Source organism: Lepidochelys olivacea, assembly GCF_965140295.1.
Source record: "Lepidochelys olivacea isolate rLepOli2 genome assembly, chromosome: 15".
NCBI lineage: Eukaryota > Metazoa > Chordata > Testudines > Cheloniidae > Lepidochelys > Lepidochelys olivacea.
The window spans coordinates 21,862,000-21,991,311 of record NC_140425.1 but is presented as its reverse complement, the minus strand read 5'-3'; the positions used below and the strand labels follow the sequence as shown (position 1 = coordinate 21,991,311).

The 129,312-nt window shown below is 46.6% G+C and overlaps 1 protein-coding gene across 1 annotated transcript; it reads left to right on the top strand.

Moving 5' to 3' along the window:
• Nucleotides 1-9,853: 9,853 nt before the first annotated feature.
• MMP17 (matrix metallopeptidase 17) lies at nucleotides 9,854-118,147 on the top strand. Its single transcript, XM_084649326.1, has 10 exons — nucleotides 9,854-10,310; nucleotides 79,846-79,978; nucleotides 83,434-83,560; nucleotides 95,465-95,748; nucleotides 98,336-98,512; nucleotides 98,642-98,741; nucleotides 102,110-102,192; nucleotides 107,130-107,282; nucleotides 109,401-109,658; nucleotides 112,946-118,147. Exons 1-10 carry the CDS (start codon nucleotides 10,176-10,178, stop codon nucleotides 113,272-113,274), a joined length of 1,779 nt encoding a protein of 592 aa, XP_084505452.1. The 5' UTR covers nucleotides 9,854-10,175; the 3' UTR covers nucleotides 113,275-118,147.
• The last annotated feature ends 11,165 nt before the right edge of the window (nucleotides 118,148-129,312 follow it).

Below are 129,312 nucleotides of genomic sequence, written 5' to 3'. Positions count from 1 at the left end.
CCAGAGCCATCTTTGTGTATTGTGTTTGTACAGCGCCTAGCGCAATGAGATCCTGGTCCAAGACTGGGACTCCTACATGTTATTATTCGCAAAGCACATAATAAATTAATAATAATAATAATTAATAATATCTGGGGGTAATGGCGAAGTGTAACAATCATCCAAGAATGCAAAAGTCATAGGTTGGGATTTTCCGTGGCGTTTGGCCACCTCACTCCCTTAGGGATTCCCAGGCAGAGCTCTTATGATGATTGTGAATGGATTTAGCTTGGCTTCAGCTCCCTCCTCAATGGAGCTTACAGATCCTGATATGGGGCTTGATCCTGAAACAATGACACTGGGGGGATTTCAGTGGCACTGCATGTGTGTTTGAAGTGCAGCAGGTGTTTAAGTGCTTCACTGAATCAGGTCCTGGGGTTTGGCTTTGCTGGTGACTCAAAAATAGAGCTGGTCAAAAACAGGGTGGAAATGTTTGCAAAAAAAATTGTTCCCTTTTTTTGTCTCTCCTCAAGCAACTTCACTCAACGCCAACCTCGGCCTGAGCTTCTTCCCAAGCATGGTGGTTCATAGGATTTCCCCCAGGACTTCAAATGTCCAAATTCTCTCTGGACCCACCTGCCAAGTTGCCTCAGCTGTAATCACCCCGAAAAATGGATATACAATTTTAGCACCTGAAGCGAGAGTGCTGCAGCAGATGAATCCAATAGGGTTCTTCGCATCTGAATACTTGTGACAATGAGGTTTAAAGAGAAAAATACTCTTGAGAAGCAGACAGTCTGTTATTACTACTAATAAAAGACCTACAATTTCGGGTGAAGAAGGTGCAGTGTATAGATGCATAGCCCCCGGTGCAGGGCAGGGAGCAGATTATGACCCTAGGGGTATGTCTGCTCATGAGCAGGAAAGTAAAATTTTCAGCTGTTAGACATACTCGCGCTAGCTCTGATCAACTAGCATGTGGTGCAAGTACGTCTTCTCAGGCTGGAATTTACACCTTCTTCCAGCTCTAGTATAGACCTACCCTGAAAATCACAGTCTGGTTCCTGCTTCCCATTCTGTGCCGGCTTTGTCTGCCAAGGCCTCCACCTATTTCCAATTCCTGCCTGCCAAGTCCTATCCCAGAGGCGGAGTAGAAGCCCAGTAACAGCTGCCTCCTTCTATGCAGACTTCAGTGCTGCAGGTTGTCTAGTGCTGGGGCATAAGGGATGTACTGCCCTGTACATGTGTAACCCACACACCTCCTTGGGTGTGGTGTTCTGTCCCATCTAGTGGCAACAAGACCACTTAAAGAGAGAGAGTTAAATGAGTCTGCTTTACAGCCTTAGCTAAGAGCCCGTTACAGAGCGTGAAGATGAGTTTGGAGAATCATTTGAAATCTGCAAGGTCATTTATCAGCCTTCTTCTGCCTCCCACCCTGTTCATTAGCTATGCCCACCCAGAAACCACTGGCTTGTATGCTCTCAGATGTCAAGGGCGCCCCTCAGCATGGAGTGTGGATGAAACCAAACTCCAGTGTTGTCTTTTAAGGGACAGATTGGGGGACATTTGCTCATGGTGTTGAGCAAGCACTCGCCCAGCTGACTTCAGTGGGCCTACTCAGTAACTAGGGCTTCACATTCTGTCTCTATTTAAACAAACTAATTTGAAATGAGTCTCATCTAGTCCAAGCCTCTTGTCCCCAGCTGTGATCAATAACTGATGCTTCAGAAGAAGAAGGGACAGGAGATTCCTCTGTGAAGGTAATCAGCTTGGGCCTGGAATCGTGAGGTCTAAGTCTCCTTATAACACTGCATCAAAAATCATCCCTGGAGTAACTCTCTTGACTTCAGGGGTGCTATCACACGAAAGAAACTTGAACCATCATAGCTTCTGAGGGCCATCAAATGAGTCATTCCTTTTTAAAAATCATCCATTCTATGGGCCAAATGAATCTCTGGTGCAGCCTACTGCAGCTGCATAAGCAATGTAAAGAAAGAGGGGTTTGGAAGTCATTGGCTTAGAATCCAGCAGCCGGCATCCACTTGAAAGGAGGCTGGCTGCTTTTACTGATATACAGCTGTGATTTCATCTTTGCTATATTGAAACTTTCCATATAAATATGAAAGTATGTGATTACAGTATTTGTATAACACAAGCATACAAAAAATGGCTGTGGGGATAGTATTGTAGTGCCATAGGCAGGTTTAATATATTTTAGATTTGTTACAAATTGGTACGTTACATATAATATCAGAAGGAAGAGCCTAAGGCAATTAGAATACATCTGAGGCAGGGACCCCGCTGCCAACCCATATAAAGCACCATCGGCTCTGACAGACGTTATCAAGGTTTAATCCTGAGGGTGCTGCTGGAAGGGCTGGTGGAGGAGGACATGCTTGCAGTTAAAGCACAGAGCTAGGAGACAGGAGAAACCCTAGCCCCATTGAAGTCCATTGCAAAACTCCCATAGTCTTCAATGGAGTCACTATTTCCCTCCTTGGGAAAAATACCACATTCTGTGCTGTTGGACCCATTGCGTCCCCCTCCCTCTTTGTGCCTCAGTTTCCTCAGGGACAAAATGAGGGAAACGACACCTATCCCATTAACGTTCATGAGCTCCTCACATGGGGGAAAGTGGTGTAGAAATGCAGCGTATCTAGCTGCTCAATTGCACAGAGGAAGTGCTTATACTGCCCCCATCACCACAGGGATGTATTATTACCCGCACTTTACAGGGGAACTGAGATACAGAGAGACCTCAGCTCTGTTTTTCCAGGGTGGGTGCTGAGCACCTGCAGCTCCCCTGGACTTCAGCTGGAGCTCTGGGTACTCAGCACCTCTGAAAATCAGGCCTTTCAGGTATGTCCACACTGTGATAAAAGACCAGCACATCCGTTCACTGGGACTTGAGCTGTAGGACTATAAAAACGCAGTGCAGAGCTCAGGGTCAGGTTGGTACCCGGGCTCTGAGACCCCCGCAAAGGGGGAGGGTCCCTGAGCCCAAATGTCTGCACTTCAGTGTTACCGTCTGAGCCGAGTCAGCTGACGTGGGTCAGCCACAGGTATGTTATTGCAGTGTAGCCATTCCCTGCGTGACTTGTCCAGGGTTACACAGGAAACCTGGGGCAGAGCCCAGGATCATCCTCCTTCTACAGCATCCAAGTGCTACAGGCTGGATTTTGCAAGCCTGATGTATGTTAGCAAGCACTTATGCTGCGAGTAGGCTTCCTGATGTCTATGGGACTGCTCATATCCTCAAGGTAAGGAGGACAGAATCTGACGGTGTGTTACCATCGCTGGAAGCGCTAGCGTGGTGTGTCATTACTGTACACTTCTCCAGTGTTGTCTTTTTGCATTTTGTCCCTTCAAAGGATCATTTGGATCTGCCCAGAGTCATGTCAACTGCCAAGTGAAGTGACTCCTAATAAGAAGAGATTCTGAAGCTACTTAGCAGGAAATTACTGTACATGAGGTTGCTAAGCAATGTCAATGTCCGTGAACACTCGAGATAATGCTTCTGCAATTTGGAAACAGGGGAGGGGCTGAAAGGGGGTTCTTTGGTGGCTTTTTAATTTTGCATGGAGTTGTGACTTCTGGATCCAAGCAAACAATATGCTTTCTATAATCATGTCTATTGCTAAAATTATTGGCTTTGAGAAGCATAGCTATCCCCAGAGATCAACAGAAAGGAAGAGCTGAGACAGGAGAAGGGCAGCAGGAGGCAAGAAGGAAGGAAAGGATATGGAGTAAAAGGAAGGAGGAGGAGGAAAGAATGATTCAAAGAGAATAACACAAGGAAGAGACATATGGTACCAGATAAAAATGAAAAGGCGCCGAAAGAGAGACAGTGGGGAAAGGAGAACCATAATGTAGTAAAAAAGATTTAGGCAAGTTTCCAAAATAATAATTAGAGGAATGTGAAATGGAGACATTAGAATACAGAACAGGCTAGAACCTAATGCACCATAGATTTGTCTTTATTTAGAAATCTATTGAAGCTAATGGCATAAAGACTGAGGGTTGGGACTTTGTTTTAGCAAGAAAAGCCCTTGAAACTCCTAGACTCCTGGCAACCATGGGTCTGAATCCTAACAGGGTCAACTGAGCCCTGCACCCTTCTGAGGTAGATATAGTGGGCTAGATCCTCAGCTGGTGTAAATCAGCATAGCTCCATTGACTTCGATGAGCAGGCCCAGTGAGTTCGGTGTAGTTCACTAGTGGGGAGGGATGCTAGCACTCCAGAGATTCAGTATATTGACATGGAAATTAAATACCCCATGGCATTTTTTTTTACCCTCTTGATCAAGATTCCCTCTCTCCATCTCCACAGCACTGCACTGGTCCCAGCTGCTAGCTGCTGCCCTTCTCCCCCAGAAGTGGCTGCATTTCAGTGATCCCTCTATGCATCAAAGGTATCATATTGATATACACCATTGTTTTGTCCCTGCAGCATTCCATCCTGAACCGGCAGAATCTGGAGATCTCAGGGTGAACAGTACCATCTATCCCTTTAAGAGTAAGGCAGGCTCCCAGGGAAAATGCATTGCAGAAGCTGTAAAATCCTGCCACTGTTTACTGGGACAATCCATTTGTCACAATGAAACCAAAGCCAATCTGAGATGGACTGCACACACAGACTCTGCTACTCTCTGGGGGTGATGCAGAGTTGAGAGGTTGGACCGAGGTGCGGTGCATGTTGAAACAACAGCAAAGTGCAGCGCTCCAGTTCAGACCTAGTAAACTGTAAACTCTCTGTGTTCAGACCTAGTAACTTGTCTCTGGGTCAGAAATTAAAAACTGACTTCATTGGTTTAGAGGCTTTGAAAGACTGGGAGCTTTGCTAGCATGATCCAGTCGGTGTATGTGATAAAGCATCTTTCATGGTATTTGATTATTATTATTATTGATGTATTCTAAATATTCCCATGGGAATCTGCTTTCTGCTAAGTTAGAGAGCTGGAGTTTGTGGGCCTGACGTCCATGAAAAAGCTTCCAGTGACTTCAATAGGAAGAGGAGCAGACACTTTGTTGGCCTATTATTTAGTGCCCTTTTTTCGTCATGTCAGGTGAAATTTCACCCCCCTGGGCAGACAGTCTGCCGGACGCTTATGCAGACTTTAAGTAGGAGAGCAGGGGTATAGACCTTGGCCCACAGTTGGGTTGAACAAACTGCAGTAAAGAGAACCACATGGGCCTAGAAGGTAGAGAATATGGGGGCTGTGACACCCGCAAGCTCATCCACTAACCAAGAACTGAAATCTCACCAGTGTCCCCTTCAGCCAGAAATGGGGCCTGCAGCCCTGTAGAAATGCTGAGCTATTTAACAGGGAGAGGAACCAAAGCATAAGGAGATGCTACCTACTTAACAGTGCTTGGGCCATAACCCTGGTGCTGCCTCCATGGTCTATGTCCTTGGATGAGAAATGAAAATGGATGGAAAAGTACAGGGAGGCCGCTCCAGCGAGCAGGAAACTTTCCATTTACATCGGCGGGCTTTGGCTCAGGCTGTATATTTTGGATACCTGATGGTTTTGTAACTGTTCCTCTCGCTAAAGAAGGGAAGTCCTGAACAGGGAGGGATGTGTGCAGCCGTTCGCAGCACTGCAGCAGTTCAGAGCATTGTCTGTGGGTTGTCAGCGCTCAGGGCCCTGATACTGAAGAGTGGAAAAGAAAGCAGATCCAAGGCCGAGAGTGATGCTGAAAAGACTCTTTAAGAGTTTAGCCTGGAGCAAGTATCTCCTGCCCTGCAAGAATTTAAATTATTAAAATTAATTTGTACATGTGCATCAGAAATATGGATGGTTCATTTTGTCTAGAGAGAGAAAACAGAAGCTGTTAAATCTAAGTGAGAGGCCATCCCATGTTCTGATTTAAGTTACTCTCCCTCTGGGAGAGTCAAATCCTGTTCTTCTTTCCTCACCTCTGCACCCCAGACAGGCATACCCGCTGTAAACAGCTGGCTTTGGAAATGAACCACTGGGATGTTTGAAAGGTACTGAACGGATCTTCCTTTTCTAGCAGGCTCTTTCCTTTGTATATTAATCTTTTCAGCTGTAGATCCCAAAGGAAGGTCAGTACCATTCTCCTCCTTTTTACAGATGGGAAACTGAGGCACAGCAGGAAAGTGACTTGCCCAAGGTAACCCACCAGGCCAGTAGCAGAGCCAGGGCTGGAATGTGGGTGGCCTGACTGTCAGCATGATACCCTCACTGCTGGACTATGCCATCTCCCAAGAAATTATATGATCGCTTTTATCTGATAGGTAACAAGGCAACTCATTATTTACTAATAAGTACAAACTCCATGATCAGGGCTGTAGATGACATAAAAATGAGACCTTGCATATCCAGCATTGAACATTTTTCTATCTTGGTCTCTCACTGTCTCTCTCTGGGCAGAAACAGGGATAAATACAGGTTTTATATGGTGCTTCTCTAATCCACCCCCTTTCCTCCATGGAATCTTTTCTCTGCACAATACCCAGTGGGACAAATGCCCCAAACAGATTTAATAATTTTATTAAGATGATGTTGAAGTAAAAAGAAAATGGTACAGAGTTTAAGCATAGAAGTTTCTGGTTATCAGGGAATAAGGTACAGATTATCAAGGGGTGCGAACTTCGGTTTAGGAATGGGTGGCGCAAGGAATACATCATCTGCAATCTCCCCGTTTGGGGGTAAAAGTTTAACGGGTCAAAGTACAGACATTGAGATATGGGGATATGTTGTCCATATAATGGCTATGTTCAGGTGTGGAGTATAATGAGTGGGTACGATGATGAGGATGGATTTACCCTCATTTCGTGGGATTTAATGTTCGGTGAGTTTATGGTTCCAGTTCATATGGTCCAATGGAAAAAGTCTCTCAGTCCCTTTCCCATAGTGGATGCACGAGGTCGTACCGGCTCACACCTCCTGGTACTGTCAGTGGCCGGTGATGTGTTCGATGTAGATGTCCCTGGACCATCGGATGGCGTCCGAGACCATGAGGCGCCTCATGAGCCATGCGTAGCGTTGACCCATCCCACAGGTCCGCAGCACATGCTCGTTGCAGGGGTCCCAAGTGCCCAGGGCTCTGACGATCAGGGCATCCATCTGCACCTCGTAGGCCTTCGCTCTCAGGATGTCGGTCAGAGGGGTGTATTTTCCCAGCTTACGAGCTCAGGCTTTGCGGAAGGCCGGGGTCCTGTTCTCAAAGGAGACCGTGATGTCGACAAGGATGATCTTTTTCTGGGCCTCGTCGGTGACTACCACGTCAGGTTGCAACTGGCTGTCAGTACCAGGAATGGCGCAGTTCACAGTGACCTCCCCAGGCGCAATGCGATGGCTTTCACCAGGCGGTTCTGGACGGCGTTGTGGCGCAGCTGCCAGGCTCTGGAGTGGGGCTTGCAGCTGCACAGGACGTGGGACAGGGTCTCGTTGGAGTAGCCGCACTTCTTGCAACGCTTGTCTCGGTTCCCGCGGCAGACGGCTCCGTTGAGCGGCACACAGTTGAGCTGGGCACGGTGGATGACCCGCCAGTTGGCAAAACGGGTGAAGCCGCCCCCGGCGAGGAAGTGGTTGCTGGTGTCCCACTTGCTGGTCAGTTCGAAGGCTTTACCCTGGTCCGGTTTACGCTTCAGGGTTTCCATGTACAGTGAGTGGATGGCTGCCTTCAGGGTCCTCTCCAGCAGGCCCCTGGCACTCGGGGTGACGATGGTGTTGTCGTTGGTCCTGATCTGCGGCACTAGGACTCCCAGCTCCTGGCACTCCTCGCTCCGCTCCCAGCGGCAGCCAATGCGCTTCCCCAGGCTTATCATTATTACTACTGTAAGCAGAGTCAGAATGAGCTCTACCCTGACATCTAGTGGTCAGCTGTGGGAAAGGACTTCAGGGGCTGATCTCGTTTACATGGGCACACCCACCCTGCCTAGCATGATGGACGGCTTACCCAGATGGTCACTTTGGCTGCTGTGGGATCTCCAGTTTCTTTGTTATTGGGGCAAGAGTAATAAAGGCTTGTTATCCTTGTTATGTGAATCAAGGACAGTAGAACTGTACTTGGCATTTTATGATGGAGGGACTCGCCCTCAACTAAGTAGCCTTTGCTAGGCAAGGGACATGGGTTCCAAAACCCAGTAAATTGAGAGAAGTTAGCAATGGGTATGTGTACTTTGCAGTGTTGGTCCCTTCTGAAGGCCTGAAATGTTACCTTGATCTCTTCACTCTGTAATAACGGAGCTAATTTTGGTTCTATTAGGAGTCTTGTTGCATGCGGCAGAGCTGAAATCACTGATACCTGGGTTTAAGCAGCAGGTCTGCTTTGGGCTAATGGTGCACCAGCACCGAGGCTCCCCTACTAGCAGCTTGCGATCACTGAATAGCTGAGATCACTGAGAGCTGTGTTAAGTTGGGGGGGGGCTGAAGACAAGTTGGTGAGTAGACAGCAGGGTGGCTAGCACAGAGAGTGACTCCGAGTGGATAGGCAGGTGGCTGGTGGAGGGGACAGCTAGCGGAGAGGCGCAGAGCGGATAGCAGGGCAGCTGGGGGGGAAGACTGCAGCAGAAGCCCCTTGAGAGCTGTGGCACTCAGCCGTCGACCCGAGCAGCAGAGCATGTAAGATGCCCCCCCCCCACCTCCCTCCATTTCCACCCAGGCTGGGAGGTAAACTCTGCAGATGAACTTCTGAACTCTGGGCTGCTGCACTGACCAAGGACAGAGGGGGAGGGTGACTATTGGGTTGCTGAACTTAAGACCCTGAGGGGAAAAGGACACTGCCAAACTTACTTGGGGGGGTGGGTCTTTTGCTCATGGTTGGTGCTATGAATCCTGTTTGTGGTGTTTCCCCAGCATAATGCTGCATTGTTTCCCTCCTTTATTAAAAGGCTTTTGCTACTCTCAGACTCTGTGCTTGCGAGAGGGGAAGTATTGCCTCCTAGAGGCGGCCGGGGGGGGGGGTATGTAATTGTCACTGGGTGGGGGCTTGAGCCAGTTTTGCATTGTGTTATTGAAAGGGAACCCCTAGATCCTGAACCTGGCCCTTGTTGCCGCCACCTCTGAGGGGCAGAAGGGTTACACTACACCAGAACATCGTGGGGCCCCACGTGCGCTAGGTGCTGCCCAAACCCCCAGGAAGACTCAGCTCCTGCCCCAAAGATCTCTCCCTCTGTAGAGACAAGACAGGCCAAGGAAGGGGTGTTAGTCTCGGTCCACAAAGGGTGCATGGAGGCATGCGGAGATGAAAACCCCGGGGGCCCAGTCCCCTGAAGCCAAGGGCAAGACCACTGCAGCGGGCCCTGGATCCCACGACGGGCCCAAGGTCACGCAGGAAGCGGGTGGGCACCAGGACCTGAGCTGGGATCTCCTCAGCCCCTAACCCCCAGCCAAGCGCAGCTTGATCCCCCCCCCCCCCCGGAGTGCAGGGAAGTTGCTGGGGGAGTTTCTCTTCGGAGCCCGGCTGACGGCTCAAGGGCCTGCGGGTAGCACCTTCGGGGGCAGGCGGGTTGCCTTGGTCGCCGGCAGAATCCGCCGCCTCCTTGCTCAGGTGCGCTGCAGTTATCTGGTGGGCGCAGCGTGTGCCAGTCGGCGAGACTTGGGGGTACGGAGGACAGACGTGACCCCGCCAAGGGGCTACTTCCAAGGGTAGCAGAGTGGGTCCCCCGCCCCTCCGTCGGACTTTGCTCCCCGGGCCGGGGTTGCCCTCCGCGGTTTGTGTCCTCACCCCGGCCCGGCCCGGCCCGGGGGGCCCTCGAGTGCCGCTGCGGGCCTGTCCCGCGCCGCCCCGCGGGCGGAGCCCCCCGCCCCTCCCGCAATGCCCCGGCGCCCCGCCCCTTCCCCGGGAGCGGCTCCGCCCCCCGCTCCCTGCGAGGCTGGCGGGCTGGGGCCGCGGCCAGAGGCGGCCGGGCTGCGGAGCGGAGCGGCGGCGGGCGTGTGGCCGCGGCGCTGCCCCGGGGAGGGAGGCGCGGAGCCGAGCCGAGCCGAGCCGGCGTTGAACCGCGGGTCCGGCTGCAGCGCGGGGAAAGCGCCCGCCTGCCCGCCCGGGCTGGAGGGCGGCGGCGGGAGCCCGGAAAGTTGGAGCCCGGGGAGGAGGAGGAGGCGGCGGCGGCGGCGGCTGCTGCGCGCTCGGATGCCGCCCGCCGCCTCGCTGCCCCCGCCGATCGCCGGAGCCCGGCGTCGCCTCCTGCCTGGGGAGCGGCGGGCGGCGCGGGACCAGGAGGGATGCGGCTGTGGCCCGCGGCCGCCAGGCAGAGCGCGGCTCCCCGGGAAATGCTGCTGACCATCGCCGTCTGGCTGGCTTGGCAGGAAGCCTCCGCGGCGCCCACCCCGACGGCCGATGACCTGAACCTGGGCGTTGTGAGTGGCGTCCACACGGGGTCCCCCTTCCCGTTGCCCCCGTCGCGCAGCGTGGGCATCCCTCCCTCCTCTCCCAAAGCCCGGCTCCTTCTCAAAGGCTGCAAGGGGGAAGAGGAGGGATTGTCCTGCCGGGGGGCTGGGGTGGTCCAGTGCGGGGTTAAAAAGCCTCTTGGGGAATAGGCTGCTTGTTTCTTGGAGCACCCATTGTACCGTGGAGCGTAGACTCGCCTCTGTTTCCCGGGAGGAAGGAGCCTGGTGCTGGGGAGGGACCCTGGTTAGCTTAGGGCCGGAGGAGCAGCGTTTCTTTGTGTCCCCCCCCCCCCCCCCGAAGGGCTCACCATGGCTGTTGGAGGTTGGGGATCATGGTGCAGCTTGCCAACCGAGCTCCTTTGCTGCCTCTCCCCTCAGAAGCTGCAAAGGAAGCTGGATTCCTTCCCCCACCCCCTGCAAGTTTTAGGTCTGGAAGCTGAAATCAATCACTTGTTTCCAGTTTCTGCGCCCCACCGATATATTGGTCCATTAATATTAGTAGCCTGCACGGAATTTTGAAAGCAAGGTATGACTAAGATTGACATTGGACTCTCCGGCTCTGCAAGGAGAGACTGTTCTGGTTTGGGATTAAAATACGTAAATAAACTCCAGCCACCAAATAATAATCCTGAAAATATGTATTCCGACTAGGAAAATCCCCGAGTAAGCTGAATCTCTGTAGAGACTGGTCATGCTTCTCAGTGGGTCCTACTACACGTCAGATCCAAATAGTTGAAATGCTCTATCAAAATACATGCTGGTTTTTGCAGCCATGCTTCCTGTGCTATGATCTATCCCAGGGACTTGCTCTGTTCCAGCGATAAAGCTATGAACCGAAAGGTCTTTCGTGGCAGGCTGGGAACTGTCCCTGCTAGATCACTGTGCTGGCACTTCTGTGGCAACTTAACATGTTACCCTCTAAGAGAGAGCGAAATTTTTCTCTTGCAGAAATAAAAGTTTATTGTGCAAGATGCTAGCTTTGGCTCTGTAAAAGAAAGCACATCTCAAAGAACGAAAAAAGCCACGTGGCTGGATTCGTTCCAGGTTGGTGTTAGCAAAGTTAGGACTTAGGTCAGGATTCAGTGATAGATCCTGGAATTGGATCGTACCCTCCAGCTTTAGGAAATTCAGTGACTGTCTTGTCGAGATGCTGCCTCACCCTTGCGGCCAGGAGGGAGCCAGGGGAACCTTTCAGCAAAACATCATTTCACAAGGGTGGTTTAAACAAAATTGTATACCAGGAACTTCATGATCATTATTATTTGCTGTAAAGCCAGGTGTTGTGATGGAATCACAATCCAGGCATTACTGGTGACTGCTTCTGAGCACCTGAGCTCGGACAAGAGCCACCCGGAAAGCATGTGTGAATGCAAAGTGCTCCTGCACAATCATTGTGTATTAACTCTCACCTCTACCCAAGTGCTAAAGCTGAACTGAATATTTCATGTAAATGGCAGATGGGTGGGCGCACTGCGTCCAAAGAAAGCGTCCCATGTTCTGTAGACTAGTCAACCTGATTTCCCCCCCCCTGCTACCGTATGTGCCACATGGAGCTCTTATGAGTTAAACATTGTGAGAGAGAGCTGCTACACTTAATATGGCTTAATATTTATTATGGCTGCATTTAAACCTCTGAGATGTACTTGTTTGCAGCTGATCTTGGATTGAAAGCCAGCTGCAAAGTGCGTTGTGTGTAACTAGAAATTCACTCTCCTTGAATCAGAGCATCTCTGACCCATTAGGATTCATGTAGTGATGCTGCAGTCCAGTGCCTGTGACATTCAGACTGCTTCGTGGCAGTGAATTGTGGGATCCCCACAGACTCAGGGTGTATAGATGTGATGGATGACAGCCCCCTCATAGGGGACAAATTATTGGGGGAAAACAATCCTCCGTTAAGCAGGGGAACATCCACTAGATGATCTAAAATGGGTCTCTTTTTGACTTCTCCCCTCCAATGTGTGTGCAGCTCCCATGGCCAGTTGTGCATGTGTGGCGGATCAGTCTCCTTGGTTTTGCATCACTGGTGGAATTAAGCACAAGTCTGAGTATAAAGACTGCTTTTGTTTATTCCCAGTAATCAGCAACGAGGCGAAGGCAGTTCTGCAGGGGGTTGTCAGGAAAATCCCCCTGTTTGAAGTGGACACTTTAAGAAGATTTATTTGACATCTACTCTATGCAGCAAATTAAGGGTCTGTGAGGCATTTCGACCAAATATTTGAAAATGAGGAAGCATGAAATAATGGCAATAGAAAGCACCACTAACCTTTGACAAATCCTATCCCCCCCAGCAACTCTCTGCAGTAAATACAGCACTGTGTCAACAGAGGTGTTCTGTTTGAATTGATTTCTCCCTCCTCTGCAAATTGTAGCTAAAAAGGCTTTTCCAGGCAGAGAAAGACACAGAGCCAAATTGTGAAGCTGAGTGGGATGCTCCAATTTAGCACTGCTATACAAAACAGGGGCCAGATTAAACTTCGGCAAAACCAGAGAGGGCTATAATTCAAAGGCAGAGCTTGCTAGAGTACTGCCCACAGCAGTATGATATCGAATGATGTTTACCACTGGAATATCCTGCCCTACGCATGAATCTAGCTTGGTTGCTACGTATTTTTATTATTATTATTCTCTGTTAGCTAACCTCACAAAGAGAGGGAGGAATGAATGAGGAATTGAAATTGTACTTCAATATGAAGAGATTGTTTCTGAAGTTTGACACTGATCATTTTGACCTGCCCCACCTTTTTAAATATATAAAAAAGAAGACCATATCGGATGCAGTGTCTAAAGCACAGTTTATATATATATATATATATATATATATATATATATATATATATATTACTCGCAGCTCTGTGGTCATTTGACTTGAGATCCTCTGGCATCACACATGCAAAAACATTACATATGTCAGATGTAAAGCGGGGTACCAAGATTTTCTTTTACTTCAGGGGGCTTTGAATCAGGCACTAAGAGAGATCTCTGCAGCCTTGATTCCCATAAAGGCCAGTTTGGTAAACCTGTATGCTAAGGGGGTAGACCTGGAGACATATTGGAGATCCTGTTGTTTTAACAATTTGGCGCTTGCTGTTAAAAGCCAACTCCTGGCAGCTGGGCCATGTTATCTTGTGCTGTGGATGCTGGAAAATCCTCACAGAAGCTGTCTGCTGGGACAATCTGTGTATCAAGTTAGGGCAAAAGATGAGTGCCTTTGAATTGGATTTATGTCCAAACAGAGCACGGTTTTCAATATCCAAACTGGCAGTGAGGGCTGCTGCAGCGACCGTGATGTCCCTAGGGCGTGTATCAGGGACCAGCTACAGGGCGACACGTTAAATGGGAGTTCCGGCAATGCTGTTAAGTTTGCACATGTTCCCTTCTCCCAGAATCTACAGTCGTGTCCCAAGGGGGCCATCTGTTACGTCAGATGCTCCACTTTGCAACTGTCTCATGTGCTGGCTGCTCTACCTTGACAATGGAAAGAGTTTTCTCTCTTTGCTGTACATTCAATGCCATCCTCTGTTGTTTCCAGAGGAAAAGTAGGCATTTGCATTCATTAACTGAGGCCATGGACTAACAGTCGTCCTCCTCCTCTCCTCTCCCCACCCCAAGTGTTCCTTTGTTCCCATGGAGTCAGGACTCCTGTTGCCTTTGTTCCTGCTTTCCAGCTGAATGACGCTTATGGGCATAGAGCTCTTCCAGCCAGCAGGGCTCTTATGGAAACACAGGTTTCTGTGTGGAGGAGCTGAAGAATGGGTAGGGGGAAGGAGAGGGAGTTCCTATGGGGACGGGGTGAACTAGCATTCTGTGCAGTGCATTCCTCCGGCACTGCTTTCAAAGCAAAATCTGCATCAGCGTGCCTGGGAAGAAAGGGGCTAGCTCCTTGTCTCGGAAAGGACCCGTCTGACTTCAGGGCTGCTCAGGCAGATCGCACAGCAGCAGCAAGTCAGTGGCTGTCGCCGTCAGACATCAGTCCTTCCCACCTTTTGCCAAGCGTCTCTCTCCCTGCGGCCTCCCACGGTAGATGCAGGCTTTGCCAGGCTACCGCAGGGTTAGCCGTGGCAGTGTCTCCACGGCAGGTTTATTTTATGGCCCAAACCTCGAGGTGGTTAGTTATTAACCAAAAAATAAAACCCACCCCCCGGACCGAAAGAAGCTATAGTTCATATTAGAAGACAGCAACATCCTCCTGATCTGCTGACGCTGCTAATGGGAAAGTACGTGCCAGTTAGGGCTCCATCCTGAACTGGCAAATCTTCCGGGACAAAACCTCTGGGAGAGCCAAAACAATAATGCGATCAGTCTAACAGCGTGTTGGGAAGGAGCTTTGCTTGGCCTCCCCTACCATTGTAATCCCCGCTTCTCTTTGACCAGTCTTCAGGTGAGACTCTGACAGTTTGACTAGCTGTGATGATTTAGTATAATAGCAGAGGAATTCCTGAGATCAGGATAAACCCTGTATGCAGCGAAGCATTCTTTTGGGAAATCTGGAGACGATCTGCTGATCAGGACAAGACCTGTCCAAATAACATTGAGGGGGTGGCAATGTCATAGAATCAGAGACTATCAGGGTGGGAAGGGACCTCAGGAGGCCATCTAGTCCAACCCCCTGCTCAAAGCAGGACCAGTCTCCAATTAAATCATCCCAGCCAGGGCTTTGTCAAGCCTGACCTTAAAAACTTCTAAGGAAGGAGATTCCACCACCTCCCTAGGTGTATTTATTTATTTTATATTATTATTTTGAGAGACTGCGTTGCTGCTTGTTGACTGCCAGTGACAGGGTTGAGTTCTTCGTATCAGCTGCCATGTTATTTCATTCCAGGTTCCAAGTATTTCTTCCAAGAATGTTAGGTTTCCATGTAAGAATACAGACACTGGCTACATTTTAAGGTTCCTCTTGAAGCCAAGGTACAATGCAGGCTACATTAGCTTGACAAAGGGTTGGCTGGGGAGCTTTCCAGCAGGCCGGCTCCTGTGAAAGGATTTAATCTGGTATTAACACTCTGGCTGGTTATAACGGCTACTTCCTTTTTAAATTTGAGACCATCCACCCTCAGATTCTGTAATGCAGTTTAGCCCCGTGCTCAGTCGCTGTTGTGGGCCCGGCAGTTTGAATTACTGGCGGTAGTTAAGCTACATTACTCAATATAATTAGATTCTGCTTTTAGTGATGGTTCCAAGCCAGTGCGTGGAGCCTTGGCGATGGCAGCTTTCCAGCAGCTCTGGTGAAGGGATCTTGATGGGTGTTAATTAGACTCATCCCCCCACTCGCCCCGACTGTGTCTCTCTCTCTCTCTCCTTTATTTTTGGTCTCGAGCATTGAATGTGAAACACCAAGGGCCAAATCTGGAGGCCGTGTGTGAAGTGGTGTAACTTCTGCCAGGGCCAGCCGCACCTAAGGGAGTCTGGGTAGTGTAACTGGCGCATGGAAGGGTCCAGACAGTTTTTCCCCAGTGGAGATAAATGGAATTGCATTCTGGGGGGGGGGGGTGCGCGAGCAGTGTGTGCAGAGAAGGCTTTTGGATAAGCCCTGACCAGCCAATGTCCTGCTTGCGTTGTGTGGTGTGGATAATCCCCTGTCCCTTTTAATAAGAGGTGGGCTTTGCACTGGCTTCCCTGGCTAACATTTCCTTTTCTTTCACTGCCCTGCATTACCTGGTGGCTGCACGTTGGCAGGGTTGTCCATACAGGTGTGTTCACTTTTCCTAACGTCTTTGGGAAACGGCTAGATTCATGTCAGTTGTTATTTTAATTAGAAAGCTCTCTGACTCCTACAGCTCTTTGTCATTCTCCCTCATTAAATTGTAATTTAATGTGGAAAGTGAGTGTGTAAGATACAGCACCTTCTGACTCAGCGGATCTCCATCCCCTATAGTCAGAGGCAGAGCCAACGCAGCTCATAGAGAATGTGATAACACCTTGCACATCATCTACGGTACTGATAACTCAGCTCCAGTTAATTACACCTCTGCCAGCTCATTGAAGGCACAAGTGTGACTAAGGATGAAACTGTAAAAATGGGATTGCATGGCTGTAACTGAAGTCCTGGTTTGGCCTGCAGGTGCATTATTACATCAACAAGATGCCTTCTTTATTTCCAGTGTCATACATTTACAGCAGGGCCTGGGGTTGTACAGCTTTCGTGGAAAGCGTAATTTGGCCTGCAAAGCCTTTATTTCTGGTGATGCTGCAGGAAATGAAAAGTACCCAGATTGACTCTCAGATTGCTGATTGACTTCACAGGGCTGGCATTAGGGGGAAAAAAAATTTTGTAAAGTAAGCACATCTGGTGCTCAAATCACTGAGAGATGGGAAACATGGGGCACCACACTGCCCTCTGGTTTAAAAAGTCACCTTTTAGAGCAGAGCTGCACTTAAAAGTGAAGGATTTGGAAGATCAGAAAACAACCCGAGGTCTGGCAGTAACAGTTTTCCTGCAAATGCTTTCTTTAATCAAAATCACTTTAAATGGGTAGATTTGGGAGTTTCAGAAGCTCTTCCTGTGCATCTGTATGTGTGTTGTTTGTCCCAGTTTTTCATGAGGATTGTCTCTGATTTCTGGGTCAGAGAATTAAGAGATTTGATGTTTATATATATATATATATAAATGCGTATGTGTGTATGTAAAAGAAAAACACACAAAGTTAACCCCAGTGAGAAAGAAATGGTTTAGCACAGAAGTGTTGCAGGTCAGGAGAAGAAACCAATGAAGTCAAGCATGATTGGAGAGTTTTAAATGAACGTAGCGTGAAATTGAATTTGGTGACATTTCTGTTCAGGAAAGAGACCTGGGATGGAAAATAAGGAGTAAATACTGAAGTTCACCAAGGAACGCAGTCTTCAGGTGAGACTCTGACAGTTTGACTAGCTGTGATGATTTAGTATAATAGAAGAGGAATTTCTGAGACCAGGATAAACCCTGTATGCAGGGAATCATTCTTTTGGGGAAGTCTGGAGATGATCTACTGATCAGGACAAGACCCGTTCAAATAACATGATTGAGGGGTAGCAGTGTATTTATTTATTTTATATTTTGAGAGAGCGTTGCTGCTTGTTGACTGCCAGTGACAAGGTTGAGTTCTTCGTATCAGCTGACATGTTATTTCATCCTGACAACATTGATCTTTTGGGTACATGAAAGCAATCTTGTCAGTGTCATAAGCCTTTGCTCGAAGGTGATGGGCATGTCTGAGTTGTATCAGCTTGTCATGTAACGAGCCCAGAATGACATCTCCTTTCTGTGTAACTCACAGCCATGAAGAACATCTGACAACCCAGGCTTTCCATGACGCCACATGCTCAATTTATTCTGCGCTCAGGCATGTTTTACAAGACCACCTACAACTGGGACCTGAACAGAGCGGTTGCCACAGGAGATGAATTGTTAGTTTGATTAAATGCGGCTGGCTGGCGCTAGTAGATTTCCCCACATGAGGCAATTCTGCAGCTTCTGTTGAAGAAGCAAAGGGGTAGCTGCAGGAGCTTGGGCGTTATAGTCAGCAAATGCACTTGGTATCAAACGCCCCTGGTGCATAGGGCCCAATGCAGATCATTCTAACTTCTCTAACACGGAAGCATGACAGGCCATTTGGTGCAGAAAAGGATTCGGCCTGCTTGCGTGGGGTTTAAACACCCTTTCTTGGTCTTTATTGTAAAACAGAAAGGTAAATGTCCCGCTTCTTCAAGGCCCAAATACCAAGGGCTGCCCTCAGCCAAAGTGCAATGCAAAGACAGGAGGCCTGGCTTGCTTCAGCTGAAGGCATGAGAAAGCACTTGAACTCCACCTGGAGTTCGGGGAGCTGCAAGTCCTTGGGCCCTCTCAGGATTTTCCCTCCGGTGTGTTGGAGGGAGGATTTAATTTCCCTACAGCTGTCAAAGACAGCCCTACATGCAGATCAGACCAGACAACTGTGGCTTAATCTCTAGACAGAAGAAGAGGGGTGTCAAGGTTCCTTCCCCACTCTGAACTCTAAGGTACAGATGTGGGAACCTGCATGAAAGACCCCCTAAGATTATTCTTACCAGCTTAGGTTAAAAACTTCCCCAAGGTACAAACTTTGCCTTGTCCTTGAACTCTATGCTGCCACCACCAAGTGTGTTAAACAAAGAAGAGGGAAAGTGCCCACTTGGAGATGTCTGCCCCCCAAATATCCCCCCAAGCCATACACCCCCTTTCCTGGGGAAGGCTTGATAAAAATCCTCACCAGTTTGCACAGGTGAACACAGACCCAAACCCTTGGATCTTAAGAACAATGAAAAAGCTATCAGGTTCTTAAAAGAAGAATTTTAATTAAGGAAAAAGTAAAAGAATCACCTCTGTAAAATCAGGATGGTAAATACCTTACAGGGTAATCCGATTCAAAACGTACAGAATCCCTCTAGGCAAAACCTTAAGTTACAAAAAGACACAAAAACAGGAATATACATTCCATTCAGCACAGCTTATTTTATCAGCCATGAAACAAAAGGAAATCTAACGCATTTCTAGCTAGATAACTTACTAAGTAACAGAAGTTCTGAGACTGTGTTCCTGATCTGTTCCTGGCAAAAGCATCGCACAGACAGATGGACCCTTTGTTCCCCCACCCCCTCCAGCTTTGAAAGTATCTTGTCTCCTCATTGGTCATTTTGGGTCAGGTACCAGCGAGGTTATCTTAGCTTCTTAGCCCTTTACAGGTGAAAGGGTTTTGCCTCTGGCCAGGAGGGATTTTATAGCACTGTGGACAGAAAGGTGGTTACCTTTCCCTTTATTTTTATGACAAGGGGTTAACCCCCTTGTGTGGCCAGTTGCTTTCAGGGTTCTGTATATCCCCTCATTGGAGGATTCATTGTTTCTTACAGGGGATACTTCACCCGTTGGCAGTAGATCAGAAGTGAAGTTCAGAAGCTACTGCCACCTCTGGTTTGCTTAATGCACTACGCTTCCCAGACATTCCCAGTGGAGAGCTGAGATAACACTTGGTCCAGAGCGATCAAGTGAACTCACTACTTGCAATGCACTAGGCTGGGGTCTGAATGGGGTAAAGGAAGGGTGGAATAAGATGGGGAGGGGAGAGGAGAGACGCATGCAAATCTCTTTGAAAGGAAGGTGCTGGGCAGCCTGGTCTGAAAAGTTATGCTCCTTAACAGGCAGCTCCAACTCGCTCCAAAATACATGCACTATAATGAATCTAGCTCTCCAGCTTTCATTGTGTAGCTACCAGTGGATCCCTCTGAAACGTCTCGCGCTCAGTCAGCTGCAGTGATTCAAGTGAGATGTAAAATGGAGGGCCTAACTACATACATTCAGGAGTTCAGTCCCTACCATGGCAGTTGTTGAACAGCGCCCATCGGGACCACACAACCGTGTAGGACAAGGACAGCACGGCTACCTTGGACTGGAGGGGGAATGCAGAATGGAATTTAGCCAGGACACTGACGCTAATATTTCCACTCATGCATTAAAGTGATGTGATCGGTGAAGAGTGCTGTGGCAGGTACTACATTCCTGAATGCGTATGGTTACTAAAATACTTTGGGATCTCTCAGGGTGAAAGTTGCTATAGAAGTGTATGTTCTGATCAGGATTATGGATCCCAGTCAAGCCCCCAGACCCAAATACCTTTGAAACATGGGGGCTTGGGAGTGGGATTTGGAGTCTAACTTCCTGGCTTGGTTCCTTCTCTTGGCTATTTCTGAACATGAGTAAAACAAACTGTATCCCTGCCTGCGTAATACAATCAGGCTAGCCCCCTTCCCACCAAATTTTCTGTGTGGACCAAATCAGCTTGTTGAACATTTTCCAGAGCTCATGGCAGCTGAATACATTCTGCTCTTTAGCCCATGAGTGGCTCGGAACTGGCCATTGTTCTGGGAGAATTCCCATTATTCCTGAAGATAACTACGATATGCTCTCCAAAAGTTGTGCATTTTGCAGCGAGGCTGGGACAGGGAATGGCTAACCACTGCTGTAGAGTGCTAGAATGGTTACCACATTGTTACATTTGCTTTGGAGAGGGCGGGGGGCAGGATTTTAGTTTCCCTTCAGCGCATTTGGTTACAGAATGACAGTGGGTGAGGCAACTCGAGAAGCGTGTTTGCTTCTTTGATAAATTCTCTGCATTAAACTGGCTTTTATTTTTTGTTTGTTGTGTTTTGCTGCTGATTTGTAAATTCCCCCGCCATACGGTCTGTACCATTCCACCCTTCATGTCACCGATGGACTTTTTTGTTCCAAAGCCAAACAAAGTAAATTGGGTTTGCATCTGGGAGTCTACAGCATATTTTGTGTAAAAACACAGCTAGAGAGGCTGGTGGGGTTTGTATTTTAGATAGCGTTTTATTAACGCTGCAGCAATTTACACTTCAGACTTCCCCCAGGAGATTTCTGAGATAGACGACAGCCTGGTATTGCCATAATCGGCAATGAAATGCAAATCATTCGACTTCTTCCCCTTGGTGTGGATACATGTCACACTTCAACCGAAAACTGATTAACGTGGCTGGTAATTACTCTGTTTAGGCATTTCTGGTGCACCCATCGCTATAGTATCAAGGATCCATCAGTGTCCCACATAGTCTAGATAATTGAAAAGAGGGGGAAAAATGCTCTACCTGTTGAGAGTCCCCCACAACATCCAAGAGGGACGGGCTCTTGCATTAAAGGCCTCCAAACTTTAGGGGTAGCCGTGTCAGTCTGAATCCACAAAAAGAGCCGTGTTAGTCTGTTAGTCTTCGAGGTGCCACCGGACTCCTCGTTGTTTTGGTGCAGGAAGTTTCAGGATTGCGAGGGGTAGGAGCCTTTACACCTCTACCCACCCATAGTCTCTTCACCCCTGTGCCCAGGCCTCTGGGGTCAAAGGTCGATGGATCCATGTAGCAGCAGATCTGCTTTTCCTACCCTGCCCCAAACCCAGGTATATACATAGGGACCCCGATGCAACAGAGCTGGGCTTCCTGGCACACAGGTGATATGGGCTCCCTACCCCCACCCCACCGCTTGTGCAGTAGGGGCAGAGATGTGCGGGGAGGGGAATAGTCTTACAGTAAGTTTACAGACATGTTTGTTTAACCGTGTGGTAAAGTGATGTCCTTATTGGAGCACGGTTGTGGGAACCTATGTGCTGATGTCTGGATGGCATTAAGTATATAGCAAGATTAAACCAGCTGCGTTTACCTTTTGCACACGTAAGGGTCAGTGGATTAAACACACACAAGTCTTGTGTAAATCTATGCCAACCACTGCCGTCTAGATGCTGTGTAAACTCCATCTATTATGCTGAGCCATCCCTTTTATGCTGCACTCCTCTGGTTGTCTGTTATGTGTGGGTGTTGTCTGATCAGGCCCATAGCTCTTCCCAGTTTAAATGTCTCCATGAGTCAATGTTATGTTAGTCTTCTCTCTCTGTGCTCTCTCAGTGGCTGAGGATGCAGTAAATAAACAAAGGTTGCAGGACCACTTGACTTCCACAGCTCCATCTGTCTGCCTCATCATAATTCTCTGCCAGGGGGCACAGGGATTCTCCCTGGGGCCATCAATCCCCATGTCCGCAGATAATCGGCTCCCTCTGCCTCTCTTTACCTCACACTGATGCTTTCAAATGACAGCCTCAGGAACCTGAACAAGTTTGTGTTTCGTAGGTTGACCGTATGCTGGAACAGGCTGTATCTTGGTGGCAGCTATTTGAAGAGGCAATCCCGTTGTAGTCGTCTGCCTCTAACATAGTAGTACCCAGAGACCCAATAAAGCATTGGGGCTCCATTGTGCTAGGCACTCTAAAAACAGATCACAAAATGACAGTTCCTCCCCGAAGAGCTTACACCCCTTAGGTCTTGTCTACACAGTTGATCAGCATAACTGTTCTAATTAGCTATTCTGGAATAGTGTCCACACAGGGAGCTATTCTGGAATAGCTATGTTGGTCAGTTTCCCTGTGTAGACTAGGCCTTAGGTTTAGGTCCCTCTCCTAACCATTCTTATGCAGCCACCTCTCAAACATATCTACCTTCTAATCTGACTGTTATACTCCTGACTCCAGAGCATTCCCTTCACCCACAGGAGGACCCACCATACCAGCGTAACTCTGTTCCCTGACCATGCTGTGGTCTGTGTTTTACTTTCATATTCATGTTGTCTCAGTGCAGCTGTGGATGTCAGAATTTTCTTGGGAAATGTAATTGTGTTAAATAAGCAAAGGGTCCCTTTACCAGAGGATCAGCTGAAACGCTCGGGTGCATTTTTACTTCTGTGTTTAGTGCACCTTTAAATTCCTGTGCACTCTCCTGGCATGAAAAGTCTAGTGGTGGGGGACCAGTTCAATTCCTTGGTCTGCCACAGACTTCCTGTGTGACCTTAGTCAAGTCACATGTCCTCTCTGTGCCTCAGTTCCCCATCTGTATAATGGGGATAATAGCACTGTTCTACCTCACAGAGGTGTAGTGAGAATAACTACATTTAAAAGATTGTGAGGTGCTCAGATTTAATGGTCATGGGGCCATTATCTAGGGTAGGTAGAGTTCAGCAGTCCTGTTGTTCTGAGAGCTCAGTGCCAGGAGACTTATTCTGTGCTTTCTCTCGGAGATTTAGTTCTTGTTTTGTTCCTCTATGAATGTAAGTCAGACTGGGAGGTATCTCTTTGTGCCTGGTGAAACATAACACAATGTGCATGTTAGTGGGAGATAATCACATTGCAATACAATGATTTGCTTTAAAAATAAGCAATGCACTAACCCTTGAAATAGAAATATACATTTGAATATCAAGGTAACTTTGACTCATTTAGCAGCCAGTGTGGAGCAGAGAAGTGCAAAATGTACAACAGGCTGCAGAGCAGGACACCTTAAATTAACATGGCAACACGTGTGCCCTTTCTGACAGCTACAAATAGGATCACAGGCTGGTAGAGACCTGCCGGCTGAACTGGACTTGCCTAGCCATTTGTCCAGGCTTTACTGCCAATGAAGTCCATTGCCCTGGCTCTGTTTTGTGACATTCATCCCAGCTGTGCAGCCATAATGTGCATCAAGGGGTCGATCACGTGGATTGGACTGGGTTGCCCTGGAAATGCAACGCTGTCAGTAGCGCTCAGACAGTTATTCCCATTGTAGGCTCTTTATTCAGAATGAATGAAGGTGTGAATTGAAGCTTCCCACAGTAGGTAGGGCTTGGCGGAGGGAGAGAACAGCTACTACCGCAATGAAGGGTCTTCAAACCAATGCCCGATTGATCTTTGTCTCTTGCAACTTTTCTCCTCGCAAAATGTAGTGTAACTCCTGTGCCATCCCCCTCTGGTTATTTTCAATGGGCTGTGTTCTGTGGCTCCTCACCTTTGTCCCCCAACTGGTTAACTAAAGACTAAACATTTTCAGGACATAATCTGCTTTTTGCACACCTTTACTTGAATCCACATAGTTAAATCCTTGGTTTGCTCGCTGCCCTGTCCCAGCCATATTCTGAATTGGCACTTTGGGGTTCTGCCAGGCCAAAGGACTTTGAATCCATCTCAAGGAAATCTTTGCTGGCTTTGCATCTGTGTCAAAGGGGGCAAAGCAACTTTCTCCACATCTTTCAAGTGACCTATGGAACAAATCTCTATTGGTGTTATGACAGGTTTCAGAGTAGCAGCCGTGTTAGTCTGTATTCGCAAAAAGAAAAGGAGGACTTGTGGCACCTTAGAGACTAACCAATTTATTTGAGCATAAGCTTTCGTGAGCTACAGCTCACTTCATCGGAACAGATCCGATGAAGTGAGCTGTAGCTCACGAAAGCTTATGCTCAAATAAATGTGTTCATCTGTTGGTGTTATGTTGGTGCCCTCTTGTGGAAACTACAAGGACATCAGGCTAATTCCTCTTGTGCAGCTTCATTCATGGTCTAAAATCACTGCCTCCCTGCCAGGAAGTTTGGGATTGTGATGCATAAAAGAACCTGTCACTCAAACTCAGATCGGTAAGCGAGATCTGCTCTTGGTGGAATGAGAATGCAGTCTTTGTTTATCGAGTCTCAAACTGTTTCCCCCTCCTGTCATTGTGCAGCCGTGTGAGCCGGGGAAAGTGCATCCCTTCCACCCCGTCCTGGTATGAATCCAGATCGCCTATCATGCAACAGCTCCAAACCTAGCAGCACAATGTGGGAGGGCCTTTGGGAAGAACTGTCGGCGATGGTAATGAGGCCTCCGCGGAGTACAGGAATGTTGTACTGTCTCTGTCAAGGCTAATTTTATCTTCTGCCTTGGAGATTTTTTACCCCATTTGGTTTATGTAGGGTGAGAGAAATGGTCTGAGTGCAGATCTGCAGCCAGGGATCCTTGGGTTCAGATCCCACCTCTGACATAGGCTCCCTCTGTGATCCCGGACAAGTCGCTAAGTCTCTCTTAAGTGGGGGTAGTAATACTTGCCTCCTGGGAGTTGTGAGGGTTAATCCGTTCATGTTTGTAAAGTGCTGTATAGGGGCTCAGGATTGTTGTTTATCCTAATCACAGAGCCAGCCAAACTCCCTCACTCTACTCCTTAGCAAATTGCTTCAGTAGCAGGGCAGCCCCTTGGAGGTGTGTGCTGTGCCTGATGCACACAGGTGTTTTCCCATTGCTAGTACTACACAGTCAGGGCTATCTTTTCCACACATACCCACCCAGCCTTCTCTCCTCTGCAGTAAGGAATCTCTCTGCCTGACACAGTGTGAAGTGTCAAGCCAAACGTCTGGCCTGCTCTTGAAAATGCCAATTAATTCAACGCACTCCCCTCGGAGACACCGAGTTGGAGCCGACGGTAATGGGGCTCGAGTTCACTCATTCCTGCATCCTCGGACCATAATAAATAGCATGCGCTTCTGTCCTTCCAGTTAGTCAGCAGCTGGCCTTTTTGTCACGCTCTGTGCAAGCTGCCAGGGGAGTATTTCAAGTGTAAAGAACTATAATTAATAGCTGGCACAGTAATCAGCCTTCTGGTGACTGGATATCTTCTGACCCTGCAAACCAACTGGCTTTCAGCCTCAGTCATGTCTGGCTGGCAGACAAAGCTCTATACCTCAGGGGAAGTGATTCCCTGATTGCCAACTGCCATCACGAACCTCCTCTGTCAACCTCCTTATTCCTGTTTTCGTGCTCTCGGATGTCTGGGAGAAACTTTCAGCCCTCACCTTTTATCTGATCGCTTGTCTCCTGCCTCTCCCTCAGTAACAGCGGGCTCTCAGCTCCAGAAGTGTGTCTAGCTTTGCTCTCGGCATCAACTCCTGTCCCCACAACGCTCCAGAATTAAAGGGCTAATGTTTTCTTTCTAGTTTCCCCTTCACAGCTCCCATTTAATGCATTAATCTCCTCTTCCTGGGGGGGAAGGGGTAGGAGCTACACCTTTTGGTCTATTACAGAGTTTTCGTTTCTGACTGAGCCCCCAGCTCTTCCTACATAGCATAGGGGTTCTCCAGGTTGTCTTCATTCTGTCTGGTCTCTTCTGGAGAGATGGGTTCTCAAACCCATGTAAATAGAGGCCAGAGGACCCTGCACCACTGGTGCCAACCCAGGGCGCAGCAAGCACTGCCATCTCCCAGAGAGTAGAAGGGTAATTCACTGGGACTCAGGAGATCTGGTGTCAAATCCTGGCTTTGTGTGATGTTTGCTGAGACACTTAATCTCTCCGTGCCTCTGTAAAATTAGGGCTAATCCTACAGTATTTCCTTTGTCTATTTAGACAGCAAGCTCTTCAGGGCAAGGATTGCCTCTTATTATGGGTGTATGCAGTGCCTAGCCTGTCGGTTATATGGCCCTCGCTATAGTACTTGAGCACCTCATGCGAGATAGGGCAGTTCACAGATAGGGAACTGAAGCACAGAAATATTAAATGACTTGCCCAAAGTCACTCAAGAAGCCTATGCCAGAGTAGAGAAAGGAACCCTATTTTCTTCAGTCCTACACTATTTCCCTATTCACTGGGCCACCCATCCTCATGTGCAAAGGGGTCCTGACTTGGGCTGGGACCTGCCATAATGAAAATAACAGAGTGCAGGGAGTTACCAGGTGAACATGCATTCTGATCACCCTGACACCTGTTTGTTCCCTCAGAAAACACCCATTCGTTCCCCCAGAGAAAGCTAATTGGAGTAATTAAAGGTAATTAGCTAATCAGGCCAGTGGGCTGATGAGCCAGTTAGCCCATCAGGGCAAGAGTGATAGAGGCACAGGAATGAAGTGCTGGGAAGAGGAGAAGAGAGAGCAAAAGCAGGCAAGCAAATAAGACGTATTAGCTGAGCCCGGTCTCTCAGAGGCCTCAGGGAAGGAAAACCTCTGCTCCTCAGGTCCCGAGGAGAGGGCCAAAAGCCCAGGAGCTATTGTAAATAGTACTGTTGCATGGGACTGTGAAGGTATTGGTGGAAGGAACTCAAATAAATGGCCCAGTGGATACACAGCCAGTGGAGTTTAAGCTGGTTTCTGTGGGGCTAGAAGGCAGGATGGACTGTGCCCTGCTGCACTGTCATAAGACCTTGTACGAGGATTTGTGGTGAAATTGCTCTTTTAGCAGGGAGCATGTCTGGGTGCATGGCACTCCGCTGGGAGAGCGACAGGAAATGGCTCTCTACCCAGCCTGCTGCTAGGACGGAAGAAGGAAAGATACATCGTACTCTCTCCACTCTCTCTCCACTCTCTCTCAATGGAAACTTAAAACCTAATAGGAAGCTAATTTGCAGCCAGCTCCTAGCAAATCACCTGGGGAAGTTACAAGGCACTCGAAGCTATTCAGGCAGCAACGGGGGGAAGGAATCCTATACTGTGGCCTGCTGCAAGTGCGAAGCATAACCTCCAGGCCAGGGGAAAGAAGCCCTTCATCATCTGTGGGTGACAGAGCAGTCCCTGGGGAGGTACCTGAGCCAAAGTGCAGGGAGAGAGCAGCGCAGAGGGGATCTGCTACATTTGCAAAAATCAGACAGCGGCCATTTATTATAAAGCAGAGTGACTATCCGCCGGAGTGACCATAAGACTGAAATCATCATCATAATTCATAAACAGAAAGGAAGAGGGAGAAAAATAGTCTAGCAGCAGCATCTGGTCCTCCGCAGGGCAGACAGGCGAAATGAAAGGGGGAGGATGGTAGCCTTTTATTGGGCGAATGTCACAGTTACAGTACCTGAGCATTTCAGGTGCCCGCAGGTCACCTCCCTGTGTCATCATGAAGTAGGGACTTAGTTCTCTGTAGGGCAGATGTGCTTCAAGAGCAAAATTGCTTTCTCCGTGACGTGCTGGAAGGACGTGCTCAAGCCATCCAGGGATGATGATAAAAAATGACCCCTTTTTTGGAGTGGAGCAAAACCAAGATCCGAGATTTATTGCATGCTGCCATCACTAAAATGCCTCCTTAGTTTCCTATAGACCAAAATACTAGGGCAGGAATTTCCATCTCGCTATTGGCCCCATATTTCACCAGCTGTTTTTCTAAGTCCAGTCTTAACGGGACTGCCGTGGGGCTGCCTCTTGCTCCTTGGCTTCAGGGGTTGTTTCCCTTTTAAACTGGGTTCAGAGGAGGGATGTGGGGAACCACATTCCAATCTCAGCTTCCTGAACTGTTGGCCAAAGGAAGACCATAACAATCGCCAGGGAGAGTCTTTCAGCCTCCTCCAAATGGGGCCTCAACAAGACAGTTCTGGGGCCTGGTTCTGTGCTGCATCTCTCAGCCTCAAGGCATTTGCTGTAAAGGTGGCTATTATTTGTATAATAGGAACTACTAGAGCTCCCAGTGAGATGTCTCCTGTGCTAGCTGCTGTACAAACACATCATGAAAAACAGCCCCAGAGAGCTAACACTTCAAACAAACAAGGCAAGGAGAGGGTAAAAGGAGAAACAGAGCCAGGGACAGGAGACCTTTCAGCCTCCTGGATTCTGCCAGGTGTGGAGGTGAAGAGCAGCCCAGGTACCACTCTTCAGGCAACCTCTGCACTGCAGCCTCCTGCTCCGAAGAGTCAAGGCGGCTCAAAGAAAGTGAGCTGGATTCTGTGCAATATTGGGCATCATCAACAGGACTGTGTACTCAGTTGCAACAAGATCCACCTCGGCTAGCCCATTGGAGGAATGGATTTCACTGTAAGACAAAAGGGGTTGCAGAAGTCTAATTTAGTGAGGGCCTAACTTGGCCTGCAGAACCTTTACTAATGTTGCATGAGCTGCGGATACATGGTGCAGGAGATGTAGTGTGTCATCCACAGGTTTGTTCATTCTGTTCCTCCTGTGCAGGATTGTTCCACTTGTGCAGAGCCATTAAAATTGGACAGGCATAGGCGAGAGCAGAATCTGACCTGCAGAATCTTTATTCCAGGGGATAATGATGCACGAGAAGGAGAGAACCCAACTTGATTCTCAGAGGCCAGGACAAGTGTGCCCAGCTAACAGTCAGGAAAATAATATACAGTTTTTCTTGTAAACTGAGCACCATCAATTCAGAATCTCCCGGAGAGACAATAAATGTGGGATGCTAACAAGCAATGTCCGAGTTGGCCTGAATGATGGGCTTGCTCCAAAGCCCACTGGAATCAATAGGAAGAGTCTTGTTGACTTCAGTGGGCTTAGGTAGAAGTGTACTCATCAGTCCTCAAACAAAGCTGCAGTGGAATTGCAGGCTAGATGCAGCTTTGCTGAGCTCTGAGGTGCGAGAATAAGAATATCCTCAACAAGGATAAGGGAATTTCTACTCTCAGTGAGTCTACAATGTCCAAAAGGCAAAACCAAGCACCATCCGCTTGAATCTTCTTGGGCCTGAGAACTGCTAGAGTGACATGGGGGGACATGGCAGGAGCAAGAACTAATCTTTGAAAGAACAGAGACTGAAGCAGCTGCAGTCTAAAGCTCTAAGAGCTCTCCTGACATAAATAAATACAGCAACTAAACGACATGCTAGGTACTCTGCCCTCATCTGATGGGACACTAGATACACTGACATAATGGTTTAATACTCTAAAAGAGCTTCAAAGCCCCATAAAGCTAATGCATGCAGGGGGGAGAGGAAGCAGTTGGCTGTTACACTACAAAACAAGATTATAGAAGACTTACAGGGAAGTAAACAATGGAGTGGGAAAGTGCTCGAGAATCGAATTACAGTTCATAATATTTTCAATCTGGAAGCTCCAGAGGGAAGGGGAGGTCATTGTCTATTGTACAATGGAGGTTGGATGTACAGGAAGGCAGTGTTGTTTAGTGGCTACAGCAAGGGACTTGGAGTCAGGACCCCAGGCTCTGTTTCTGGCTCTGCCACTCACTCTCTCTGTGACCTTGGGCAAGTCACTTAACCTCTCCATTCGTTAGTTTACTCATACACTAGTAGTACAGAAAAAATAATACTTATCTCCACTAGGGTTCTTTGAGGGTTAGGGTTAGGACAGGCAAAGTACTAAATGACACACATTTCACACTCCAACAATTCCAGGTGCAAAAGTAAGAGGACAGCGTGGGGGGAAAGCTATTTTCTCATCTGTATTGTACTCAAGTTCTCCAGTAAGCCCTAGTGCCTGCTGGATGCAGGTGGGTGAAATGAAAATAAGATTTCATGATAAGCTGGTTACTTGTTCTAGGAAAATGGGTGAGAAATGCGTGTGGATGTGGCAGACCTCTGTCCAAATGTGTATCTTAGGAAGAAGCTCTGTTTGTACCAAAGAACTCTTTCCCCACGCAAGAAAGATGAATCAAGGCCAAATTATATTATCAGCTTGCGTTTTACCTGCACCAGTCGTGTTCTCCGCCACACGTGTGCAATGATCTTCACTCGTGTACAAATGTTGTGGCCTTTGCTGTGTTCGTGAAATTAGAAAGCTTTTATTTTTCAAAGCCATATTTTTTTTTGTCAAATCTTAGGAGCTAATTCATAAGTGCATGGAGCTTGTGTATATTTTAGAAACTTCCTTGAGAGGCTGTAGGTTATGCCTCCCATCCATCCTACCCTAGAGCCATTACAGCCCAGAAACCACTTTTCATGCTGGCAGAAATGGAATCTGGCATTTGCTGAGACGAAACAGCATTTCTGCCTGGAAAAAAAAGGTGGGGGGAGGGGGGGGTTAAAAAATCCCAATAGCCCACTGTGCTGGCGAGTACAAAGGGGAAAAGCTTCAGGTTAACATGCTGCATTCTCCACTTTCAGTGGGGCTCAGTGAATCCTGGCAGCCAGGAGACTTCCCTTCTGTTGTTGGTTTTGCCACTGACAGTCTGCGTGACCTTTGGCAAATCAGTCAGTGTCACTGCCTCCATTTTCCCGTCTGTACAAAGGGATAACATTACTTCCTTTCTGCTGTAAAGTCCTCGGAGATGTACTGACATGTTGTTTATATTACAAGCTTCTAAAAAGCCCCAGTCAGGACTGGGTGCTCATTATGCTAGCTGCTGTCTGGAACATGGGAAGACATGGTCCTTACCCAGCAGCCTGGTCAGCAGACATGTCAATCTGTCTTTCTGACTGGTGCCCGCTGAGAAGTCTTTTCACAGCTCACGCTCTACAGGAGCCTCTTTCATAGATCTCCTGATCTCCTTGCATATTAAAGGTATTCTTGGGTACTTTGTTCATGCCTCCTATGGAATCTTCTGGCTGCCTTAAGTTGGTTGGTTTGTTCTCCTCCCTCAATCCCTCACTGCAGACACACACTCAACCTTCTGGCTGAGGAGATCTGGAGGGGGGCTTATTTTGGAGGCATAGTTCCACAGTTGGAGAGAGAACTGGTTGGGTGACTCCCTTCTGCAGCAATCCCTGCCTGGGGCTTGGAGCTGGGTCCAGCAATCAGAATCAGCTCTGGCATGTAGTAGCAGAGAGTGCCGTGTCTTGCCAGCTCAGCCCACTCTTTGGCTATGTCTGTGCTACAGACTTCTGCTGTCATAGCTACGTTGGCCAGGGGAGAGGGAGATGGAGTGATGCCTGATCAACATAGCTGTGTCGGCAGAAGCCCTTAGTGTAGACTGCAAAACTGCACTTTTACCAGCATCGCTTGCTTTGCCCATGGAGGGTGGTTTTACTCATAGACTTTAAGGTCAGAAGGGACCATCATGATCCTCTAGTCTGACCTCTGGCACATTTCAGGCCACAGAACCTTGCCCCCACACTCCTGTATTAGGCCACTAATTTCAGTGACTGAGTCACTGCAGTCTTTAAATTATGATTTGAGGACGTCAAGTTACAGAGAATCCATCATTTACTCTTGTTTAAACCTTCAAGAGACCTGCAACCCGCGCTGCATCAGGACAAAGCGCAGTTTAGCCATTCTAGCTGTGTCCCGACTTGGAACACTTTGCTGATGATGTATTGGTATTCCTAGAGTGCAGTGGCTCTCAAACTTTTGTACTGGTGAACCCTTTCACATAGCAAGCCTCTGAGTGTGACCCCCCCCTTATAAATTAAAAACACTTTTTATATATTTAACACCATTATAAATGCTGGCGGCAAAGCAGGGCTTGGGGTGGAGGTTGACAGCTCGTGACCCCCCATGTAATAACCTTGTGACCTTCTGAGGGGTCCTGACACCCAGTTTGAGAACCCCTGCTATAGTGGTACTGCACCCCTAATGCAGACATAGCAGTAATCTTTCCTCCTCTCCCCCCACCCCTGCCCACCAGCGCACCTAAACAGGCTGTTTGTATTCCCTCATATAAAAGGTTTGTAACACACACACCATATGCATCACTGTACCAATTCAGTGTATCCTCTGTTCCCTGCCACAAATGGAACAAAGCCAAGGTCGGTGATAAGACGATGTTTCCAGGTCCCTGCGAGTACATTGTTTTTAACACACCGAAATAGCCGTGTTGAAAGAATCGAAGGCACAGAAAGAACAACTGATGAGATGAAGGGTTGGGGAATGCACGACATGTTCGTCTTTCATTAAGTTATACTGAGTCTGTTGTATAAAATAACTAAAAATATCCCTTCCCCACCGTGCTGTCTGTCCTCTGTATCGTGTGATCTGCTGCAGAGTATCTGAGGAGGGAATATCCCCAGCAGCATATCTCCCCATTTATTATGGTATGGTACCGCTATGTCTTCCTTGTACTTTCAACTTAGAGCTTGTTATGCATCTAGACTTTCATATCCGGGAGATGCAGGGAAATTGCTGTATGCTCATCAACATAATGCCCTGTGCTTTGTGGCAGCTACTATCCCAAAGGAGCCCAGTGCAATTTACAAGCATTAAGGAACGATTTTCACCCACCACTGAAATGCAACGCCCTCTAGGGTGGCGTTTGGCAGCTGTTACACGGTAGGCGTTTAGGACAGGGAGTGAACAAATGCTGGAGGAGTTTAAGGTGGACAGGTGGAATAGCATTTCCCATATGGGAATTTAGCCCTGCTTTCCTGGCCATTACCCACCCTCTTGCCAGGAGTGCCATGGGGCCTTTATAAATGAAGAATTAAGGACTCAACTCTAGGACTTGCCTGACAAACAGCCCCGCCAATAGCGCAGTGACCCCGCGGGGCACCAGGCTGAGATATGGATTTAACACTGCCTTAGAAACAAGAGTGTCACTTCTGAGTTTCCAGCACCACTACCAGAAATAGTTTCATGATCAATCAAACTAACTGTTGTTAAACAGCGACTTTTAACGTTCAGCTGCATTTGATGGAGAAAATGGCTTTGCTCTCTGGAAGAAGAGCTTTCCATTAAATCAACTCAATCAAGCTAGATGATGGAACTCGCTGTTTCAAGGATTGCAGTGGCCTTTGCTCAGTTATGCATCCCCATGGCCCTTTTCGTGTCTCCACCGAAGCTCCTCTTGTAGGAGATTCATGTGCAGAGGCAAAGATGCAGATGCTTCTACAGCGCCTCCATTGATCTGTACCTAGTTTCGATGTCTTGACTGGAGGTGGAGGCTCAGAATAGACCAAAAGAAATCTCATGTGAGTCATAGAACTAGAAGGGACCTCGAGAGGTCATCTAGTCCAGTCCCCTGCACTCAACGCAGGACTAAGTATTCTCTAGACCATCCCTGACAGGTGTCATCATGTAATGTAACATCCCTGACAGGAGTTAATGTAAGTGCACTTCTCTATTCTTCTGCTGTGGGTAACATTATGAAAGGAGAAGAGGCCTCTTTAATGAGGAGGCAGGTGTGTGTCTGTAGCATCAAAGATCTGCTCACCCTTCCTTACTGGAGGAAAGTGGTGCCATTGACAGAGTAGGGACTGTGGGGTTGTCTCCCAGTTCTTTGTGCTGTTGCCGTGGATTCTGAACAGAGAGATGCTCGGCGTTTGTTTCTAGGAGGGCACCCATGAGCCTATGTATGACAGCTCTGTGTCACCTGAACCCCTCCGGAGGATAGGTGGGCCAGTTGTTGAAGGGTCGGGGGGGGATGGTGCCTGGAATGGGTGAAAAATTCATGAGCTCCCCACCAACCATGTGTCCCTCTGCAGGTCCTTTCCCCACTGAGCAGCCCTGGGGGTTCTGAGTGGGAGGCACTGGGAGACTACAGTGATAAGGAGCCATTTAGGAGTCTGGCTCTAGGACCGGGATGGGTGTCTGGCTTAAGCCCAGCTCCAGCAGGAGACGGCTGTGCCAGTTATTTATTTCAGTTTGAAGAGCAGAATGGTATCTTCCTTCTCCTGTTGGAGCATCTGGATCCTCTGAGCTGCTACCTTTCCCTCCCACAATGCTTCGGGTCCCTTCTGGGGAGCTGCGGGTGAAATCACATTTTACTGCAGGATTATGGGTGTGCTTAATTTTAATTTCTTGCCCCTGCTGTTCTGAGCCTGCTGCGGGGCAAAGGTGTCTCTCTCATTATGGCTCCGGGCCACAGTGTGGCCTAGACTCTGGCATGCAGCTGTGCCGCTCTCCCTGCAGATCTGACTGCTTTTTCAGGAGCCTGCCAGAGCTCTGAGGACTGCCTCCCCATGGCAGTTCTCAGAAATAATTGTCAGGCTATTTACTGCTGAAACTACTAATGATCTGTCCTTCCTAATGCAAGCGTATTCAGTCGATGCTCTGTAATCTGCACTGGTTGCCTATGGGCCCCAGGGGAACTTTTAGGGGTTGTTTCTGGCTTATAAAGCCCTAAATGGCTCCAACCCATTTACCTGAGAGACCAGCACTCTCCTCAGGCTGTCTGAGAGCAGCTGAAATCAGCAGAGACGCTTGAGCTGGAGTCCCAGTGGTATAAATGAGAGGGGGACTTCTGGCAGGGCCTTTTCTATGCGGGATTTGGAATTCGTTCCCCATCTTGGTCTGAAGCAGCCTGAATCTGATGTCCCCCAGGGCATGCTGCAAAGCTAATTTGAAAAAAGTGGGAGGGGGGAACTGATATATATGGGGAGATTTGGATTTTTGACTTGCCTGGCTCACTGTGGGTGGGTTATATTGCATTGTCATTCTGCCCTTGAGCTGTGCTGTTTGCTATGTAGTCTGTGTTGAGAGCACCTAGAATGCATGGCTGGGTGCCCTTTTTGAAATGTTTGTATACATCTCTACTAGCACCTGAGCTGTTGTCTCTTAAGGATCTGTCATGCTGCTCCATTCCCGTGAGCACACTTCCTGCGTTTCCAGGTTTTGGGTGCATTACGCCAAAGACAACCCACGGATCAAACCAGCGCTGGGATAAACTGGCCTGTACATGTCTGAGATGTGAGGCAGCAAGGTCTGGTTTCCAGAGCGGGAGATTTTTCTGCTGTGGGATAAAAAAAACACAAATGACAATTTACCAGCCCACATACAAAATCTGTTTGTCATCCCTTCGCTGTGATGGTTGGTAATTGAGATTTTACTCACCCAGCACAAAATATGATTCATTGTGGGTGGGAGAGGTGAGGAGAATTTTCACAAGGCTATTTACATTCCATTCCTGACTTAGCCACTGACTCACTGCTGATCTAATGCTCCTTGAAATCATGTGGAGTGGTTCCCTGTGTGGCCTTCAGGACAGTCTCCTTATTGTTCTGCTTTTGTTTCCCCCTCATTACAGTGGGGATGAGTTGCTCCCAAATGTGTATTGAAGCACTTTCAGCTCCTCAGATGAAAGAGTCCATGTAAGAGGGAAGAATTCCTGGTTTTCCAGTGCCTTCGAGTGGATGCTGGGTCTGTCAGCGTGCAGTGATCTAGCACTTCAGTGAATGTGGGAGTAAATAGGATGTCAGAGCTGCTGACTCTGTACTGCTGACTCTGTACAGCACCTAACGGAGCATTCTCCTTTGGCTGAAGCAGGAGCAGTCTGTGTTTTTGGAGCAGAAGTCTGTGACTTCCCCTCCCCGTGTGGTTAGCTGGTGGCGGTGGTGGCTGACTTAGTGTTGTTTTGCACTGCATGAGAGCTTCTCCAGCGAAAAGCGATATTTCTCCTTTGCTAACACATAACCTTGGCACTGACATATTATGGATATGGGCATCCTAGATGTATTTAAGATAGGGTCAGATTCGCTGTAGATGTAAATGGGTGAAACTCCATTGAGTGCCACCAGCAAAGAGCATGGCTGTTAATTTTAGTCAGTCTTGCTTACTCTGAGTCTCCAGTGCTGTGCACTAGCATTTCTAGGTAGTATTTCATTCTTAAGGCACAACGATTGGCTATGTGAGCTGAGACGGCGAACAATGATCTGTGGCTTTGATGTGGAAAACTGGAGAGGATTCAGAATAGTGCAGGGAATGAACTGCAAGATGGGAGGACAATTGGAAAGGGGAAGCCAGAGCGTTTCCTAGGTGTTCACGTTTTTTGTTTTGTTCGAGCGGCTCTGTAAGTCATGACGGGGGATAAAGCAGCAACTACTGAGATTCCTCTTAGCTCCTTGGTGCTGGCAGGAATGGCACTTCCCTGGGCTGGCAATCTGGCATGTGCTGAGAAAAATCCAACTGCTGCCATCAAAGGTTCAGGGAGTGCTGCTATGAATAAGTATTTTCAAAGCTCTGTCACTTATCGGCAGCGCCTTCTAGTCAGGCACTAGAAGATTCTTTTTGAGCTGTGGATTCCTAGAGGGGAGCCTAGGCAGAGAGAGAAAAGCGAATTGATGTGAATTGTGTGTCTTGGGCGAAGCCCTAGGGAAGTGAGCACTGTCCAAGAGATGATGCACAGAAGGTATTCTCTCACTGGCACGCTATTCATTCCTCCTAAAGTGCAGTCTGGAATTCCTCTTTTTCTGTCTTCTCTTTTCTGTGCCCAGTTTGTGCCTCATATGGGGTACGTCTACATGAAAGCTGGAAGCTCCGCTTAACCTAGTGCACAAAAATAGCGGCACGGATAGTGTCACCTGAGTGTGTACCGGGGGGTTGAAAGGGCTTGTATTCAGGCAGCTAGCCCGTGCTGCCCCCGTATTGCAAAGTCCATGCTGCCGTTTGTAGGGTCCTAGCTCAAGCAGAGCTAACACGTCTGTCTGCCCAGGCTGGGAGGTACACTCCCAGCTGCAGTGTTTGCATGCTCTTGGAAACTACTTGCACTGCAGAGAACTCTCTCCTGGCACTTTACGTACCCAGTTGAATTTCAGCTCTGTAATGACAGGAGTTGCAGCAGTGACGTATTGTTCCTTTCAAGCTTCAAGACCTGATTTCATCCACAGAGACACCTTGCCTATGTTAGCAATGGCAGGATCAGATATAGGTTACGTCGGCATCACTTAGAATGGTATGTTCTTGATCAGGAGTTTTGCAGCTCACCTTTAATTATTGCCATTTGTTGCGGCTTGACACATAAAGCCGCCTCAGGGTCATGTTATTTTTCTCTCTCTCACGCTCACACACACACACCGCACAACTTCTTTTATCTTGCTTTTTGTGTTTACATTCAAAATAAATTGTCTTGGCCTCTCTGGTTTTGCTGGAAGACTTGAAAGATGGTGGGATTGTGACATTGCACTAGACTGAAGCTTCTCCCAGATTCCAGCTGTAAAGGGAATATTGAGTCAGACTCTCTGAAAGCTCTCGCTTCCTCTTGTTTAAAAACTTGTTTTAAGGGGCCACTGTGATCAGCTAGTCTGACCTCCTGTATAACCTAGTCCACAGAACTTTCCTGAATTAATTCCTCTCTGAAGTACAGTAGATCTTTCAGAAAAACATCCAATCTTGATTTATAAATTGCTCCAATACTTAATTACCCTCACTGCTAAAAATGTGCATGTTATTTCCAGTCTGAATTTGTCTAGCTTCAACTTCCATTGGATCATGTTAAACCTTTCTCTGCTAGTTTGAAGAGCCCATGATCAAATATTTGTTCCCCATGTAGGTATTTATAAACTGTGATCAAGTTGCCGCTTAATCTGCTCTTTATTAAACTATTCAGATTGAGCTCCTTGAGCCTGTCACTATAAGGTATATAGAGAAGGCACTATATGTAAGCACTGGGAATTATTCCACAATCCACACCTCTACAGCTGATGACTGGGAAAATACAACTCAAGTTTCAGCCTGTTGTGGGTCTTTACCCCTTATAGTCCTTGGGGGCCCTCAAAAAACAAACATGTACACACAGGGGCCTGAGATTCCTGTTATTTGTAGGATACAAAAACAGGCAAGGGAGGGAAAAAAAATTATGGGAATATCCTTGAGATTATCATCATAAAGGAGTAAATCCTTTCCCCCTTTGAAATTTACATTGATACGTGGGCACCAGAATAGCACTAAACCGACTGTGGGCTCTTACCAACAGGCCAGTCCTGATTCACTCTTCTCTCGGTGCATAGTTCATACCCACCCAGTCCGCCCTCTGCAAGCACGCCTCACTTCTGCTTAGACCTTTAGTGGCTTTGCACCAGCCGCAGGAAATGTTTTGTGCCAGCAAACGCGACATTTCCAGTTCTGTGGCTCAAACAGACTTCAGCTGTCAGTCTAGTACCTTCCCCAGGCACTTACATGATTATTGTTTAAACTCCTTGCTCTGCCTTGTTGTAATTTGTGTGTTCTGATTGCCACCTTCGCTTTCCTTGCTTGCATCAATCATTGCGGGGCTGAATAATCTACAAAATAGCCGCCTGTTGTCTTGTAGTTCCTGACATACACACAGCTGTGCGTACATGCTTGGACAGGAAGGAGGGTGCATGGGCTCAGATTAATTTACATGCTGGGCCTACAGGAAATTGAACAGCCAGGAAGATTGGTTACAGCACCCCATTGCACAGAGTTGGCAAGTTATTTGGCTCCTCCTGCTGCCTGGGGCAGGAGATATGTGGAGGATGGGGCTGGAAGGACAGAATGGCAGAAGTCACTGTTGGCGTGAAAGAAAGAGGAGATCCAGAATCTGCCGTGGAGCTCAAACGCAGCCTGTACCTCAGGCTCTGATGCCATATTGCTGGTGTTAGAGACGAGGGGCCAGATCTTCAGCTGGTTTAAGTTGGTGCTGCGCCATTAAAGTCAATGTTCATTTACGCCAGCCGAGGATCGGGTCCGAGATCAGTACCTGTCATGGCCATCCTTGATAGGGTAGCGAAACGTCAGTAATAACATCTGTGCTATCCTTGGTATTCTGGGAGTTGTTCAATGGCTTAGCCCACCCCACAGCACTCAGCTACACCCAGTTTAGTACAGCGGCCATCCAAAGGACTGGCCAAGATCAATTCCCCAAACATGGCTTGAACTGAAGGTGAAACAAAATTGACCTGGGTACGGTCACTGCAGGTGGGTGGGAGGAGTAGCCTAGAGGTGTAGTTCTCTGTACAGGTTTCGGTGCATTTCTTCATCTGTTTGATTCTTTTTTCCTGGACTGTGTTTGTTTGAGCTCCTTCTATAATTCAGCTGCATGTGCCCCTGCACCGTGGCCTGTCTGCTATAGAGCTGTCTGCCCAGAAGAGCAGGGAAGACTGAGAATGAACGGGGGAGTAGCCTGTGTTCCCAAAACAAAGAGATTTCATGCTGTTCTCTTTCACCTGCACTGTGTGTGTCTGTCCCAGACTGATGTGGAACGAAGTACGTTCCTGTGACTTGATTAAAGCAGCTTGCCCCGTTGCATGCTGACGTTTAAACAGAAAATTAGCTTTCCAAGCACTCCTGTTGAGAATAGTCTGTCACGACGTATTTGCTGATAGCTTGAACATGATTAACTGTGACAGAGGAGCAGTCTGCATAAACTGTAAATCCAGATCCAGAGAACATCCTTTTCCAAAGGCAACACAACCGAATTTTGTTTACGCAGCTGATCGCTCCCTCCCCAAGATGGTGTTCCCACCAGAGCCAGCGTTGGTGGAAGAGCACGACATACAGCAAACTCCCTGGAAAAGGCATTTGCTCTGCAGATGTGTGTGTAGGTCTCAGGAAATAGCACTGCACGTAGTATTGGAACGACATTTGGCAATAGATCGAAACCACTGCAAACTCCAGCCAGGTTTTCTGAGATTCAGGCTTGACACAATATAAACTTTAAGTAAAGCTAAATCTTCAACATTAAAAAAACAGCTAAAATGAAATAGCCCGGCATTTTAATGCAGAATGAAACACTTCAACCTTCTCTGACCTTATCCCTGAACACCTCTTTCTCAACTTGATTTCCCAGTAGAGAAGACCAACTATTTCCAGTGTCCGCTTGACTCGTTGGGCAAATGCTTGTGTTTTCCACCTCAAAGAGGATGTCCAGTTTTCATTTGGGAAGTTAGTGGGGAGAGAGGGAAGGGAGCCAACTGGAGGGACTCAAAGAAGCAGAGGAGGAATTCAGGAAGGCATGTGAGATGTTGGGGGAAGGTATCAGGGAAACAGCAGAGGGAAGTCGCTAGGGAAGGTAGGAAGTAGCTGCAGGGTCTGGAATGGAGTCAGGGAAATGGCAAAGGGGAGGTGGGATGGCATTTGGAAATGTAATAGGAGGCCACAGTGGTATCTGGAAGGGCCTGGGAAACAGCAGAGGGGTGTCTAACGTAGTAGTAATTTAAATCTAATGTCACTGCACTTAGCACAAGAGACAGCACGGATTGTAAGCCGTGGTCTTGACCTCCAGGGGTTTGTTAAATGTTCGGTGTGCAGATTCCTAAATATCTCAGAATTATTTTTCTGGGCCGCACTGCCTAGAAAACAGGGAATGATGGTGCCAGGAGCCCTACGGGAAAGGGAGGGTGAAAAATGAGTTTCTGTAAACATCCAGCCAAGCCAATGTTCAGGAGACGGCATAAGACTTTCAGAAAGCTGGCTTAGGTTTGGAAACTCTTCTTTTCCTGTGTTGTCCGGTTCTCTTCCAGACAGCTCCAAGTGGTGCTGGCAGTCTGCATTACACATTTTGTAAGCTGCATTACAGATGGATCAACAGTGCCCTTGATAATTCAGCTGAATTTTATAACCTCAAGAAACTGGCCAATCAGCCTGATAGTTACTCTGATAGTAATGGCTGTTACTCTGAAACCTATAGTTAAAGTTGATTGTAGCTGGCTCCTACCATGGATTTTGAAAATATCCACTTGGCAGCTTCTTTAAATGTTAAAGATCGGGGATACTGTATAGTGCCAAAAAGAAGGCACACGCAAGAGATGATTTGTCCTGTGTGTGAACTCGAATGCAGAAATAGGTGGTGTGGAGGGACAGGGACAAGAATGGTGAAACAAGCATATTTCTTTTTCATTCATGTGTGTGGCGAGAAGAGAGTTCCATTTTTTTCTCTTGCAAGTTTTCATGATGGAAGATCATAAGTGTTGATTAATTGCTGCAGAAGATACACGGGGTCACAGTTTAAATCTGAACAGTGGGCATCTTTCATACAGAGGGAAGCTTAAATGTCTTGGCTTTGACATCTCAGCAACCTCTCATTGGGATGATTAGAAATGTGGAGATTGGCGCACTGAGAAGCTGGCATTAAAGAAGCCTGGAACAGCTCTTTATTCATCCTTATAAAGGCTCGTCTGGGCACCCAAGTGTCTCATTCATCCATTCTCCTTTTGTTCAGGTGCAACTGATAATTGGCTTTTCCACATCAGAGTGGGGAGCGCTTTAGAACCAGATTTCTTTCTTTTGATTAATTTTTAATTGTTTTATGGGCTTTAAGAAAAGGCCCAGCAGAGAACAAGCTGAGGACGAGCGGGAGAGGGAAGGCAGAAGAAAGGAACCGGGAGAGAGAATGGTCCTGTAGCGATAGAGTAACATGTTGATAATACCGTCTCTGTGTAATATGCTGTATGTTTGTCACTGACCTGCAATAGTGTACAATCGGCGGCTGTTGCTACGTGGATTTCACAGGCTGGGATGTGGTGAAGGTACAGGGAACGGGGACAACTGTCACGGGCAGATAGACTTGCAGGCAGCATACCTTGTACCCTTTCAAATGACAGCAGAGCCCCTCTTCAGCACGCACAGCCCCAGTGGCATTCCCGTTCGTCTCCCATGGCTACGTGGCCCTGCCTCATCCTCCCACACAGTAGGCCATGTAAAAAGTAACCTCTGTATCCATTCTCCTGGACGATGCTCTTCCTAGAGTTCTCGTTTCACTGGTCTAATCGAGAACAGGGGGGAAATTCCCACTTAATTACAGCTGCTTTGGTGTCGCCAGCCTGCCTTTCCCTTGTTGCTCTCTGATCTTTTAAATTCCTGCAGCCAAAGAGAAGTTCCCTCCTATAACTGCTGTTCGTCCCAGGAGAACAAAACCACTCCCACTCCTCCCAGCCGAGGGTCTCCTCATTCATCCTGCAGGAGAGGAAGGCAGTCAAGGGGCTAATACCCATCACTTCAATAATACCTTTCATCTGAAGGTCACAAAGGGCTTTGCAAACATTAATTAATTTAGCCTGCCAACACCACTGAGAATAGTAATAATATTGCTTCTTAATGCTGGGTAAACTGCGTCACCAAAAATGAGTGACTGCCAAAGTCCCCACAGCGAGACTTTCTCAGAACCTGGAATGTACAGACTCTCTGATACCATGGTGTGGGCATGGTATAGAAACCTAGATGCATAGGCACCCAGGAGTCTTGGCTTCCTGTCCAGCCACTAGGCAATGCTTCCTCAAACTGCCCCCGATGCCTCTCAGAAAAACTTACTCCAAACACAATCCTCGCTGTTACTTCTCGATTCTGTCCTTTTAGGGCTGCTCTTACCTGTAGGCTCCCATGTCACTCACGTATCTTATACTTACTTTCCAAAGAGAGGGTGCCCTTGCTCCAAGACAATGCGTCTAAGACAATGACTGCACCCAGTGCATTATTGGGCACTTGTTTAAGAAATGACTTTGTGCCGATTTTTTTTTTATATCTACGTCCAAACGCTTTTAAAAATTCAAGCCCAACCAGAGCCTTTGATTCAGACGGCGCTGCTTTGTAAAATCTCTCCGAGCAGCGCCGCCTCAGTCATTACTCGCATCATCACAGCTATGCCACAGCAGGTCTGCTTTGCCTTTGTTTTCTGACCACCTCTTTCCCCCCGGTTAGACACAGGGCTGCTGTCATGAAGGAAAAACACTTTTGCTCTTTAAATCTTTTATAGAGTCGAGGTTTGTAAAAAATGGAACACAAGCCTTTAGGGAGCAATCAGTCTGCAAACTGTCCAGCAACCCAGAAGCTTGGGCGCATTTGGTTCAGGCAGAGACAGATGTCGTTGGACGGATGGCGCTGGCTTTTTCAGCCAGTCTCCTCCCACCGCTTGGACAGCTTTGCACCTCTCTGGTTCTAGAGAGACGTGGCTCCTTGCGGCTCACTTCTGGCTGGTGTTCATCCTGGAGTAGCCTTGGACAGGTGATCTGCAGGCCTAATTGTCCCTAGCAGATTTTTAATTCATTTCAGAGCCGTTTTTTAAGAGTAAAGTTTTTATTTTACAGAGTCTGTAAGTTGGGGTCTTGAAGTCAGTGGGAGCTGAGGGCTCTCAGTACCCTTCAGGAGCAAAAACTGGTACCCTCTGTCTTTTAAAAAGCCCCATCTGCTCTGTGTTCAGCCTCCAGGGGCTGACAATGGATCTACATTCAGATCCAGGGAATCATTGCACTGCTGGGCTCAATTCTTTATTTAGGAAATCTCATAACCCTGAAGATGGAAGCCCTCTATTTAAGAGGTTTGTCAGCAGCACAAGCTTTCTCATGCTGCCTCATTCGCACCTATCCTCCTTCCACTGGGAAAGGATGGAGGCCTCAGTCCTGCATCAGCTCCATGTGTATAGATCTCTGTGCCCAGACAGAGCTCCATTGATATCCAGGGCTCCTTGTAGGCACATTTGGGGGAGTGCGGCCCGAGAGGTTACGTCTCTATGCTTCTGTACGGAAGCTGCCAACCAAGATGAAAGCTGTCCTGGGGATTTCTGGGTCCCTGGATCCATCTCCAGGACCTTGCTCTACACTGGAATGTGCCTCTCCATGCTCTTAAACCCATGGTTTTGTGACTATTCTTTGGCTTGGGAAGGAAAAGTTGTTTTTTAAGACATGAGAAGTCAAACTGATGAGCCAGAAGACTTGCTAGCCACCCCCTCTTTGTCTAGCTGAGGTGTCAGAACAAGAGGCTTATTTCAGCGTGTAGGGAAAGCTGGCTTTTGCTGAGGTGGTGCAAGCTTGTCTTGCTTATTGCTTTGGCGCTCCTGTTAGAAGAGAGCAGGGACTCCGTTTAGAGAAGATTTCCTTCCCCCTGTTAGAAATTTCATTTTGGAGTGGTAGAAAAAAGGTCCCTTGAAGGGGAAACAGAGAGTGGTGTGGACATTTCTTCTTCCCAGAGCACCAACCTATTAGAAATATAAACTGCCTGGAAAAAAAAATAATTGGGATGACACACCGGATTTTAATTTATCACCGAGTAAGCCACCTCAGGCAGAGCTAGGCGATCCAGGGTCTGCTGTATTTGCAGCCAGCAAGCAAAATGCACTCATTTGGGGAGAGAGCTCGTCATTTGGCTGATTATATAAATTACTTGACCGGTATTAAGTCCCACCTGAACTTGGTCTTGAAGCGGTCAAATGCAAATAGATGCTTAGCCAGTGTGTCATTGATCACCTTCAGCGCTTGAAACTACTGCATGTTTAATGCCAGCTGTGGATTTTAATATATCGGTGTAACAGTTTTGCTGCTTACAAAAACAGAATTTGCCTCAGTGCCTGTCATTATTTCAGACCCTACACTAGGCACGATACAGATTGTACAGGAATTGCCATGGCCTGTAGTACAGTATTATCTGTTACACAGACGAGGATGGGGATTGACACCACTGTGACGCTGGCTGACCAGGTCATATCAGAGAGTATTCAGGTCAATTCACTTGTGTATTAGTATAGATCAAAGTGATTAGTGTTTCGGGTGTTTAAACTTCATAAAACTAATGGGATGTTGCATGCATTGTTTTCGCTTCTCTGTTTCTGTTGCAATGTAATAGCAAACATTTACATTGTGTGTACCCCTGTAACGAAAGAACTCTCCAGACATCAAAAAAGCCGTGGGGAATGCTAACAAAGGACTTTGGAATTACTGGTTTCAGAGTAACAGCCGCGTTAGTCTGTATTCGCAAAAAGAAAAGGAGTACTTGTGGCACCTTAGAGACTAACCAATTTATTTGAGCATAAGCTTTCGTGAGCTACAGCTCACTTCATCGGATGCATCCGATGAAGTGAGCTGTAGCTCACGAAAGCTTATGCTCAAATAAATTGGTTAGTCTCTAAGGTGCCACAAGTACTCCTTTTCTTTTTGGAATTACTGTAGCACCTTTTCTGATAAAGTAAATGGCTGTTGTGTTGATGACCTGAGGTGAGGTGCATTCCTCACGCAGTGTCATCAAAGGAAAAGCCCCCATGGGTAGAGACACTGTCAGCTTGTTTTCTGTGCAAAGATACTATAAACATGAATTCAAAGAAAGATCCTCTTTCTCTAGGCTGTTTGGATTCTAACAAGGCAGAATAACTGAACGAGAAGACAGAGATCCCCAGAATTACTTTGGGTAGCCCTGAGAGTCTTTTGTGAAACAGATTACTACATCTCTGCTACCATTTGGAATTACGGACTGACTCGCCTGTACATATATTTTACCTGCTTTATCCTCTCAGTAACTTTCATTCTTTTTTCTTGGCTGCTAGCATTGTCTGTGGCATAAGATCTGGAGTGCCAGTTGAGCTGGGGTAAGTGACCGGTCTCTTGGGACTGAGGGAAGCCTGATGTGGTGTGATTTTTGGTTTTAATAACCTTTTTATCACAAAGTTCAGTTTGTCTGGGAGGTCAGATAGAGTCAGGAGAGGCTAAGGGGACTGTCTGTGACTCTATGGTAAGACTGGTATAGTGATCCAGGAATTCACATTTGTTACTGACTTGGTGAAATCTAATTATAGACCACATCACCAGTTTGGGGGGTGTCTGCCCTCGTTTTCTGATGGTCTGTCCTGAGATAGGCACTCACAGTTATGAGCCACTCGAGACAGTATGACAGTCGCTAAAGCGTTGTTTCATAGGGTGAGGATGCTGTTTCCAACTCTGGATTACTGAACATATCCCTTACCCTAAGCCCCCTCTTCTCCGTGTGTATTTGTACATTTTGCATGTACAGTTCTCTTGACCTTCCAAAGGTTTCAATAACGGCCAGTGTCCTGTGGAGAAGCATACTGGTAACTGCATGTTGCTTTGCCTTCAGGGACCCTAGTACACTGGACTAAATTTGTATATAATAAAAAGTCTTCCAAGTTGGTATTTGTGTGTGTTCTGCTCTTGAATTGCCCGGGTCTTGCTGCTTTCAAGACCCCATGCAAGATTCATTTGTTTAAGCAGGGCTTTCGTGAATAACTCAGAAGCACAAGGGTGAGGATCCAAAGATATTTTTCTTAGAAGATAGCCACCATGTTTGATCGCATTCAACAGCTCGCCTTAGAGGCCCCAATTCAGCAAAGCACTGAAGTGTGTGCTTAACTTTAAGTCTGCAAACGGAGCCTTCCCTGTTCAGCAAGCACCTGTTCACAAGTTCACATTCCATTGACCTCAGTGGGTATGTCTATGATGCAAAAAAAAAACCACGGCACCAAGTCTCCGAGTCCAGGTCAATTGAGTCAAGCTTACAGGGCTAAAAATTGCAGTATAGCTGTTCAAGCTCGTGCTGGAGGCTAGGCTCTGAGGCCCAAACCCTTCCTGGGATTTCAGAGCCCAGGCTCCAGCCTGAATATCTACAGTGCATTTTTTAGCCCCACAGCATGAGTCCAGCGAGCCTGAGTCAGCTGAGCCAGGCCAGCCACAGTGCTGCCCTGAATCTTTTATTGCAGTGGGTCTCAAGCGCACATTTAAGTGCTTTGCTGTGTCAGGAACAAAATGAGATCTCTTCCACTGGGCATATATCATTCTGGTCTATAATTTTGTTAATATGGCCCCTAAATGCCATGGGAATAGACACAATAGAAAAACATATAGGGTAGACTCCTAGCTGCATTGAAATCAGTGGCAGAACTCCCATTAACTTCATTAGAGCCAGGATTTCATTCGCAGGTTTGTGTTTAAACTCTTACAATCAATACAATTTTCTTGGAGAGAAGAGGTGTGCGGGTGCATGACAATTGCAGACGCAGTGCTGCATGCATTCAGTGTAATTAGGAAAGCTGACAAACATAGTTAGAAACACTGCTAATTAATTAAGCCTAAACTGCTCACAGACTCGGAGAACTAACAAAATCCACTTCTCATATGGGAGTAATGGGGACCTCACTTCAGAATATTTCGCAATGGGTTCATCTACCTGCAGTGGGCAGTTGTGCTCAGCAGATGATGTCAGCAGTCAAGGCCCTCCCTAAATGCCTCTTTTCTCCTACTTGATCCAGATTGACACACTGAAATGACTGGGGGGCGTGGGAGGGGCTTTGGGGACTGAATTTAATGTCCCAAGTGGCAAGAGAAGTTGATCTGGGATGGTTCTTGGTCAGACCAAATCTGTATATGTGGCACAGAAATCCAGATGGTAGAGGGGAACCATAATGCTGAATGTATATTTCCTCTCACACTTCCACCCTTCGTGCACTGGCCAGACGATAGCCTTATTAAACAACCAGAAGGTACAGCAGTCTTTTGCAACAATGGTCTGAAATACGACACCCTACAAGGATACTCCTGTAGTGTTTGGGGCTGTTTCTGGAGAGCGCTGTAAAATAAGGGTAGAATGCTTATTCTGTCAGCCGCAAGTGGGGTGATAATGGCTGATGGATGTAGAAGGAGCAGGCAAGAGGGGGTGACTAAGGGCTAGTCCACTCTACGAATGCTTTGCTGGTATAACTATACTGGCAGAGTTCCTTAGTGCAAATGCAGCATATGCTGGCAGAAAATCCTTCCATTAGCATAATAATACACCTCCCCAAAGAACATTAGCTACACCAACAGAAGCACTCTTCTACTGGCCTATTTTTATCTACACTGGGAGGGGGGTTTGCCGACATCGGCTAGAGGGTGTGGTTTTTCACACCTCTGACCGACAGCATTTTTTAGTGTAAACCTAGCCTCAGTTGGTCAGCTGGTGCTCTTCCAGAGAAGTTGATCATCTGATGCTGTTCCCAGTGAGAGCAAACTGGCCATGTTAACTACTGCTGCCCACGTCATTGTTAATTAACAAGGAAAAAGCTGGAACTCTCATGCAAGCAAGCTTTCTTGGCCGTCTCCTGGACACTCCAGAACAGAAGAACTCAGCTTGGCTAATGCGATTCTTATTCCTAACTTAATTATTGACTGCCCAGAAGTGTTTCCCCTTTCTGCGTCTGGTCCCAGCTGGAATCCAGAAGCGTAGAGGTGAGTGGGGAAAATGAAAAGAAGTTTAATGTGCAAACTTTTGTTTTTCCTTTAATCCGAGAGCCCCTAGTGAAGCTGTAGTTTGCAAAAAGAGCCTCCAGTTTCATCTTCCATCACCTCTCAGGACTGGGAGAATAAATTAAGCTTCTTTAACCTTCTCTCCTAAGGACCAGTAACAAGAGGAATCTTGCTGGAAAGTCCATTTATCACATAACTTTAAAATATGCCTGTGCACGCAGCGGTCTAGGCGGTTGCTAATCAAAAGCCTCCAGGGACCCTTGCATCAGATTCCCTCTGCTGCTGCCCCGCTGCCTCCCTAGCCAGCCATCAATCACTTTTTATTATCCCATTGTGTAGCTCCCTCCTTTTGCCCTTCCATGCAGTGCTCCACAGTGACCTTGGGTCATTAGAGTAGGATGTGACCAATCACATGGCAGCTCGGGGAACAGTGGAAACAACATGGTAGGAGAACATGGTTTTTTCTGCTGTTCAACTCAATTGGGTCTCATCTCTAGCACATTGAAAAGGCTTTGCACGCTCTGTTTGCCTACAGCTCCACTAAAACTCCCCTCCCCAAGTCTCTTTTTTATTTTTATTTTTTCCTTACAAGAAGAGTGACCGGGTTCTGCAAGTGGGATACAGGGGTCAGTGGAAGAAGTCAGATTGTTGGAAGCACTTCGGTGTCAAATTGATCCAGGTGACAAAAACATTTCATCCACTCCTATTGGCTGCATCCAGGGAGAGCATGCCTGCCCCAAGGCATGTTTGGGGTCAGGGTGGAGCCATTGAGGGTGAAACACTCCAGGGCCAGATTAGATGTTACTCTAAGCATTTTACTCTCCAAGAAACAGTAGGTTTATTTTCTTGGGTGACATCAGTATCTTCCCATACGTCATGTTCCACAGCTGCTCAATTCTCATTCCCATCAGCAATGTAACCATCACAGCTGCCCCCCACCCCCTGTTTTGGGTGCCTACCTCATTTTCCAGTCCAGGTGAGTGCAGGAAATGGCCTTCAGAGGGAGCTTAGAACTTGTTCATCAAAAGCTTTGGGAGCTTTCTGAGCAAGCCAGGAGCGAGGACTTGAGTGATCCTCCTACTTTCCCACGAGATCTGGTGGAGGCGTTGGTCATTCTTCGGCCGAAGCTGCATCCAACTCTGCGCTTCTGTCTTTGCTTCTCCTACAGCCGTAATAATAATGCTTGGCATTTGCACAGTGTTCTTCATCCGGAGCTCACAGAAGGTGATAAGGCTGGATTCACCGTGGTCTTGCATCTTGTGTCACCAGCTGCCCTGGGACAAAGCGCTTGGGAAATGCTACCATTCTGACTTGTTACAGGTAACGTGGTGCAAAGGAATGGAGTATCTGGCCTATAGTGTCTGTGCTGCATCCAAGGGCCTATTGTCCCACATGGGGCCAAACTCTCAGCTGGTGTAATTCCTTTGGTGTCAGTGCAGCTTTGTCAACACTGAATTTGGTCTCATGTGGGTCAAGAGATTCTTTCCTTCTTGGCCTGCTAGCTTGGACCAGTTTTAGGCCGATTCTCATGGAATATGGGGCAGGTTCTGAAAAATTCAGCACCAACAATTGGCAATAGCCTTTCCAAAGAGCTCAGAACTGAACTTACCAAGCCATTCTGAGTACAGAGCCGGAGAGGTCACAGGGGGAGCTGCTGGGCACTGAATTCTTCTGAAAAAATGGCCCTTACCGTCTTTCCTTGAAGGTCAGTTCATTCATGGTTTCCCTTTTAACCTGCACTTGCTTTAGAGATCCCTGTAACCCAACTCTCCATTTTCAATTTCCTGTTTACATGCATCTTCCTTAGTCTCTCTTCCACCTACTGCTTCTGTTCTCTGCTGACACTTGGCCTTTCTTATCAAGCTGCCTGTGATGTTCCTTTTCAGTGTATGTGATGCTTTCTTTCCCCCCTCGCTCTTCCTGTTAATCATCTTTTTGGTGTGCAGCTTCTTGGCATAAATTGTCTCTTTAAAAGGTTACCTTATGGAACCTGCCCTCAGGAGTTCACCCAGTTGGACCAGTCCTGTGGGGAGCTTCGCTGTCACACCAAACTCTCAAAGCTTCAAAACAACTTAAACGCTTCTCTATACTCAACTGCAACTGCCTGCAATAAAGTAATTTATGACATGAAGTGCACAAAAGTCCATTAAAATAAACCCTGCTGAGCTAGGTGGGCTGGTGTTAGTGTGCTTTCAGCTGGTGTCTCTTTATAGTCATTGCTTTTAGTCAGATTGTTCCGGTGCAGTTTAATCTGAATACATTTTGTTCTGTTCCTCCCACTACGCCCATCCATCAGGAGAGGATGAGCTGTTCTGTGGCGTGCTCATGCTCCTGGCGAGTGCAGGAGGTGGCGGTGATTCACTCTTGGCTTTGCTGTGGGTGCTGATGTGGAATTGTAGAAACTGCTCACCAGCAGAAGCCAAACACATGCCTCCTTGGTCCCCTTTCGGTGGGTGCAAGTCCCCGATTGGAAATAGTAGCCCTGAACATTCAGTTTCGGGGGGAGATCCTGGCCCCACTGAGGTCCATGGGATGTTTGCTGTTGACTTCAGTGGGGACTTCACTCCTGGGGTCTGTTCTGTATGCAGCTATTTTCACTCCCATTTCCCGTGGATTCTGAAATACCAAGTATTGCAAACCACCTAGATTTCAGCATGACAGCATATAATTCCTGTGTTGCCTAGTGCCTATCAATTTAATTACCCTGCTACCATCAGTTCATTCAGTATCAGTTGCTGCATGGCTGATCCCAGTACATTTGCTGTTCATGCCACTGTCACATGTACTTCCTTCATGTTCCATTAGTGCAGCAGTAGCTAATGGACTCAGTGATACCTGTAAAATCACAAAAGTCCCTGAGAGTTCATAGTTCCATCTCAAAGCTTACCATCTGCTTGTTAACCTTGAGACAAGAATGCCAGCCTTTCAGACATCAGTCATGTGTTTCCAACAAAGCAGTTTGGCTTCCCCTCTCCCCCCCCCCTTGCTGGTCAATAAAAAGCACAAAGTAGTAAGGAAAAAGGCTCCCCAGCAAAGATAAAAGCTTTGAGTAGGCCCACAGCCTTGCCTCAGGCTGCAACCATATGTCACATCTCATAAGACTGGCACGGGAGAGCCAAGATAGATCCAGGTGCTATAGAAAGTGGTTTTGGTAGTTCACTAGTTGGCACTCTTCCCTTAAGGTCTGTACCAAATCAGTAGCCTGCCTGTCACTGTGCTGCTTGGGGATGCTGTCTTTCAACAGAGAGCGTGCCCTTTTCTGCCATTAAAAATCCCATGGCATACTGTACAAGTGTATGGGTGCTAAGTTTGATGCTCTAGCTAAATTTTACTTTAGGTAATTACCTGGGCTTGTTAGAAAATGGGAGAAGAAGGGGCTGATGGGAGGGGAATTGTGGGGGAAAAAATCATTTCTAGTTTTCACAGCCAGTTGGGCTTTGTCAACATTTTCTGACCAGTTCTAGTAATTACATTCTAAGGTCAAAATTCCCTTCTGGTTTCAACTGGATGATTCGTTCCCTTTCCAGTCCTGTCCTAGACAGTTTGTAAGCATTGTTGTGTGCCACTGAATGGATGTCATATGCCATCCATTAGTTCTCCCTAAAAACTGCTGTCATGATTATGAATGAGAGGCAATGGAAGGGAGTACGCAAATAAGAACTTGCTTTAGAATGCCTCATTGGAAGGGTCAGTATAGTGAGAAGATAAAGAAATAACAGGGATTCTAACAAGTGGTAATGGGGGATCTGGGTGTAAGCTGGATCCCACTACACAATAGGAAAAAAACAAGTCCTTGGTCTGTAGCTCTGGCTGCACTGCTTCTTTAACGCCAAGTTACAAGCGTCATTACATCAGTTTGAGCAGAGTGGGATTATTATCTAGCATGAGTGGAACATGATTGTCATGGAGAATTGCCCTCCATTACTTAAAGCACCCCAGTGAAATGGAAACTAGCAAGTTAAGAATTCCTGATTGAGTCTGGTGTAACTTGGTCTGTGCAAAGGTGGAGTGGGAAATGGAGAGATGGAGAACTGGGAGGAATCGAAGCAACGGTGGCCAGGATCTTGTTGTCTGGAAGAAGAGACGTAGGCTCCCTCACCATACACAGATTTGTCTATTGCAGAGTCCTCTGGTCCTTTTCAGAGGAGGAGGATACTAAAGAATTGCTGCTCACTCTCTCTTGCAAGATTGGAACTTTCCATTCCTCATCAGTTTGGTAAATCGGCTGTAGAGTTAAGAGGTTTATATGTGAAATTGTCATGTATCCAGAAAGCAGCCAAGCTCCTGACTCAGTGAATGACTTCACCAGAACTCACAGCTTACCCTCCAGCTACGCTCTCTGACTGTGTTATTGTTGGGAAAGACTTATTGACAATCCCTTTATCTCAACACACTCAATGCAGGCAAACAGGAGACCGTGTGAAGCTGGCCTCCATTCAACTCCATCACTTCCCATTTACCTAAGATTGATTATCTGGAGCTGAATTTGTGTACTCTCCTTTTTCAGTATCCCATTCATCAGAGCTGGCAGGCAGGCCTTGCTTCAGGTGCAGATTTCACTTGGCTCCAGCTATACCAATTCCCTACAAGGTATTCATACCCAGAAGGGCTTCACTATGCCACTTGGTTATCTTGGGTAGGGGGTGGGGAAAATCCTGGTTCCATTGACTTAAATAAAGGCAGGAGTTTACCCCTGGAGTTTCATATTAACAGAAGAATGAACCATTTACCAGAAGCTCCTGATTTGCTCTTCCCTACCCAGTGTTGTAAAATAGAGCAACACCACGAGATTATCTAGTAACAGGAAATATTTTATTGTCTAGCTCTCAGAGCCATGGTAAGCAAGTGCCATTATCCCCATTCTACAGATGGGAAAACAGAAGCATGGAGATGTCAGTTGACTTCCCCAGCATCACACAACAGGCCAATGAAAAGCAGGACTCTTACTCGCCAGTTTGGTGTATTTCCCAATACTTAAGAGGCAAAGGCACCTCCGAGGGGATACACCATAGAAATAAAATAATCTGGGTGTCTGAGCAAGAGCTGGGGAGAGACTGTAAAACTGTTTCACAGAAGGGTCTGAATTTGGAAAGCTGGGTTGGTTCTCATTTGGAATGAAAACCAATCACTTCAAAATTTTCTGCAAAACAAAAATAATTTAAAAAGTGGTTTCGGAAATGGTTTGACCTTTTGGAAACATTTCTGAGGTTCCCCGTGCAGCCTGGAGCCCTGCCTAGTGGGGGAACCCAGGTGCAAGGCAGCTCTGGGAGTTCAGTATAAGAGTTTATACTGTCCCCGAGGCAGCTGCTTGTCAAATAGGCTGGATGGCAGGGGGTGAAGATCGGGGGATGTCAAACATCCCTTTGTTCAGAGTCAGCTTTTTCCTGTGTATCACTCTCAGCTCCCCACTGGTGCTGTACCAAACACTGCTCTTTCAGATGGAAGCAGGGCTGCCAGCTTGCAGAGAAGTGGTGTGTAGATAGGTGGTTCTCCTGGGCCTATTTGCTTCTTCCTTCCTATCACTAATCTCTTTTCAGACTCCCCCTGTTTGCTTGGCATTTTCTCTGTGCCCTTTCCCCACAACTCTGCCTATGGACCAGAACCTTGGTGCTGAATGGCCTAAAACCCTTAAGCCCCTTTCAGGTGCACTGATGTTATTTTCCCTTGCTTTCCTAAGGCGTGGCTGTCCTGAGTCCAGCAGTGGGAGTTGTTTTGAGGGACAAACCATGAAGGGTTATTCTTCAGTTTGGCTCCTAATTAGTAGGGAAAAATTGGTTTGGACTAAATATTTGAAACATTTTGTTTTGAATATGTCAAAAGGAAACGTTTTGATTTTTTTAGAATTGGTTGGTTGGTTTTTTGGATGAAACTGATACAAATTTGCAAAATGTTTCATTGTTGCCAAATCTGCATTTTTGGCTGAAAAGAAAATTTTCATCTGAAAACTTTCTCCCAGCTCTAAGTACGAGTCTTGGATGAGGTGGAGTCAGGAGTTCCGTTAGTCCTTCCCAGTAACAATCTCAGTTATAATCTCACCTAATAAAACTGCTCATTCATATTCCTGGAGTATCAGGGTTTTTCTGAGTTAGCAGGAAGTATCCTGAAGTGAGAAACTCTGGTTACGAGAGCATTGGAAGTAGATTTGATGGCAAATCATTTGTTATTCCAGTCCAGCTGGCTGTGCCTTTAGTTGTCGTTTTAGAGTAACTCTGAATCCAATTCTCCAAATGATTCTCTTGGTATTTAGAGCAAGAGACAGCAGGATTGGACAGTTGGCTTCTGGATTGTTAACAAATGGAACACGATAGAGAGAGCCAAAGAGGACAGCAATCCGTTCAGGTTGTTTTGGTGCATGTCTGATCCTGATAAAGAACCTTCCTAATTCTTCAAAGAAAGTGACAGTGCATCTTGATGCAACACAGATAGTTATTTTGATATTTGCAGTCAAGTCTGTTGAATAGAGCCTGTGTCTTGAAGCTGGAGGAGTAAAAATACATGGACATTTCTTTCAAAAAACAAACATGGTATGAATTAAATGTATCCAATTTACCAGATGGATTTGCTGCTCCTTGGTGCTTTTCCATGCATTCCTCTGCATTTCAAATTCTTTTTATGTAGGAATGCAAAGTGCTGCTCTGTTTACTGCATTTGATTTGTATCATCTGATCAAAAGTTAGCCTGCATCTTTGCTGAGCATAATGAACAGCAGGAAAGGGACTGCGGGGTATATTCCTGTATACACCTGAAACAGCAAAACAGCCTTCTTTAGTGGGCACACAGCACCAGCTATCAGGAATGGGAGTATTGGCCTTATTCTCCCACTGCCATTAAAATCCTTAATTCCGGTGGAAAGGAAGGATATGGTTTTAGCAAACCATCAGCCCAAATGAAGATGTGCCTAGCTTTTATGCTCGCACCGTAAGGGTTGCAGATATAAAAAACCAGTGTGAAAGGAATTTGAGGCTGAGGATTAAAGGAATGTTTGCTAGCTTGAAAGTGTAGATTAGTTCTTTTGCAGTACACTGTACTTGTCTGGGAAACTGAAACCCCTTAATCCCGATATCTGCCAGTCTCTAGATATATATTTACATGTAATAGGTATAATAAAGTCTGTGTGGAAAGGTGAAGGATGTCCCTAGCTGTGTCTGACTGTGTCAGCACCATCTAGATATCAGGGAGGATTCAGAGCTCTTTTCTTCAGCAGAGCATTTCAAATATATAGGTTTTGTAGTCTCTTTATGTCATCATTTGGTACCCACTGGGAGAGTGGTGATTGTTTTGCATGGCTGCTCCTCTTCTCAGTCATATGTGTATAGAAACAGGAGGTGGATGTGAGGGTAGGGGAATGTGCTCATTTCTTCACCAGTGTTAGCTGGAGCATCCTTCACTGTGTAAAATCACACTCAAAGGACCTAATTCCAAGGGCATTTAACATCAGTGTCAATCTGGATTGCCTGGTGTAAAGAAGATCAGAGTTGGGTCCATGCGCTTCTGTGTACCTTGCAACTATATGGATTGCAGGCCTGTTGGGGCAGAGCCTTTCTTTCTGTTACAAATGTGTGCTGTGCCTACCGTAATAGGAGCCCGATTTCTGATTGGGGCATCCAGGTGCTACAGGAATACACATAACAATGAAGATTTAGGTGTCTTCTAAGCAGGAGGGTTCCTGTAGATGTGGAATTTGATGCCTGTTTCTATTCAGGCACTGAGGGCACAGTGGGGAGAGGAGGCCCCTTAAAGAACTCTTGACCCAAGAAGTGTGAATCTGATCCATGCCATTCATGGCTTGTGAAAGAGGGTCATGGACAGCTGGTGTCGCTTCTAACCAAAATAGCCAACGCTTCGTTCCGAGACGGAATCTTCCCTTCCTCCTTCAAACACGCAGTTGTCCGGCCAACACTGAAGAAACAGATATTTCAGTACTGGCCAATTGTCGCCAAGTGTCAAACCTCCCATTCCTGAGCAAGCTCAGAGAAAAGTAGCAAAAGGCCACCTGCAAGCTCATGTAACTCAAGCTCATGTTCTAGAACAATCTGGATTTAGGGCAGGGCACTGAAGCTGCTTTAGTGGCACAGATGGATGATCTCCTCCAGTCAATGGATAGAGGACAGACAACCATACTCATCCTGCTGGACTCTCAGCAGCATTTGATGCTGTTGGCCATGAGATACTGCTGTCTCACCTGAGAGAGGCAGCAGGAGTCCCGGGTAATGGGCTAAAATGGGTTGAGTCCTTCCCAGAAGGATGGTGCCATAATGAGTGATGATGAGAAACTGCAACTCCACTACTAGACCCCTCACTTCTGCTCCTTTTTAACATTTACTAGATGAACTGGTCAACATGGACTCAGGTGCCAGCAATATACAAATGACACACGGTTCTACCTATCCTTCACCACATGCGACCACACCACTATCACCCAGATGGCCAGTACTTGGATGAGAGCAGCTCATGGATAAAAAACAGCTGGCTGAAGCTAAGCAAAACAGAGGATGCTGATGAGCAGAGGAAAGTATTTTGAGATGTTTGCAGACAAGGTGCAGCCTCCTTTGGCAGGAGGATCACATCCACAGTTAGTCAATTCAGTCTGTAGTCGAGGAGTATTTTCGGTTTCCTCGCTGATGTTGAGCTATCACATAGCAACAGCCACAAATCATGTTTTCTCTCATCTAGGAGACTCCATCCCATCCCAGCAGTCTGCAGATGAAGATCTGGACTCAGTTTTTCATGGCTTCATTACCTCTCTGCTGGATTACAGCCATGTGATACATCTGGACATGAAACCTTCCACAATTAGGAAACTCCAGCTAGTACAAAATACTGCAGCACATCTCATCAGGAACACAGGCTACTGCGAGCACATCACACCTGGTCTCTACACTGGCTTCCCAAACAATTTTGAATCAAGTCCAAAGTCTCAGTCCATATCTTCAAAGCCCTCCATGGCCTGGGCTCAAATACCTAAAAGATCATCTAAAGCACTGGGATGAAGGCCATGGTTGACAACTTCTCTCCTCTGGTACAGTGGAACTCTCAACAATACGAGTAAAGCTTGTCTGTGCAAGACAAAACTTTCTCCAGAGGTTGTATGAGACTGTGGAATGAACTCCCCTACAAACTAAGGAAGCATCGCAAACCTCACCACTTTCTGCTCCAAGTGCAAGGTATATTTCTTTGACCTTGCCTTTTCTAATATAAACATATAGCAACAAAACCCTACTCCCACTGCACACTCATCTTCCTCTGGAGAGAGGATGAGAAAACAAACAATGTGTGATAGATGTGTAGTCACAGAGCTTATCGCACCACAAGAAGGCGCTCAGATACTGCAGGATGAGTGCTGCATAAAAACCAACATAAGAGTAGAATAGGTTTCAGAGTAGCAGCCGTGTTCGTTTGTATTCGCAAAAACAAAAGGAGTACGTTCTCTATGTATATAAATCTCCCCACTGTATTTTCCACTGAATGCATCCGATGAAGTGAGCTGTAGCTCACGAAAGCTTATGCTCAAATAAATTGGTTAGTCTCTAGGTGCCACAAGTCCTCCTTTTCTTTTTAAGGCTAGAATAGAGGCTCAGCAGGTTTGACACCACTATTTGCAGACGTACGTGACGCTGGATGATAGGGTACCTGGAAAGTATGTTATGGCACTGGTAACCATAACCAGTAATGGATTGTTAGTCATGAGCATGTGGATCAGCTGATCCATCCCTCACTAGGCACCAAACGTGCCTTCCCTTTCCTTTGAAGGGACCCCAAAAACTCAACACTGTGTGTGGGGCAATACAGAAAGGAAAGGGAATCCCACCAGGAAATACACATACTACCTCAGCTATGGGAATGCTGAACCAAATCCCACTCACCCCCCACCAGACTCCCTAGAAAACCATGACTGAGCTCACGACTTTATTTTTACAGCCCAATCAAGGCCTGTTTAGCCTGATCCTGGCCTTAACTGTAACTTCCTTGGTGCTCTAAAATCCACCACCTTCTGAGACAAAAGAAGCCCAGAGGTGCCTGGCAATACCGTTTGTGGGTATGTAAGGCTGGCTAGCAATTCAGCTGGAGACGGACTCTGTTTTTGACAATGAAAGTTTAGCTTCTGGAGAATAAGGCACCACAAGAGAGGTGCTGGCATGTCATACTAGTGCATACCAGCTGAATCTAATCCCTGAATGTGGGTAGCTTTAGAACTGAAATGGGAAAAGGCCCTTGAAATGAGGGTCAGTTCAAAAGTGTTGTGGGATTGGGGACTAAGCCTTTAAGGGCTGAGCTTCCCAGACAGAGTCTGGGCAGGGTGCTGGGAAGCAGCACCTTAAGCACTGAGTGATCACTGACCACCACAGGTAGGTTGTTTTGTTTTTTGTTTAAACTGTCTTCAGTCTAGGGGATTTGGGGACTGATTTTCCTCTTGCTTACCTGGTGTAAATCAGGAGTAACTCCTCTGAAGTCAATGGGATCACATTAGCGAAGTCTGGGGTGAGTTGTGGAGAAGGGAGGGAAACGGGTAGTGGAGAGTAAAATGAGAAGGGGCAATAGGCTCTTTGGGACAGGGACCATCTTTTTGTTGTGTGTTTGTACAGCACCTAGCACTGTGGGGCTCTGGACCCAGGACTGCGGCTGCTAGCCACTACCACAGCACAAATCATAATAATGAATAACAAGTGGGGGGGGGGGAAATCTGGGACAAGGAAGGAGTTGAAAGTGTTGTTAAAAAAAACAATTTCCAACTGTTTATCAGCCCATCTTGTCTCTCTCTCTCTCTCTCTCCCCACCTGCATTTTAAATGTGAATGTTTAATTTAGAACATCAGGGTAACAACACTAATGCTCTGAGGGTGCGCTTTGTTAACTGGGTAAGGAACACATCCCGGGCTGAATAAACTGAAGTCAGCGGTGGCGGTGCCTACAGGAAATGAAGGCTTCCTGGACCGGTGTTAAAGGAAACGAAGGCGTATCTCTTTCAAACATGAGTTATTCCTCTGCTGCGTCCCACTCACTGCAGCTGTCTGTGGCTAGAGAGCGAGGGGCAGGTCAGCCTTTGGGAGCTGACTGACAGCTTATTAAATTGATACTGAGCATTTCCCTGCTGGAGATGCACGCTTAGCAAAGAGGGAAATAAAGGTTATTCTCGCCTCTAGGAAAGAGAGAAGAAAGGGCTGAGTTACATGCAGCAGCCTGTTTCCCACCGATAGCAGGGAAAAAAACAGTCCTTCCAATATCCTTTCTGCTGCTTGGTGGCAGGCAAGGAGCGTGTTAATTGAACTGTACAGGGACTAATAAAGGCCGAAAGAGGGAGGCATCCCTTTGTTCAGCAGTGCAATAAAGTCAGACCTGCCTCTGCGAGCACTTGGGATTCCTGGGATGCTTTCTGCTAATAACACAAATAGAGCTGACTGGGCAGGCGTGAAATACCCACAAGCCTTGTCTGTAGTTGGGGTGGAGGTGACACCCACTGGTGCCCAGCCTAGCACCATTACCAACCCCTAGTGTAGACAGACAAAGCCACTAAAAGCCAGGGTTTGCACTGGAGCAAAAACCAAGTAAGTCGTACCGGTGCAAATCATAGCTGATAGACCCTGTTTGCACTGGCAGGACTAGTGGCTGAAATTGTGACAAACCCCCATAGCAGACAAGGCCCTGTGCATTCCAAATCCACAACTTTGAATCCTAATTCAGGGACCTTTCATTCTTCTGAGGCTGAGATACACATGGGTTGTTTGAATGAGACGTTAAAAGGCTGTGCACCTGGTTCTGTGTGGACAGTAAAGTTTCACGGACATGTCTGATAAAAGGAAAGGGTTTGTCTCACTGCCCTTGGCTAACACTCTCTCTTTTCTCCTCCCCTCTCCCCCTCCCCACCCCCCGCCGCCTTTGCCCTTGTACTGTTGCTTTGTGCTGGCTGGGTGCTGCGCTGCACTGTACCACAATGAACTTGTACATATTTCAGTGATGTTGTGTAACTTTATCTAGTTTGTAAAGCCCTTAGAAGTGACAGTGTCTATAAAAATGTACATTTATTATTATTTAAATTTGCAATTGGGGAAAAACAAATTAAGTGCTGGTAAAAGCAAATTTTGCATTGTACTGTTCTGATGGTTTGCAGAAATCAGATACTGTGTCATTTTAATCACTCGGGGAAAATGCAGTCTAGATTTTTTTTTTTTCTGTGTTCTGGCTGCTTTCTAAAACATTGTTTTGGGCCACAGGTCACTCTCAGTACCTGATCTCATCAAGTAGTAGAGTCTTCCTTAAAACATCAGAGAGATGTCATAGTACTAGGTGAAAAGAAAAGGAGTACTTGTGGCACCTTAGAGACTAACCAATTTATTTGAGCATGAGCTTTCGTGAGCTTCCGATGAAGTGCATCCGATGAAGTGAGCTGTAGCTCACGAAAGCTTATGCTCAAATAAATTTCTTAGTCTCTAAGGTGCCTTTTCTTTTTGCGAATACAGACTAACACGGCTGTTCCTCTGAAACCTGTCATAGTACTAGGTGCTGATTAGTCATTGCAAATCATTTATTTGGCTAATATCGCCTCCCTTTTTCCCCCTGTTGGCAAATTATCCACCAACAGGTCATGATTCAAATGAATGTATTTGCAGTTGTTCTATGGATAGTTTGTGTGAACTAACAGCCTATGGATTATTCACAAACTGATTTAAAAAGTGCTTGTTGCTTATTACTTGCACTGTATGATTGCTCAGCTGAGTCATTCGGTGGTGGTGGTTTCCCAGTTGAATGACCTAAGACTTACAAACAGAATTCTCCCTTTCCCTTCACCAGTTACCTACAGCATCAATAATCATTCCAAACTCCTGTGCCAAATATAGACAGAGCTTTTCCAAAGCACCACGCGAGTCCCATGTCCAGGGTGGCTATTTCTTTGCCCTAACATTTGTGATGCTGTGGCTTTCAGCAGATGGTCTTGTGAACAAAAACTCGCTCATTGTGATGTTTGTTGTTAAAAGAGGTTGTGAATGCCAGTGAGGCCAATGAGCGGGGTTTTATTAACAGGAGTGTTTGCAAATGTTTTTGCTATAGTCATGTAGGTCTGGGGCCAACAAACTGGGCCTGATCCTTCACCTAAGGGCCTGATCCTACATTTCATGCCCAGGAAAACTTCTGGTTCATTTACTTGTGTTTTGGATCCTCAGGGTTACCACTTCAATACTTAAAGTGAAATGGGATGGTGCAGCTCAGAAGCACTACGGCCTGATCCAAAAGCTGTTGAAGTTAATGGAAAGACTTCCATTGCCTTTGATGGGCTTTGGATCAGGTCCTAGTAGAGAACACAATACTAAGAGCTTTGAATTCATGGGTTGTACAGGATTGCCGTGTTCTGCTGTAGGCATAAAGGGACTCCTGAAAGAGAAACTCTGAGCCGTCTGTGCCATATCATGCATATGCTTAAATAGCTAGGCCACATACGGGATCGTCATCAAAGCCTCTTCTGCTTAGCTAGAATGCTACTGAGTGGGGAGGCTGCTGGCATGAGGAGAAGGAAAGAACCCTGGTTTAGTTGCTGAATAGGGTAGGAGAGTGGTTCCCAGCCTTTGAGAATTGAACCAGCCTACTACAGTGGCACTGTGAATGGGAGCACAGTGAACTCAGTGCCAGAGGTAAAAACATAAGCCGCATAGACCAGGGGTTGAGAACCACTGACAAAGGATACGGAGGGGCCTGAGAGAGCTTTCCCAGCCCAGATTCTGCATCAAAGAGGCACCTAGTATAAAAGCCTGACTTCCTCCTGGAGGAAGAGGCATCCACCCAGTAAAAGTTCAAGTAAATAAAAGTTAATGAGTGATTTGCTGTGGTACATCATAGACAGTTCAGCTAATTCCTAAAACTGGTTTAGTAACTGATGGACCTGGAACTTGGCTCAGTGAGGGTGGGATGGAATAAAGATCAATATGTTTGTTCTCCTTTTGCATCTCCTTCCTTCCCCATTTACTGCAGACAGATCAGCTTTTCAGGTCCAAATTACGGATGGGCAAACTTGTTCAGAGAAAACAAACTCCCCAAACCTCACCCAAAGCGTGAACTGTTGTTTATTCCCAACTTGGCAAGGGCTAATTAGCACTTATTTATTTTAAGATATTGATCATCTGCATGTACTGGAACTGTTCTTGTTCTCGTGCCCAATTTTGAATACTTCAGAGGTTTGGTATATTTCAGTTTGGCCTAGACGAACCAACCTATGTTTGCCTAGACAAACCATGCCTTGGGAGAGTCACTCCTGTTGGGCGTTGCTGAGTAGTCCAGTACTTGAATTCTTGAACTCTCCACATCTGGGGTCATGAGCTCTGCCTTCCTGGGCTCCTGGCTGCAATAAAGGCCTGGAAAGCATCTGTAATTCCCTAGCCAGAGATTTTCCTGATGGGGGAAATCCTCTGTGGGGGTAGAGTTAACACAACTGGCTTCTCTTTCTCTCTCAAACACCTCCCTCCCCATCCATCCATAGTGGAGATGGGGAGGCAAGGGGCGTGGCTGGAGTATGCTGTGTTCCCACTATGCTTATTTGGGAAAGGTTTCTTGGAGAGTTGTTTCCTTCTGGCACAGTTTACAGCAGCCCTTGGGCTGCTTTAAACTATACCAGGGCTGGTGCCAAATTGGCCAGAGGATCAGGAAGCCACAACCAGTCCCTCCCCCACCCCCTCCGGGCTGTGCCCAGCAGAACTTGGGCAGAGCAATGACCCTTGGCCTTGGTTTCCAATATGGCCAATGGAAAGTGGTGTTTGAAAACCTAGCCAGCACTCCTATGTGGATTCAGTGGGCAAAGCCCTGCCCCCGCTTACAGGCACACAGCTCCTGTTGGCATAGCTGAATTCAGTGGGTGCATGGTTTCTCTTCTGAAGCATGTAGTTCTGGCCACTGTCAACAACAGCATAGTGGCCTAGGTGGGCTGTGGGTCTGATTCTATGTTCTTACATGTAGCTGTTACAGGAGAGGGAGCTCTTGGTGCACCAGACAAGGGGTGCAGGGGACAAGTCCTCTCCTTTTTACAGAGGCTCTTTCTCCTTGACTGTAATGCTTGCACACACAGATCTAGAATTTACTGGTGAGTTCAGGGCCTGACCCAATAAATCTACCATTGTGCTCGAGGGGTGTGTGTGGGAAGGAAAGTTAAACTACAAGATAAGTACAAACTTGTTGACTGACTTTCAAAATGGCAGATAGGATGTTGGGCCAGCCCTGAACTCCCTATTCTCAGGAAAGGAGCCTAGGCAGCAGAGAAGGCATGTGAGCCAAGGACACATCAGCAGTTCTGAGATCACCCGAAAAAAGAGACAAGTGTTGATGATGTCTCGTCATTTTCAGTCATTTTATGGGTAGGAGAGGAGTCGCTCTCTCCCACTCTTTCATTGCTGCTGCTGGAGCACCCCCTTGTCCCTGACTGCCCTAGGCACCTCCTCCCACATGGAGCATGTGGAAGAAGATTGCGCAATGGCTTGTTGATATAAATGAGGTTTGAATGAGCCAGTCAATTAACCTGAAAATTACAATGTTCAGTTACACCCCAGCCTGGCTCAGCCCTGGTGCCAGGTACAGGTGCTGAGAGGTATTCCTGAGCCTGGAGCCAAACTCTTCTGCCAGCAGTTACGTACCATATGTTGCTATAGTAATTGCTTATTTTTTTATTGAATGTAACAATAAAGTGTTGTCTAAACCCCAGCCAATGGCATGAGTGCAATCTGGGCTGCCAGAAGGCTACACTGATGTATGTGCAGCTTCATTCTTGATGAGAGCATTAAACCCTCTATTTTGTAACAAACAGCTGCCTTTGCATGCATGAACCAGGAAAGACAAAACTCGCTCCATGTTTTTCACAGCGATAACTTCTAGGGTATACACGGTGACCTTTTAAAGTCATGGGCCCAGATTCTCTGTAGCATCCAGGGCAACTGTCGGGGAGCAGATCGCAACTCCCAAATTCCACCTTGGAACCTAGAGCAGCCCCTAGGCTGCTGTAACTCACAGCAGCTGTCAATGGTCCCCAAAAGACTGTTCACCATCCTAGGGACAGCTGGAGCACAGATTGCTGTGGCCACTTCTCCTTCCCATCCTTGACATTGCCCCTTCCCTGAAGGCTGCAGGAAAGGTGGCATAGGAACTGGCTCTGTGTCTGCTGGGGGCTCTTCCACACAGGGAACGGATATCTCCAACTGGAGAATTATGAGCAGTGTCTACTCCCTTTCCACGGACAAAGCTAGAGAAGCTGGCCCATAGAGCCTGTCACCCAGACAAGCCTGCGCGTGAGAAAGGCTGCTGGATGAATTGTTGCAAACACGGCTGCAGGTAAGTGCAGTGCAGTGGGAGCAGGGTTTTCTAAAACAGTTAGCTCTGTATGATTGCATGGTTTTATACACTTGTGATGGAAGATCAAGCATGTTTATCTGACTGTTTACATAACATCCCATGACCATTTCAGTAGAATGTGTGCTGGGACTTTTTTTTTTTTTTTTAATAAACTAAAATGCTGGTCTAAGAAATTACTACTATGACAGCCAGCATTAGGCGCACCGAGGGCTGATGAGACATTATCCATTGAAACTGCTTTTTGATGGGAAATTGGGTTTTTAACTCTTTCATCGGAAGTGTCTGCTTTCTGTGGAAAATATACTTTTCGGGGGGGAGGGTCAAAATACCCAATGGCCTGAAAATCAAAATACTTAGGTTTTTGGCTGAAATTTTTCAGTATTTTGAATTTCTGCCAAAATTTAGACATTTTCTGGCTTTTGCCAAAATTTTCCACAGGGAGGAAAGAAACATTCAATCAGTTCTAGGTAATCCCCTTCACCCCTCTAAGTAGTACCCCCCCCCTCGTAATAATAAAGCCACCACCCTGAGTTAGCACTTCTTATCAGTAGATCTCAAAGTGCTTTACATTATCCCCACTTTACAGATGGAGAAAGTAAGGCTCAGAGAAGCCCAGGGTCAGTAACTCAGTAGCAGAGCCAGGAATGGAAACCAGATCTTCCCAGTCCAGTGCACTGTCCCCTAGGCCACACTGCCTGCCCTTTTTGTGGCTGGACATTGCCTATAATTTTTAGTTCAAAGGCACTAAAACTCTTCCTTTCTTTGACTCATTCAGAGAAAAAACTTCCTTCCCCCTTGTAGACCAATCCTCAGCTGACTGGGTGTGTTATGCAGGGTTTTTACCATCTGCCTGAACATCAGGGACTGATTCTCTGTTCCCTGCCCCTTGTGTAATCATTGACTGCAGTGCAAAGTGGATATAGAATGTTCCCAATTTGCAACAGTCCTGCTCTGTGCCCATTTTGCACTGCTGTAAATCCCTCTTCAAGGTGCAGGGCAATGTAGAGTCAGGCTGCAGGTATTGGTCCTGCCCTCAGCAGGATGCAAGAGCTGATGGATGCAGCCCAATCCAATCCTGTATGGCAAATGTGTTCCAGTCCCGGCTGCCCACAGCTGCCAGCTAAGAAATGAGCAATGCTTCCGTCACTGTATTCTCCCTGCCAGTTCTTCACTGATGGGGATGTACCATGTGCAACAGCATCAAAGGATGCTATGTTATGCCACGAATGCTGGCACAGGAGCTGCTGTCTCTCAGAATTGTAGGTTGTGCCCTTCTGCATCACCGCTGTTGTTAACCTAATTGAATGTTTAAAAGGGAAAAAAGAAATCATTAGCAGTTGCATTAATGTCTACACAGAATTCTGTGTGCTGTGTTAGCTTGGATTAAACGGCTGTTTGGATTCAAGTGAACTCCTCCAGTATAAACTAATGGAATTGCTACTTCAGTTCAGCAGCAGATGCAACCAAATTCCTGGTCCTAACTCAAACTGCAGTTTTTCCTCCTAATGAATTAATAAACTGATTATGTGCATATGATATCACATTAGAGAGGTGTGTATCAACCTTTGGATGAAAATTATTGGTGCTTGTGTGGCCTGAAAAAACATTGGAGAACATGTCCCTTGGAGAAACATAGCATCATATCCATCGCTGTAATTAATCGGCATTGTTCCTAGGGTCATTTGGTCTCACAAAAACCATTGCAAAAACTTAAGAAAAATCCAAATAACTGAAAGCAATTTCCCTATAATTAAGGGCTTGAGGTTTGTTTGGTTTTTAGCTTCCACTGTCTTTAACTGTAGCATTGGGGATAAAGTAAATCCTGATTTGGGCATTTGTACTGGACGTTTAGGTGGTTGTAGGGTTTTTTTACTCCTGTTGGCCATTAATCTTTTGAAAGCAAGTATCGGCATTTTCTTCTTCTGTGTTTGAAATGATAAGGCACTGGAAGCTTTCAGTGCCTTTTAAGGCACTTGTTTTTCATTGTCTTGTTTGCAAGCAGTATCTTACTGAAATGTTGCTTGGGGGGAGAGAGAGCTGTATGAATAAATTATTTTTTAGTTCTCTGGCTGCTCTGAAAAGTAAATATATATATATATATTCATTTCAGCTCATCCCAAAACAGATTTTTTTTCAAAATTTTCAGTGAACCAAAAAGTGAAAATAGAATTAATTTAGGCTTGTTTTCTTCTCAAACTGTTTTTTTTTTAAGTAAAATTGAAGTAAAATTTGAAACAAAATGTCTTTTTGGATCAATAAATCAAAGCATTTGGTTTTGGAAATGTTGAAATGAAACTTGCATTTTTTCAGATTTTTTTTTCTAAGCTTTTTCCAGCTGGGACAATTTGAATTTGAGACAAATCAGTGTTTTGGCTGACTTGAATCTGCATTTTTGTCTGAAAAATTTCATCCAGCTCTAGAATGAGGGGGCAGAATTAAGGAGATTGGAGAGTCCTAACGGGCTACCTGTTGTTTGTTTCTTTTCCTATTGCCCTTCCCATCTGGAATCATTTGGAGGAAGGCAGAAAGGGAAGGTTATGTTTCAAAGCTTTGTTGAATGACACACATGTTATCTACACATACAAAGAGCACCATAACTGCAGTGCATCAAAGGAGAGTTTTATTAACTGCTTAACTGTTGCAGAGAAGAGCAAATACATAAGCAGACACAAACTGCTGTGCTGCCAGATGTTCTTCACATCCTGATGTTCTTTTGATTTTAGTAGTATCCATTTAATGCTTTGGTGTTTACAGATGCTCGAATAAGCTACCTGTTCAAGGTATCAGCACTGGCAGGTTTTAAGAAGCTTTGGATATCTGGCTTTCGGAAGCATTGTCAAGGCAAATAAATAAATGAATAAATAACTCTGCTAGTCAGGACTGAGTCTTGTTTGTGTTGCACTGGGGCAGGCTGCTGGGTTGTACTTTAAGGATACTGGTGTGGATTGTATGATTATTTCCTGTTTTGAAAGTGAATTCTGTTTCTCATTCTATCCCAGTAAGCACAAATTCCTTATATATAAAATGGAGGTATGGGAGCACCTGGGTGTTCCAGTCACGAAGTTATTTTTAACAAGTTCTGTACTCCTTGGTGACCTTACAAAAGCAAAGCCTCTTTGATCACGTGCATGTGGTATGAGTGAAAGGCAGTGGAATACTTATATATTTCATGTTCCTTCCTACATACGCATACAAGGAACTGAGTCAGCACGCCCAGCAGCAGTCTGTACACACCAGTGAGCCAAAGCTCAATTTGGGGATTTGTTCTAACAGCCTTGATGGTATCCCTTTTAAATGAGTCAAAACAACAGGTAGCTTGGTTAATGTTTCAGTGAGTCATGCAATAATTTATTAGAGGTGCTGTTTGGTAGAGCTTTTCATAAAATATTAACAAAATGAAGCATTGAGCCGTAAAACATGTCTCGTCTCAAAGCAGGATGAGTGAAAATGTATGTTTCCCCAAAGAGTAATTTATCACGCAAGATTGTAAAGGTAAGTATAAATACAGAGGCATATTATCTATGGGTACCTCTACAGACACTGCATGCCCAGCTAGCCTGGGTATAAATAGCAGTGTAGACATGGCTTAGGTGAATAGTGTCTCCGACAGGCCTGAACCCCCAGGGTGTAAACCTGACCCAGCTTTCTAGCTGCCCAAGAAAGGGTCTGCAAGGCTAGAACCTGGTATCATGGGTTGCTGGTGCTTTCACATCACCATTGGAAGACTCTGTAAAGCTAGGTTCAGCAGGAAGTACTGCCCGCCAGGGCCTGAGTGGCGACTCACAGCCCACTGATTGGCTGATACTAGTATTTGAACTGGGAGCCAGCATGGGGTGGTGTCTGAGTAGCAACATGGACTGCCTGCCCGCTCCTGCTCTAGACCCTGCTTGCTGCAGACCTTCGACGCTGGCTTCCGCCCCTGGTTTGTCTTTGACTTTGCTATTCAATTGCTGTCTATCACCTGGTGCCCATCCCTGACTTCCTGGCACTCTGACCTTTGACGCCCCCACCTCTACTTGGCTATTTCTAGCAGGGTAGAGTCCTGCCGCTTCCCCGCTGCTGTGAAAGGCTGGCTGTTTCAGAGCCTTTCTCCACTGCCTTCCCACCTGGCTGGGCTTTTCACTGCAGCGTGTAGCCACAGGGGTCGTGTCTGTACTCTGTACTGCTGCGAGTGTGTAATGAGTATTGTTCAGAGGGTTTCCCCGAGTGCTTTGCAGGCAGCATATGTACAAGCATCGTTTCACACGCGCCTTCTTCATCTTGAAAAGAACCCACGTCTGGGGCGGAAGTTGGCAACTGTTTAGCAACTGCACGGTAGTCACATGTGAAAGCTTAGGACAGGAAGTGAAAAAACAATCCCGTGTCCAACTCAAGCTGCAGATAATCTCTGCCAAGAGCTTTTAATCACAATGTGACCAGGGATAGGAGCATTATTTGGTCCTTAATGTGGAAGGGCTTAAGTTCAAAGGAGTGTCCTCTTCTTCCCTTCCCACCTCCAAGCTGTGCTCAGGGGAAGAGCTATACATGGTAGAGGGCAAGGATCTAGTGCTTAAGACACTGGAGTAGTACTCGGGCAATCTGGATTCAGTCCTTTCTTCTGTTGCAAATCTCCTGTCTGATGTCGGCTAATTTCTTAACTTACTTTCTCCCTGATTTAATTCCCTACCTATCAAATGAGGATAATAATACTTCTCTTGTCAGTTTACGTGAACTGTAAGCTCTTCAGGTCAGAGGTTGGCTTTTACTGTGTGTATCTAGAGCACCAAGCACAATGGGACCCTGACTTTGGTCGAGTCCTCTTGGTGTTATTGCAATCATAATACAAGAGGCTGCTTAGAGACAGAATGGAGAGAAGATCAGATTCATGATGCAGAGGAACCTTGGAGTGGGGGAAGGAGATTTTTCTGTTTACTTTTCTGGTTACGCTGGATTGGTTTATTCTCATGTAAGTGCCACCCTCTGACCCTCAAGGATCAATCACAAAACTGAGCAAAACTTTTTGGGGGGCTGTCAGATGATCCCATCAGGGAAACCACAGCGTTGAGAAATCATCCATAAAACAATAATCATTACATCTGTTTTAAAATGAACCATCTAATTGTGCTGCAGAGCAAAAGAGCGTAGGTAAAAATAAAACTAAAGTATATAAGAGATGGAAGTGCAGTTCTAATCTGAAAATTGACTCTACCAAGGGCATTGGGAAGTTTCATCTTTATTGGGATTGTCTTTTTTGTTCTCTGGTTGCACGTGCCCTGGCACAATGGGGCCTGCTCCAAGACTGGGGCTCCTATGCAATACATGAAATAATATTGTCTGTCACTTTCTTCCAGATCAAATCAGTTTACAATTAAAGGATCTGAGAGTCAAGCAGGGTCTTTTCCTGACTTGTAAATTGAAGAAACAAAAAATGTTGTGCAATTGGAGCTTTGTTGATCAGCATAAACCAGGCTCTGCTCCGTCTGACTCTCCCATGTCTGTGCTAACAGAAATAAAAAGTAATGAAAGCTTATTTTTAGTTAGTAAATGAGCGGTTCAGACTCTGGGAGCATCCTGGATGCACCCAGCAATCTGTGGAGTAACCAGATGCCACAGTCACGTGGTTAGTATAGTCAGTCACCTTTCAAAAAGAAACTGCCTTTTAAACTGCAGTTGCTTTAAAACATCTTTCGGTAATGTATTGGTCACCAACCACAGCAGGGTATGTAGGGGAAGAATACATTAAATCAAGCCACTTAAAAATTATAGCATTTTTCTCCACACTCCCACCGTCAAAAAACATACTGAACCTATTGCCGTAGAAGTGCTGTATTAAACTGTATCCCAGCAGGAACTGGTATAAAAGATGACACTTCTAAACCAAAAACGAAATCCTGATTTTAATGAAGTTCTGTGCTCTGTGGAGGATGGGAAAACATTCACCTATAAATAAGCAAAGGCTGAAAAACAAGGAGGAGGAATTAAAATAAGGGTTCTGCCTTAATCCCATCTTAACTAAAGGTCTGCTGTCAAATAAATTTTTAAATATAACGTAGCCTCTCTCACCCCTGCTCCTCATTGTTTATAATGCACCCTTTCAGCTCTTTCCCAGTTCATTCCAGATTACCCAATTTAATGTAAGCCTATTTTGTCCTTGCTCCTGGAGACAGTAATAACCGAGCAGAGGGAGGGTGATGGCATTGTGGCAGTGACAACTGCTTGGGGAGCTGGGATCAATCGCAAACCAGGTTGGGACTGTTTAGATTTTGCAACTCTCTCTGTGTCTGTACAGCACCTTGTACAACAGGCCTTCAGTCTTAGGGTATGCCTATGCTGCGATGATTGCAGCTCAGGGAAGCATCCCTGTGCTAGCTTTAATGAGTGGGCTTGGGTACTAGCAGCAGGGAAGGCGTGATGGTAGCACTTTCTTCAGCACAGACAGCAGCAAGGCCGCCTCGAGCAGTGGGTGGTCACTCAGGCAGCTAGCCAGGGCTGAAAGCTAGCTTGATGATGTCTGTACTAGCTACAAACACACACCCCTCCGAACACACAAGGCAGTACAGACATACCCTCAGTCGGGAGCCCTGAGCTCTACTCTAAAAAAACCAAATAATTCCCATTGATCTCCACCATTTCTTTTTCTATTGGTTAATATAAGAACCTTCCTCTCTCCTGCCAGGAATCTGAATCCCCTGTCTCAAGGACTTTAAATGTATCCTGCCTCCCTGCCTTAGACCCAGCCTCGCTCCAGCTGGGTGGAATGTGATTCCCAGCTCCGTCCTGGGGATGGCTAGGGAGCCAGTACAGTGTTTCATCAATAAACATGATGCCTCCATTTTGAAGGGAAGTCTCCATGCCAGTCGTCTGCTCAGCGCTGCACAACCAGGAGGATCCTGCCCACAGCTGTGTTTATCAACCACAATAGAAGGCAGGGTTCAGCTGAATGAAAATGTCTTTCGACATTACACAGGGCCACACAGGCACTTTTTACTTTTCTTTTCTTTTCTTTTCTTTTTCTTTTCCAAGCATGAAAACAATGGCAGGGTCTTTAAATCTTTTATCAGCAATGAAGCTGGATCATCTGGATTCTTCTCCATTTGTTCCCGCACATGTCTTTTTGTCTGTCTTTTTAAACTCGTGGAACCAGGGGAAAAGATTCTCCCTGGGTAGTGACAGCTTTGAAAGTTAATGGTGTGCACTGTTAATTATTGGCATTATAGTGCCTGGGGCTCTTATGCTACGTTCTGTACTGACACACAGTAAGAGACCGTCTCTTCTCAGAAGAGTTAGGGTATGTCTACACTACGAAATTAGGTCGAATTTATAGAAGTCGGTTTTTTTGAAATCGGTTTTATATATTCGAGTGTGTGTGTCCCCACAGAAAATGCTCTAAGTGCATTAAGTGCATTAACTCGGCGGAGCGCTTCCACAGTACCGAGGCAAGCGTCGACTTCTGGAGCGTTGCACTGTGGGTAGCTATCCCACAGTTCCCGCAGTCTCCGCTGCCCATTGGAATTCTGGGTTGATATCCCAATGCCTGATAGGGCTAAAACATTGTCGCGGGTGGTTCTGGGTACATATCGTCAGGACCCCGTTCCCACCCTCCCACCCCCCGTGAAAGCAAGGGCAGACAATCATTTCGCGCCTTTTTTGTCTGCTGCCAGCCAAAGATGTAAAGGATCGATGGAGTGGGTCAGAACAAGACATAGACCAGATTTGTTTTGGACTCATTTTCCTCCTCCCCTGTCTAGATCACACTGCAGTCAGTCACAGAGAAGGCGCAGCGAGGTTAATCTAGCCATGTATCAATCAGAGGCCAGGCTAACCTCCTTGTTCCAATAACAACGATAACTTTGGTGCACCATTTCTTATTGGAACCCTCCGTGCAGTCCTGCCTGAAATACTCCTTGATGTACAGGCACACCCTTTGTTGATTTTAGCTCCCTGAAGCCAACCCTGTAAGCCGTGTCGTCAGTCGCCCCTCCCTCCGTCAGAGCAACGGCAGACAATCGTTCCGCGCCTTCTTTCTGTGCGGACGCCATACCAAGGCAAGCATGGAGGCCGCTGAGCTCATTTTGGCAATTAGGAGCACATCAACCACCACACGCATTATCCAGCAGTATATGCAGCACCAGAACATGGCAACGCGATACTGGGCGAGGAGGCGATGTCAGCGCGGTCCCGTGAGTGATCAGGACATGGACACAGATTTCTCTGAAAGCATGGGCCCTGCCAATGCATGCATCATGGTGCTAATGGGGCAGGTTCATGCTGTGGAACGCCGATTCTGGGCTCGGGAAACAAGCACAGACTGGTGGGACCGCATAGTGTTGCAGGTCTGGGACGATTCCCAGTGGCTGCGAAACTTTCGCATGCGTAGGGGCACTTTCATGGAACTTTGTGACTTGCTTTCCCCTGCCCTGAAGCGCATGAATACCAGGATGAGAGCAGCCCTCACAGTTGAGAAGCGAGTGGCGATAGCCCTGTGGAAGCTTGCAACGCCAGACAGCTACCGGTCAGTTGGGAATCAATTTGGAGTGGGCAAATCTACTGTGGGGGCTGCTGTGATGCAAATAGCTCATGCAATCAAAGATCTGCTGATATCAAGGGTAGTGACCCTGGGAAATGTGCAGGTCATAGTGGATGGCTTTGCTGCAATGGGATTCCCTAACTGTGGTGGGGCTATAGACGGAACCCATATCCCTATCTTGGCACCAGAGCACCAAGCCGGCGAGTACATAAACCGCAAGGGGTACTTTTCGATAGTGCTGCAAGCTCTGGTGGATCACAAGGGACGTTTCACCAACATCAACGTGGGATGGCCAGGAAAGGTGCATGACGCTCGCATCTTCAGGAACTCTGGTCTGTTTCAAAAGCTGCAGGAAGGGACTTTCTTCCCAGACCAGAAAATAACTGTTGGGGATGTTGAAATGCCTATATGTATCCTTGGGGACCCAGCCTACCCCTTAATGCCATGGCTCATGAAGCCGTACACAGGCAGCCTGGACAGTAGTCAGGAGCTGTTCAACTACAGGCTGAGCAAGTGCAGAATGGTGGTAGAATGTGCATTTGGACGTTTAAAGGCGCGCTGGCGCAGTTTACTGACTCACTTAGACCTCAGCGAAACCAATATTCCCACTGTTATTACTGCTTGCTGTGTGCTCCACAATATCTGTGAGAGTAAGGGGGAGACGTTTATGGCGGGGTGGGAGATTGAGGCAAATCGCCTGGCTGCTGGTTACGCGCAGCCAGACACCAGGGCAGTTAGAAGAGCTCAGGAGGGCGCGGTACGCATCAGAGACGCTTTGAAAACCAGTTTCATGACTGGCCAGGCTACAGTGTGAAAGTTCTGTTTGTTTCTCCTTGATGAAACCCCCCGCCCCTTGGTTCACTCTACTTCCCTGTAAGCTAACCACCCTCCCCTCCTCCCTTTAATCACCGCTTGCAGAGGCAATAAAGTCATTGCTGCTTCACAGTCATGCATTCGTTATTCATTCATCACACAAATAGGGGGATGACTACCAAGGTATCCCAGGAGGGGTGGTGGAGGAGGGAAGGAAAATGCCACACAGCACTTTAAGCACAGCACTTTAAAAGTTTACAACTTTAAAATTTATTGAATGACAGCCTTCTTTTTTTTGGGCAATCCTCTGTTGTGGAGTCGCTGGTTGGCCGGAGGCCCCCCCACCGCGTTCTTGGGCGTCTGGGTGTGGAGGCTATGGAACTTGGGGAGGAGGGCGGTTGGTTACACAGGGGCAGCAGTGGCAGTCTGTGCTCCAGCTGCCTTTGCTGCAGCTCAACCATACACTGGAGCATTCTGGTTTGGTCCTGCAGCAGCCTCAGCATTGAATCCTGCCTCCTCTCATCACGCTGCCGCCACATTTGAGCTTCAGCCCTGTCTTCTGCCCGCCACTTACTCTCTTCAGCCCTCCACCTCTCCTCCCGGTCATTTTGTGCTTTCCTGCACTCTGACATTATTTGCCTCCACGCATTCGTCTGTGCTCTGTCAGTGTGGGAGGACAGCATTAGCTCGGAGAACATTTCATCTCGAGTGCGTTTTTTTTTTTCTTTCTAAGCTTCACTAGCCTCTGGGAAGGAGAAGATCCTGTGATCATTGAAACACATCCAGCTGGTGGAGAAAAAAAAAGGGACAGCGGTATTTAAAAAGACACATTTTATAAAACAGTCGCTACACTCTTTCAGGGTAAACCTTGCTGTTAACATTACATACATAGCACATGTGCTTTCGTTACAAGGTCGCATTTTGCCTCCTCCCACCGCGTGACTACCCCCTCAACCCTCCCCCCTCCCCGTGGCTAACAGCGGGGAACATTTCTGTTCAGCCACAGGCAAACAGCACAGCAGGAATGTGTTCCTGAAGAAAAGCACCCTGTTTCAACCAGGTGACCATGAATTATATCTCACTCTCCTGAGGATAACACAGAGAGAGAGAGAGAACGGATTTTGGTTGAATGCCAGCAAACATACACTGCAATGCTTTGTTCTACAGTGATTCCCGAGTATGTGTTACTGGCCTGGAGTGATAAAAGTGTCCTACCATGAAGGACAAAATAAGGCTGCCCTCCCCAGAAACCTTTTGCAAAGGCTTTAGGACTACATCTAGGAGAACCGCAAATGCCAGGGCAAAGTAATCCTTTCACATGCTTGCTTTTAAACCATGTATAGCATTTTAAAAGGTACACTCACCAGAGGTCCCTTCTCCGCCTGCTGGGTCCAGGAGGCAGCCTTGGGTGGGTTCGGGGGGTACTGGCTCCAGGTCTAGGGTGAGAAACAGTTCCTGGCTGTCGGGAAAACCGGTTTCTCCGCTTGCTTGCTGTGAGCTATCTACAACCTCCTCCTCATCATCATCTTCTTCGTCCCCAAAACCTGCTTCCGTATTGCCTCCATCTCCATTGAAGGAGTCAAACAACACAGCTGGGGTAGTGGTGGCTGAACCCCCTAAAATGGCATGCAGCTCATCATAGAAGCGGCATGTTTGGGGCTCTGACCCAGAGCGGCTGTTCGCCTCTCTGGTTTTCTGGTAGGCTTGCCTCAGCTCCTTCAGTTTCACGCGGCACTGCTTCGGGTCCCTGTTATGGCCTCTGTCCTTCATGCCCTGGGAGATTTTCACAAAGGTTTTGGCATTTCGAAAACTGGAACGGAGTTCTGATAGCACGGATTCCTCTCCCCAAACAGCAATCAGATCCCGTACCTCCCGTTCGGTCCATGCTGGAGCTCTTTTGCGATTCTGGGACTCCATCATGGTCACCTGTGCTGATGAGCTCTGCATGGTCACCTGCAGCTTGCCACGCTGGCCAAACAGGAAATGAGATTCAAAAGTTCGCGGTTCTTTTCCTGTCTACCTGGCCAGTGCATCTGAGTTGAGAGTGCTGTCCAGAGCGGTCAGAATGGAGCACTCTGGGATAGCTCCCGGAGGCCAATAACATCGAATTGTGTCCACAGTACCCCAAATTCGAGCTGGGAACGTCGATTTAAGCGCTAATCCACTTGTCAGGGGTGGAGTAAGGAAATCGATTTTAAGAGCCCTTTAAGTCGAAATAAAGGGCTTCACTGTGTGGACGGGTGCAGGTTTAAATCGATTTAACGCTGCTAAATTCGACCTAAAGTCCTAGTGTAGACCAGGGCTCAGAGTCTAACTAGACAGGACAGACAAAAGGCGGAAGAAAAGGAATTGCTATTATGCCCTTTTTACTTATAAGGAAATGAGACAGACGAACAGACAGTATAAAGGATTTGCTCACACTCGCACAGAAAAGTTTTGCTAGAGTTTGGAACTGAACCCAAATCTGAGTCCTAGTCTAAGATCTTTATATAACAAAGCCACTTCCTCTCTGAGCAGGTGAAGTGTTAGCTATGCTCTTCCAGGTCATCTTGGAGCAGATGGTGGGGTCAGTTGCAGAGCTGGTTGGGAATTTTTCAAGAAAATATCTTTTCATCAAAAAATGTCAATGAGTTGAAACTGAAACTTTTAGTGGGAAAGAGTTGGTTTCAGTGAAGTTCTCAACTTGAAAATGTTTTTGAATAAAAACTTCGGGTTTTCAGAACATGCTGTTTTGGCATTTTCAACATGAAAAATTCCAATTTTCCACTTTGAGACAACTTTTTGTTTTTAAATTAAAGCTAAGGAAATTAAAATAAAACATTGCAAAAATACTGAAATGAAGTGTTTTGACCCAATCTTATTCTTTTGGGGTTTTGTTTTCTTTTTTGGTTAGAAAACATTTTTGAGCTTTTGAATTTTTGTCCCACTTCAGGACAAATTTTCAATAAATTTTTCAGGAGGGGAAAACAGTTTCCAATCCACTACTATTCAATTGTCGTTTTCCCCAAATCCAGTTTCTCTTCCCCTAGTGTAGACAAATTAAGAACAGCGAGGGAGGGAGAAGTTGCATCTTCTGTTTGACACTGAAGAGATGGTTTCAGAGTAGCAGCCGTGTTAGTCTGTATTCGCAAAAAGAAAAGCTGAATTAGTTAGGCCTGCAGTGTACAAAAGGTTCTGCTACAACTAGAGGATAAATAACACTGTCTCCGTGGCTGTGGAGGAAACCAAATTGAACCCCACGGTCCCTGGCAGTCGATGAGCTGACGTAGGGCTCTATGTCACAGGCGATTTCTCAGGAGCAATTTGTGTAGCTAATGGCTGTCACCAATGTTTTTCCTATGCAAAGGGACAAATAAAGCAGCAGGAGCAAACATTGATGACAACATTCACCCCGGCTTTCAGACCACGCTTACAAGCAGATGGGATAGGAATTAAAAGTCTGTCTCACTGTGGTCTTTGGTAGCTAATGTGTTCCTAGCAGTGGGTTACTGAATCTTGGAGCTACATTTAAACAATGTGCAAAAGTGCACTTATCCCAGTGCATCAACAGGGGCTTGAGAACTCTCTGTCCTTGAAGGGTGTTGGGAAACTGGGCAGTCAAGCATCAGTGGTAAGCAGATATTGACTCACAGCATTAAACTTACCAAAATAAGCTAATGGTGTATTGACCAAGGAAAAGCCTAAATCAATATCAGTCCTTAGTGGCTTGGTAGATCAATATGTCTTTTGATACTGATAAAGAACACAGGAGTCACGTATTTGCAGTAATATAAAGTTTTTCTCTGCTGCTCCTTCTGCATTGACCAGAGACAAGAATGGGAGTAAATGGAAGGTTTCCTTGGAGATGATCAGGCACTGGGCAGAGAGGTGGTGGTTAGGTTTATTATGGGCCATACTGCTCTAGATTATAAAAAAAATATATATGTGCTTGACTCTAAATACACACACTGAGGTCACTGGCAGACAGAAGGCTAAACATGGGCGGCGGGAAGTGGGCATAAACCCATCCACCCTTCCTCTTAAATAAATGAAAATCATGGGCAACTCTGAATGGTTTCGTTCACCTCCACTGAACAAAGATTCACTTTTTCTTGTTCAGCAAGAGCCAGCGTAGCTGCCACTCATTTATACAATGCTCAGTCTGTGCCCAGTTATTACCAGCCATTTTCATAGCAAGAATGCAGCACAGCTTAGAGAATCGAGTTTTTACGTACAAGCTTGGGGTAGAGGGCTCATTCATTGCTTCTTGGCCTGTGGCACTAAACGGGTGGCTCTTGGTTTGGTTTTAGTTATTTCTTGGCAATGAGATGGAAGATATTTGTTTTTTTTTAAAAAGCATTTCGGAACAGTCCATGCAGCCACCCTGCCAATGCGCTAAAGGTAGTGGCTGAGAGGGGACAGGCAATTTTCATGGACCATTCAGTTCTTGGTCTCTCTACTGATCTTGCCAATAACAGGGGAATTATAGCTGTAATGGAAAGCTCTTCATTAAGAGCCTGATGCAAAGCCCATTGGAGTCAATGGGGGACTTTCCATTGACTTTGGCTCAGGCTCTTGGGAATGTACGAAGACTCCCAAATTCATTTTGCATAGGTGACCAAAGAACCAACCACTTCTGATCAGGGGAAGAGCTGAACAAGTAGCCTAGACTTGAAAGGCTTCCTGTGCCATTATCAATGAGATATTATATTTTTAAAAGTCTTTTTTTTAGGTTTGTGTGTGTGTGTATGGATACACACACACACACACACACACACACACACGCCATTAATCTCCTGGAAATGGCCATTTTTATGTCAAATTATTTTTGGCCTAAATCTGTTGAGCAGTTTCCCATTCTGTGGCTCTTGATGCCTCAGAAGAAAACTAAACCCTCCGTTTCTGTTTATAAACTGTGCTGCTCATATCTCACTTTGGGGGCATTCTTGTTCATGTTGCCTGTCAGCTGATTAGGAAAGTTAAACTGAAGTTCTTTCAGTGTATGTGACAGGATGGTTTCCCTGGAAGCTCGTTGTAATTTCGTATCTCCCTGAGTTTCCTCTATTTAAATTTAGGGCTCATCGTCTGGGGTGATTGCAGCTACTCTGAGAGCTGCCTGGAAATTTAGCTAATTGGTAATTATTTCATAAATTGCAGCCTGGTTCCTATTAAGGAACCTGATCCAACTCCTACTGAAGCCAGAAAGACTCCTATTGACTTTAATGAGAGTTGGGTTGGGCCCTAACTCAGATGATGAGAGAGAAAACCACGTGAGCCTCTAATCTCCTCTTTTCAGTGGAACCCACCAGCTTTGGTTTGCTTGAGTCTCAGTGAACCTCAGTGGCTGGTTTGCTTCTCATGGTTTTAATAATTTGAGGTTCCAAAACTCATCACGAAACTCGGAACAAAACAATACAAACCCAAGTGAAGTGCATCGAATCCAAAAACACTGGGCTGTCTCCACCTGACCTGTGGCTCCCTAGCACCTCCCCACCTCCAGACGCTTTGAGGGAGCCGATGAAGGCCCCTCTGCCCATCTTCAATCACTGGAGCCACGCCTTCTCCCCATCTGCAGTGTTTGGGGCACTAGCCTGCCACTCCCCAAACCCCAAAGATATCTTCCTTGGATGAACTGTCTGTTCCAGGTCCCAATGTTGCCTCTCCACTCTCCTAGGCTTGAGATGTTCCCGGAGTTTCCTGGCTATCAGGCTGTGTTTTCTGGGATGTCTCAGGCCCAAGAATAGAATAAGTCAGTAACAAGAAGGCAGTAGCAAGTCTCAGTGGAGTAACTGAGGCCCTGTTGCTGAAGGCAGGGTGGGTAGGCAGGCAGAAGTTTTACCCTGAGCATATGTAGAAGAATGGGTCTACCTTGCCAATTCCAACACCACCCAAACACTGTAGAGGGGAGGGTGGGACCCCAGGGAACCTAACTCCTGCCCCAAAGTCAAGACTATGTAGGGATGAAAAGCGGGTGAGTTCTATTCAGCTCCCTTAATTCTCAGCCAGTCTCCCCACAAACCGGTCTCTGCTAACAACCAACAGTCCAAAGGGAGACTAAAAGATAGCTACATAGGCCCATGTCTTTTAGCTGCTGTTGCCATGATAATCAAAGATCGCTTGCAGCCGGATGGGAAAATTAAATGTCAGCATTGGAATGCATGAAGGTCACTAGATTCCATTACTTAAGTAACGTATACAGATCCATTCTGACACATTCATTTGTTAACACGGACCACAAAGCTCAATGAGGAGCTCAGGTGTAGACATGTAAATGGGAAAGATGTCTCCATGCGGAACCGATGGGACCTTCAGACCCTGTCATTCTATCTTCTTTTATTTCCCCCTTCTCCTTGCTTTACAGGACTGGCTGACTAAATTTGGCTACCTGCCTCCTCCAGGCCCTGTCACAGGACAACTGCAGACCCAGGAAGAGCTTGCAAAAGCCATCACAGCCATGCAACAGTTCGGAGGCCTGGAAGCAACAGGGATACTAGGTCAGTGGGAAACGAGCACTTTCTTCTTCTCTTTCATTTTGATGATCAGCTGCAGAGATGTCTCTTAATAGGATTGGGGAGGGGGTGCGTTCTCCTATACCACTGAGCTGCAGAAGGATGACTGTGCTGGTCCCAGGAAGATCTAATGTGTGCGCAACAGCGTACGGCCCAGTTTGCAGTTATAAGGAGTAATTACATGGCTCAGGTGCTGTGTTGCCTTGCATTTTCAACAACCTGAGGCGGGCAGTTATTTCACTAGGCCAACATGCCCATGGGGTTCTTACTGTGCTCAGAATAGCTCTTGATGCGTTTAAGAAAGGAGAGAGAGCATCAGAACTGCTGGGTTGGTTGGGTTTTTTTAATCATCGATTACATCATCCAACTGAGGGAAAAATAGCTAATTAATTGCCGAGATCCGTATGTTGAACTATTCTATTGTTATCCTTCTTTTTGACAAAGAGGGGTGGTGGAGAGATTGTTTATAAAAGATCGACTCACGGCTGTTCTTTTTGTCTTTTTCTCCGGCTCATTATACTTGTTTGCATTGAATTATTTTTGAAGACAGCTAGGTTTTTTGGCTTTTTGTCTCTGCTAAGCAAGCCAGAGCTATTGTCAGGCTGTCAGCCACAGCAGTTTTCAGCTGCAGAAGGATGGGGTTATGGCTGAACCACAGGGTTTAAGGGTTTGGGATTCTATTCCTGGCAACTCTCTGCATGACTGGAGGCAAGTCCTTAACCTCTTTGCGCCTTGGTTTCCCTTTCTGTGACATTGGATTCATTAATGTTTGTGAGGTGAGAGCCTCAGAAGGAAGGAATTACAGAATTATGAAAGATTTACTGTTGCTTAGAAACTATGACACTGAGCACTCCTGTGTTATCCTAGCGTTCTTCCACCTCTTCAAAAAAGGTAGTTGCTCTAGTTAAAAACATAACAAGTCAATTATTTTCTTACCTAATTTATTCCCACCCAAAGCAGTTCAGAGTCTTACCGTAAGGTTCACCACACCTGAGCCCTCAGACAGACTTCTCCCTGAGCTCCAGGGATGGGATCTAAGAAGCTGATCCAGCTGCTGTTGAAGTCCATGAAATGAGTCCCTTTGAGTTCAGTGGGAGTTGGGTCAGACCCCCGAAGTGCAGGTCTCTTCTTGGCCGGTTGTCCTCATGCACTGCTGTGGAGTTGTCCAACCCTTTGCAAGTCCAAGTTGGCTGAACCCCACTCTTGCAATGCTGGGACTGGGTCAAGTGCATTCCCATCCAGATGATTCAATGAGCCCCACAAGGAATTAGCAGTAGGTGAGCATCAAATGATTCCATGGTGAAGTTTGGTTGACATAAGAACACAAGACCAGGGCTGGGATTTTTAAACTCGGTTCTGCTTTTCCGCTGAATCCATTTGCTTGGCCCTAACAAATTGTCTAAGTTGTTTTCATTTTAAAAAGGAGGGGGAGAAAGTATCATCGTAACCCTCCTAAAGTTTCTTTGTCTCTCCCGGCCTGCCCACAGTTCTTACGCCCAGAAGCTACCTACTGTGGTGAGGTCAGTTTGCTTTCACTGCCATTTATTTAGGAGAGAGTTAGTGAGAACCTGCTAATTAGCAGGCTCTCCTTTGCCAAGTCCAGGCTGTGCCTTGGCAGCTCTTGGCAAGTCCCTTCTCTGAGCAGCTGCTTCCCATGTCACTTAAACAGCTCTCTGTCCACTTTCTTATCAGCTCATCACTGAGATGCTTGCTTTCCATTTTTAATTAAATACATGTAATTATCTTTCTTTCACATCTTATCAGAAACACCAAGAGGCCCAGGAGCAAGGTGGGTTTCTTGGTTTGGGTTTTTTTTGTATGTGAAATTATAAGCATAGTTTAAAATGGACTTCACAGTCTTTTCCTTGTGAATTGGGGGTCTGTGTTTTGGGATTTTTGTTTTAAATAAAAATATATAATTTCCCCTTTTTTAGAATAAAAGTGTAAGGCCAGATCTGTAAATTGGTGCATCCAGAGTCCTGCTGGTTGTGGAGCCGGCCCTTTACAATTTTATTCCATTCCTAATAAAGAAACGTACTAGTGAAGAAAAGAATATTAGCATCTTGCAAATCAGTTTCCAGTCTAATGCAACTATGGTATATTTGCATGCAAAGACTACCCTGCTTTGCCAGGGGAATGGTGGGAAATCCAGATTAAAGAAGAGACCAAGGGCATGTCTACACAAAGCCGCAGCGTGCTCCACGGTGGTGTGATTTCTAAAATGCACTGAAGTGTCGCACACTAACTGGTCCACATAGACCGTGCAGGTGTCAACTAAAAGTTCTCTGGTGTACTTTAATGTAGAATACTGGGAAGAAATGTGCCGTCCTCATTCTACCCTGGTGCCATTTGCCAAAGGGCATGCATTGTGAACAGGGCACTAGGGACAACTAGGCTCTTGTCAGTTTCCTATTTCCCATCTTTTAAAATAGTACAAAGCCAGTGTTAGGGCCAGGCCTAACCCATGCATTCCAAGAGGCCTCCGATTCCCGATACTTCCTTGTACCTTGCTTGCTAACTGCCTTGCTAACAACCTGGCTCCCCCTGTAGGTGATTCTTGGGAGAGAGAAACCGGCCCTGCAACAGCATTTTTGTTGCAGTTGTGTCATTTTGGAAAATGAGACTTTGTCCTTATTTTGGAACTTAATGATTACTGCTATCCTAATGATTAAGGTGGGGTGGTTGGTTTTTTGGGGGGAGGAGGTTAATATCCATAGCATTACAGCAATGTAATCTGCTCCATGACCGGGAACATTCAATGTCAGCACACACAACTATTCCAGCGCGCGTGTGTAGGTGGAACGTGGCCTCAGCTGCATAGCTGATCCTAATCAACTATGAAGAACCTTGTTAATATCAGCAATCCTCCTGCGAGACACATCCCCTCGTCTCTGCTGCCAGGCCGCGTACAGCACTGGATCGGTTGGTTGTGGGGTAGAAAATGGCACCCAGGGTTCCATAGAAGATGATTCATCAGTGCTATTTTCCACATATCGTTTCTTTAGGCAAGGGAGATATTTCCCAATCCCTAACCCAGCCCTGGTTGCTGGACATTCCCAAGCGTGTTAAAAGTTACAGTCCGGATCAATACAGTTTTAAAAGCCTACAGCTCTGTCAACAGCCCTGTGGTGAGCAGAGAGTGAATGCAAGTACCCGTGAGATGGAAGAACATTCCCTTCTAGGTCAGGGAGAGATTGAAATGGCTACAGGTGTGTTTTAAGGGGAGTGTTATCTCTGCTGCATTGCCACCATTTGCCTAATAAGCCCACTGCATTGCACGAAACCAAGGCGTCCATAATACTCATTCCCTCAGTGTCAGAAGGAAAGGAAATTAATATTTTTAACACCCAGTTTCACCTTCTGAAAGCGGAAACATTAGACCAATTTTCATCACAGTATTTCAAGGCCTTTTTTGTTTTGTTTTGTTCTTGGAAATCTAGATGAAGCTACGCTGCAATTAATGAAGACACCTCGTTGCTCTCTCCCTGATCTTGCTGAGTCAGAGACCAGGAAGAAGCGGCATGCTCAGGCCGTGACAAAGTGGAATAAGAGGAACTTATCTTGGAGGTAGGAATTCATCTTTCTCTATTTCTGTGTCACAATGAGGAATCGATCGTAGATCAAATAAGACTTGCAATGAGGTGGAACATGGCTGTGTTAAAATGTCTCCTTTCACGATCCCAGACCCCATCAAGCCAGGGTTTTAAATTATTCTTCGCACCTGCCCTAGTTGCAGTCTCGATTCCCAGCCCTACAGCAAACTGCAATAGCAAACCCACATCTGATAGCTCTGACCCACTGAAGTAGCTGGGTTTCTTTAGCCAAGTTGCAGCAGTTGAAGCTTATTTGTTTTGCATGCTATGGGTTCCCAGCTTCCCTTTGTCAGACTCCAGCAGGTTCAGACCCATGTGGATTCTCCTCCTGGTTGAGAGAGGAGGATGTATGAGCCTTTTTTGGACCCACAGATGATCTTTTCCCCCACCCCTTTCTCTCCCTTCCTTAAAAACTGTGTGTAACCCACACCTACTCAGTGTGACATTGTGTCTCCCTCAAGAGGTTGAGGAGCCTGCTATGGCCTTTGTTAATGGAGCCTTTTAGCTGAGGCAGTGTTTAGATCCAGAAGTCCCATGTTCGAGCTTTGCTGTTGATCACTCACCAAGGGGGCTTGATATTACACGTATGGGATGCTCCTTACCTGTCTCCCCCGGTAGAGATTGGAAGCCTTGTGAGCTTTTTGGGACCCATGGATGATTTCTTTCTCTTTCCTCCCCCACCCACCTCCTCTTCTCTCCCTCCCTCAAAGACTATGGATCATGCTGACTGTTCTTCAAACCATGACTAAAGAAAGCTGGATGCTATTTTCCCTGCTCACTGACTTGGCTATAAGGGGTTGCTGCAAAGTCAAACTGGCTGATCCTGCTATCCCAGAAACTCAAGCTCGCGGCTTGTAGGGAACTCCCTATTAATGAGCTCCAAGCTGAAAGGCCCCAAACCGGACGTAAACTTTGAGTTCACATGTATCAGTGAAACCACTAGCTCTCTGGAGGAAACCCATTCAGTAATAATGCACCTTGACCCAGCTACTGCAGTTGGCAGGTGTTGAAATGGTGACCTTAGGTGGAAAACTGCTTTATTTTTTTCAGCATTATCCAATGGGGATCTTATTTTGAGGGGTGATCTAAATAACTAGCATTCAGCTGTTAATTGCAGTATGAAAAACTCCTGGAGAGGCAGTGGACCTAAGTCAACCATTCCGTTGACTTGACCTGTCTGGCACGTGTCCATTTCAAATTCATTATGAGGTTTTGTGATGCGTCCGCAAAGGAGGCCATGAAAAAGGGGTCATTGGGTTTGTATCTTGAAATGGTCTAACGGTGGTGGTATAAAACTCCCATCTCCTGACAACTGGGTTAGACTTTTTCTCCTTCTTCCGCTCCTTTCCAGTGTTCTGGCTTATGTTCAATGGGGTTGTGTTTTATATTTGGAGGTTACCTAAGCATGTGAGAAGCTATGGCCATGCAGAAATGATTATACAGTATTTATGTCCAACACTCAAGCCTTACAAATTTACAAACTGGCATTCAAATTTACCAGCCCAAGGACAAAATTCACTTGCTTGCCTTTACCATGATGACTGAGTATAATGAAGAAATGCTCACGAAAGAAGAAATGGTGAGGCAGGATAAACAGGCCTGTAGAGTTGTGCGAGGCTGCCCCACGGCGGGGCCTTTGGACCCCCCAGAAGGGGGCATCTGATATAGTTTGTGATGATGGAAAAGCAAAGACATCAATTATAAAATGTGGAAACAAGATTTGAAGGTGATGCAGGTAAATCATGTCTCAATGTAATTTATTCTCTGGTTCTCTGTGCAGCCAAACCCAAGCAGTTAGAGGTCTCAGAATAATGGGATTGGTGCTGCATACAATTGTAGGTCCACACATATGTATCCTTCCAAGATATAGCCCACACGGTAAATTTCCAGCAGAATAAGACACACAACTCACCTTATACTCAACAAGCTTTCAGCTGGAAATGTAACCTCGCATAGTTACCAAGACACTCAAAAAGTGTAATGGGATCAAGCTGGGAATGAAATAAGTTTGGGATTTATTTCTGATTCTGTCTGTTGAAATGACTTAAAAAACAATATTACCTGGAGCCCTGCTTCCCACGGGATAGTTTGTGCTAATCGGGCAGGGGAACTGCAATGGCAGGGGAACTGCAATGCACAATCTTTCTTAAGACTTCTGGGGGTTGGTCTGTGGGATAACAGTGCCCTCTGTTGGTGCTAGCCAAAGTTAATTTAAATGTCAATATGGCACAAGAGAGGATAATAAGGGTTCATCATAACTGATAGAAATTAGAGAAAGAAACAGTGTGTGTTGTCTGCTGCCAGTTTCCTGAAGGATCTTCCCCCCCTGATTTTTGGCCTAAATGTTCCTGTGTTTAATATCATTTTATTACTTCCGGTATTACCTTATTGAATGACAACTCATATAGGGAGTTTCCATAAGGAACTGCTATTGTTGCACTCTTCCCATAATGCGTTACATTTCTATTGCACTTTGCGAGTTAGTTGTCAGTGATGAAAGGACTTGTACTAACTTAGAGGGACTATTTGGGCCCAAAGAGTTAAAGGTGTTAACACGACTCTGTTACTGTCTAGCATTAAGAAGGGTGAAACAAGGTTTGAGGCCTGGTATACACAGACCTTAGCCTGCTTAGTACCATGGCAAACACAGTGCTAAAGTTTGGAGATGTGTGGATTTGGATACATGAAAGAAAAGGAGTTAAAGCAAGTTTTAAAGCCCTTTAAAACTGAACTGGAATGATTATAGAAAACAAACTTAACCAGAACCTATCAACGTTCTTTTTAAAAAAGTTAGTCTTTTATTGGACAACCTTTCTTGGGGGGTGGGAGAAAGGGGCTAGTTTTGATACTTAGCTCTGAGATGTGAAGGATGATGTCATGACCCATGGGTCTCAAACCCAGGCCCATAAGGCTGCTGAGAGCAGCCCCACTCCAACATGCCACCAAGCTGGCTGCTGAGACTAGCATACCTCAGATACATGAAACCTAGCCCCAGTGGAAGGCTCTGCCCCGAGGTTTGATTGGCAGAGTCCCAGAGTGGCTGATTAGCCCACCGGTCCTACTTAATCCAGCAGCAGGCACGGGAAACCGAACTGGGCTCCACCATGCTGTGAACTGTGTGTGTCCTTGACTTGATGTCCTGGCCTCGACCCGTGGTTCCCAGCCTCCAGTTTGTCACCTGCCTCTGGTTCCCCTGTGGTGGTTCTGATCTCCAGTTTGTCTGCTGCTTCTGACCTTCTGGTATCCTGACCCAGATGTCTCTTGACTCCTGTCTTGCAGCCTCTGGGTCTGGCTACCCACCATCCAGCCATGACAGATGGTCACTTTCTCTGCTTTTGACCAACAGAAAAGTGTGAGGGGAGAAGAGACAGGATAGTAAAGATGGGGAAATATGGTTTTTGTTGATATTCTTGAGGTTCTGGGTTGGCAGCTCAGCTGTGACAGCAGTTGCTCTGGGTTCTGGCTCATCTCCCGGTCTGGGACATCATCTGGCTGGGCTGGTCTCTCTGAGGCTGCGCAGAGCTGCATGGGCTGTCTCGTCTCATTGCACTGGTGCTGTGTGGTAAGCCAAAACAAAGAGAGAGAGAGAGAGAGACACACACACAGGACAGAAGGAAAAATAGTGGGGCAGAAAGGAACACACAAGGGAAGGGGAGACACAGAGCAGGATCTCTTGTGTCTGTGGCTGGAGTCTTTGCTGGTCCAGTGGTCATGGCCAAATGTCCCTGCTGAGGTCTGAGCTTCATGATAATGCAATGATTTCCGGGGTCCAAGGGCAAAATGCAAAGTCCCTGAAGTGGTGGGGAGGGGAGTTAGTCTGTGTGCCCCCTACTGAAAGAGAGGTGATGGGTGGAATAGTCCATCCTTTCCTTATTTGGCCTACCTAGGAGGTCTAATTTTCAATGCACCAGTTTTGGTTCATTGATTTCCAACCCCACGCTTCTCTTCATAGATTCCAAGGCTAGAGGAGATCATTGTGATCATCCGCTCTAAGCAGAATGTTCTTTCTATTGTTTCCTAGGCATGATTTTCACACAGTCCTTCTGTTATATCTGCAGGCCTTTTTGTTTGGACTCATTCTGTTTTTCTGTCTCCCTTTTGCACCTTCTTCCTTCAACATTTATCGTGATGTGTTACTGGGAACATTTTGTAAACTTTTATTCACTTTTCCACAGTTGAGCTCACAATTAGGGTAAATTTGTATGCCTAGTTCTTTCAAGAGGACTCTGAAATCCCCAACACGGGTATAATGCTGTGCACTTTGACAGCATCTTGTATTTGAGGAACTCATGACACTTCAGAAGTATCCATTAATTAATCCTCAAACACTCCTGTGAGGTAGGCATTATTATCCCTATTAAACAGATGGGGAGACTGAGTCCTGAACAGGGAATTGACTTGACCAAAGTGGCACAGCTGGGAATCAAATCCAGGCGTGCTGCCTCCTGGTCTCCCTGCTCAGCGCTGACCTTGCCTCCCTCTGGCTGTCAGTGATGACAAAACCATGGTGTTAAAACTTAATAAATGATGTGTGGCCCTGATTTTTATCCTCCTCTAAATACATAATCTCCACCTCCTATTAGCAGACAGCTATCCCAGGCGGTGCAGTTCTGAGGGAATGTTGCACTTTTGGACTAATTAAAAGTTATTTTTTAAATCAAATTTTAAATATATTAAAATAGTTCTCCATGTCCACTGAAGGTAGGACTTGCTTCATCTGCAGCAAGGGAGATTTAGGTTACATATTAGGAAAAACTTTCTAACTACAAGGGTAGTTAAGATCTGGAATAGGGTTGTGGAATCCACATCACTGGAGGTTTTTAAGAACAGGTCGGACAAACACCAGTCAGGGATGGTCAAGTTTGCTTGGTCCTGCCTCAGCGCAGGGGGCTGGACTTGATGGCCTCTTGAGGTCCCTTCCAGCGCTGCATTTCTATGATTCTGCTCAGCTTTGGCTTCCTGTTCCAGGGGGACACCCAAGGAGAGCAGTAATCACCCAGAAACACACTATCTGTTGCTTCTTCCTCTTTAAATATAGGGCACCTGACAGCAAAGAAAAGCTGCCAAAGCCCAGATCTATAAATTTACCAGGCTTTATCCCACAGTAGCTGAAATGTCACCCCTGTGCTGAACTTATCCGATCTTTATGTAAGGAGAAGTCCCAGGCTCTGCATCATCAAAGCCTTGCAATCAAGATGCCTCTGAGCCAGAGCTATGACATCAATAGGAAAGCAGGGGACACGTCACAGTGAGAAAAACGCAAAGAGCCCCCCTGGGTAACCAGAGTTTGTGCCGAATCATAGAATATTAGGGTAGGAAGAGACCTCCGGAGGTCATCTAGTCCAATCCTCTGCTCAAAGCAGGACCAACACCAACTAAATAAACATCTTAGGAAGGGCTGGGTTAGGCTTTGATCACTTTCTGATCAAGCAGGAGTGGAAAGAAGTGGCGCTTGTGGGCTTCTTTTTCTGAGAGATGATTAAACTGGTGGAAATGATCAAAGCCCCAAGTCTTCACGCTGCTCCGTGGTGCTCTGCACAGGGGCAAGGGCTAAGCCATGGGGAGCAGCCAGTCTAATCCGTGCTAAATGTATGAAAAGAGACAGTTTTGCCAGGATTTGGGAGCATGTTATTTAGGGGGGAGAGCTGGGGGAATGGGATGTTCACTCTTAAAATTCAAAATGAAATAGGATTCTCGTCTTCAGAATATCGCCGTGACCTTTCACCTCTAACGGTATCTGCCCCAGTTGCTGCTAGCAAATGGTAGTCTGGGACTTTTGGAGCCCCATAGTTCAGAATTCTTTGCATGCAATTGAGTGCACACACCAGGGTGCATAGCCTGCATAGGCTCACCCGGTTGCATGTGCAGATGGCCATTTAGGCATGTAACTGGTGACTTGCATGCACCGAGCAGAGACGAGGGGTGGAAAGCCAGCTGCGAGAAATGACTTTCTGGGAGAGGTGTGAAAGGAGGAGAGGGAGGCAGCTCATTGCATGAAGAGGCTGTGCCAGGAACAGGGGGCAACCTAAAACATCATAGACTTGCCCAGGAAGCAGGACATAATGGGGCAGGAGATGGGGAGGAGGGAAGCGATGCCATCCAATGGGAAATAGAACAAGTGTGAGAGAGACTGGAACCTGGAGCAGGGCTGGTCCTGCAGGGTCTGTATCAGTTTGGTGCAGCAGTAAAAGAAAGAAAAGCAGGCACTGGAAGTAAACAAGGCTTGGCTTGTGATGTTCTGCCCAAAGGAGGAGTCTGCCAGGTAAAAGCCCCACCCCCACTGTCTCTCTCACACACCTGCCCCTCCTGCCCCCAGCTCATGTCTCCATCAATAGCAGCTGTTGCTTCTCTTCTTTTCTCTCTAACTGTGCTGGTTTCCTTTAATGCACTTAATTCAAAATCTCCTCTCTCTGCTGGGCCAGAGGCACAATCGAAGGAAACCGCTACAAGCCCAGCAGCACAGTCCATTAACGTGCTACTTGCTCTCCTGAGTCTTCCTTGTTTTCTCATCCTGGCGTCGCTGGCTGAGGTTTGAGCAAGCGCTGAACAGCTGCTGATTTTGCTGCAGCCGCAGTGAGGCACTTTCCAAGGGACGTGCAGATGCGTAAGCCAGCTGCTCTGAAGTACCAAAGAGAAAGGTGAGGCAGATGCCCGCAAGCTGGAGTGAGTGCTCAGAGGCTGCAGTGCATTCTAGACATCGCACACCACGGGCAGCCCCTACGCAGCCTATCACTGCACGGTCTGAACCCCGCAGAGCAGAGAGTAAGCGCCTCCCATGGATGGGACTTCTGCTGCAGGTGCTGTAACTTACAAGGAGAAAGATCAGCTCCTGTGGCATGCTTGTTTGGTCTGTGGGATGGCAGTGAGTGAATGCTGGGACAGGGTTTTCAAAGAGCTGTAGTTCAAGTACAAACCCAAATCTCTCTTGGTTTCATCCAGCACAGCTCCTCCTTTCTCAGGATGAATACAGGATGGCTTGCCTGGGAAAGAGGCTGTGATGTTTTATTTTACCAGCATCTTTTCCCTAGAATCAGTTCTCTCCCATGCTGCTGCTCGTCCTGGAGCCGGAGGGTGCTTTCTGGTCATCTGTTTGTATTAAAAAGAAAATAACAAAAGTGACCCAGGGATGATGCAAGGCTGAAATCACTAACCTTTGTGAAGGGCTGTGAGATCCTGGGTTGAAAAGCGCTATGGAAGCGCAAAATATTGATAGCAGTAGTTTGCTACACCGTTGTGAAATACATTGTGTTTACCTCTCTGAACGCCGATCGCCCAGCCAACGACCAGGTAGACCACAGTGGAACGAATGTGGCTTGTCGTGCTGCTCTTGCTAAGATCCAGAACTCCTGGAGCATTGTACGTTCTACTGAGCATGACCTCTGGGCAGCTGGGAAAGAGTCATTTTCTAGTCTCAGGCTATGAGCATATACATTCTCAATTTACAAAAAAAAAACCAACCCACCCAGAATCAATGCTTGTTTATCAGGCAATCCATAGTCTGTTATGTTTGGTGGTTATGAACATTTAATTTATTTCTCTCTAGCTTCGGAGTTGCCCAACATGAAGGAGTGTTTCATTAAACAGGAATTGATTTTTCATACCACACTAATACTTTTTCCCTTTTGCCTTCATATGAAAAAAAGAACCCAGACACCAAAATAATTATTAGAATTGACACCTTCTGAGCTCAGGCAGAAATGTCAGTCACATTTGGATCTGTTTATTAACTGACTTAGAAATGGAATGACTAAGGGATGGGCTAGCTGTGGCGATTTGTAATGGGCTGTGGCGCTCTTCAGCTGTAGGTCGCTGGTTCGATTCTGGCCCATGCTAGTAGCTCTTAGCAGTCTTTAGACTGAGAGGACTGTCTGCTGATCCTTGTGAAATGAGTTTGTTGTGTCAGGCTGGCTCTGAGTGGACGTGTCTGCAGCACACTGGCTGTCACCACAGCAACTTGGTGTGAGCTGGCAGTATCATCAGAGAGGTGAGAAACACAGCATAGCCAAGGCCTATAAAAGTGACTAGTGATTTGGGGTATCCAACTTGAAACACCCTAAAGAAGCCTGATTGTGCCACAGTGCTGAGTACCCAACCTCTGAAAATCAGGCCCTTTCGTTTGTCTCAAGTGAGGCATCCCTGAACGCCTGGTCGCTTCTGAAAATCTTGGTGAGTGGGCATTGAACCTGTGCCCGTCGGTGGACATACCTTGTCATCCTGGAGGCATGTGGGCTGCAGATGGAAGCGGCTACAGCCCCTCTGCGTGACTTCCCCAATCTAGCCTCCTCATCTTATATTGTCCTTGGATCATTGTCTCTAATCTCTCCCCACCCCCAGTACCCATTTCTAAGGAGGGTTGGAGATAGGTCAGAGCCCCTTCAGGGTTATTCAGTTGAATCGACAACGTACTAGTGAATAAATGCAGATGACCGTGCCTACAAGAGCTTGTCTACACTGCGTAGCCTTGGCTGGTATAGCTGTGCCAGCAATGCTCCCTAGTGGAGATCCTGCATACGCTGGCAGAGAGAACTCCTCTGCCAGCATGGCTGTACCGTCTCCCCGAATGACTTTCCCTATGCCAACGGAAGCACTCTTCTATTAGCATAGTGTCTACAGGGGTTTGGGTTTTTTTTGCTGATACAGATATGTCAGCTAGGGGTTGTAATTCTTCAGTGGAGGTCCTGGCAGTTTCCATGATGTATCCCCCATATGAATAGGTATGACAGGAGTTGCCTGACATGCACATTAGGATGCTACATAGTTGTAAGGCAGGAGGCGAACTCCGATCTTGTGCTGATTGTGACAGTGGAAGAAAGCCTGGCAAATGGATAATGAGAGGGAAAGCAAGCCATCAGCTGAATGAAGGGATGAATATTTACCACAGAGCCCATTCAAAATTAAGTCATGGCAAATGAATTTTTAAATTGGATTCTTAGAGTTGAGTACAAATGGATAATCTCCTAGTTCCAGAGCCTGTGGATCCAGAAGCTAAGGGATTGACCTGCATTGCCCAAAGTGAAATAGTGTAAGGGTTTGCAATGACCTAGCCCTGGCTATACTGTATAAGCTCTAGGCTCATAGTGTTGGAATGATATTTGTCCCAGCTGTTGTTCCATTTGGTTACAATTTTAGTTTGCTTCTCATGTCCCCAGGTGTAGTATCCCATTTGTATTTAGCATCGCTTGTCTCCTGTCCTGTACGCTTACTTTACTGTCACACATCACAAGGCATTTCTGTGTGGTAGCTTTCGGCTTGAAGGACTGTCAAGAGGCTGTTACTGGCAAGAATCTTAATAAAATACAGCATGTTTAGAGGAGGCAAACCTATTCCCTGACTGGTTTGTTTTAAATTGGTGTGTAATGGCACATGTCTGTAAGGTCCCTTTTCATTCCTCTGACCCCCATGAGAATATACAATATTTTTTCTGTATGACAGCAGTAGCAAAGGAAACCAGAAGATTGCCCTGCTGTAAAAGTAGCAGTGGATAATAAAACGGTCATTCCGCAAGGAATCCCCACCAGTTCATGAAGAAAATCACATTGTTAATGAATCACTAACCCTAATAATTAGAGGGGCCATGTGGTTAGTGAAGAGGGGCACTGGACTGGGAATCAGGAGACCGGGGTTCTAGTTCTGCTGCTAGCCTGCTGTGGGACCATGAGCAAGTCACTTCACTGCGCTCTGCTTCAGTTTCTCCTCCTACTGTTTGTCAGGCAAATTTTTCAAAAGAGCCTAAGTGACTTAGGTGCTTTTGAAAATGATACGTAGGCTCCTAAGGCATATAGGCATTTATGAAAATGTTACCCATCTCATCTTTTAGATGTTAAGTTCTTCAGGAACTGTCATTGACGTTCCCACTGACTTACATGGAGCAGCTTGCAGAACTGGGATATGTGTAAGGTTCTTGGGTCAGTATGTGTACGTGTAACAGGGCGGTCTGCCCCTTTAAGGGCCAAGGGGTCTGGGACCCACTGGCTCTGTTTGATTATTAAAACCCAACTGGGACGGGTCAGGTGATGCCTATAAATTGAGGAGCGAGCTCAGCCAGAGGGGGAATGGCAGGAGGGAAGTTATCCGCTGAATCATGCTTGAGAAGTGTTTTCTTTTCACTGGCGCTTGATCAGATAGTACTGTGGAACATCACATTGATATTTGACAAAAGTCTCCGTCTAATCACATTCAGACAATTAGCACAACTTCTGCAATCAGATTGTGCACTGAATTGAAAACCTGACACACAACCCCATGGGAAATAAAGGTGGCTATGAATAAAGGATCTAGGATGGTTCACATATGCCTGCTGCATGCTAAAAAGATACGGGTCAGATCAAAGGGTGCTTGTTTGGGTGCTGTTAACTTAGGGGGTGGAATAACTAAGAGTAAACCTAGCTCTTAGACTGGGCTTTTCATCCATAGTTCTCAAAGTGCTTTACAAAGGAGTCCGTATTGTTATCTGTATTTTACAGATGGGGAAACTGAGGTACAGGGAGGGGAAATGACTTGCCCAAGGAGGCTAGTGTCAGAGCCAGGAAGGGAGTCCAGTACTCCTGAGTCCCAATCTAATGCCCTATCCACTAGATTACACTACCTCCATCACTATGGCATTTTAATCTCTAATAACATGTGTGTCTGTGCATAGTTATTTATTCAACTCCCATTGAAAGTGAGAGGGGACTAACTAGGCCAATGGTCTGCTGCAGAAAAGAAAACCCCCGTGTCCTTTCCTAACTGGATGAAGGAATAGTTGGAATTCACACAATCTCGCCAGTTTTACATGGTTCCACCAACGTACTGTAAATTGGTGAGTGATCAATTGTTCACTGCCCCAGCCCCTAGGGTTTGGAACCTGCTCTCCCTAGGTAGCTGTCCCTGTCAGCCTCTTCCCACTATTAGCAACAGTCTGAAAACACATCATCTCTTCTATTCATAAGTTATTCCATGCCCATCACGGCAGGATCTTTGTTAGAGGTGAATTTTAATCTTACCTGTGTTTTAATAGTGGATGCAAATCTTTGAGCTGTCTTTATACAAGAGCTCAGGCTAGAGGATCATGATGATCCCTTCTGGCTTGAAAAATCTATGATTCTATGAATATTAAATGTTTGGGCAGCTCCCTGGGTGCCTTGGTTGGTGTGCTGGTACCCTAGAGATAAAATCACCATTATTATTGAAGGGCAGAACTTGTCAAAACATTTCAAGCAGAATGATTTTCCCTTGGACGATGCTGGTTCAATGAAACTTTTGCGCAAAGTATCAATGTAAATTAAATTTGACCCCAGAAAATAGAGACATCTTGTTTCAATAAGATCAAAGCGTTTCGTTTCAACTTCATCATTTCAGCTTTTATATTTTGTTAAATTCATTGTATTCTAATTATTTTTTATTTTGGTTTTGCAGGAAATTTCAGAATTTCCACTTTTGTTCTGATTTGGGATGAAAGGAAATTTTGAAATGTTCTGCACAACCGAAATGTTGAGTTTGACCAGCTCTACCGAGACCACTCTGTGAAACACTGCCCCTTGCAGAGTAGTATTCATTCTTGTATTTTCCATAGGATGTATCTACTGCGGGGGTGGGGAGTGGTGGGGGGACACAAATTCACACAAAGTTTCCCGGGTCTGACGTTCCACCTAGTGGAGGGCAGAGGTGGGAGAACCAACAATAGAGTACTGTGTATGTCAGTGGTTGCCAAGCTATGCCCCATGGACCACCAGTCATCTACCGGGCCCTTTCTGGTGCTTTGCAGAATAGACCAAGGATTTGGGAACTGAGAGGAGGATGAGTCCTGGAGAGGATCATGAAGTGATCGGCAGAATGAAAGAGCTGGACCGCCACTGATACTGATTATTTTCATGTCCTTGGTTTCTCTTTTCTATCCCAGAGTCCGCACCTTCCCCAAAGAATCCCACCTGGGCCATGACACGGTCCGCGCCCTCATGTACTATGCCCTGAAGGTCTGGAGTGACATCACCCCGTTGAATTTCCACGAAGTGGCGGGTAACAACGCTGACATACAGATAGACTTCTCCAAAGCAGACCACAATGATGGGTATCCCTTTGATGGGCCTGGCGGCACGGTAGCACATGCTTTCTTCCCTGGAGACCATCATACCGCAGGAGACACTCATTTCGATGACGACGAATATTGGACTTTCCGATCATCAGGTACGTCAGAGTCCGAGAGTTGGAGCAGAACTCATGAACTCCCAGCCTCTCCCTTTGTAAATGTCTAAGTCTCTGTTATGGCCACCCTTTGGGTTTTGGGGTCCTGTGCACATCTCTTGGGGCCCCAGAGACCTCTGTTTGCTCCTTTATGTCCCCAAAGGCCAGTAACATTTTTGTCCAAGTCAGGGAGGAAACTGTGGTAACGTTTTCCCGTTTCTCCCCATAATCCCTCACTTGCCACACCTACATAACCCAGAGCTCCCATCTGCCACTCCCACAATCCCTGTGTGGCCCCACCCTGCTGCTCCCTGCCCTGGAGTCTCTGAACTAGTAAGTGATGAAGTTGGTTGGGCTGCCTTTGAGTTCACAGGGCTCCTCAACCCTGCTCTGTGGAGGCTTCGGTGGCAGAACTAAGAGTCCTATGGCACCAGTGCTGGCATGCAGAGACCAGCTAAGGGGAAAGCCAGAGCACACGTGTTCTTCCTCCACAGCTGCAACTCAAGCCCTGCTTCCAGCCAGTGAGATCTGTAGCGATCTGCTTGCAAAGCCCATCAGCAACACTCCTACACTGCGGAAGGATGAAGAATAAATAGGAGCCCACTGAAAAATAGCTGTTGCACACTCACTTCGCCGCTCTACCTTACAGTCCTGCTCTCCCAGACAGACTTTGCCTTCAGGTTCACTCCTGCTCTTCCCCTCCTAGCTCCGCTAGGCACCTGAATCTCCTCTACCTACTGTCATCAATGTGCACTTGTGCAAAATGGGCATAAAATGCTACCAGGTCAGAAGGTTGCTTTCCCGCCTACTTTTCACAGGTGTCAATGAAGGCACGAGATGCATGGCAGTGGGAAATGGTCCTTTACTGACTCTGCTGCTTTGCCACACCTCAGATAGAAGAGTTCAGGTCCCAAGAATTCTGCCCCAATCACCCTGACTATAGGGCAATCAGCTCCCCACAGCCCCCCCACTAGTTGGTGCAGAGCCAGGTTAGGCTGAAGTCTGCTGTTCTCAATGTCCAATAACCAGCTGTCCTGCTCCCAATAAGAGAAGACAGGGCAACGCCAGCTGTGGCTTAGAAACAAATAATACTCTCTGCCCTTAGGAAGCCAGGGAAAAGGACCACCAGCACCACCACATTAAGGCATTTACCTTAAGGCAATAAGAAGTTCCACTTAACATGCAGTTTCAGCCTTTCAAGCCAGCAGCCCAGTTTCAGGAGCTAGAGAACTTGGAAAAGCAAAGCTGTGCAGGCCAGCGTGGCAGGCCGGAGATCTCACAAGCTCCATCTTGGTTGGATTTTGACAGAATGTGACTGCTCCAGTCATCAGCTGCTAATTTTCTCGTCACACCACCTCTCCTGCCGACGTCCCAGTGGTGTCTGCTGCCTGGGTTTAATAATTTCATTTAGACCTAATCTTCCTTCTTGAAATTGACTAATATTTTCTCTCTCTCTCTCTGTCTCTTTTTTTGTTTTTGGGGTTTTTTTTTTTGTTTGGTTCATCTGATTTCTCTCTCATCCTGTACCTCTCTGTCCCCACCTTCAAAAATCAGGACCCCCAGGAGAAAGGACCTGGCTACAAAGAATGTCAAAGCTGACCATATTCCCCTTTCAATGCTGCATCTCCCGTGGCGAATGTTACCATGGCAACCTGATTTTCAAACCTCCCCACCAAAGCTGCCTTACAGCAGGCTCCCCTCTCCTCTTCCCCTTGCACGCTTTTTTGCACCCAGCCTCTTTCTCTTGCCCAGCCCATACTCAGACTGGGTCATGAAGGCAGCCCTGTGGACACACGCACTGACAGCTTCCCAATCCACTGGGCCAAGCCACTTGAGACCCCAGACAGCAGTGCTGCAAGCTGTGGTGGTGTGGGCAGCTCCTGCGGGACCCTTTATGCTTTTCCGTAAGGGGAACTGGGCAAACAGCTGAGATTTCAAGACTGCTAGTCAGGCAGGACCACCTGCTGCCCCCGTCAGCCACAGGGTGCAGAAGCTGCTCCAGAACAGCCATGTCCTGTCTGACTCTGCTGCGATACAGCTGCTAATAAAGGCAACCCGTGTGGAGCCTGCGACTCTGTGTCTCGGGACAATGAACCTGAGGCCCTCCGGTGTCCCTGTCCCAGTATTGAACAACGTCCTTACATTGGCCTTGTCTATCCAGGGGCCCCAGAGCTTCAGGGCAGTGCCGCGCTAGGTACAGCGGGGGGGGGGGGGTGGATATCCAGCTGGCAGTGACGCTGGCTCTGCCAGATAGGGCAGTGCTGGCAGTGTGGTATCCGTCAGCTGGTGGATATCCCCAGCCGCTCACTGTTGGAATTAAACGAAGGTACTTTGGCCCAACGCTGTAGCAAAAGCACTTCCTGTCTGTAAATGTGTGGACCACTGCGGGCCGTCTGATCAGACTGCCTCTCCCAGGGAGCTGCCCGCTGTTCTCCTGTAGACGCTTAGTCTCCTGCTCCAACCATTCGACCTCACTCCCTCACACTGACACACATGGGCATGTTGAAGTAGACGCCTGAATGCCCACCACTGCCGAGGGCGTGATGAGCATGCAGTGTTATGTTGATGTTGATGATGACTTTATTTTCAGATGCCCATGGGATGGACCTGTTTGCCGTGGCAGTCCATGAGTTTGGCCACGCCATCGGCTTGACCCACATCTCTGCCTTAGAGTCTATCATGAGACCCTATTACCAGGGACCGGTGGGGGATCCCCTGAAGTATGACCTGCCTTACGAAGACAAAGTCAGAATCTGGCAGCTATATGGTTAGTTCATGAGTGGGTTTACGCTTCACTTCATCAGCAGTGGCTCGCAGAGACAGCTCTTCTAGAGGATGCACTGTCTGGCTGGTGGGGGTGGTATGCCCTCTAATGCTTTCTTGTCTTTATTCCTAGGAGTCAGGGATTCTGTGTCCCCAACAGACAAGCCTGAAGTAACCAAAACTGACGACCACCCCCTTCTGCCAGAGCTGCCAGAGAACCGCTCCACTGTGCAGTAAGCAGAACTGCCACCAATGTCCTTGTGAAGAGTCACCTGAAGCATGGGTGTCTTGTCAGACCAAGGGGTGGATACTTCCCCTCAGCTGTGGTTTCAGCAGGGAGTTAAAGCCAGAAGAAGTGGGCAGAGGGGTGACTCCAATACATGTCCCCTCCCCTCCCAAATCATGGCTAGTTACCAACCATGGGGATGGGGATTTTCAGATTGGGAAGGGGGGGAACCAAAGGAGTGATCCCTACATACAGGGCTCACTCTCATGGGGACCCACTAGGTTTTTGAGTGTAGATTCTGAGTCCAGCTCCAGAACAGGCTTGTTTGCTTGCTCAGGGTAGATGTGTGAAGTGCAGAGGCTCCTAGCAAGAACCTTTGAAGACTCATGTGCGGTGCTTTCCCCAAGAGGTGCTAATTCTTCCAGCCTGGGAACCGCTGAGAAATTCTGAGCTACTTATTAAGGAAAAAGGACAAGATGAATGTCATTCTTCTGTGTTAGACATAGTATCCAAACCCTCCCCTATGCTTGCATGTGTGTGGTATTTTTATTTAAAGAGCTGTCTAACTGGCAAAGGCCCAGATCCACAAAGCTATTTTGACCCCTAACATCCATGTACGTTTGATGTAACGTAAGTTACCCTTTTGGATTTGGGCCAAAGCTTATATTTCATTTTGGATTTTCAGAAAGTGCTGAGCACCCACCATCTGAGAACTGGAGCCCTTTACGTTTTCTCAAGTTGGGTACCCAAAATTGCTAGTCACTCGTGAAAATCTAGGCTTTATTGTATGTATTTCAAACAAGAGGCACTACAAGAGAAATAAGGGAATTTTCTTTCTTTTTCTTTCTTTCTTTTTCACAAATCCCAATGAACCACATTCTGTCTTGGTGTAACTGCCTAGACTTCAGATGACTTACTTCTATCAGGAATGAATTTGGCCTACTATGTGTCGAAATCTCTTCATGATGTTTTTAATTAAATGAAACCGTTTATTTTATGTATGAAGCATTTCTCTTCAATGTTGGCAGCAACACTGGGAGAATCAGATCATGAAACTCACTGGAAAGAGTATGAAATTGACAAGTCTAGTTTCACACTCTTAAGTTGGGGGAAGAGCAGAGCCGTAATCGAAATAGCAACAGGGTGAAAAGTCAATTACACTTTTAAAATTCTTTAATTTTAACGATTGAAGATGTTGCTAGTAACTCAGGTAGAGGTTGTTTTTAAAATATATGGGGCCAGATGCTCAACTGGCATAAATTAGCATAAATCCATTGACTTCCATGGGTATACGCTGATTTTATACCAGCGGAGGATCTAACACCGGATTTTAATTTTGACAAGTGTCTCTTGAATAATGAATAGGCAGAGGAGTAGATAAATCTATGAGCAAGACAGCTCTGGGCAGCATATCAGGGGCACGGAAGCCTTCTCTCTGCTTGTAAAATCCACTCAGAGTTCATGAATTACGATTATGCAGCTGATGCAACCCAGCATGGCCTCAGGGGCTTCGTTATATTTGGAGGGTCCCTTGGATAATTGAAGTGCTGTCTTTAGGATTCTGCTTTGTTCCTTAGAAGCAGGGAGATCATTGGAAGCACGCAAGGATATTACTTTTTTTTTTCTCTGTGAGGATGAGCAAGAGGCTGTCCTGGGTAGGGCCTTTCTATGGAGAGTTTCTTGAATGCTGGTAGGGCTGTCAGATTAGGGGAATGTGGGCAAAATGTGTTACTTAGGATGTGCCCTGCAATGGGATAATTCCATCAATTTACTGACCCGGGTCAGAATCGTGCAGTGGGCTCTTCCTGATAAAGCCCCCAGAAGGTAGGGTTAAAAGTCTGAAAGCACAAGGAGGTTCATACTGGGAGATTTCATCCTCCTCACAGTGTGGGTGGGCTGTATGCTGTATTGTTCGTGTTTAGTTAGATACCCTCTGCAAAGCTGTCGTCATAATGGGCTCGTAGATTCCTTCCCTCTCGGCATTTAAAGCAAATCCCTTGCAATGTTTTGTGTGTGTGCGAGCCATCCTCTAGTGACTGAACCACAGAGAGGATAAGGGATCTACTACTATTAGCAAAGGGAATTTTCGTTCAGGTCAAGTGGTAGAGGTCTATGTTTTTGGAGCTGAAGGACAAGGGTTCTAATCCCAATTCCTCTGGGGCAGGTGTGTTGTCAGAAACACAAAGATTTGTTAAGTTTCTCATGGCACAATTGTATCAGTTGTGTTTGTTGCCGTGATGCTTTGAAAGAAGGGAGCTGGCTCTTCCCCTTGGCCACACAGCACTGTATTGCTAACGTGAAATCTGTTTTATGGAGTCGAAGGGTGCTCAGATACCATGGTGAAGTCTTGATTGGGCTTAGACATGTGGCTGGCATATTACGTAGGGAGAAGTTGAGAAGGATGGTGCCGGCAGTCTGATATGGAGTTCTTCTAAAGGCAAATTAGATTCATGCTTCCCTGTCACGGAGAGCAGCTGATCTGTATACGGTTCACAAATCCTTTCCTTGCTCTCTAGCAATCATTGTACAAGGACTTCGTTATTCTTTCAATTCTTCATACTCCCTGTGGTCCCACCATACACCTTGTTAAAACAGGATCTCAGCCAGGCTAGTCACTATCTGGGCATTCACCATCCGGCCCCTCACCCCCTTTGTTTGGTTTCTGTTACTGCCTCAGGGTGCAGCTGTGACCCCCAGCCACTCAGAGTCTACGTCCGGAGTTCCTGTGTGCTGAAGTCACTCATGTCAGCCTGAGTGCGTTTTGTTCAGCAAGTATCTTGCTGTTCCTATGCAGGGGGCCCAGATGGGCTCTCAGACACACCACGGTGACACTGGAATAATAGCTTCGTCTGCCCTGGAGTTCCTCTGGCTTTCCAGAGTGCTACGGAGAGCAGAATCTAGCTCCCCATCTCCTTGGCTCTTGGTAACAGTCTCACATAGAAAATGGGAGAGGGGGCGGGTGTCTGCCGTGGATTCGTTTTGTAGAGAACACTGTCTTAAAGCGGCCGTTTGTCCAGAAAAGCTTTGCAGAGCCTGTGCCTTGGAAAACCCCCTGTGCACAAGGCTGGGTTCACAGCAGGACTGATTTGGGGGTGGGAGCAGGGACCCGCCAAACTTTAGGCCTCTGTGACCTTCTGCATCATTCCTAGCTACATCCATGTCCCATTGAACCCCTCCATCTCAATGGCCCGGGGCTGCAGATCCCAGTTCTGCGTGCACTGGGGAATTGGTTTCAGCCAGACGAGCCAGTGCAGTGAGTGGTAGGAGAATTGCTGCTTGCCTGGGGGAGCAGTGCTCGGTCCGGGGGAGCTGGAGAGCCCTGCTCCTGGCTGCGGGGGTAGGACTGCCGCTCACATGGGTGTTGTCTTTCTGCAGGCTCAGAAGAGATATCCCCAACAGGTGCAACACTCACTTTGATGCCGTGGCTCAGATCAGAGGCGAGGCTTTCTTCTTCAAAGGTAAGCAACTGCTCTCCGCGTAACGGCTGGGTGACCTTTGCCAAGCCAAAGCTGCACCTAGCTCTGCATTACGCGGCTGGGCTCCGTTCATGTAAACATTTCAGTCTACTCTTCTCTTTAAACCTGGTCTCCAGAAGAGGGATGGCTTTGCCAAGACGTCCGGGGCATGGAGTCAGGGTATTGGTTGCAGCACTAGGTTCACATCCAGTAATATTGGGTTTGCTCCAGAGCTGCCTGCCAGGGCTTGATTCTCATTCACGCTGAGGCCACTTTACACCATTGGGGCAGCGTAAAGGGCCCTTAGAACTTTAAGGCACTCTGTCTACACCCACCTTCAGACCCTACTGGAGCAGTGTCAGGAGGCCTCTGTGTAAATGAGAATCAGGCCACTGGCGCAGAGTGGACCTGTTAGGATCGCACCTGGCTCGAAACTAGTAGGATAGACATGATTTTCGAAAGGATGAAGAAGAGACCTCGAGACGGGCATCAGTGATGATGCAAACATGTAGAGACTTCCAGATGAGTGACTAAGGCTTTGTCTACGCTGCCAATTAAATGACAAAACTTTTGTCATTCACAGGTGCTTAAAAAAAGCCCTCCCCACCCCCGAAAGACAACAGTTTTGCCATGGCAAGTGGCCGTGTAAATGGCTTGTTGTTGGCAGGAGCGCTCTCCTGTCGACAATGCAAATCCTGCTCGTAGGGGGCAGGAGTATTTTGTCGGCAAAAGCACCAACAAACAGCGTTTACGCTGCCCGACTTTTAGCGACTCGGCCATATCGCTAAAAGCTGTGTAGTGTAGACAAAGTCTAAACGAGGCCTGCTTGTTTCAGAAGGAAGGTGAATGAGGGTCGTGGTAGAGGTATACACAATACTGAATGGTAAATCAGGCACTTCTGCTTACCCAAGAATGAAGGGGAAATCCAGTGAAATTAAGAGACAATAAATTTAAACTGACACATAATTAAACTATGGAATTCACTGCTGCTAGAAGCTAAAGAGGCAAAAAATTGAATAGGATTCTAATGAATTATTAGGATTATATGTAAACTGTAAGAACATCTGCAATTACACTAATTGGATGGTAAGGCCCTCAGGACACCAGCCAATCACTGACTGCGTGGAGCTCGGAAAAAACTTCCATTTTCTCCTCACTTCATCCTGCCCCCAGTCATGGTTTTGCATAACTGCCCATTATGGGGTTTTTACACTTTGCTCTGAACCAGCTCTCAGTGGCCACGGTTAGAGACAGGATATCGTCAATGTCTGCTATGCCACTATTTGAGCTCTTCAACCAGACTCTCCAGGATTTCAAAGTGACGAACTGAAATTGATATTTGCAGTATCAGAGTACAAATCTGGGTCCATCTAAGGATTGAGAGAACAGCCGCAGATCACTTTGACTTTTGTCCTGAATGCCTTCAACTTCCCTTTCCTCCCATGCTTCACGTTCCTGGTTCCACGTGCTGTGCATGCACCATCATCCAAAGACAACAGCACACGCACAGAGTTACAGCACCATCTGGCTCCATGCTTACTGAACAGTGTATCTCCAGGGGTGACAGGCTGTCTAAGAGAATCCTGCCAGTGCCTCCTCAGCTGTACAGAGTCCTTCTCTGCCTGGCCTGCTTGAGGTTTCTTTGCATTCGAGGTGGAAAGGTCCCCGACTGAGGCCACGGTGATGCATGGCTTCCTCGGCAATCGTTTGTCCAGAACTGACCCAACTGATTTCCTAGGGGAGAAAAAAGGCATCTCCTCTCTGAGGTGATAAACAGAAACCAGGAGAGTTTATGGCATCTCCATTGAAACGTCACTACCAGATAGAAGGAGGGAGAGCGTCCAAAGAGGGAACGAACAAAAGCATTTGAAGATGTCTGTGCCGCTGAGGCAGCACAAGGCAGAAGATGATGTTCGCCTCACGAGGCCCTCTCTGCAGCCGTCTTTTTCTTTCTCACTCCTGCATACAGCTGCTGGCTCCAAAGAGCCTGCAAGGAAGAAAGGGGGTTAGGAGAGGAGAACTAGAATGAAAAACCAAGAGAGAAATCCTCCTCATGGTTTGTTTCTGGCATATATTTGCACATGTGTGTGTTTCTTCTGGAGAAGCAAGGGCAGAGTTAAAGGGCCAGATCCTTGGCTTGTAGAAATCTGTATTGACCTGGCAAACTGATGCCAATGGAGCCTCAGCTGGTGTAAATCTCCATAGCTTCAGTGATGTCAACAGGCAGATCTGGGGTAAACTGGCATAACTCCATTGACTTCAATTTACCTTAGCTAAGGATCTGGCTCAAAAGCTCTAGATTGGACTGAGGTAATTAATTATCACCTCTTGTGTGGCAGTTCCCAGCATGCTGAGGCAATAACTTGTCAGAACCGCATACAGAATGCCACCAAATGGTAATGTGAAACCTGAAGGAACACGACACAGAGGGCAGCTTTCTATGCAGACCCTCCAACCGGTGCAGTTCACATACAGACTGTACCGTCAGTTACCCAGAGCTCCTGTGGACTTTGGTGGAATTGCAGAGTTTCAGAACTTCTGAAAATCGGGCCACTTTGATTTAGGAACCTCACTTTAGGCAACCCAAGTTTTAAACTTTCTTCCATTTATATAGCGTGTACAGAAATGTTGCCAGAGGTATCCCGCATGCTGAGAGCATTTCCCAGCTGGAATCAAAACCACCAAACATCAGAAAAAACAAAATGCCTCTGCCCACGTGAACGGGGACTTCCCATGATCTCTGTGAATTAGGGGAGGCCAGGAAGGCCCATCTTAACCTTGGTTTTCATCCTTACATTTCAACCTGCCAGGCTTGGGCTGGTCTTCTATCAGGCTCACTCACCATAAATGAAATCATTTCACTCTGTACGCTAATTACAGTTCTTGTCCAGGATGGCCTGGAGATAGTCAGAGTAAATATGGCGCTTTGGCAGGCAGACCTGGCCACAGTGAGGTGATAGCATGAGCTTCGTGGGCAAATGGGAGCTAGTGCATTCGGAATTCACTGCTACCGAAATTGCTGTTTCTGCTGCTCCCGACAGCCTCTTGGAAATCAGCTTATTCCCGACTTTGAATTCGGACTGAAAACTGGCTTCTTGTAACTGCACACCTGCTGGGTGCATCAACAGAGAAAGTGCTGCTAAGTGCTGGTGGGGTTTCTCCAGTTATGTCAAATTAGCACCGAGCGCTTTTAACTTTAGATACGTTCCTATTAGCAAAGCAATTATGCCAAGCAGTATTTCTTCTGAAAACGGTGAAAATCTGGCATTTTCCAGTGCAAGCCTAATTAGAGATGCAAAGAACATCTTCATTTAATTACGTGTTTCCATAAATCTACAATAGCCACACAGTTTGAATACTAGATTTGTAATGATCTTAAAAGAATTTGTAATTACTGCCATTCCTAACAGTAGAATATATTATTCAGACATAGATTTTAGTCATATAAAGCAAATAGGCAAAATGCAGCAGAAGAATAAGTATGTGATATAAATCCTTATAATTGTAATAAAAAAATCCCCTCTCTGCAGATGTTTAAGTGTTGGAGTTTTGCCTCCTGCATTATTAGGCTAAGATCCAATTTCCATAAAATTTTGAAAGTTGGTGTGTCAGTCTGCCAACTCTGTAGAAGTGTAGCTGAATGTCTTGAATACAAATCAGAAGAAACATCTTGGGCCTGTTGCTCATTTCCCAGGGGGATCCCTGCTATGCTGAAAGGGATATGCATAACCTCACAACAATAGCTTCTTGGGAATGGGGGTACTAGAGAGGAGACTGAGGGGAGATAGGGAAGGTACTCAGCCTGCTTCCTCCAGCTCAGAACTCATGCTATAGAGATCCCAGGGGAATATGTATTCATGGAATGTGCTGCAAAACCACAGAAATTCAGGTGGAAAGTTCCAAAGTGCCTAAGGGAATTAGGTACCCAACTCCCATTGAATGGGATTTGGTAACCTAACTGCCTGGTACACCTTTGAATATCCCAGCCTTAAACTTGTACCCCACAGCAAACATTGATCTTCCCCTCCCATCACAACCAATGTGATTTCTTGCTGAGCCCCAATTCCTACGGCTGACATAGATGGGTGCAGCTGAGGTTGCTGGCGCTGTGCTCCTTTACATCAGCAGAGAATTTGTCTCGTTGTAACATTTCGGGTGAAAAGGAGGCCACTTTCTCAAAACACCTTGGAATGGTGCACAATATACGTCAGCTCTTCCTTTCTTCCTCTATTTTTTCTTTTTTCCTTTCACTCCTCCATTCCTACCCCTTTATAAAAGCTGCTGGATTTCAGATCACCTTTTCCTAGTACACAACAGGGAGGGGATTGTTGCAGAGGGATGTGCAAAATATTCAAACACTTGGAGGTCAGAGCCATAGCAGAGCAGTATACAGTGGTAGTCACTGTTTGCTAAAGCAACTGGGGGAGTGGGGAGAGGGAAAAGCTCCAGATACTTCTGTCTCTTCAGAGGCTATCACTTGTTGGGCTAGTCTGTGGTCTGATCTAGCCTGGTTTTAGCTGCCTTAGTACTCTTTGGTCTCAGGTGCTCAGTTGCTGGGTGATAGTGATGCTGGTATTACTGCTGAGGCAGCATATTCAGCCCTGGAGGGAAGGTGGGGAAATATCTCCTGTCTCCCTGCAGAATGTTCTCTGGAGCAGCACGGATGCTCTTACCCGTAAAAGATTCATTTATCAGACAGAAGGATGGTGACTGCAATGCAGAGTCTGGAAGGGAAACGGGAGTGGATTTCTCCTTATGGCTCAGGGTCAGCAATATGGGAGCCATGCAAGGGATGGGGAAAAAAAGAAAGCAAGTAGTTTCATAGTTCCCACCTTATGTACTTTGTTTTCTACTATCCCCTGACTCCACCCACAGCTTTTTCCTCCTAGCAAAGGGGTGTTATGGCCTGGTTCATTAATGTCCAATCTGTATTCATCTAGGCAAGTACTTCTGGAGACTGACTCGCAATAAACACTTGGTCTCCCTCCAGCCAGCTCAGATCCACCGTTTCTGGAGGGGTCTACCTCTCAATATGGACAGTGTGGACGCAGTGTATGAGAGAACCAATGACCACAAGATCGTGTTCTTCAAAGGTAAGAGCAAAAACATCATTAAAGGGATCTCTTGCTGGTATCTGTATCAGTAGCTTTAAACTTCCACTAGTCTTGCAGGCAAGGAGGAACTCGGTGTCATTCAGTGGAATTTGCCATGCTGGACAAGTAAGCCTCAGTGTGGCAGGTGACATTTCAGAGCCCCAGGTGCATATGCTGAGGTGGTCCACTGAGCTCCTGGGTTGGGTCATAAGCTGCCATGAACCCATCGTTGCAAGGCTAATACATATTAAGCTGCTAATCCACCCACTCCAAAAGCAACAATTATGTTTGGTAAAAAAAATTCACTTTCTCAAACAGGGCCAGCTGGAGTAGCAAACTACTTTTTCTCTTAAACGTGCTACAATTCCTAAGAATTCGCATCTTCTTTTTCTTTCCCTTTATACTTCATTGAGTGAAGATGGATTTTTAATTCTTCTGTACTCACAGGGCCTACCCTGCGCATCTTGCATCTGAAACAATGTACACTAAGAGCATTCAGTGTTGCTGGAGGCACTTGGAGGAATTTGCTGGCTGTGTGCATCAGTGCCTGAGTGAGGTTGTAGTAGCCAAGCTGTAGAAGGGCCCTACTAGTAGTATTAGCTAAGGGGAGAGTTCCTTTAGCTCAAATAGTTTGGGCGCTGAAGAGCCAGGGTTCTAGCCCTGGTCCCCAGTTGCGTGTGATTTAGCTGAGAACTGTTTTTGTCTGCAGTGCACTGATTCATCACAAAAAGAAAAGGAGGACTTGTGGCACCTTAGAGACTAACAGATTTATTTGAGCGTAAGCATTCGTGAGCTACAGCTCACTTCATTACAGTATTACAGAAATTCAGTAAACTATGTTCCACCTTAGTGACTAGACATTAGGTTCGGTTCATACCTCTGAAGTGTCCCACCCGGCAGAACTAAATGTACCTCAGGCCTGTTCATTCCTGGTATTATGCCTGCTGCCAGTAGTTGCTCTGTTCGTTTGAATTTAACTAATTAGCAGTTTCCCACACTCCAAACTGTGGCTGTGTCTCCACTGTGTAATTACTGCAGCCAGCACTCAAACTGCGTCTGTGGTGCTTTGTAGGGAGCTGGTCTACTGGATAACTCCAAAAGGAGCAGCTGTGCTAAGCTTCTCTCAGTTGGAAATTGCTTTTTGCCTCTCTAATGTCCCACTTTGAGTGTGGTAAATTATTGATTTTGGAAGTGCTGAATCGTAGAGGTGAGGCTGCAGAAATGGATTATCCTCAGTAATGGATCCCACACGTGTGTCTGCACCCATTAAAGCTTTTAAGGCCTCCCACATGCTGCCGAAGCATTATTTCCTCAAATGGAGGAAATCCAAAATGGCTGCCATGATGTGTTGGATTCCACAAGGACCCTGCCAAACCACACAGCTACTGAAAGAACAATATCAGAGAGGCACACAATCCATAGGTCCAATTATGGATCCTGGGCCGGATTCACAGCTTTCAGCACAGGGCTTGCAGTTTGTACCCTCTGTGCACAGAGGAGCAGCTGCGCTAGAGCATGGACTGTATGGATTCCCCTCCAGGAGAGCAGCCAAATGCTATGGTAATGGAGGCCATATAAGTACCCAAGACAGACAGATCGCTCGAGACCCCATGTGCCCTTCCTACCACATGTGCAGGTCTTTCAAATCCAGCTGAATGAATGCACAGAAACGTGGGGGAGTCTCCTACAAAGGTGGTGCGTACATGCGTGTGTAAAAGTTGAATTACAGACAGAACTTCTCCATTGGCCCTCGAAAGCTGTGTGTGATTTTTTTATTTCTATTAAACAGTTATTGTGTGGAAATCAAAGGGGAAGAGGGTGGGAATTAAATGGCATAACCAGAGATGACTAGCCTCAGACTACGCAGCATAATCAACATGTCTATGTCCTGGGACCTAATGCCTCCAGCAGCAAAATAGCAAAGGCTGGCTGTATCCAAGTGGGAGTTTGACACACACAGCATTTTCCACAAGAAGCAGATTCTTTGGCAGGTGGTTGTTTTGTAGTTCTCTTTCTGGAGTGCTGTGAATTTGAATCTAGGGATTGTCACAGCAGCAGATCATGGAGTGTAACCTGAAGCAGAATTGATATTTCTACATGTCTATTTCCTCTCCGCAGGAGACAGATACTGGGTGTTCAAAGACAACAACGTGGAGGAAGGATACCCTCGGCCAATTTTGGATTTTGGCTTGCCACCGGGAGGCATCGACGCTGCCTTCTCCTGGGCCCACAATGACAAGACTTATTTCTTTAAGGACCGTCTCTACTGGCGCTATGACAACCATGAGCGGAGGATGGATCCCGGCTATCCTTCAGAGACCACTTTGTGGAAGGGCATTCCAAGCACGTTAGATGACGCAATGAGATGGTCAGATGGTGAGTCGGTGCTCGCTTAGCAGAGTTTTTTGGTTTTGTTTTTTTGTTTTTTTTTAAAACCTAAGGCCTTGTCTGCACTTAAAAATGTTGTGGCTTTAACTAGGCCAGCACAGTTAAATTGGAGGCGAAACAAAGCCTTAGTGCAGGCCCAGTTAGTTATACCAGTATAAAAGCGCTTATAGCCATGTAGCGTATTCTGTCTCAGTAAAGCAAAATAAGCGATACCAATATTAAGTGTCTTATCCCAGTATAGCTCCATCTACAATAGGGCATTCACCAGTATAACTATTCTGGCAAACAAAAATCAGATCCCTTACCAACATAATTATGTCAGTAAAACTTTTTAAGTGTAGACTGGACCTAACGTGCTATTCCAGCAGTGAGGAACCATTATCACTGGAGTTCTCATGAGACTTTGCGAGTACAGCTATGAAATCTCACCATGATTCCTTAGAAGTTTTTAAGGTCAGGCTTGACAAAGCCCTGGCTGGGATGATTTAGTTGGGATTGGTCCTGCTCTGGGCAGGGGGTTGGACTAGATGGCCTCCAGAGGTCCCTTCCAACTCTGTTATTCTATGATTCTATGATGCAGTTTTACTCAAGGGAGACAGAGATGTCATCACAAGAATCTTGTGATCAGTCTTGCAAGATGTTGCTCAGTAACTGGACATGTGTCACTGCTTGATATGTAAAGCATGTCTAATAAGTAGCAAATGCCAGGATGTAGGCAAGTCCGGGTTCTGTATTGCACCGGCCAGGGGCTGCAATATGTCTGACGGCAAACATGCCACCTTGGGTTGTGACTGGATGAAATAAGCAGAGTTGGGCAAGCTCATTTCTTGGGTGGGAGACGTCAGAGGTAAACCCCAGGAAGATATGTTGAGGACACTCTTCTCTCTGTCAAAACCGTGCTATACACATACATTAATATCAATACCAACCAATGCTCCACATCATATTAAGGGACATGCAGCTTTGGACATAACAATAAATTCCTGATCACTCTGGGCATCTCGGGGCATTTTTGCAAAAGTGGAGCATGTGTTCCAGCATCCTAGACAAATTCCAGTGAAGGTAACTCTGTTCTGCTACCCCATTCCCCTGGTGCTTTGATAGGATAGGAGATTCTTTGCATTTTTTGTCTTTAAAGTGTTGCAGCACTGCCAATCTGGGGTACGTCTACACTCCACAATGAGGGTGTGACGCTCAGCTCCAGGAGACGTACCCACGCTAGCTCTCATCCAGCTAATGTGTTAAAAATAGAATGTAGGATGGCAGTGTGAGCTGTAGGGCAGGCTAGCTGCACCAAGTACATGCCCGTCTGAGGCCCTAAGGGAGAGGAATTGTTTAGCATAGGACAACAAATTATAACTAGGAGTACCAGGATGAATTTAATTCTACGAATAATGAGATTAAATTCCCAAGGCAAGCAGTATACACATCCTCCACTGCACTCTATTTTTTTCAGTATGGCAGCCATCCACCTCTGAAGACAATGAACACCAAGGCAGATCAGTTACTGTGTGTCAGGCTGCATATATATGATAGAAGTGGCATTGATACTTGTCTAATACCAAATAGGTTTTATTGATCTATTATTTGCTGTGAACATTATTCTTTTCCTTGAAGTCTTCAAAATTATTTCCCATCCTACATGTGCTCTGCAAAGATACCATGTTCTGGATTTCTGCCTTTGTTATTCATTATCGCTTTACATTCCTATTGCAGCCGTTTGTACTAGGCACTGTACAAGCATGTAGTGAGAGACAGTTCCTGCCCTAAGAAACAGACAACCAAAGGCCCTAGTCCTGCCAGTTGCCCTACAGAAATCAGTGGGGTTCCTACAGACAAAAGGGTCATTTAGAGTAGCTTGTAGGACTGGGGCCTCCTACGGTGGTTGATTAGGGCATTGGCAATAGTCTGTCCTGTTTTGGCAGTAGTCTGGCTTGAGCCGTATCATGTGGTGGGTTGGATATGGTTATGGATTTTGTCTTGTGCCATATTTGTTGAAATTTGAGTTGGAAAAAAATAAGTCAATAAGATATAAAGAGTTTTGGTTTTTTAAGTAAATGTTTGGCAGGGGATCAGGAAGCTCCTTCTAGGGAATGAGATTTATTGGTGTGGGGCCTGATCTCCCTGGGGAAGGGGCGGGAAGTTCCGTTAGTGGAGACATGTAAAACCATCCATTCCCTCCAGCACAAACACTACTTACAAGAAAGTGGCACTTCCCGGTTTGATTTAGATGTCAAACTAACAACGTAATAGCGACCTGGGAAGAGGGACATCTCCAGGGGCTTATCGGGCTGAACTTTGGAAGCTTTTGAGCGTACCCCATCACTCCCGTTGGCAGGTATCCTTAACAAGGATGGAGCAAGTTCAGGGAATTTAAAATGTACCTGTTCGTGGGTGAAATTTACCCTGGACAAGAGGTCTGTGTGCAATCCACACACCTCCTGGGTGTGGTGTTCTGTCCCATCTAGAGGCACCAAGACCACCTAGAGAGAGATTAATGAGTCTGCTCTACAGCCTTAGCTAGGGGCCATATGGCTTTTAGCTCATGCAGTAGAGGCTCATGCATTTAGCTCCAGAGATCCCAGGTTCGATCCTGCCCACTGACGACCGGGGTCTGTCCATGTTACATGTACAAGGCCCTATGAACCACTTAACCCTTTAACATGGGACTTAAATGATGCATAAGACATTGTGGGAGGCCTCAATGCTGAGGTGTTTTGGAAACGTCTGGCTAGCAGAAGCACAGTATATTGTAGGAGTTTCTCTTCCCAGGCCCCTTGTGGGTTAAAGACCTTGAGGTTATCTCTTTAAGAATACACCAGAGGCATCCCAAAACCCCCAGTATATTTTCTCTGGGCACATCAACATATAGGCCCTTCTGTCAAGTTAGACATATGAGGCCTTGCCCATCTTCCTCCTCCACCATCACTGGGCCTTTGGCACCATGGCTGGTGCGTCGTGTGTATGGCAGACCGCCCCTGACTTGTCCACTGTAGTAGCATAGGCCTAAAGCTACCCCCGGGAACAAACAGGTGGCACCATGTGCCTGCCTACTATGCTGGCATGAACAGGTGCAAGTGGACAAAAACTCCATTACTCCTGGTGGACTTGCACCTGCTCCCATCAGCTCAGGGTGTTTCCATTACTGGGATGTCCAGCTGGGTGGGAGCACCCCTTTGCTGCCATGGCGACACCTGCACGCAAGAGACTAGTGATAGAGAGCCCGCCCAGCGCTCATGCAGGCTAACCCTGCATGTCTTTTTTTTTTTTTCCAGGTGCGACCTATTTCTTCAGGGGCAAGGAGTACTGGAAAGTGTCGGACAATGACCTGGAAGCAGAACCCGGTTACCCTCAGTCCATCGCCAGAGACTGGCTGGTGTGCGGTGACATGCAGTCTGATTCTCCAGACTCGGCAGGGCGCAGCAGGACTGGGGCGCGCTCCAAGCAAGGGCAGCACGACGAGAGCCGTTCGGAAAACGGCTACGAGGTCTGCTCATGCACCTCCTCCTCAGATTCCCTCTCGGCCCGCCCGGCACTCAGACTCTCCGCAAGCCTTGTCCTAGCGAGCCTGTGGATGGCCGCAGTGGCTTGCGCAGCACTATGACATCCAGTAACATGGACAAGAAGATGTTACGGCGCTTCAGCGACTGGTGGTGGGAAAAAATCACACCATGCTACGCTGTTACCGCCGAAACAAACATTCCTAGGAACATGGCAACGAAGGTTTCAAGTTCTCCATGGGAAGTGAACTGGGTTTATTTTTATTTTTTAGTTAAAGGTCTAATAATGGACTGTGGGTTCTGCACCTTCTTCTTCCCCCAACCAGCTAAAGAATAAAGACATTGCTGAATATTAGTTACAAAGGTTTTGTAGAGATGTAACACTCGGGGTGTGTAAGAACTGCCAAGTAGAGAAGGCATGGATACATTGAAAGGCCACTCTGGTTTCTTGAAAACAGACCAGATAGTGGTGAAACCCAGTTGTTATTCCAGGAACAAAAGCAGCCTCGGTGTAAGGCAATGGGAAAGATGCAACAGCTGTGCTGACATTCAGTAATGTAATATATGCATCCAAGTGGATGTATGAGATAGAATGGCATCTTGATGGCACTGGGCTTGATTGCAAAGTGGTACATTTCACAAACAAATCTATGCTGCCAACTGATGTCAAGCTAACCCACGCCAGTTTCTATAGATCAGAAACATATTTGCCTTTATGAAGGACGTGAAGGTCACCTTTGATTCCAGATGTTTAAATTTAAGGGCTTCTCTGTTAAACCTTGGCCACACAAACATAGATACCATGGTCAACAGCAGGTATCGATTCCCCCTGTCTTCAGCAAACGCCTTGACTGCTTGAGCTAGAGTAGCTCTTTGATCTCGGAGCAAGTAGCGGGCTGTTACAAGCACTGAGTGCAGTCGTTCAGCTGAGATGCAGTGACGCACATGAAGCCAGTGTAATCCACATGCATCTAACTTTTCTGCGCCCCCTAAATTCTATTCTAGATGTATTTTGTGATTGATCGCTGCATACAAAAATCACATTCGTTTAAGGCTTCCTTTCAAGGATTTGTGAGGGACTAAACTTTGAATTGTGGATGCACGCGCCAGTTTTAGACGTATTTTCAAATAACAGGTTCTGCTTTTTGGCTGGCTTCTTATATCAGCCAGATGCCATTATGATACCATCAGTTGTGAATCAGTTATTCTGTATGCCACTGTCACTGTTTAATTTGGCACCAATACACTAAAGGAGAACGAAGGGGATTAATTGTTTTAAAGTGGGGATCTTGCTCCATAAAAATGACATCACAAAATTCCATGTTTGTCTCTCCTTCGCTTACAGATCCAGTTTGCTCAGTTCACAAGTAAAAGGATGGTTTTCTAACTGTCCCCATATTCTACATGGGTCCAGAGAGTCAAGCTGGGTTCTGTCTGGCTCCTGGACCAACACCTGCCCCTCCTGACTCAGCGGAGGTGAACTACAGCTGTACATATGTGTAGCTTCTGTGGTTGGTTGAAATGTTTTAAATTTCACACTTTCCGTCAAAAATGTTTGAATTTTGAGCAAAAAAAGAGAGGGAAAGATGTTCAGTGAAATTTTCACAAAACTTCTCTCCCCGCTTCCCCCCACTCCCATATTGTAAACAATTACTGTACAGGTAAATAATCCCTTCTTCCTGGTGGTGATAGGTGAGCAAGAAGGAGCCAGCTTAACTCTCAGATCCAAGGAGAACTTGAAGGGCAACTGGATTTTTAAAAAATCCTTTAAACTGTAAACTGAGCAAGTTTGGTGTGGAATTGCACTGCTTGGAAACCCCGCAAAATTGTGATCAACTATTTCACTGGGGGGAAGTGGGGGTTGGGATCAAAATTTAATTTTCAAGCAAAAACAATGTGTTAAAAATTAGAAATTTTCCACTGGCCCTAAGTCTGGAGCCAGTGAAAGACAGTCAACATGGAACCCTGCAATGTTGATTTTCAGAGTAGAACACTTTTAAGGGAGCCATTTTCAAAAGTGCTGAGCCCTGGCCTAACTCTGTTCCCACTGACGTCCACATTGAAAATTGCTCTTGAAAATCCACCTAGGAGTCTTTTTAAAGATATTTCTTGGAAGAGACTCGTTTAAAAAAAAAAAAAAAAAGAGCAGCTCTAGTTTCTTCTAACTTCCAGATGGATTTAAATGATGAGAGAAACATCTCTTCCAACGTCTTTTAATCATTGGCCTTTCTCTCTCCCACTTCCCATGTGGATCACGCTGACAAGTAACTTCTCTTCATACTAAGGCACTATGGTGGTGAACAGGCTGGTGTCTTTCGGTGGCCTAACGGGAAGCTGGATAAGGAATCTAAATGGTGACTTGCACACACTTGGTGCCATTTTGGGGTGAGTGGGTGGGTGTGGTGTTAAATGGGTTATATTAACTCTTTCAGTGCTTCAGGGAATGGTGTGGCTTGCAGGGAGCAGTGTCCACATGGCTGCACCAGATCGTTTAGTTTTTGGTGGTTTTACTGGGGTAAGTCCCTCACCAAAGGCTCTTCAGCAGAGTAGGCAGTCACAGGATAAGAGGAAAGATCCTCTCACGGATCAGTAACTGGTTAAAAGATAGGAAACAGAAGGTAGGAATAAATGGTCGGTTTTCACAGAGGAGAGAGGTAAATAATGGGGTCTCCCCAAGGATCTGTACTGGGACCTGTTGCTGTTCAACATATTCATAAATGATCTGGAAAAAGGGGGTAAACAATGAGGCGGCAAAGTCTGCAGATGATACAAAGGTTTCAGAGTAACAGCCGTGTTAGTCTGTATTCGCAAAAAGAAAAGGAGGACTTGTGGCACCTTAGAGACTAACCAGTTTATTTGAACATAAGCTTTCATGAGCTACAGCTCACTTCATCGGCTCACGAAAGCTTATGTTCAAATAAATTGGTTAGTCTCTAAGGTGCCACAAGTACTCCTTTTCTTTTAGACGATACAAAGTTATTCAAGGTAGTTCAGTCCAAACCCAACTGTGAAGAGCTGCAACGGGATCTCACAAAACCGAGTGAGTGGGCAACCAACTTGCAGATGAAATTCAATATTGATAAGTGCAAAGTAATGCACAATGGAAAACACATTCCCAACTGTCCATACAAAATGATAGGGAGCTAAATGAACTGTTACCATTCAAGACAGATCTTGGAGTCATTGTGGATAGTTCTCTGAAAACATCCACTTGATCTTCAGGAGTAGTCAAAAAAGCTTGGAAAAGGGATAGATAATAAAATAGAAACGATTATAATGCTGCTGTATAAATCCATGGTACACCCACACCTTGAATACTGTGTGCAGTTCTGGTCACCCCATCGCAAAAGAGAGATATTCAAATCGGAAAAGGTGTTGAGATGGGCAACAGAAATTATTAGAGGGGTGGAACAACTTCCATGCAAGATTGGGACTCTTCAGCTTAGAAAAGAGGTGACTCTGCGGAATGATAGAGGCCTATAAAGTCATCACTGATATGCAGAAAGCGAATAAGGAGGTGCTATTTGCCCCTTCAGGTAACACAAGAACTAAGGATGACACGATTAAATTAACAGGCTGCAGGTTTAAAACAACAACTTCTTCACACAACGCACAGTCAACCTGTGGAACTCATTGCCAGGGTATGTTGTGAAGGCCAGAAGTATAACGGAGTTCAAAAAAGAATTAGAAAACTTCATGGAGGATAGGTCCATCAATGGCTATTAGCCAAGTTGGTCAGGGATGCAAACCCCTGTTCTGGGTGTCTCTAAGCCTCCGACTGTCAGAAGCATCTGCAACTGGCCATCAGAGACAGGATCCTGGGCTACATGGACCATGGGTCTGACCCAGTATGACCATTCTTATGTTATTAAGTCCATTTCCCTGGGTGTTCACTAAGCACCTGAGAGCATCTAAAGGGACTGAATTAGATCCAGAGCCGGTAAACCATTCCACACTCAAGGAGCTGTCAAAAGGGCAGCGCTACTGTTCATGGACCCTAAAGGTCTGGGTTTGCCAGTAGCTGCTGGTACATTTGTTCTGTTTCTCTGCCACAAAAATCACCCCCTCCATTCTCCCCAAATGCCAGGCCTCCGTTAATAGCATGACACAGGGACTCGGAAGCAGGCTGCAGCATCCGTTTGGACTCCTATTGTAACACTTTATCTTTGCAACGTTGCTGCTGCTCTGGTCCTATTCCAGTCTGGGGCTGCTGCAGAAGGAGAACAAAAAAAAAAAAATCCTTGATCAGAACAGACGAGCAGGTAATATGGGCTGGAAATCGTAATCAACAAGCTTGGGAGGCTCTGGGAGGGCTGCTTCTGCTGGAGACCCACAATAAAAGAGGAAGCCGTACTTGACAAGGCCCATTTCCTTCGCAGCAGGAGGCTCCTTTGGTTCACTTGAGCCACAGCCCCGAAGCCACTTGTTTTTTTATCTTGCTGGGCACTGACGGGCCATTGATTTCTAAATTACCAACCACATTTGTTTGGAAAGTGCCAGCCCCATTAGTCTGCACCTCCTGTGATTAGCTGGTGGCTAGTGCTACAGCAAGGCTCATGTAGAGCCTAACTGTATAGAACTGCTGGTGGGTCACCATCACAAAGATCTTATCTTTGCTGGGAGGAGACCTGCTGGTTTGCAGACTTCCTTCAGCTAGCATTGCTATTCCCCCTCAACCCTCCACCCCCCCGCCCTTGGGGCTGGATGCAAGTACCACTGGAAGATCGATGGGAGTCTTGGATCAGACTCCCATGGAGCGATGTTGAGTGCCTTTTTCTAAAGTGGGAATAGGAATTGCATCCTGACAAAGAAAAGCAAAGCCAATGGTCACCTTGTGTTTGCCCGTCTACCCTTTGCATTTTTAAGTATTCACAGTGATTTGCAAACTGGACTGTTTTTTGGACATTATAATGCAGTGTGATTTTACGGGACATTGAATGTGAACACGTTTCATGGAAACCTGTTAAACCATTAAATGTCCTTTTTAAAAATGTGTGTGTGGGGTCCCTCTGTCAGGTAAGGTCATCTCTGAAATGTCATTCCTTAGGAAGGAACTCTCCCCTCAGATGGATTCTGCACCATCTCTCTCTGTGGGACTGTGCTAAAGCCCACAGGTTCTCATAGATTCTTCTTCAAGTGACGGGTTGCCCCCCACTCTAGGGTGCCACCTGGTGATTTGGGGTACCACTGAGCCCGCCTGTTCCACCAGCCTGGGCTTCCTTACCCTGTCCTGCTGAGCCAGGCCCTCAAGCCTCCCCCAGCACACATGCAGGTAGCAACCTGGAGGGGGGGGAACCCATCACAGTGGCGTAGTTGGCAGGACAGTGTAAGGGAGCCCAGGCTGGTGGAACAGGCAGGAGGACTGGCTGAGCATTCATCCTCAGAGAGGCTGCCGTAGGATTTCAAATGAAGTGGTGGTCATATTCCGGGGTGACTGTAGGTACATCTACACAGCAAATTAAGGTGTCATGATAGCCAGGTGGGCATACCAATGCTAGCTTTAACCTAGCTAGCAGAGATAACAATGGTAGCATAGATATGGTGGTACAGATTTCAGTGCAAGCCAGCAACCACAATACTAGGGTCTCCAGTGGGCTTACGTTGGGATGGCTAGCCTGTGCTGAAGCCTATATTACCATGTCTTTGCTGTATTGTTACCCAGATGAAAGGTAGTCTACCCACACTACAGTTGCATCTTAATTTGCATTGGTATCTTTTAAGATCCTGTCCCACCCATTTGGCATCACGTGCTTAATGAATGTCAGCCAGTAACATGTAACATGTCACCAGATCCAGGAAGTTGGAATCCTTGCCCAACCCTAATGGAAGATGTGAATAATGTGGCATCATGGGGGACTCTTTAGTACGGTCCCAGTGAAGAGAGGTTTAGTCCTGTAGCACCATGCCCTTGTAAAGAGTATGCAGGGGAAGCTGAATTTTGTACATCCTGCTTTTCCAGTGTCTGGGGGTTTATTTCACTTAGGAGCAAGGGGGAAGCTGTAAATTTAACTCCACTTTTAATTGTGTTATTTAGGTACGTTTTTTTTAAAACCCTCAAGTGCTCCAAACAAAACAGATTTAAACAGTTTTATCTAGTGCAGGGTACAGGGCGGGAAAGCAGGGGTTATGTTTTGAAATAATGAGACACCATATGGATCAATTGTCCAAAGAAGAATATTGGGGGGAGGATGGGACATGGAGGGAAGTGGGAATCTTGGCCAGCAATGCCAAATTATGAAAGTAATAAAGTAGGCTGAGATTTGTAAAGCTGCCTAGAGGACTTAGATACCCAATTAAAAGTATTAAAATGAATGAGAATGGGGCACCCAATGCTCTTAGGCAAATTTGACAATCACACCCATAGCGCTTAGAAAAGTTGGCTAGCTGCCCTTTAAAGCCAAGGCTAATACAACGCTACCACTTGAAATTTTCTGTGATTTTGCTGCCATCTTGGCTGCAAATCTGTTCCACGTAGAGGGGCTAGAATTGCCCCTTATGACCCTGTCTCTCCCAGTGTTGCTGTATTTTACGGCTACAGTCTCAGCCACATTTCTACCCATCACGAAGCTCCACTCTCATTCACGTGATCTTCAGACGTGACCACAGGATTATTGAAGGTTACTGGGGACTGGTAATGGGATACTTCTTGGTCACTGGTTCAAATTCAGACAGGGTCAGTGGGGACTGGAAACGGTTACCAGCTGACAGCTGTTCAGTAGCTGATGTGAAAGGAGCTAGGCCAGTTCTTCGTGAGCAGATGGCCACAGCACAAAAGTACCATAATTAGCACCCTTATTGGCCAGCGGAGGAAAAGACAAAATTTCACCCCGAGTGAGCAGGGATATGCACTGAGTGGGGAGCCCTTATGGAGCAGAGCTGGGGCATAGCGATGGGAAATCCGTACTGCCACTTTTCCTGTTACATGCATAAATCGAGAACGTCAGGGCCAGATTCGGGTCCCGCACGCATCCCCTGTATATCACGATAGCGGCCATAAGGAGGGGCTGCAACAGTCCATGGAATTACTCCCCCCGTGCAGGTAATGCTGTCCTGTGCTGCTTTCCCTCACTGGCCTGAGTGTACGGCCATGCTGGGAGGATGGTCGTTCTGGGCTGTAGAACGCAGAGCAGAAAGCTCTTAGGTAGAGGAGCTCTGAGGCTGCCCTATTTATGCCAGGGGCATCCGATGAAGTAAGCTGTAGCTCATGAAAGCTTATGCTCAAATAAATTGGTTGGTCTCTAAGGTGCCACAAGTCCTCCTTTTCCTTTTGCAAATACAGACTAACACGGCTGCTACTCTGAAACCCCTTGACAGACCCAAGACGCCTTTAAGGGATGATGATTCAGCGGGCCAACGCTGCCCTTTGAAGCTGGACCATTATTATTTGTGTGCAAAATTGAAGGAATTGCTGGCACGTAAATAGTGCAATGCCACAATGGTGGGGGAAGGATAGCTTAGTGGTTTGAGCATTGGCCTGCTAAGCCCAGGATTGTGAGTTCAATCCTTGAGGGGGCCATTTAGGGATCTGGGGCAAAAATTGGGGATTGGCCCTGCTTTGAGCAGGGAGGGTGGACTAGATGACCTTCTGAGGTCCCTTCCAACTCTGATATTCTATGATTCCTATCTAGGACTTTCTATCTATAGATATCAGTGTATTTCACAAAAGGGGGGGGGCAAGTATTAGTAATTTCATCCTAGAGACAGGGAAACTGAGGCACTGTTGACTTGCCCTAAGTCACCCAGCAGGCCAGTTTCAGAGTTGGGAATAGAGCCTAGGTCTCCTGAGTCCCAGCCGCGTGCCCTGACCACTGAACGACACCATCACCCATCCATAAGTTCTCACATTTAACGGTGTCATTTTCAAATGGCAAATACTTCACTTGATTTAAAATGCATGTTAAAAAAAACTCATGCCATTCACAAAAGTGCATGGGAGCCTTAATGAACCATCTGCCACCAGCTGAGAATGGGATAATTACATGCTGCAGTTTTGAGAATATTTGCACATTTTCAGTTTGATGCCCAGGAATTCTGATCATTTCCTGTAGTGCCACGTGGGGGCAGCAGAGACAGAGTGATGCAGTTAATGGCTGTTAAATTACTCTGTAGTGGGGGGGAATCTTTTAACAATACAGAAGTAATGAGCTTAAGGAGTGAGGCACCTAAATAACTTTAAGGCTCTGGGCCTGAATGCAGTGAACCAAAGAAATGTGTGTGTTTGCAAGAGGGAGTTAGGATTTCATAAGGCTTTTTAGCAAGAATTTAACACCGGAAGATGGAGAAAGTATTCATAAATTCTAATTCTGCCCCACTGGATGCTCTACTGCCTGGGGCACCGGGTTGATCCCTGCAAATGAAATCTACCAGTTGGACCTGGAATAAGAATCATGGAATACATTTATATTTCTTTTTTGCTACCATGTCAAAATGTTTTTTTACTATTAAAAAAAAAAAACAGAGAAACCTACTTATAATTTATTTGTCCCCTTAGTAGTTAGCTGGGTCACAGCCTTGAACTTTGTGATGTTGGAAATATCTAGTTTTGGGGGAGTTACATTATTTTAATAATTTAGTGTCACTGTCCTGCGTTCCCAAGTGATCTAGGAGATAGCTTTGTTATCCAATTCCCATTCATTTTGAGTGGAAGCTGGAAGTCCCAATCCCTTAAGCAGTTTTCAAAACTCCAGCCTACCACACCCCTCCTGAATACAAGAGCTGCTCATAAGCTTTCATTTCCCATTTTCTTATTTTTCATCCCCAAACATTCTCAGTCCCTCCCCCAAACTCTCTTTACTTTTTTTTTTTTTTTTTTCATTTTTGCCATTGGAAAAGAGGGCACAGAAAAGGGCAATAAAATAAAAAACCGCCTGCACGCCAAGTCATTGTCAGCTCGAGTCGAACATTGAGGAGCCAATGGGTGGAATAAAAGTGGGACACGGAGGGCTGGGAGGAGACTTTTTTTTAATTTGCTGGTTCAAGTCACGTGACGTGGCTCAGCGGTACAAAAAGCTAATGACCCCACCCTTATGGGGCAGTAACTACTGGTCTCTGCTGCAGAGAGCTGGGGGAGGGCTAGTTATCATGGCAATGTGTTTTAAGAACTTTATTTCACTGAAAACAATTTTTTTTTTTGGTCATCTAGTTTAAGAGAACATTCCCTTGCATGGTTCTGAGTCTAAATAGCGACTGCCCTGGACTTTAGCTGAAACCTGGAAGGTGAAAGTGACTAGGCATAATAGCCCTTGCTTAATGGTGGAGGCAGCCAGTCTTTGTCATTGGCTGTGCTGAATGAAATGCAACCATGTAAGCAAACAGCATCAACGCTAGAAACAAGTTAGGCAGTTAAATTACTCCTGGCTCTCTAATCAGAGGTGCCAATGCAACCCAGTGTGGGATGCTGTATACCAGAGCCAGCCGGTTTTGGTCTCAGGAGTTCAGTCACTTGGGGTTTTCTCAGATTTTGGTTGTGCTGAAAAGCTCTTGCCCAGCGTTGCAGACCACCCTGCCCTGTTGAGGTCACAGCTTGCTTGGGCCCCCACCCTGTGTTCTCACAGCTGCCCAGGACCCTCTTTAAAGTCCTCTGGAAGGGAGCAGTACCCCAGGGGCCTGTACTCTCCCTACCCAGCACACAGGAGCATAGAACCCAGCTTCCAGGCCCAGTGCTGCTATAGGCAGCAGGAAAAGCAGGAGACCCCCTGACTGAGGGTGGCGGAAGGGTGGGAGAGGTTTTCCCCCTCCTAGAAGATTCTTTGTAAACTTGACAGGGACAGAGGGTCTCCTATGCAGCTCCCAGGCGGTGAGTGATTACCTGTGACTCCCTGAAGCTCCTAGGATGGGAAGGAGCTGGCTGTCTCTCAAGGAGGCCAGACTGAATAGAAGCGTGGGGGGATGCCAGGCCACTCAGAAGACATCAAAGGTAAGGGGGTGAGGTGTTGTATGGGGGAAGAGGAGTCACTCTTGGGAAAGGTGGGGGAGGGAGTTGAAGCTGGACAATCCTACTGGTGAACCTAGGCCGAGCTTTGGACTCTCATCAGGGTTTGCTTAGAGTAGACTACACTCTTTGGGGCAGAGCTGTCTCTTCGTTGGCAGAGTGCCTAGTATGATGTTTTTGTAGAGTGCCTAGCACCTCCAGGTGCTACTATTAATGGAGCTGAGCAAAAAATCCCTTATGTCAGCTTCTTTCTTGTTTTCAGACCCCCCAAACTCACTGACCACTTTGCCCTTCTCCATGTAAACAATGAACCCCCAGCCTAGGCAATCGGTTCATTGCAAACATTTTGCCTGGCCCTAATTCCAAACAAGAGAGGCACAGCATTTTGAATCTTGATCGTGTCTCTTTCTCAGCAACGTATGCACTCTTATCTAGTTTTATCAGGGCTCGTGCTCACCTCTGCAAAAATAAGGCTCAGACTCTTAGAAGTAACTGGTTAGTGTGGGTTCAGCAAGAGCAAAAGTGCCGCATGATGAGCCAGCTTTGTTGTAGAGAGGGGAAAAGAGTTTGCAAACTTTGCCCAGAGTTGCATCAGGGTTCAGGGGTACATACTGCACAACAAGTGGCAGCTTGTGAGCAGCCTTTATGTGGTGAAATGCAAACTCCGGGGAAAGTCCTCTCCACTTTGCATCTGACAAACCAAACATGGCACGATCTCCAGAAAATAGGTGTGTCCAGGGAACTCGAAAATGAAAAGGTCTCCCTCACTTTGATGCACCAAAAGCCTGAAAATCATTTATGCCCAATTCAAAACAAGTGATTTTGGAAGGAAAACAAAAGTTTTGGCAAGTTGTTTGCATGCATGATCCACGCAGAAATGAGTAAAAAGGGAAAGTTCCGTGATGAATTTCAGCTAAGGAGCAGAAATATAACAAACATGTAAATAGCTCTTACAGGTGGTGGCCACACTGTGCTTTCATTCACAGGGAGGAAGGGCCGCGTTAGCATCAAGATACAACTCAGGCAGTGACAGTGTATGTTCACCTCCGCTAACACAGCCAATATGCCCTCACCCTGATCTGGAAGAATTAAAAGGAAGTTCAGGCTTCATGATTCTCTCTCTTGGTCTTCTATCAGGAAATATTAAGCTATGCTAGTCGTAGCACTGGGTTTTTCTGATGTGGACACTTGCTCATCAGGACTTGGGCTGAGGCACCAAACTCATTTCATTCACCATAAACAGAGCTCAGCTGCACTGTGCTGAGCTTGGAAGATTTGGCAGCAGTGCTAGACAAGGCAGCTGGCTTTTTCTCTTAAGACACCAGTGTTCAAGGGGACGACCTCCCACCCTTTGTACCCTCCTGTCTTATAGTGGGGGTGGTAGCCAGAGAACAAGTGTTGGCCTGTGGTTAGAGCACAGGACTGGGAGTTAGGACACCTGTGTTCCATTCCTAATTTTACCACTGACTTGCTATGTGGCCTCTCTCCTGTCACTTAACTTCTCTTTACCTCAGTGTGCTCGCCTGTAAAATGGGTTGGGTAGGACTTGCCAACCCATAGGGGGTGCTGTATGCTTTAACGTTTCTGTAGGGGATAAAAGACACTGGGGTCACAGATCCATAGGACCTGCACTATGCCCCAGCTTTTAAATTTGGAGGAACCCCTTCAGTCTGTCAGACCCACCAGAGGTCCGACTATTCCCTAAGGGTCGGTCACGCCTCCAAGACTGAGCCTCTGGGCTCAGGGCTCCTGTTTCGCACCGTGAGCTCTGCCCTGCGAGTCCAGCTAAGAGAGATTCCCAGTCAGAGACGTGTATGCTCTTCAGGGACCAGTGCACTTCAGCCAGTATTGGCAGTGACCTCAAGCAGCCTTTTTCCAGACGGAGTAGGGTTTATTAGTCAACTGGCACATGCCAGTTAGCACAGAGAACTAAAGGTTAAAATACAGTCTGTTCTGGCCACACCAGAGTTCCACCCAGTGACGCTGCTGTGGGCTCCATTCCTGGCCCCCTCCCTCTGTCTCTTTGTTGGTCCAAGGTGAGAGCCCCACCTCTCTCCAAAGGGAAGTCCTTATCCCACCACCTGACTCCTCTCCCCTTTGTCCTCAGGCTGGGGCTTTGGCTTCCCTTCCCCACCAAGAGTCGGGGCAAAATTGCCTTCTTCTTGTTCGTTGGTTGCTAGGTGTGAGTGGCATGACTGTTGGGGTTCCTGTTGTTTTTTTGGACTCCCCATTGATATGGGATCGGTTTTAGTCAGTCCTTTAATGACCCATTCATTCCACCCCAAACAGCAACATAACACCCACCTCATGTCCTTGCTCTGCTCCAATAAACCATTTTGCACTGGGAAGCAAATGCAAAGCACAGGGGGAAACTGAGGCACACATAGATTTTTATAAAAATATTACTGAAAATCCCCACTTCCTCACACAACATGCAAACGCAAAGCACTGGACTTTCAAAGGAACCTAAGGGAGTTGGGTGCCCTAATCATAATGAAATCTGGGCACTTAGATTCCTTTATGAAAATCCTAGATGTTTAGAAGCCCATATGTGGCCCTGGCATGCTAGGTACTGTGATCTCTCACTCCAAGCATTGACGTGCAGGGCTAGGGGCTTCTGTGTGAGTGGCCACTGGGGAGAGAGCCATGAGGAATACCTTTCATTCGTCCACCACAGCACTGGAAAATCATTGCCAAAACTTAAAATCTACACCCCTGCCTCTTCCAGGAGAAACAAATGAGATTTTATTTGGTAATCGTGGGGGGAAGGGAGGGCAAGGTGAGTGGAATTTTGCAAGGCTGTTATGCATCATATACTGAAATATGTAAACACCAATCACTGAAACGTATGGATGATGTTCGGTCCCCAGTGGCCACTCTGACTCCAGGAAACAATATCAGCTGCTAGACTTTCCTTCTAGCAGCTCCCCATTTCCTTCTGCCCCCTCTCCCCCAAAACCTCCCCGGGAAGCAGGCTTGTTGCTGCTCTAGGAAGCCTGCCTCAAAATATTTTCATTCTAGCAGCATGAGGCCCCAAGGCTGGCATGTTGTTCTTAACCCTTGGGTCGAGGAAGGTAGCAGTGATGTAATGGAAGAACTTTGTCATGCTGCAAACCCTTACCGTTTGTCATTGCCAGGTTTGAAATATGGCTCATCTGTCAACTTCCCGGGCGTGAACAGCATGGTCACTTTCAAAACTTTGTTTCCACAAAGGCGAGTGCCAGCAAAGTCTCTGGTCAGCTGATTGGTCGCTGGCATGAGCTGGTTTTCCCTGGCAGCAGAAAGCAACCTTTTCCATCAGTTGCAAAGTCCAGGCTGAATATCCCACACGCAGTCCTGCCAGGAGTCAGCACGGGCTTCTGTACTTCCCATATTACTGTAAGCACACCACTGTGTGCTGCGCCATTCTGCCAGCCACTTTGGTCTGGACAAAATGAAGCGATTGTCGCTGCACTGACTGACATGTTTACTGCTCTCTTATGAGGCCATCCAAGGATAACGTATCTCCTTCCAGGAGAATCTGAAGAGTGACTCTTGGGTGGGGACTGCCTTCACAAGTTTCTGCCAGAAGATGTTCAGTGCTCCTAATCCATTAGTGATTCATGCCTCAGCAGGTTCACCAAGATGAACTGCCCTGACAAATTTGCGAGATGTCATGATTGCAAAGTGCAGAAGATAATTATGGGAGACAGGTAGCTCGCTGCTCCCATGTCAAGCTTTGTTGAGTTTTTATATAACTCCTATTCCTGCCTGGTTTCCAGAGCCACTAAGGACAGTCAAACAAATACTTCCATATGAATGTCGTGGAAACGTATAGTCAGGTGTTTGTCCACTTGTTCTTGTAACAAATGTGTACATGAACTCTAGCTCAAAGCTGGTTTGGATTAGACTGCAGTGACGCTGTACCATGCAGGTATGTTAGGTTAAGCTGGTGTGGGTGTGAGCTTGATATTGACAGTGCAAAGAAAGGGCTAATGTCATTTTTCTTGTCTGGATTCCTGAAGAACCTCATTTGAACCCAATTTATTCAGCCTGCCAGTGTGGGTGGCTGTAAAGTAGAGCTCCACAAAATGCCTGGAGCAACTGAAACATTGAGATCAAACTGACTTTGACTAGCAAAGATAAAGGAAACCTGACAGCTGTGGTTGCTGTCCTTGTCCACACCAGAAGAAGCTCCAGTATAGTAGAATGTCCATCTTATTTAGCTATCGTATTGGTCTAGAGTTTGATACTATACACATCACCATGGGGTAGAATAGAAAACCCCACCGTCTTTGCTGCTTAGCAGAGAATTGACGTTTTCAGCCACAGGGAATAAGTGTGTTAGACCCAGTGTCCTGACACAATTCCCAATCAGGTCATAACATTCTGCTAACAGGAATCCCCCCTGCAGGTTCAGCTGGATTCTGTAGAGGTCGTTTTCCGCCTTTAATTCTTCTCCCATATTGATGGGTAGTGTTAAGTACCTGCGGAGGGTGAAATGAGCCCTTCCTCGCATTGTGAGCAAAGGTAATCTTCTCCCAGAGTTAGGATCTAAACCTGGATCCAAACCCAAACTAGTAGGGGAAATAGAGAGTTCCAGTCCAGTGCTCTGGTTTGGGCTCATCTCTAGCTGTATGGCATTTTAGCGAGGTTCTGCTTCTACTGAAGATAAGGGACTGTTGCGATTGACTCCAATGGGATAATGATCAATCAAGTGCTTTGAGATCAAATGGTATGGAGGGCCAAGGTGGTAGTATTTATTAAGGAAATAAATTATACATGTTAGGCTCCACCTCAAAGAAAACTCAATGAGCATGTGGCATCTAAGTAAAGGCAGTGAGTTGGACTGGCATCTGTGTGCTGTTAAATAGTTTTTCTTTCCTTCGAAGCAGCATTTATTTAACTAATAATCTGCAGCACAGAATTACTATTTTTTACAAGTACCCAAGCAAGACCCAAAGTTCACCAGTAAATGAAACAGTGCACCCTGGAGCAGCATGAATCGTAGGATAAAGGATTAGAGCCTGACTCTGTAACCTTGTAATTAATGTAAATCACAATTTACGTAAATCTTATGAGTTCAGGATGCTCTCGTTCTGTCTGGAGTAAAAAGTAATTAAGGGCTCAGACGTGAAATAGGGGAACAGCGTCTCCTTTTCATCAGCAGCTAAATTCAGCAACACAAACAGAAGAGCAGAGTGGCAGCTGGCTGAGAGAGAAAACTACACGCTTTAAAGTTCCCCAGCAGAGTCCCGTTTTCCCCTAATGTACATGGGAAAAACCTATGTAGGGGAGAGGGAACTGTGAATTTTAACGCAGGGGATTTCCTTTGAATCCTTCCCTGTGGTGGGGCTTACCGGCTTGTGGAAGAAGCCAGACATTCCCGCTCCTCTACCCTTGGGTGTCCTGCAAGCCACAGTCACATTTTTCATGGGCTTTTTTTATTGCCACAAGCTGCCACTAATGGGACCCAAATAACATGAGATCAGGTCTTATGATGTTATCTTAATTCCTGAGTGGTGGGAAAGGCCAGCTCTCACATTGTGTTTTGTGGACAAGGATTGTCTCCTCCTTGTGTTTGTACAGTGCCTGACACAATGGAGTCCCAGTCCTGACTGCAGCCTTTAGGGGTCATCCTAATGAAACTGTTTGATGATAATGCGTATGTCTATACTGCAATAAAACATCCTGACTGACCCATGTCCTCTGACTTGGGCTTGAGCTGCGGGGCTACAAAACTGCAGTGTAAAGGTTTGGGCTCGGTCTGGAGCCCAAGTTCACGGACTTTACAAGGGGGGAGCACCCCAGAGCCCAGGCTCCAGCCCACACCTTGACACCATTGGTGGGGAACCTTTTTTTCTATCATAGGTCATTGATCCACAGAAAAAATCAGTTGTGGGCCACACACAAGTAAAAAGCAACTTAATTTAGGGGTTTTTTTGTTTTTTTTTCTTAGAGAGAGAAATATAAAATGTTCAATTCACCTGGCCCGAGGAGGCTCGGGGCTCTTCGCCTCAGCGGGGCAAGTCGGCGCTCGCAGCTCCAGCCCTGTCAGGGATGCGCCAAGACTTGCCACAGGCTGGATGAAATTAAGCTATGGATCAGATCCAGTCCATGGGCCATAGATTCCCCACCCCTGCTCTATACTGCAATTTTATAACCCTGCAGCTTGAGTCCTGTGAGTCCAAGTCAGCCAACACAGTCCAGCAGCTGGCATTTTAATGCAGCG

Excerpts from the sequence above, each read along its gene's own strand:
- MMP17 (XM_084649326.1), top strand. The coding sequence starts at position 10,176 with ATGCGGCTGTGGCCCGCGGCCGCCAGGCAGAGCGCGGCTCCCCGGGAA. Across the intron at positions 95,749-98,335 it reads TTGGACTTTCCGATCATCAG|ATGCCCATGGGATGGACCTG; the intron begins GTACGTCAGAGT and ends CTTTATTTTCAG. Across the intron at positions 98,513-98,641 it reads CAGAATCTGGCAGCTATATG|GAGTCAGGGATTCTGTGTCC; the intron begins GTTAGTTCATGA and ends CTTTATTCCTAG.